At 47.4% G+C, this 101,783-nt stretch overlaps 21 protein-coding genes across 21 annotated transcripts in view; 13 read left to right on the top strand and 8 right to left on the bottom strand.

Moving 5' to 3' along the window:
* The window catches only part of MYCFIDRAFT_77383 (uncharacterized protein), a gene marked incomplete at both ends in the record, with an annotated part of 3,275 nt that extends 1,924 nt beyond the window's left edge, over positions 1-1,351 (top strand). The window contains 2 exons of the mRNA XM_007924584.1: positions 1,218-1,228; positions 1,307-1,351. Of these exons, the coding sequence (XP_007922775.1) occupies positions 1,218-1,228; positions 1,307-1,351 (56 nt within the window). The remainder of the gene's footprint in view (positions 1-1,217; positions 1,229-1,306) is intronic.
* Positions 1,352-23,211: 21,860 nt separating this feature from the next.
* On the bottom strand, positions 23,212-26,453 carry MYCFIDRAFT_214382 (uncharacterized protein; the record flags this gene model as incomplete). Its single annotated transcript, XM_007925757.1, has 1 exon — positions 23,212-26,453. The coding sequence occupies one exon, from the start codon at positions 26,451-26,453 to the stop codon at positions 23,382-23,384; it is 3,072 nt and encodes a 1,023-aa protein (XP_007923948.1). The 3' UTR covers positions 23,212-23,381.
* Positions 26,454-26,695: 242 nt separating this feature from the next.
* MYCFIDRAFT_49465 (uncharacterized protein) lies at positions 26,696-28,518 on the top strand. The gene is made up of 3 exons (XM_007924353.1): positions 26,696-26,965; positions 27,022-27,028; positions 27,080-28,518. The coding sequence occupies exons 1-3, from the start codon at positions 26,766-26,768 to the stop codon at positions 28,103-28,105; spliced, it is 1,233 nt and encodes a 410-aa protein (XP_007922544.1). The 5' UTR covers positions 26,696-26,765; the 3' UTR covers positions 28,106-28,518.
* A 2,613-nt stretch (positions 28,519-31,131) lies between these two features.
* MYCFIDRAFT_202651 (uncharacterized protein) lies at positions 31,132-35,012 on the top strand (the record flags this gene model as incomplete). The annotated part of the gene is made up of 2 exons (XM_007925756.1): positions 31,132-31,266; positions 32,143-35,012. The coding sequence occupies 2 exons, from the start codon at positions 31,132-31,134 to the stop codon at positions 34,591-34,593; spliced, it is 2,586 nt and encodes an 861-aa protein (XP_007923947.1). The 3' UTR covers positions 34,594-35,012.
* Positions 35,013-37,034: 2,022 nt separating this feature from the next.
* On the bottom strand, positions 37,035-37,451 carry MYCFIDRAFT_77388 (uncharacterized protein; the record flags this gene model as incomplete). Its single annotated transcript, XM_007924585.1, has 1 exon — positions 37,035-37,451. One exon carries the CDS (start codon positions 37,449-37,451, stop codon positions 37,035-37,037), a length of 417 nt encoding a protein of 138 aa, XP_007922776.1.
* A 652-nt stretch (positions 37,452-38,103) lies between these two features.
* MYCFIDRAFT_186871 (uncharacterized protein) lies at positions 38,104-38,700 on the top strand (the record flags this gene model as incomplete). Its single annotated transcript, XM_007925755.1, has 4 exons — positions 38,104-38,131; positions 38,325-38,402; positions 38,461-38,489; positions 38,551-38,700. The coding sequence occupies 4 exons, from the start codon at positions 38,104-38,106 to the stop codon at positions 38,698-38,700; spliced, it is 285 nt and encodes a 94-aa protein (XP_007923946.1).
* Positions 38,701-39,230: 530 nt separating this feature from the next.
* Positions 39,231-40,001, bottom strand: MYCFIDRAFT_77390 (uncharacterized protein; the record flags this gene model as incomplete). Its single annotated transcript, XM_007924586.1, has 1 exon — positions 39,231-40,001. One exon carries the CDS (start codon positions 39,999-40,001, stop codon positions 39,231-39,233), a length of 771 nt encoding a protein of 256 aa, XP_007922777.1.
* A 1,224-nt stretch (positions 40,002-41,225) lies between these two features.
* On the top strand, positions 41,226-42,320 carry MYCFIDRAFT_132769 (uncharacterized protein; the record flags this gene model as incomplete). Its single annotated transcript, XM_007925754.1, has 4 exons — positions 41,226-41,582; positions 41,684-41,814; positions 41,873-42,035; positions 42,102-42,320. 4 exons carry the CDS (start codon positions 41,226-41,228, stop codon positions 42,318-42,320), a joined length of 870 nt encoding a protein of 289 aa, XP_007923945.1.
* Positions 42,321-43,374: 1,054 nt separating this feature from the next.
* MYCFIDRAFT_210613 (uncharacterized protein) lies at positions 43,375-44,374 on the top strand. Its single transcript, XM_007925753.1, has one exon. It carries the CDS (start codon positions 43,658-43,660, stop codon positions 44,195-44,197), a length of 540 nt encoding a protein of 179 aa, XP_007923944.1. The 5' UTR covers positions 43,375-43,657; the 3' UTR covers positions 44,198-44,374.
* A 5,864-nt stretch (positions 44,375-50,238) lies between these two features.
* Positions 50,239-50,919, bottom strand: MYCFIDRAFT_182073 (uncharacterized protein). The gene is made up of 2 exons (XM_007925752.1): positions 50,551-50,919; positions 50,239-50,429 (listed from the first exon to the last, which is right to left on the bottom strand). The coding sequence occupies exons 1-2, from the start codon at positions 50,713-50,715 to the stop codon at positions 50,424-50,426; spliced, it is 171 nt and encodes a 56-aa protein (XP_007923943.1). The 5' UTR covers positions 50,716-50,919; the 3' UTR covers positions 50,239-50,423.
* MYCFIDRAFT_210612 (uncharacterized protein) lies at positions 50,239-50,964 on the bottom strand (the record flags this gene model as incomplete). Its single annotated transcript, XM_007925751.1, has 2 exons — positions 50,239-50,429; positions 50,551-50,964. A coding segment is annotated over one exon (247 nt), but the record flags the coding sequence as incomplete, so codon positions are not given.
* Positions 50,965-55,584: 4,620 nt separating this feature from the next.
* MYCFIDRAFT_202648 (uncharacterized protein) lies at positions 55,585-57,091 on the top strand (the record flags this gene model as incomplete). Its single annotated transcript, XM_007925750.1, has 1 exon — positions 55,585-57,091. One exon carries the CDS (start codon positions 55,585-55,587, stop codon positions 56,641-56,643), a length of 1,059 nt encoding a protein of 352 aa, XP_007923941.1. The 3' UTR covers positions 56,644-57,091.
* A 10-nt stretch (positions 57,092-57,101) lies between these two features.
* Positions 57,102-57,880, top strand: MYCFIDRAFT_202647 (uncharacterized protein; the record flags this gene model as incomplete). The annotated part of the gene is made up of 1 exon (XM_007925749.1): positions 57,102-57,880. A coding segment is annotated over one exon (612 nt), but the record flags the coding sequence as incomplete, so codon positions are not given.
* A 1,050-nt stretch (positions 57,881-58,930) lies between these two features.
* On the top strand, positions 58,931-59,440 carry MYCFIDRAFT_182071 (uncharacterized protein; the record flags this gene model as incomplete). The annotated part of the gene is made up of 1 exon (XM_007925748.1): positions 58,931-59,440. The coding sequence occupies one exon, from the start codon at positions 58,931-58,933 to the stop codon at positions 59,438-59,440; it is 510 nt and encodes a 169-aa protein (XP_007923939.1).
* Positions 59,441-59,612: 172 nt separating this feature from the next.
* Positions 59,613-63,444, bottom strand: MYCFIDRAFT_214377 (uncharacterized protein). Its single transcript, XM_007925747.1, has one exon. It carries the CDS (start codon positions 62,916-62,918, stop codon positions 60,021-60,023), a length of 2,898 nt encoding a protein of 965 aa, XP_007923938.1. The 5' UTR covers positions 62,919-63,444; the 3' UTR covers positions 59,613-60,020.
* Positions 63,445-66,099: 2,655 nt separating this feature from the next.
* On the bottom strand, positions 66,100-66,753 carry MYCFIDRAFT_131509 (uncharacterized protein; the record flags this gene model as incomplete). The annotated part of the gene is made up of 1 exon (XM_007925746.1): positions 66,100-66,753. A coding segment is annotated over one exon (654 nt), but the record flags the coding sequence as incomplete, so codon positions are not given.
* A 662-nt stretch (positions 66,754-67,415) lies between these two features.
* MYCFIDRAFT_202645 (uncharacterized protein) lies at positions 67,416-74,628 on the top strand (the record flags this gene model as incomplete). The annotated part of the gene is made up of 3 exons (XM_007925745.1): positions 67,416-67,485; positions 67,953-68,058; positions 72,620-74,628. The coding sequence occupies 3 exons, from the start codon at positions 67,416-67,418 to the stop codon at positions 74,055-74,057; spliced, it is 1,614 nt and encodes a 537-aa protein (XP_007923936.1). The 3' UTR covers positions 74,058-74,628.
* A 2,123-nt stretch (positions 74,629-76,751) lies between these two features.
* On the top strand, positions 76,752-78,938 carry MYCFIDRAFT_30412 (uncharacterized protein; the record flags this gene model as incomplete). The annotated part of the gene is made up of 2 exons (XM_007924187.1): positions 76,752-77,581; positions 77,633-78,938. 2 exons carry the CDS (start codon positions 76,752-76,754, stop codon positions 78,936-78,938), a joined length of 2,136 nt encoding a protein of 711 aa, XP_007922378.1.
* Positions 78,939-79,544: 606 nt separating this feature from the next.
* Positions 79,545-80,658, bottom strand: MYCFIDRAFT_172474 (uncharacterized protein; the record flags this gene model as incomplete). The annotated part of the gene is made up of 9 exons (XM_007925744.1): positions 79,545-79,561; positions 79,614-79,662; positions 79,691-79,707; positions 79,738-79,840; positions 79,875-79,958; positions 79,983-80,413; positions 80,443-80,522; positions 80,554-80,599; positions 80,634-80,658. The coding sequence occupies 9 exons, from the start codon at positions 80,656-80,658 to the stop codon at positions 79,545-79,547; spliced, it is 852 nt and encodes a 283-aa protein (XP_007923935.1).
* On the top strand, positions 80,657-81,553 carry MYCFIDRAFT_194737 (uncharacterized protein; the record flags this gene model as incomplete). Its single annotated transcript, XM_007925743.1, has 1 exon — positions 80,657-81,553. One exon carries the CDS (start codon positions 80,657-80,659, stop codon positions 81,551-81,553), a length of 897 nt encoding a protein of 298 aa, XP_007923934.1.
* Positions 81,554-81,583: 30 nt separating this feature from the next.
* Positions 81,584-93,810, top strand: MYCFIDRAFT_172472 (uncharacterized protein; the record flags this gene model as incomplete). The annotated part of the gene is made up of 25 exons (XM_007925742.1): positions 81,584-81,590; positions 81,644-81,670; positions 81,711-81,732; positions 81,757-81,961; positions 81,991-82,160; positions 82,196-82,269; positions 82,295-82,328; positions 82,396-82,411; positions 82,440-82,495; positions 82,527-82,640; positions 82,669-82,707; positions 82,731-82,756; positions 82,793-82,820; positions 82,863-82,887; positions 82,912-82,994; positions 83,043-83,065; positions 83,096-83,177; positions 83,201-83,321; positions 83,363-83,392; positions 83,425-83,452; positions 83,483-83,578; positions 83,615-83,634; positions 83,671-83,782; positions 83,829-83,872; positions 93,799-93,810. The coding sequence occupies 25 exons, from the start codon at positions 81,584-81,586 to the stop codon at positions 93,808-93,810; spliced, it is 1,494 nt and encodes a 497-aa protein (XP_007923933.1).
* Positions 93,811-101,783: the final 7,973 nt, after the last annotated feature.

Below are 101,783 nucleotides of genomic sequence, written 5' to 3'. Positions count from 1 at the left end.
TGATTGAAGGGATAGACGTATAAGTAAATACAAAACACAACACGACGGAATGACTGATACCTATCATTCCAACCGCAAACTGCAACCACATCTATCACGAACCCAAAAACAACCCCCCCCCCCCCCATCAACCCCATCACTCAAAAATACGTATCCCAGGGATGTGAATGAGCATGACCAACCCCCCTCCCAAACCAAAGCGGGAAGATACATCTCTCCATCCAAGCATCTCCCCTCCCTCCACCCATCTATTTCATCATCCTAACCCACATACTTATTATAGACAAGTCTGTCCCTCCTGCAACGGCAAAGGGACACTCCAACTCTCCTGTTGTTCGGATCGAAATTGTCGCCCCTGTAACGGAAGAGGGAGGATTACCATTGATTGTTCCATGTGTGGGGGAATGGGGACTATTATTATATGCCGGTAGAGGGAGGGAGGTAAAAAGTCCATTGATAAAAATGTGGCTGCTCCGGCAGCGATTGGAATTTGCCTAATAAGATTTTTTTTTTTCTTTTTTTCACGCCACTTTCTTCCAACATTCTTGGAATTATTAGCATTTGCCATTTTTCTCTTAAGAAAAGGGATAAATGTATCCTAACCGACAGATTATAATAATAGTATTAGATTTGCGAAGCGCTACCTACTACCTCTTAAGTCTTAAGATAAGAGGTCTATATATACTAACTAAAAATGTAAGAGTATCGATCCGCTACTATAGATAGGTTTACTACGCCCGCCTATCTACTTCTAGGGTTAGTTATAAGGCATATAGCGGTCCTATTTAAAGCCTTGGTATTATAGTATAGGCCTATAAATAAGGAGTTGTTTGCTAAGTAGAACGAGGGTCTACTAGGCCTTATCTAGAGCCTGTTTCCGCCTCTTATTATCGACCTAATCTATCTCTTTTTGCGCGTTATATACCGCCTAGTTTAACCTTACTATCGCTGTCGCTGTCGCTGTCGCTATCGCTTCTAATATATAGTAATTATAGGGCTTATTTAGCGCCTAAAGATATTAACGCGTTACTTAGTAAGCTAGAGTATAAGCGGCTAGTAAGTATATTGTTGTCGTCTCGTAATCGATAATCGCTAAGTATATAGTTGTTATTAGTTTAAGAGCCCGTTTCTACCTAATATATATTACTAAAGGCGCTAATTCTTCTACCCTCGAGACCGCGAATATTGCGTAGAAGTTAATAATATTGTCCTTAAAGGCGGTCGTCGAGTGCGTAATTAGCTAGGCGTACGAATAAGCGGCTTCGAATACGACGAATATCGACCGTTTACTACTAATATTTAGTAGATTAAGAGCCGTCCGAAGAAGCTATCCGTAGATCTAGCAAAGTAGCTGTTTTGAAGGGTTAAATTCGAGTATCGTCTTTATAAGCGCTTTATAAATAGCGGCCGCGCTAAACGCGCTAAAAGTAATGTTATCGCTAAGAGTAATATTGTCGCTATAAAGAAGTCTTTAAAGAAAGCGAGGTATCGTTAGTAGAAGCGTATCGCGTAAAGGGCGTACGATTGCCCTACGAAGTTAACTATTCTCGAGTTCTACGAGAAGGATTAAAACTATAATTTAGGCGTATTTCTCGACAATACGGTACTAGAAGGCTTACCTACGGATGTAACGGTACTAAGGCTATTATATATTATCCTTCTGCCGCTAAATAAGTGCTATTCGCACTCTCTTAAGTTTATAGATAGTATCTTAGTTAATAACGGCGTAAAGGCTATTTAGAAGGAAATCCTCGGATTTCGAGTAGGTAAGTGCGTTCTTAGCGGCTTATACGCTAATATTGACCTATCTCTAGGCTTAGCGAGTGTTGCTAAATTAGTCTATAAGATAAGAAGGCCTAAATAAGCGACAACCTAGCGAGACGTAGGTATAGTGCGGATTATACGTAATCGGGTTAGAAATACTAACAAGGCCGCAATTACTCGAATAAGCGACAAACGTAGGTCTAGCGCCGACGAGTCTACTTTACGACAGCTATAATAGGCTCTAGAATACTTGAACGCCAAATTCAGCCTCTATACTAATAATCTAACCGGTTAGGTATAGATAATCTACTTAACTAGCGATAAGAAGAGCTCGTATTAATCCGGTCTAGTTTAGGCTTCTAACTAGCAACTTTAGCTTCTTCGCAACTATAGCGGCTTGTTCTTGCTCGACTTAACCTTTAACACAAACAACCCTCTCTAGCTATTGTTTGTAGTGTGTGTTCGTAATTACTCGCAATTAGTATCTCGAGTAGCTTCCGGCTAGTTACTTCTTATTATCCTATAAGCAAGCGCACTTAATTAAGAAGGTAATAAGAACGCTCCGTTTTATAGCTAAAACGGACTTCTAACGCAAGCAGTACTTATATAACAACAATAGCTTAATCTACTACTTTCTATAGCTAATACACCTAAGTAAGGCTTCCGACAATGTCTATAAAGAGCAGTCTTAATAGATACCTCTTTAGTCTATTACAGACGACTCTGCTAGTAAATAGCAAGCGATTAAACAAGCACTAAGCGATTGCTAGATTAAATAGCGGCTTTACTAACGCTACGTTATTAAGACCTTCGAACGCTACTTTAAGAAGTATCTAGTCGCTTTTAAGGCTATATCTTATACTATATTTATTGCTCGAAGCTAAGAAGAGTATAGTTACTTTATTAAGAAGGCACTTAATAAACTAGACTCGAAGAAGGCTATTAAGAAGGCGGTATACCTACGTAACAACTAGCCGGCTTCTACGAGCGATCGCTAGTTAACTTAGGCACGGCTCGGAGACCCGCTTTTAATAGCAGTTCGGACAACCTTACTACTAGAGGGATATTATATATACTTAAAGCGCCGAGACAAGCGTTAGATACGCAAATAGAGCTTGCGAGGTGCGTATTTGTCCCCTTCTTATAGTACTATCGGAATTTTATATAAAAGAAGTCCTCTTCTACATTTCTTAAAACAGTGCGAATTTACTAGAACGGCCTCCGGCTACTCCTATACTACCTTCAACATTTATTAATTATATTCCTTCTATACTATTTCTATTAATAAAGAGGCCTATACTAACTATTATTAGGCCTAGTAATGCACCTAATACAGCTAGACACCTATATATACGAGCGCGTACGTTAAAACGGCGAAATCGACTACTAGGGTTAGCTTCCGCTATAGCAAGATAAGCACTATTCATCCTTTAAGAATCTACCTCTTTCTATATAGAAGAAGATAGCCGACGAGTTATAGCAGGTACGTAAGGACTATAATAACAACAAGCCTATATAGCGTATATATCTACCTACTAAGCACCCTAACGAGTGCACTAAATGCTTCTACTACTTCTAGTATAGCTATTACCTACCTTGCAAGTACATCTAGCGCTTCTACCTTAATAGTACGAGTTAGCTTATACGTATACGCTATAGGCACTATATTAGTCGCTTCTAAGGACCTAATAGCAACCTCGTCTACCTAGACTAGTATAATACTAAGCTAATCCTTAACGATAGTAATTAGTCTACTAGACAGGTTGTAGACCTTAATAAGCCGCCTAGTATCTATAAGCTCCGTATAGTTAAAGAATACTTCTACTCTATATAAGAAGGGCTTGTATAGACGTTCTTCTGCTTCTATAACGCTTAATCTTCTAAGCCTAATCTTAATAATAATTAGTAGTACGAGGCCCTTCTATAGTAGGTTACTTACTACTCGGAAATAGCTTAATTAGTAATAGATCTTTATATATAATAATAGCTCGAGAAGGGTACTCTATACGCTAAACTAACACCTCGCCGTAAAGCTAAGTAGCGCTTAGTTAACGATAGGCCGTTGCAACGACCTGTCTTTAAACAACCGCTAGTACTACTAACTCTACCCTTATTAGCACCCTTAGTCGCTTCGGAAGAGGCTCTGCCGTAACGGCTATTTATTATTATTAATAGCACCGCACTACCTGTCTACGGTCTAGTTAACAAGCATAATATTATTAATAACGTTAACTTTACTCTAGTCGTTATAGATAGTAACAACGACGCCGATATAAACCTCTCTAACCTTACCGATAATAATGCGCCTTATATAAGCGACGAGGACTTCTTCTAAGGCCTATGCGATATAGACCTTCTATAATCTATACTACTTAAAGCTAGTTAACTCGAGAGTAGTCGATTGCCGCTATCTTTACTAAAGGACGCTAGCAAAAGTAATTAATACAATAACGACGAGGTATTAAGGCATTAATAGCCGTTACTATCGTCCTTACTAGACGATTTGCCCTTACTAAGTAAGCTGTTTCTACCTTCTATAGTAGAGCTACCTTCTATAGTAGAGCTACCTTCTATAGTAGAGTGTTACGATCTTAGCGACTTGTATATACAATTCGAGGTTACGTAACTAAAGGTTATGTAACTTAATGCCTAAGGCATCCGCTAAGTAGATAAAAGCCTCTTCCGCGAGAGAGCCTCTCTCTCTTTCTTCTTTAACTCGTTATTAATTTAGATAGCTATTTAATTAATATCTTAATAGAATAACGAGTTCCTTTATTACCTACGATAACGTCGTAGGTGCTATCGCGTACGCCTATATAAGGAATTACGCCGCCGGCGATCGCTATCGCCCTTCTACGCTCCCTATTATACGACAGTGCTAATAGACCTATATACTAATCTATATTAGGCATAGTAAGCTACCCGATCGTAGTAATACCGCCGATTCGCTATAGATCCTTTAAGACCGCCTACCGATCGCGGTAGCGGCTCGGAATATACGAATATGCCTAACTACGTAGGAATAGCTAGGGCCCCGTTAAACGGTATACTAGAACTATTACAACTACCGCAAGGTCTACGACCTAGTCTCGCCGACATCGATAGCGTACTACGATAGCTGCTACCTAGTAGCCTTTAAGACTTCTATTAGTTCTTTAATAGGGTAAACGAGTAGAAGGCCGCTAAATATATCTTCTAGCGTATAACTAAGCTATATTAGTTAGTAGCTACACTTCGTTAGCAATACTAGTAAGAGGCAGAGACACTAGAATAGGTATAATAAGCTTATTATAAGACTAACACTTATCTTAATAGTAAGCTAGTATAGGCTTAGACTAAAGTAGAATACTAGCGTCGAGCCGCCGATTTAGTACGTAACTCCTTAGTTATTGCGTAATAGTAGCGTAATAACCTAGCTTAGTAGGTCGCTCGCCTATAATAATAATAGTCTTCCGTAGAAGATATCGCCCGACGAGCTAGTAAATAAGCCGCTCGCGCTCGTCGCGACGCCGAAGCGTCTTTATTACGTAATCTAATCGGTCGAGGACCTATATTAGATAATAGCCGACCTCTATTCCGTCGACCTCTCGACCCCTTTACCTTTTGCGACTAACCTAAGCCTCTCCGACGTTCTCGATTTAACCGTAGTATCGACGATAATAATAACTATACTAGATATAGTAAGAGCGAGAAGTATCTAGACCCCGAGAAATACGATAGAGACCGTAAAAAGCTAAAACCCTTCCTTACTAAGCTTACGATTAAGTTAACAATTAATAATAATCGCTTTCTAACGCTATAGGACCGACTAATATATACGTATAGTCGTACTACCGGTAAGGCCTGTTCTATAGTCTAACTATATATCCGTTATAACGAATACGGCGTAATTATAGACTTTAACGACCTTAACGACTTCCGTAACCTACTAGTTAACGCCTTCGGTAACCCTAACGAGGTCGCTACTACTAGCTATAAGATAGACAACTTAAAGTAGAAGAATAAGGAATTTACTTACTATCTCGTAGAGTTTAATCGACTTAACGCCTTACTTAGTTACAAAGGCCGAGCTTAAGTTAACGCCCTTAAGCGTAGCTTGTCTTCTAAATTAAAGGTAGCGCTTAGCAATATATATAATAAGCCTACTAACTTTTCGTTACTCTATCGCCGACTAACTATTATCGACAACCGGCTCCGTTAGTACTATATAGAAAGCAATCGTAATAATACTAAGCTAGGATCTAGTAGTACCGCTAACTAAGGCCCTAATACTAGCCGTAGCTATAGTAATAACGCTAGCGGCTCTAGTAACGGACACCCTCTATAAGGATATACTATTCTACGTAATAACTAAGAATAGTTTACCTCGGCGAATAGTAACGGCACTACTACTACTACGACTACGACTGTCCGTAACCTAGACGCTATAGACCTCTCCGCTACTTAGGGTTAGGGTTAGGGTTAGGGTTAGGGTTAGGGTAATCGTCGCTATATAACGCTTAAAGAGAGAGATCGTCGCCGCCGCGAAGGACTATATCGCTTCTACGGTAGCAATTACGTCTACTCCGATACTACCTATCTAGAGCTTATCCGCCGCGCTTAAGGCCGTAGTAATCGCCTAAATACTAATATCTCCGCCTTTAGTACCGCCGCCGCCGCTCTAGCCGATCTACCTTCTACCGATAATAAAGACGCTTATAGTAGCGATAAGGAGAGAAAAGTATAGCTCTTAGATAAAGTCGCGTTTAAGAGCCTATACCGATAGAGTTACCTATACCGTTATTACTAAAGAACCTAGGCTACTATTATAGAAGGAAATATCGATAGTAGAAAGATTTATAGATTAGTTTATTAGTATTATTAGGAAGTATTATATCCGAGGGCGATAATTAATATCTCGTCTTATATTATACTTTAATAGCTTATAATAAACCTTAGTCTAGTATATTAGACGTAGGGTAGAATACCGAATATTAATTATTAGCAATAGTCGATTGCGGTTGTACTAGTTTATCTTTTATTAACTTATATTACGCGTACTAATACTAGCTTCCTATCTATAGCCTAAAGGAGCTACGTAGATTAACTACTTTCGACGGTAGTTTCGTAGTAGACGTTACTTAGTATACTAGAGCGACTATTAATATTAATAGCTATATCGAATATAGGGCCTTCTACCTTACTATATTAGGATATTATCCTATTATCCTCGGCCGTCCGTAGCTTAATAAATATAACCCTCGTATCGACTAGAAGCTTAACTAAGTATAGTTTAACTCCGATTACTATAAGGAATATTATAACGACTCGTATACTATCGTTCGCGCCTATAGCTTATCCGACCGTAAAGATAACGATACGCTAGCTTACGCCGAACCCGTAGTAACGTAGTACTATTAATAATAACTAGCTTATAACCTATCGGACGATATCGATACGGTAAAGCTTATCGACTCGATACGAAAGTACTACGCGTAGCGCGATTGTCCTACGCGCCGATCGGTATTAACTTAGTTCTTATCTCCGCTCTTACCTCCGCTAATTCCGCTACCTCGACTAGTACGGAAACGCTTATTACTACCGCTTATCTATATTGCTAGTATAACTATAGCTCTAGTAAGCGTATAGGTCTTCGACTAGTAAACAAAGAAGAAGGAGTTATTTGTATTTACCGTATCGTTACGGGATATAGAAAAAGAGATAGCTAAGAAGAAGTATATTAACCCGGCCGACAAAGTCCCTTAGCACTATTACGGTAGGCTAATATTGTTCTCGTAGAAGGATACGAAGAAGTTACTACCGTACCGACCTAGATAGAACTATCGTATCGATATTATTAAAGGTAAGGAAACGACGTATAGCCCGCTCTACGGTATATCGTACGAGGAATTAGAGGTCCTATATAACTATTTAAAGGACAACCTCGATAAGGGCTTTATTTAAGTATTAACCTTATAGTGCTCTTCGCTAGTACTATTCGTTAAGAAACCTAGTAGAGGCTTACGGTTCTACGTAGACTATCGCAAGCTAAACGAGATTATAGTAAAGAATAGATACCCTATCCCTTTTATTTAAGAGACACTCGATCGATTAAGTAAAGTAGTTATATATACTAAACTCGATATTATCTCGGCCTTTAATTAACTTTGTATCGAACTAGGCTACGAGTAGAAAATAGCCTTCCGTACCCGTTATAGTCTCTTCGAATATAAGGTTATACTATTTAGGCTCTATAACGCGCTATTAACCTTTTAGTAATATATTAATAACGCTCTCCGACCCTTCCTTAATATATTCTATACTACGTATCTAGATAATATACTTATCTACTCTAATTTAATCGAAGAATATCGCTATTACGTTCGCTAAGTAATAGACGTACTCCTTAAAGCCGGCCTACGAGCCGATATATTAAAGTTAGAGTTTAAAGTAATAATAGTTAAGTACCTAGGCCTCGTTATTAGTACTAATAGTATCTATATAGATAATAAGAAGATCGAAGCCGTACGCGACTAGCCTATTCCTACTAATATTAAAGATATATAGTCCTTTCTCGGCTTCGTAAACTTCTATCGACGCTTTATTTGCGACTTCGTATATATTATTAAGCCTATAGTCCTACTAATATATAAAGATACGCCCTTCGTATAGACGATAGCCTACTAAGACTCCTTCGAACGACTTAAAGCTATATTCGTCTCTACGCCGGTATTAGCTTATTATAACCTAAACCTATCCGTAATAATCGAGACCGACGCTTCTAATTATATTACTACCGGTATTATATCTTAACTATATACCGATAGCGTATAGAAACCCGTTACTTACTTCTCGAAGAAGATAACGCCCGCTAAATATAACTACGAGATCTACGATAAAAAGCTTCTCGCTATTATTAAAGCCTTTAAATTATAGAGACCTAAATTAGAAGGTTACTACTCTAACGAGGAGCCTATTCGAGTTATTACCGATTACCGCAATCTATAGTTCTATATATCTACTAAACAACTTAATCGCCGCTAAGCTCGCTAGAGTAAATTCTTTAGTAGGTTTAATTTTAAGATTATATACCGTCCTAGTAGATAAGGAGCTAAGCCGGACTCGCTTATATACCGCTCTACCGACCTACCTTTATTAGCTAAGGACCTACGTATTAAATACAACTATTAGCTCGTATTAAAGCTATATAACCTAGCTACGGGCCTCCGATCCGCCGTATATAAAATCTTCTCCTTAGGGTTAGGGTTAGGGTTAGGGTTAGGGTTAGGGTTACGTAACCCTAAGGTAAATAATTGCAATTCTCGAAGAAATAGACAACTTTACGACTTTTACGTTTTTTACGACGATAACCCTTAGGGTTAGGGTTAGAGTAAGGGTTACGACGAACCTTAATTTGCGAAAGCCTATATTAATACTACGAGTAATAGTACGGTTATATTTACTATAGAAACTCTCGGCGCCGAGACCTTTATCGACGCTAAGAATATTACTAAGCGAATTCGCGATACCTCGATTAAAGATACTTTCTTCTAATAAGTAAAAGGATACCTCCGTAGTAGAGTAGACTTTCCTAATAATCTCCTATTATCCCTTTTAAACTATAAAGTTAAAAATAATAACCTCCTATTCTACCGCGACTACTTTTATATACTAGAAGCTAAGGAAACGGATAAGTCGCTCCGTACTAATATTATCCGCGCGTACTACGACTATTCCGCCGCTAGCTATCCTAGTATTATAAAGACGTTCTACCTCGTTAGTCGTAGCTACTATTAGCTATAAATATATAAGAACGTCGAACGATATATCGGCGCCTACTATACCTACCTTCGGACTAAATCCTTAAGATAAGCTAAACGAGGACTTCTTCGGCCTCTATCTATACCGACTACTTAATAGAAGAGCGTAATAATAGACTTTATTACTAGTCTTTCTAATAGTTCTAGTTATAACTTAATTCTTATCGTCGTCGATCGACTAACTAAAATACGATACCTTATCCTATTTAGACCCCGTAGTAGTTCGGTTTCCGAACTACTAAACGTATATAGTTTAGTTTCTTAGCGGCGAACTAGCTCCCTAGTTCCGGTTTAGTTTTTTCGAACTATATAGATTCCTAGTTTAAACTAGAGACTATATTAGTTTTACTATAAGGATACTCTTATTCGACTACTAGCTACGATTGCTAGCTATAATAGTAACTCTATTATATTTACTATGTTCTTTTACTATTACTAGGGTATAGTTACCGTTACTAGGGCGTAGTTGCCGTTACTAGGGCGTAGTTTTACTATAAAGATACTCTTATTCGACTACCGGCTACGATTGCCGGCTATAATAGTTACTAGGTTATATTTACTACGCTTTATTACCGTTACTAGGGCGTAGTTGCCGTTGCTAGGGCGTAGTTACCGTTACTAGGGCGTAGTTGCTATTACCGGGGCATAGTTACTATAGTTGCGAAAGCTTACCTATATAACGTTACGTAGGCGGCAACAATTAGGGCTTCGCGATATTCTTATACTTTTAACTTCTTCCTCTATACCTATACCGACAATAACTACTATACGCTACGCCCCTGCCCCTTTCCCTTATAATAGTAAGAGAGAAGCGCGCCGCGCGCTAAATAGAAGATAGAACTAAAGACCGCGAGTTTGTTTTACCTAAGCGTCTAACTAAAAAGCGTAAGACTAAAGAGGAGTACTCTACGAAGAAGAATTCCGTACGAGACCGCGAGAGAAAGGATAAGATAGATAAGGATAAAAGAGCTAAGGATAAGAGAAGAAAGGCGCGGAATAAGGCATTCTATCGATAGCTAGCGCCTATAGAAAAAAGTAAAGGTTAGAATAAGAAGACAACCTAAGAGAAGGCTAAGAGGAGGAAAGAATTACGGCTAGTTTTCGAGCGTAAAGTTCTAGTAGCGTAAGTTAATCTAGCTAGCGGCCGTAGCTAGTAGCTATAGCCGGCAGCCGTAGCCGGTAGCTATAGCCGGTATATTTTTCTTTAACACGTTAACTAATAGCATTTAGACCTATAGCTACTATCTCTATCGATACGACCGATAGTAACGGAGATATTTAGATAGCCGAGAATAATAATACTAGAGTTTAGGATGCCGCGATAGAGCTTAATACTACGAATAAAGGAACTAAAAAAAGCGAGGAGATACTATACGTCGATCTAGTAATAGGTATAGTCTTAGGGCCTAACGCTATAGACGATAAGCGCTAGGAGTAGATCGAGTATAGTTAAAGAGACGAGATACTAGTAAAGGGCTAAGGTATAAGTCCTATTAATTTAGAAAATTATAGTTAAAGCTACTACGAAAAGCTAGCAAGGATTAGAATCGAGACTAGTCGTCTTTATATCCTCGATATAGAGTAGAAGTTTCTTTATTAGTATTAGAGCGAAGCCTTTACGTCTATAAAGGCAAAGTAGCTTACGATTAATACGATCGGGGCTAGGTATCTAGGGACGGTAGAAGTATTACTATAGGAGGAAGGGATATAGGTAATTATTCTATACTCGGTATATATAGCCGGCGTTCGTAGCCGGCAGATACTAATAGTTAAATAGAAAGCGTTTCTCGAAGGCAGAGTACTACTACTATATAAAATCTTTACTAAGGCAGAGAGGGCTTGTATCCGGAATCTAAGCTACTAGTAGGATAGGTTAGCGTTAGAATTCTCTAAATCTCTATATAAGCCTCCGAAGGATTACCTATTTTAGCGATACGGCTTTATCTCGACTACTCCGTAGGTATCCGAAGAAGCTTAAGCGCTCTTTAAGGTCTTTACTAAGAAGCGGAAGGAGTTCGAGGATTAGGATTAGTTAATAGAGCTATTAGTTAGTCTTAGGTTTCGTAGTTAGACTCGGCCTAAGCATTTGCTTATCGAGTATCTTATACCGAAAGAGGATAGATTAAAACTAAAAACGAGCTTAGATTCGTTAGGTATAGTAGCTCGGTTCCGTTAGTAGGAGAGAGCCGCCGTATAGAAGGCAAAATTCAGGTAGTTAGGATAGCTAGGAAAGAAATTCTAGTAGTTAGGCTAGCTAGGGTAGCTAGGAAAAAAAATCTAGTAATTAGGTAGCTAGGAAACAAAAAAAAAAGGTAGCTAGCTATTTACTACCTAGCTGTTCCTAACGATACGATACTATAAAAGAAAGGGTGTTTCTCTATAGCTACTAGTATATATCTACTACTCCTAAGTCCTTACCTTACCGTACGAAACCTTAAAACATACCGACCGACATTGTATATATACTAGGCGCTATACTAGGAAGAGTAATAACGAGACGACAGTCGAAACAGTCTAGTATACGAGCGAGATTGCGACAACGTCGAGAGGAGGTCGTATACTTACCTTCGAGCCTATCGAGTCCTAGACTACGATTAGGGCTAGATTTATCCTCTCCGAATCCTAGTAGTAGGAATTTATTATAGGGTACTACTACCTAGTCCTTACCTTTACGGAGTCTAAGTAGAAGGTTATTCGGAGATATAAGAACATCGAGTATTAATCCGGAAATCTTCGAAAAGGCTAGCTAGGCGTATCTTTAGAAACCCGAGTATATAGAGTAGTTTAATTAATAGGTCTATAAGATATAGTTCCCTTTATACTTACGTTCGAAGGAGTATAAACTCCGGAAGTACTCGATGCGATAGGGGAGTAAGGAGCGAACGGACACATTCTAGAAGTTCTTTATAAAGGGGGTATTATACCGTTATACGACTTCTCGACTTAAAGATTAACTAGTAATTGTCTATAACTTCTACGGTTTAATCTTAAAATACCCGAAACTAGGGGATAGGAACTTATCGCCTACGAACTATCTCTATTCTAAATAGTATCGGGAATCTTAAGGAGAGAGGAGAGTTAATATAGATATAGCGTTCTAGAAAGAGGTATATCTTCTAAAATGCCGGCTATAGCTACCGGCTATAGCTACCGGCTATAGATTCCGGCTACCTAAATTAACCGTAGAGATCTAGCTAATTATTATAGGCTACGCTTAAGGAAGCTCTAGGATTAAAGGCTACCGATTTCTCCCCCGAAGACTTTAAGCAACTAGTAAACGAAATACTAGCTATAAACGGTCTTCCGGAAGACTTCTACGAAAGGGAGTCTATATAGAAGACATACCTATATCTTATAAACTACCCTCCCCTATTTCTCGGCGCGATAACCTAGCGTATTATATTCGAAAAGAACAAAGAGGCTACGTTAGACGATATTCGGGAGATCCTCCGTAATACTCGCCGAGTAGCTATTACTATCGATAGCTAGTTAAGCCGGACTATAAGAGCCTCCTTCCTCTCGATTATACTATACTTTATTAATTCGGATTAGAAACTCTAGGAACTTATAATCGGATTCCCTAAAATTCTAGGTTCCTATACTAGTAAGGATATAGCGAAGCTTGTTTATACGGCAATAGATAGGGTTAGCGTAATAACGAAACTAATCTCGATTACTACGGACAACGCTAGTAATAATCGAACATTATATAAGGCGTTATATATACAATTCACTCGTATATATCTTTAAAATTACTAATTGTATCGATAGGATCGAGTACGTAGAGGAGATTATAAGGTCTATAATCTAGCTTAATCTTCCGAATGTTAAGCTCGCTACGATTCCGGATACGTACGATAATACGCACGATAATAACGATAAAGAGGAGCCTATTAATAGCCCTAGCCCTATTAAATCGGAGCCGACGTCGTTACTAGTTATATCCCTATAGAAGTTTCCCTACTTCGCTTATATAGTTTAAATCGCGATCCGAGCCCTCTTTAAGACGCTTAAAATTGCACTATTAAACGACGACTAATAGAAGATCCTAGATAAGGATAAAGCAAAGTCGAAAGTCGAGAAACTTATTATAGCAATAAGACGGGATAAGGTAGAGAGCCTCGCTCTCGTTTTATATAAGGTATAACTTTTGTCCGTAGCCGGTACCTATAGCCGGCAACCTAGTATAGTTCTAACTCTTTTTCTCTAGCTTCGTCGTCTAGCAATATATACGAACTCGAGCTTATAGAGATATAACCGATTCGAGGCTATTTAAAAGAACCTAATCGAGCGCCCTAAAACCGATACCTAGAATATCGTATAGAATAAGCGATAGCAAAAGCGGCCTCCTTAGCGCCTACTCCGTTTTACCTAAGACGTTAAGACTCGGTTCGATTCGACTTTCTATATAGTTACGAGGGGATATACTTTACGTACCGCTCTCGAGATCTATTAGAGTTCCGAGGGTATTAAGTAGCTCGGCCTTACCGCCGCCGAATAGCGCTAAGTAGAGTATCTCGTCGATATTAGTAAGTATTACGCGAAGGTTACTACTACGATTAGAAGAACCCGAGGACCGACGATCTACCTTGTCTTTACGTACTATAACTAGCTCTTTAACGAGCTCGAGGAAACCGTAGCTAAGCTAGCTAAGAAGAGCGTTCCCTAGAAAGTAGCTATAACGAAAGCTATAGACACCTCCTATACTAAGTTGTATAAATATTATAGTACTACCTTTAACTCGTTTAGGGATATCTATAGCGTTACGTGCTTGCTTAACCTAGTAGAAAAGGATATATACTAGTAGAGGCCGGAATAGAAGGCGGACGAGGTATAGCCGAAGCATTACTAGACTATTCTAGAAAAGATGTTCTACGAGCGTCGGAAAGAAACTAGTCTAAATGCAGCTCCTATAAAGAAAAAGAAGGTTTAGAAGGCTCCGACATTATACCTGTTTCGTAGGTAGGAAGTAGAGGCAGAAGAGGAAGCAACTACTAAGGTAAATAAAGAAGAGTTCGATCTCTATCGGCGCGCGAGTAAGTATAAACCCGTAGGCTCGGAAAGAGGGCTAATAATCTCTAGATCTTACCGGTCTTCTAGACGAATTCGGAGACGATATTCTCGCTATATAGTAGCGGTTAGAGCCTAAGTTTTTAATAATAGCGTCGGTCGCTCGGGACGTCCTCGCTATCCCGAGCGTAGGTATAGGCTATAAGAGGTCTTTTAGTATCGCTCGTTACTAGGGCCGCTTTAATCGAATATACTCGCCTACTACCTTCGAATCTATTATAGTATTCCGATACTATCTCCTCTACTAGAATCGCTAAGGCAGGTTACTAAAGATTATACTAAAGGAGTTAATCGAGGAATTAGAAAACCTTAAGATCGAAGAAACCTAGGAGCGCGAAGAGAATACGAAATTTAGTCTAAGCGAAACCCTAATTAGCGATAACAAAGAGGAGGAGGGCGGAGGTAGAAGGCGATACCGGGTCGAGAAGCGGAAACGTATATAGGCTTAGAGTAGCTTTAAGGAGACGAAGCGTTTACGTATAAGGTAATATAGCCGGCGTATATAGCCGGCATATATCCGAAATGTGTTTCGAATTCCTAGGACCTAAACAGACTAGTTGCTATAGCAACCGACCCCGCTTACCTACGGACTATTTCTAATTCTCTATTCGCTCTTCCTCTCTTTCTTCCCTTTCCCTATATTCTTAAAGATAAATATGCCTTAAGGATTCGGCTCTTTAGGCCTTCCTAAGCCGGCTGCCTCCCCTTCCTTAAGCTACTATCCTTTATTCGAATCTAACGATAACCTAATAAGGCGGTTTAATAGAAGACTATTTGTTCTAAAAGGCAAGAAGCATTAATGTCTCCTTACGATTATATGCTTATTAATTTTCTAGGTCCTACCGATATGCCCTCGTCGCCTAAACGCGTAGATAAATATCTTTAGAGGCTAAAGGGCAAGGGTAAAGTAAGCTAAGCATAGGGAGACCGTAGCGAGAACGAGATATCGGAAGAGCAAGGCTCTCTATAGTATATACGAAGGAAGGGGGTTCCTCGGAAAATAGTACCGAAAAATAAGAAGGCTATAGGTAGATAGGAGAAGGCTAAAAAGAGTAGACGGACGAAGACTATCGCGAAGAAAAGTTATCTTTCTATTAAAAGAAAGGGAACAAGGCAGGACTCGACGATAAAGAAGCGGCGCTTCAAACTAGGTACTATTGCCCTTCGCTAGATCCGGCTTTTCTAAAACAAAAGAGGGACCGAGCTTTTAATCCCTAAGACTCCCTTCTAGCGACTCGTCCGAGAAATTATATTAGATTTTCGGTCTAGTATACGATTTACGGCTAAGGCGATTAGTGCTCTTTAGGAAGCTACGGAGGCATTTCTCGTAACCGAGCTTAAGCTTTTAAACCTCCTTGCTATCTATACGAAGCGGGTTACTCTTTAAAATAAAGATATATAGCTTCTAGCTAAAATTCGGCGTCGGTTTATAGCGGATTAGTTAGAAATTGTATTTAGTCGTTAGATTAACCTAGGAGGAGGCCTATTTTCGCATCCTTTTACCGGCTATAGGTGCCGGCTATATTTCTAATTTTATCTCCGCGCCGTCCCTAAATCTAAGGTACGAAGTAGAAACCTAGCGCTCTATATTTACCCGGCTATTATAGAGACGAGCTATATTTAGATTAGTTTCTTCGTATATCGCGACCTAGCGGGTAGTAAGCGAAAGGGCGATAGAACGTTTATAATACGTCTCTATTTAGACCTAAAACACAAAGGTCCTAAGGAGCCCTAGCATCCTAACTATAAGGAGATTCTTTAGTATTAGCACTTTAATCCTCTATACTACGAGGTAGATAGCAAGCCTGCGAGAGAGAAACTTTAACGAGAAATTCTCTATAATGCGTAGCGCTATTATATAGCTATAGATACGTACTAAGTCCGGCAACTCGAAGCAGAATTAAGACAGCGTATTAGTAACCGAGGAAGAGATCGATAGTATACTAGTAGAGTCGAGGTCTTATAAGCGAAGTATAAGATAATATAGGCTCTTAGTCGTATAGAGTAACGTACTATATAAATAACTAGGCGTACTACTCTTATTCACTTACGACCTATATCCTAGGATACTCTTCTCGTACTTTTTATACTCTTTTCTAATACCTTACCTATAAGCGCTCCGCGACAACCGAGTAAATATAAGCTATAGGGTTTCCGCTTAGTACCTTAGCCTCCGAGATAGGGCGGAGTTGAATTTAGAGCGATAGCCGGCACTCGTAGCCGGTATATAGAGACGGTAGTAGGCCTTTTCCTGCTAAATAACTAGCTTGTTTAGTATAGCCTACCTAATATTTCTTATATTTACTAGCAATAGGCCTAGGTTACTTATAAGATTACTATAGCTAGTAAAGGCATTACTAAAGAATATCTATACTATAGTAAGATACTATTATTACGCCGGCTATTTATTAAAAGGAGGCTTTCGCCTATTACTATACCGGCTACATATACCGGCTATATTTCAAAGTCTCCCGTACCTACCTTTTTTAGCCGTGCCTGCCTTTTTTAGCCGTACCTGCCTTCTTTCCTTGCTCTAACGTTACTATAATATAGGCTTGCGCGAAGCTTACTCTGTTGCCTAGCGACACCGCGATACTACCGCTATATTTAACCTTCGTATCGATACCTATATCTCTACGCTCTATATCTACTACCTCTATAATACCCTCGCTCCGCGCGCGCCTTCGTATACCTTCGTAACGCACTTTTTTCCTTAATTCGACGACTTTTATAATAGCGAGTCTACTTAACTAAGTTACGACGCCTCGTAAGAAGGGACCTAGTACTTCTACGGGTCGTAATAAGACCGGAAATAGTAGAACGAGCATAGTATATTAACGTAAGAGGGCTGCTGCTACTGCCGCTAGCTCTAGTGCTAGAAAGGGCGTCGCGAGTAAGGCTCCGCGTAAGATAACGGCGGGCAAGGCTCTACGTAAGACGACAACTAGCGCTTCTACTGCTAGTAGCAATCGTACGAAGCGTCGATAGCGCCTAAGAAGTAAGTCCTATTTATAGCCGGTAGCGTAGCCGGCAGCGTAGCCGGCAGCGTAGCCGGCATTCTTACTATCTTTTTACTAATCCTTCTTTAGCCGTAGCCCTCCGTAAGATTCGGTAGTATTAGAAGAGTTCTTAGCTCCTAATCCGCAAAACTCCTTTCTAACGACTTGTTCGCGAAATTGCCTAGGATTATAGAACGGACCTTCGCTTCTAAGCCTCCGCGATAGGCGCCCTTTAAGAGGCTATAGAAGCCTACCTAGTTCGTATCTTCGAATGTATGTTTCTCTTCTACCTCTTTTCGGACTATACTAATACTATTTTAGCGGTTAACCTTATAGCTCTAAGCTATCTACGCGAAGCGTATAACGATTATAGATAAGGATTTCAAAGCACTCGATTAGATTCTAAAAGGCTAGAATGTCTATATTCGAGACGGTGCTAGGTAGGATAGATATTCTAGTAGAAAGGATGTTCGTAGTGTTATCTATAAGCTTTTCTATATGCGAAATAAGCCGCTGTTATACGGCGCTGTATACCGCGCTCTAAATACTCTCTAAGCATATATATATAGTATAGTATGCTTTATTAGCCGTACGGAATAGAAGTCTCCTAAAATCCCGTTAGTACTAAGGAGTAAAAAGGCCGGCTACGCTGCCGGCTACGCTGCCGGCTACGCTACTAGCTACGCTGCTAGGTTTTTCAAAGAACTAAAAGAAGATAGACATTCCGGTTGATTTGTATTAGTTTAGATTTTTATAAAAAGAAAATAGGGAAAAATAAGGAAGGTTAAAGAGCCTAATAGTTATAGTTATAGGCACTATCCCTGTTTTCTAGAGCATATTATACACCTGCCTTCGCAACTCTACCTAATACTCCCTCTAAATATCCTTATACTCTACCTACTAAAAATTCAACTAGGTACCTAGACCTACAGCTACCTCTATATCTTTCACTATCTTCTATAGGTTGAAGGCCTCTTCTATAGCAGCCTCTACCTCTTTATATAATACGAAGTTACTACCTACCCTACCCTTTATATCTCCTAAATAACTAAGAGTTCTAAGGAACGAACTAGCATTCGGCCTTAGTATAGCGAGTAACTAGTAGAACGTTCTATAGAGCTGCCTTATAGCTCTTTTATATACTATGCCGATACCGAGGGAGGAGCTATCCTAGTACTTAATATTGTCGAATAGTTCGGTAGGAAAGTATATAAACTTCTTAAGGAGGAGGACTTCTAGGGAAATCGATAAGTTCTACCTAGATCTAGATAAAGACATTCTACTAAGCAGTTAGGGAATTGAACCGTAAACGAAAGGATAAAATTTATACCTAAGGAGTGCAGTTTCCGAACTAAACTATAATGCCTTGTATGTGTGTGTATATGCTTTTGATTAGTTAGTGCCCTTAGCTAATTGTCTATAGATTTAAGGTTATATAAGTACCTTTATACAACTACGTAGCCTAAGTAGGATTCGAAAATTCTATAAGTACTAAGGACTAAAAATGCCGGCTACGCTGCCGGCTACACTACTAAGTCTTACAAAGGGCTTGCTTAAAGCTACGTATACATTCGTACACTTCTTAAAAACCGATAAATTATATAGTTCGAACTAGCTACTTATATAGTTGCTTAGCAAACTAACCTAAACTAAACTAGAGTTTCGGCTTAGCAAACTAAACCAAACTAACCCGAACTACTACGGGGTCTAAGATTCCTATTCGTATATAAGGAAGGACGCTTAAACGCTTAAGTAGTAGTAGATACCTACCTTACCTACATTTAGAAGCTTTACGGTCTTCCGAATACTATTACTTCCGACCGCGGTACGTAGTTTATCTCTAAATTCTAGAACTGCTTATATAAGCGCCTATATATTAAGCGTAACCTATCGACCGCTCGTTACCTATAGACTAATAAACAAACTAAACGCTTAAATAAAGTTATCGAAGGATATCTCCGATTATATATAAACTACGAGTAAGACGACTAGAGCCTCTAGCTCCCTATCGCCGAATTTATAATAAATAACGTACTCTCTAAAACTACCGGATTGTTACCGTTCTAAGCTAGCTACGGTTACAATCCTCGTCTCGGAAGTAAATCTTTAACCCTACTAGAAGAAGATTTACCGTTAGATAATAATACTTAAGCCTAGATCGATTACCTATAGAGCCTCGAAATATATCTTATCGAATAGATACGGTATTAGTAGTCTCGTATAGAAGACTTAACTAACTAATACCGCCGACCTGCTCCTACCTATCGTATCGGTAATAAAGTCTTCCTATCGCTTAAAGGTATAAGTACGGATCGACCTAACGTTAAACTCGACGTTAAGAACTTAGGACCGTATAAGATTACTAAGGTAATATCGCCCTATACGTATTAACTAAAGCTGCCTAATTTAATACGTATCTATAACGTCTTCTATACTTCGTTGCTTATACTAGTACCTAAAATAGGCATACCTAGTTAACGATACGAGCTACCGCCGCTACTAGTTATCGACGGTAATAAGGAGTAGAAGGTAGAAAGAATACTAGATATAAAAGGCAAAGGAGATAATATATAGTACAAAGTAAAATAGATTAGATATAATAAACCGATATAGGAAGCCGCCGAGAACGCTACTAATACGTAAGAAGTAGTAAAGGACTATTATAAGCGCTACCCGCGTAAGCCGTAACTACGTATTATTAACTTAGCGATATTAATGCGACCGAGCGTACTATTATTAGTTGCTATAATCGTAATACTATATAAGCAACGAGTAGATAAAGCGCTATAGACGTCGCCTACGAAGGGGGGGAGTGCTATTACGATCTTAGCGACTTGTATATGTAATTCGAGGTTACGTAACTAAAGGTTATATAACTTGATGCCTAAGGCATCCGCCGAGTAGATAAAAGCCTCTTCCGCGAGAGAGCCTCTCTCTCTTTCTTCTTTAACTCGTTATTAATTTAGATAGCTATTTAATTAATATCTTAATATAGAGCTACCTTCTATAGTACTATCTATAGCTCTATATTCTTTACCTATATAGTCGCCTAGTAAAGACACTTTAATTAATCTACTATAGCTATTAGGTAGCTCTTATAAACCTCGTCGTTAGAAGCCTTTAATTAGTAAGCCTATAATATCTTCGAAACGCGCTCGTAGAAGGTTATATATAGATAGATAGATAGATATTTCATTTGCCTATTATAGTGCCTTTCGGCCTATATAGGTCTGTTTCTATATACTATTTTAGGTAGGAAACCAACTTAGTTAGTAAAAACCTCCCTCCTGTCCTATTTATAAGTGTTAATCTTCCTCGTTTCCTTGTTTTCCTTCCTCTAGGGTATACTAGTATTATAGTTGTTACCCTCTAACTACCTTGCCTACTGCCCTGCCCTTCTTTCCCCCTCTTCTTCCCTCCTTCTTATCTACTCCTTAGTTTCCCTTACTAGTGCGAATTGTTGTACAAATCCCTGTTTAATAATCTACTTTACTATCCTCTTTAGGTCTTCTTTGCTCTAGATTAGCTTGTCGTATTCCCTTTCCCTTACTTTTAGTCTCTAATTACTTCTGCCTTCTAACTATTAAGGGCAGACTAGCAGTATATACTTAGGGTTCTAAGATTGGTAGCTATATTAGTAAGCTCTGCTTTCAATTCCTAGGACGTTTCTTCTAAATAGGTAAGATCTAAGTCTAATGTATTTAGATCTGATTTAGATAGCTAGGCTTGCCTCGGCCCTGTTTAGGTCCTTATAGAGCTAGTAGTTGTGTTAACTAAATTTGATTAGTGCCTTTAGGGTTCCTAGTCTAACTTGTGTTTTATTCTATTCCTACTCCTATAGGTATCTAGCAATTGACTCTACTAGGCTTTGTTTCTCTCCCTTTAGCTTGTCTTCCTTTAGCCTTATATTTAGTCCCTAAAGCTCTTTCTCTAGCATTTCTCTTATTAAGACTCTATATTGCTCTAGGTCTTTAACTTTCTAGGGAGTTATTTGTAGTCTATCTCGCTTCCTAGTCCTAATATACTAGGCTTTTATCTTGTCTAGTGCCTTTTAGATAGTCTGTTAGGCTAGGTATTCTATTGTCTTTGCTATATATTAGTGTCTTAGTCCCTTAAAGTATTGTTTAACTAGTAGGATCCCTAATTCCATTTCTACTACCCTTGTTAGTGTAGTTTTGTATACTCCTAGGATTTTCTTTAGGCTTTAGGTTTAGGACCTGCTAACTAGTTGCTTAATCCTCTTTAGTGTTTTCTTCTAGGCTGTCTATATCTATACTCTATATAGCATTGCTAGCTTAACAATTGCTTTATATATAACTTTAGCTTTCTCGAATGTAGCCCCCTATATAGAGGCTATAAGCCTATTAATAGATTGTATACTAGTATCTGCCCTCTACTTTGCCTTCTTTACTTATAGTCCCTAATTTAGTTTTAGATCTAGCTAGATCCCTAGTACCCTAAGCTCTACTAATAGTTAGGTTTCAAAGCCTTAGATAGTAATTAATTGCTTTATATTATAGGTTGATTTAGCCTTGCTAAAGTAGATAAGCTAGTACTTTTCTAAGGCGAATTTTGCTCTATACCTCCTTACCTATTTTTTATACTCCTAGTACTTCTCTTCTAGGATCTTGTAGTTAGTTAAACTTAGTTTCTATTGTCTTAGACTAGGCTAGGATGTTTGTGTTATCTACAAACCCTAATGCTAATGTGTTTTTTAATTCTAGGAGTAGGAGTAGGTCTACTATAAAGATAAGGAAGAGGATTAGGGAGAGTATTAATCCTTAGGGGATTCCCTTTTTAGTTAGTATTAGGTCTGATTTGAATTTGCCTAGAATAAGCTATATTAATCTTTCCTATAGGAAGGACTAGATAAATTAGACTATCTAGTTTAGTATAGCTTTCTATTTAAGTATATATAGGAGCCTTTTATAGGAGACATTGTTAAAGGCTCCTAAGATATCGAGGGAGAGGAGGGTTACTACCTAGTTTTAACTATAGTACTAGATATACTTAATCTGTTTTATAATTAGTTCTATAGCTATTAGTGTTAACCTCTTCTTTCTTCCTCCTATCGAAGGTTATATATAGGTATACTACCTAAACCGTACCGGATAGATTAATCCTCTCGTATACTATCTCCTATACTAATTAGACTACTAAAACGACGGATCTAAGGAGAGGTTGTCGCTTCTAAGCGGTAGAAGTAGTAGTACTAAGGTGTAGGCGTAGACTTAGTCGTTTTCGAGCGATTACGGCTGTTCGGAACGGTAGAAATCCGAGGTAATTAGGTTGCACAAGGGGTGTTTGCAGTACCCCGATTTGTACACTAATTTGCGTGGTTTTAGGGCACTTTGCAGGGGCTTATGGAACCCTCGGGGTGTGCTGAAGCTACTTTGAATTTAACTTCTTGGTCAGTATACGTGGACCTTGAGATGGTCTCACACAGGGTCTGCAAGGGTGTCGAGAGTGATGTCTAGGGTACCTTAGCACTACATACATACATACCAGAGCTTGCGTCAGTAGTCGTGTGATGGAATTGAACTGCTGACTAGACGGGAACGTGTCGCAGCGGCCGGGGTATTACACAAAATGCTCGTGATTCGTGCTCTTGGGCTGTGTACTGCTTCAATAAAGTACAAGAAAGCAAGCATATGGTGGCATTCTAGCCTGCAGCTCGTTTTCGCTTTTGCCCAAGAAAAATGTCAACGCCAAAGCACCCGCTAGCTGAATGACGACAAGCGTGTCTGCTCTACCGCTTCTTCCCCTTCGACTTCGACTTGCGGTCCTCTTCGTCGTGTCCGCCCTCACGATCCTTCTTCGCGGCCTTCTTCTCCAGTTCATCCCAGTCTTCGCCCTCGTCCTCCTCGGACATGTCCTCATCAGACGCCTCAGCCGAAGCATCGTCGTCAAAGTCGGATTCATCCTCAGAGCTCTCCTCTGATGCGAGATCCTCCTCGGAGACTTCAAACGCCGACTCTTCCGACTCCTCCTCGGCACCTTCGTCGTCCGACTCTTGACCAAGGAAGGACCAGCCGCCGTCTTTGAAGAAAGTGTGAGGGTCCTGAATGACAGTCTTCATGATCGTTGCCCAGTTGAGGTTGAGCGGGCCTTCTGAGAATGGAATGTCGACGCTGTCGAGCCAGTCTCGCACGCCATCAAGCGCCTCGACTGGAATGGTGTTGATGTGGGCCGGCGGTCGGGTGAAGTCTTTGAAGACAACGACCATGTCAAACTGCTTGAGACCGAATTGAACACGTTCCAAGTGCACGATTTCGATGTCGTTGAGTGTGATGACCATGAATGGAGGCTCGGTGAGCTGCACCAGACAGTCTGCCGTGGGCTGGACGAGCACGGAAGATCTGCTTGGTACACCATTGAAGCCAAGGTCGCGGAAAGGAATATCGACCGAGACTCCCTCGCTCTTTCCTGCATCGGCAATCTTCTCACAGAAGTTTTTGAACTCCTTGTCGAGTTGTGCTCGTCGTCTCTTTTCCTCCTGTTCTGCCTCGAATTCTTCCTCGTCACCGTAGCGGTGCTTGCGCTTGCGGTTTCCAGTCTCGTCGAATTGCATCTCGGTGGCCTCGCGGTAGAACTGCACATCCTTGGTCTTCTTCTTGCCAATGATGATAGGATTGATCAAGTGGAGGTGGATGATCACGATCAGCTCACCAGCACAAGGCTGGAAGAACAAGTGCTTGACGTTGCTGAACAGAATATCGATCTTTTGGTTGCCGAGGTGGTTGTAGCGGAGACCATTCTGGTGAATCTCTACAGCACCGCCGACTCGCTTGCTCTCCATCGCCGGACGCATGTAGATGTTATCGAGTCTGTGTGGCCGACGATTTCTTATTTCGACAAGCTTGTCTTGCTCAACGACATCTTCCATGTCTTTCTTCTCCTGCTCCTTGCGGACCGCGGCCTTCTTCATTTCGGTGATTTGTGAAGAGATATCATCCATGCGTTCGGACTCCTTGTTCCTGAACGTCAATGATCGAATGAATTGTGCAGTGGGATCCTCAAAGGGCTGGTCATCTCTCCTGCCAACACCCTGACCTGGTGACAAGAAATTGATACGCAAGTACGTGAACCCAGCTTCTGTGCTCGTCGTGGCATTCTTGATGGTGTTAATGTGGAAAGGCACCGGTCGTCCCATGATTGGAAGAATGATGGTGGAGTTCTTCTGGTCCACGAGAATAGTCAGGTCCTTTACGCGATTGGGGAATTGTGCATCGCGCTTGTAGGATTCGAAGCGCTTGAACTTCTTCTCCTCAGTCCCATTGAGGTTGCCGTGACCCTGTTGGTACTTCTCCAACCCCTCCTTCTGCTTCTTGTCGTGGATCTCTTTTTGATGTGATCGGCGTGCAGCTTCCTTCTCCTCGTTCGCCGTCGTCCCGCCCTGTGCTCGCAATCGCGTCTTTGTTATATTCGACGATGCCACAGCGCCGACACGTGGGTCCTTCTTCGCCTTGGGCTTCTTCTCTTCTTCTGACTCGTCGTTGAAGAAAAAGGATGCGCTCTCCATATCACGAGGAGCGTCCTTGGTGAAGCAGTAAGCTTCGTTGCCGCTGGTCACACGAACAGTGTCGCTGAGCATGAGAGAGTATGTTCCGTCTCGCTTCTTATCCTTTGGACTTGGATTTTCGAGATTGGAGAATCCGGTGGTGATCGTAAAAGTCATGCCATCCTTCAGTGTTCGCGTGTTCTTGGCATTCAGATTGAGGGTGCTGTCCTTCGCCTCGATACCAATGCCTGCTCCTACGCTCTTGACAAAATTCTCAACGAGCTCGGGCTTCTTGGCCTTGATCACGCCGATTGCTTTGGCGTAGACATCCTTCGCGATCACGCCATCTCGCATCTCCTTGATGATTGTCTCGTGCACGGTCAAGAGCAGCTTGTACATGCTTTCTTGCTGCTTGTTCGGCTCCACGAGATATGTTCTTGCGATCATTGATGCGTATGTTTGATATCGCAGACCCAGCGCTGAGATGATCACGCCTGGCTGGTGCAGATTGTTGTCGTCGGGCTCATTTTGGAGCTTCAAGTCGAAGTTGCCTCCGCTCTGTACGACTGGCGACACGCTCCAATCCAGCTGCATTGAGTCGAACTTGCCAACGCCCTTCATGCCGCGGAAGAACTTTTCATCATCCAGCTTATTGGAGACCTTCTGGGATAGAGCCTTGTGGGTGATCTTCTTCTCCTTGTCGAGGATGTCGGACATAGTCTCCACAAAGTAGTCCTTCATCACGTAGGCAGAAGCGCTTGAAGCATTTCTGATCGCGCGAAGCTCGTTCTCGTCCTTGACAGCCATGGCAGTCGACAGAGCGATGCTGATGTCAACCTCCTCGATCTCCTTGCTGATGTCGCCGAATGCGCTCTTCCACTCCGCCACAAAAGGTCCGGTCGACTGGTCCTTGGCGATAGTGCCCACCTTCTTGCCTGCGTTCTTGATAATGTCGTTGATGCGCTCAAATTGTTTGGCGTTCTCTTCGGCATCCTTGCTTCGCACAATGATCTCGACTGGGGTCTTGCCGTCTTTTAGAGCCTCGAGGTATTGCGCCTTCTTCTTAGTGGTGACAATGTACATGGCCTCGAGCGTGATCAGAAACAGCGTTGCTGGAAACTCGTAGCCGAGCAGCCAAAACTGCATGCTGTTTGCCTTGTAGAAGACGCCATCTTGGTCGCTCTTGCCAACGACGACAACAATACTGCCGACGTCGCCATACAGGGCGTTGCCACCGCGCTTATCTGCCTTCCACGCTGTAATCAGATTCGACAGGCGGGTGTGGAATTGCGTCTTGTCGATACTGACTTCGTCCGCCATCGTCGCGATTGTTGATGTTGATGCCGCTGGATGATGTATTGGCGTGCCAGGCGGCGGCGGAAAAGGCGATGGGCAGAAGACAGGTGGGTGTCGCTGGATGCGCGACAGTGATGAAGGTCGCGTAGAAACGCGAGCCGGAAGTGTCTGTGCTTAGGCAGCAGCTCACGTGATAGCAGTGGGATCACTTCTTAACAGCTCACCTTGTGATCGCACCTTCACTTCCGTCTTCACATGTCGTCCATCTCTCCTTTCACGATGGCATCGTCTCGGTCAGCATCATGAGTTGGCACATACAGAACTTCAGAACAGGAGATGAATGACGGCAGTGATGATGGCGTCGCCCAAGCTGCTGCACTCCGCAGTGAAGGCGAGTATCACGCAGCTAAGAAGAAGAAACAGAAGAAAGATGCCCAGACCGGCTTTACAGCTGCTACTTCGCGTGCCATAATGTCAAGAATGCTTACATTCTACTTTCGAGCTCCGATCAAGGCTTTTTTCAGACCGCGTATAGAGTGAGTGAAAATCACCAAAGTTCTCGATGTCCAAGCGGAGGCTGATGTGGTGCCAGCTATATGGTATGTCTGGGATCATCGTGTCCTTCTCTGATCTAGACTGATCATACGTAGGGATATGCAAGAGCCATCAATCCAAGCGTCGTTGCTGGCGAAGCATGGTCCTGGAGAATGACCTCGCCTGCTTTGCTCTGGAGTGCTGTTCGACAGCATGGCTGGAGCTTTCTTCCAAATCATGTCCTGCCGCCTTTGATAGCAAATACTGCTGTTGGCGCGGTGCTATATACGTCCTACTTGCATACACTGGGTCAACTACACGAACCGTCGTCCCGCTCGACCAAACATGTATATCCACCTCCTTCTTGGGCGACAGCATTCTCCGCCGGCTGTGTTGCAGGCTCTTTCCAATCCGTGCTTGCAGCGCCCCTCGATGCTTTACAAGTCCGCTTCCAGTCGTCAGAAATGCTAGCTGGAAAGTATGACAACATGTGGCAGTACGCCTTGCGCAAGACACGAGAGATTGGGCCACGAGGCATCTATGCGGGCTGGACTCTGTCATTCGTTCGTGATGCGCTTGGTGCTGGAGTGTTCTTTGCAACATTTGAGTCTATCAAGTCGCAATGCTTTTATGGCTTCGTATCGCGATACTACGGCTCCTGGTCGAAATTGTCTGACAGGCAGCGAGAATCCATATCAACGCAGCAGCTGTCCAGCTCAGATCGGCCAGTCATTCGTCCACATTATTTGGTCGAACCAATGTTCTTGGGTATAGCTGGCGTTGTTGCATCCGTTGCGCAGTCACTTGTTCACCATCCTCTGGCGCGCATTCAAGAAATCCACTATGGCAGATTAGAATGGATCGATAGCCATGACCATGCAAAACCCGGACAGCCCAAGATGCGCGCACTCAAGCTATATGCAGCGGCGTATCGGAAGACTTTCAGGCATGTCTTAGCCGTGGCACGGCGACACGGCGGTGTTCAACGCTGGCTGTACCGAGACTTCTTCATGTCCACACTGCGACAGGTTCCTAGCACAAGTATGGGACTCATTGTCTTTGAGGTGTTGCGACGTAAGTATGGCAGTGACGATGACGCCATAACGATTCCGAAGGATGGCTACGATATACTATTGGTATGATCACTCTGACAACATAATTCTCTCCTCTGAAAGATACTCCACTCTGCGAGCAACGAAGACTGCTCTTTGAGTCGCTGTGCACAGTTATCGGTGGCGTGAAAGGGGCATCTTCAAAAGACCTTCAACACATGAATGCTGGGAAGTTTGCAGACTGGTTACGTCTGAGATCGGTCTTGCGGCATTTGGACGCATGATCTGTCGTCTGTCAATTCCGGACTGCGGCAATAGCTACCATTCTGGAACAAGAGTCTCCAGTGGAAGCACCTGTCACCTTGCAATTCGGAGTAGACGATATCAAGCTGAGAGCACTGGCTGGAATTATCTACGGAACGCCTGACTACTGGATCGAAAGGTGCCGTAGAGCATAGTGAAGCTGACCAGATTTAACAAGCCGACTCCTTGTTCAAGACATCAGGCACTTCCGCCCTCTTGTTGACTTCATACTTCTCCCCAAACCTATCCAGCAAAACCAAAGCATCCCTCACCATGGCAGAATCCAAGTACGACCTCACTTCCACAATCATACCTTCTTCGTCAAAACGACAGCACCAAGCATAACAATTCTCGAAGTTGAAGCCTGTCGACGTGTGTTTAGCCACCAGACTCCATTCTCTCGTAAGTGTATAAATATAAAATCTGCCTCTTACCATTAATCCCACTCCCCTTCGCCACCATTTCAACCGTACACCACGGACTCTCTTCTCCTCCACTTATAACATTCCTGACTGCGAGTTTTATACCTGGAGGTTTCATCGCTTTCTCGAGTCTTTCCCAGACTTTGGCTTGGACCTCCTGCTTGGATGTGTAGTGGCCTGCACAATGGTGGGTTCCCATTATTGTCCAGGATACGCCGGGTGAGACGTGGGAGAAGAAGGCTGAGCGGTCTTCGGTTAGGAGGGTAAAGAGGTTGTGGAGTTGAGTGTGGGTTGGATACATCTTGCGTAGTTGTTGAAGAAGGAGCGGATGGGGATGTCCGGGTTGTCGTGTGGTATGAGAGGAATGGAAGAGAGGGAGATGGTATGTTTATTAAGACCTACGTGGCAGGTTTTATGGATGCTGGCTTCGTTGATTGTCAAACTGACATTCGATCGCGTGTATACGTCTTTTGCTAACTTGGCATCACATCATTGCGCTATGCGTGTGATTCTCAGATTATTGTGGAAAAGTTGTGCTAAGCACGTCGTGGATACGGTCAGGTAGCAACTCGCCATGGATTCGACTCTTCGAGGTGATTGGCTTGCTCGCTATAGCAAAGCCAATGCAGCAATCTTCGGGGCAGTTTCCTGTATTAGAGGTGTTTTGCAACCACTTTGCAACCTCAATAGGTGGATCCTTTAACCGGATCTGGATGACTTGGTACTGAATTATGTCAAGCGGTTACTAGAGATTGTTAGTATCGTGGTCCCGAGCATCCTCGTTACTATATCTACTTCAAGACAAGGGCACGACTTTGTATAGCATTTTATGCCTGGATTTCCTCTTTTAGTTGCGAAGGGCGCTCTAGAGGTAGAGCGCCTTCTTCAAGACTCAAAAGGGAAGCCATTTTAACTAACCTTAGTTTAGTCTCGTAGGTCTCTTCCCTGTTGACAGTGCAGTTAAAAAACCTAGAGAACTTCGACTCTCCGAGTTGCAAAACACCTCTATTCACAACGATCTATACATCATCTTGTCGCGCTTCTTCATGACAGCAGTCGCGAGAAAATACAACGCCGCGGCAGCGCACGGATCACGACATGCTGAAGTCAAAGGCGACACGAAAAGTCGCGTGGGGTGTGCGAAGCTTTTCGATAGTGGCAGGGACCATTGGAAAGGCTGAAGAGGCTCCGCGCCTGTTCCTGAAAAGGCGAAGGCGAAGCGGCACTTTTCTCTTACGAAGGTTGGGCTCCTTCGGTGATTTGTTGTAGTCCTTGGGTGTGACGCTGGTACTTTCAACGATTGCTGTGTATTGCTGTGGTCTCTCAATATTGGTGGCGTTCACGCAGACTTGCGTTCCTGGATATGGGATTATTGGTGCTCGCGTTCAGTGTTCCACAGGGCTGAATACCGGCTGTTCCATGAAGAGCGGGTTGCTGTTGCGACCACAGACCCATGGCGTCTGTAATAGCCAAATGCATTATTGAGACTTTTGGGGGTGTACGTGCTGCTTCCCTGAAAGGGCATTTCTCGGACGAAATGGTAGGCGAGATGTTGTGCAGCTGTCATGTGCATGAAGCCGCAGCAGAAAGCCTCCTGATCAGCGGCGAACAGATTGGTACGGAATGGGCGTTTGCAGCAGCGGAAATCCGAACATGTCCAAGAGTGGTAGATGGCAGCTACCAACACTGCGAGATGGAGAGATGATGAGCCGTTCCGCGTGCGAAGCTGTCCCACCTCCATGTCAGTCGCAAGGAGAGCTCTTGGGCAGCTCATTCGCCGGCCACACACTGCTCTCCCTCTCTCCCAGCGAAAGGCCGAGACAGCGCGCGTGCAAGCTCTTCGGGTGGTGTAGAAAGACAGGAGTATGCCCAACTCACATTCTTTCTCTCTCCCACAACCCCGTCTTCCTCTCGAACCTAAACAACCATCATCCTCCTATTGCTGACGAGAAGGGGGGATGGGGATGGGCATCAATTCATCATCATTCAATCTCCCGGCGGAAGCGTCTCCCTTGCCGGCGGCCGCGAGAGACGGCAGGGACATGGACCAGGCCGGGGTGACTCGCGGAGTTCGCGTGCTGCGTTGGCACAAGAGCGCACTATGGGCGACTTGCAACAAAATGCACGCCGCCTACCGACTGACGTGCGTTGCATGCATTTCCTGCTCGGTTCGCCATCGATTTTGTGCGTCTGCAAGGCAGGTTTTGGGGACAGACGTACGGCCAATTGCACGCGACTGTCGCCAGCAGCACGAGGCAAGGCAAGGCAGGCAACTCAGCTGGAGGGCATTGGACTCTGGAGTCGCACGGCCGGCACAGCACGAGGCTCCTCGCGCGCCCACTCAGCGACAGCGACCTCCTACATCCGGGAAGCAGCGACGGTGATGCGACGATGGTGAGGCTCATATACCACCACTCTCCCGCCCACGCCCACGCCCACACCCACGCCCACGCCAACGCCTCCCGCCGACCGTCGACCTCCCTTCACACTACTGTTTGGATCTACGGCCCGATCGCACGGTGCCAGGTACTCGGAGAGAGCGTCACCACTGTGATCATCGTCGACGAACAGCTCGTCGCTCGAGCGTGCCGCTTGGCCAGCGATTGCAGCGCAAACAGCCACAAGCGGTCGGGCGACTGCCAGCGCATACTGCATCACACCCAACCTCCAGCACGGCCCGACTACTGCTGCTGCTGCGCGGCAAACAAGAATAGCAGGTAAGTGATCATTTCAATTGCCATCCTTCGTTTCGCTCGCCTTGGCTGTCGCAAATGGACGTGTGAGCATCAGCACTGGCGCGGTCGAAGCTTTGAATGCAGCTCCGCCGGCCCAGCCATTCGAATTCTCGTCATCATTCGCTCCAACTCCGAGTCCCAGCCTCGCCAAATCCACCAATTCACCCTTCCCTGCCACTTTCACAAAACGCGATCGCGTGTTTCCCCCTTGTCCCAGCGAACGATGGCTCTGTCTTCACTCCTCCTGTCGCTACCACTGCCACCCACATTCCAGTCTACTACAAGGGAAGCTGCGATCGGCTTACAATTGAGTTGTCGCAAAGCAGAGCTCCGAGCGACCACTCCCGCGACATCATCGGCAACCAGCTGTAGCTGTTGATCTCCACCAACCCCCGGTCTCGCGACCACCAGCCTGACCGGGCTGCACTGCACTTGCACCGAGCCATTGCCATTGCCATTGCCATTGCCATTGCCATTGCCATTGCCATTGCCATTGCCATTGGCACTGCGCGACCACGCAGAAACACTTTTTGCGTGCTGCTGCACACCACGATAGCGCTCGCCGGGACTGCTCGCACGCACAGCAGCCGTGTCGCTCCCAATCCACGGCAGTGCTAACGACCGAAACGAGACCCACGAACAACGCTATACGACCTCATTAATACAGCGCCAGGAGCAGGCTCAGGCACACCTCCGCACACAACTTGCAGACCTCTCGCGACCTTCTTCCAGCAGTGGCAGCGTCGGCAGTCGCAGTCTCCGCCGTGCACCAAGATTTGACGATTTCACGCCATCTCGTCTGCGATCGACCTCTGTCGGCCCTCCCGATCGTCGCGCAGACTCACCAACACGTCCAGAGCCTTCGCCTCCACCACGTGCAGCATCGTCGCCACCACGGCCAATTCATCATCGGCGAGCGACTAGTGCACACTTTGCCACCTCAGCACCTCATCCAGCACTTCGAATCTCTAAGCGAACACATTCTGCCATCTTGTATGCGCTAGAAGAGGCCATTCGTAAGCCAAACCCCTTCACCGCCGACGAGATTGAGGAGAACGCTCAGATGTCAGATCTCGGCGGTGGCAGCACTGCCCGAGCATCCAATGGCGGAGCACGAACAGGAGGACCTGTGCCAGTGTCTGGTTCCAGCAGCACGCCGATTAGGACTCCGCGTGATGTGATGAGAGATCGCAATGCACGAGAAGCAAGACGGCAAGAGCAGCAACGGGTAGAGGAACAGCAACGGGTAGCTGAGGAGAGACGAAGAAGTGCTGAGCGGAGAGCTGCCACAATGCCTGGAGCCGCGCCGAGATTCTCCAACACCTCAAGTCAATACAGCCCGGATGTGAGAGCTGCAGAAGGCCAATTCGACCCCGGTCAAGCGGAGCGAAGGAGTAGTCGCATCGCTGGCGAGGTTGCAGGCACCAATGTTCTTGGCGAACCGACGGGTAGAACAACTTCGGAACCGCCGCCCAACAGGACGAGAGGCTCCAGCATACCGCAGGCCGGCCCTTCACAACCAGCTGCAGCTACAGCCGGTGCTTCACGTCGAACACAGAGCAGCCAGGCAGGACCTCGCCAACCTGCTCCTGCCGCATCGGCTGGCGCACATGCTGGATCGGCTGGTGCTGCTGCTTCGACTGTGGGAGAGGGATCACAGCGCGGTGCTCAATCATCCTCATTTCCTCACGCGTTTGAGAGATGGGAGACCTTGTCGTCACACTGGGAAGGTCTGACATCCTACTGGTTGCACAAGCTCGAACAGAATACGGAGGAGATACGTGAAGCGGTGCCTAACGCCTCAACCCTGAACAGGCAGATTACCGACCTGTCCGCTGCTGGAGCAAACCTCTTCCACGCCGTCGTCGAGCTTCAACGATTACGAGCTAGTAGCGAGCGTAAATTTCAGCGATGGTTCTTCGAGACACGAGCCGACAATGAGCGCAATCGCGAGATTCAGGCGGGTCTGGAGAGACAACTCAAGATCGAACGCCAGTCGCGAGAAGAGTCTACACGAACTCAAGCTGATGCCAATCTTGCCATCGAGAATGCAAAGCGAGAGGTTGCTGAAATGAGGCGTGAGCTCATGATTTCGAAAGATGAAGCTCGCCGTGCTTGGGAAGAGTTAGGCAGGAGAAATCAGGAATCTTTGGATACCGCTCAAAGCCTGAAAGAGGGTAGAGTCACTTTGGTTAGCGGAGTCCAAGTGGTGCCGTACTTTGGTCAACCCAGTCGGACAGGCAGTGCAAGTCAAGGAGCAAGGCCAGTCACCCGGGATGGGCAAGGATATGGAAGTGCTGGCCTAGCAGGAGCTGCAGGACTTGCAAGCCCTGACGATGGGAGAGAGTACTATCGTGAGGAAGGTCCCTCACCATCCAACACCGATCCGTTCACGGATAGCGGACGACACCCACCACCACTGCATCAAAGTCTTGCGCAGGGCACGTACTACCCACATGGAACAACACCGACATCACAAGCAACAACGTCAACCGCGATACCTGCTACATATCAAGAACAAGCTTCACCAAGCCAACAGCGTGGCGGTGCCGCAGCCTTGGCCGCGCAGATCGCAGGTGCAGATCCTGAACGCTTCTACCAGCATGCCGGTCCAGGAACGTCACTACATTCATCACAGACATCGTCACAGAATGTGCCCGTCCCTGCAGCACAAACAGCACCAATAAGGCGAGAGGATGTACGTTCAGATCCTGGATCCTATCTCGAATCCGAGCTCAGCGAAGGTGACACTGAATATGCCATCGATGCGGGTGGTAACATTCGCCGCGATGAACAAGGTCGCCCAATAGTCTTCCGTCGACGTGGTCCTGTACGCAGCATTGAGAGTGAAGACGACTTTGACACCGAAGAAGCTGTTCGTCGTGAACGCGAACTTGCAGCAAGATATGGTGGCGGTGCCATTCCCGAAGCTCCTTCCGTACCTGCTACCAGCGCGCAAGCCATGGAGACTTTTCAGGAGAGTGCTGGGCCGGACTATTCGGGACAGGGATACGACAACTACCAGCAATATATTCCGAGACATCATCACCCTACCCGTCTGAGCGATGTCCTGGAAGAAGAGGAAGAAAGAAGCTCGAGACGGACAGGACCGGAATAGAATGCCGCGTCCACTGCGCCACTAGAGCCAATGACGCCCGAGAACACCGACTCAACGGAGGAGATTATCAGGGACCTGCAATTGGGTACAAAAACACCCGCCATTGAGACTGATACAGACATGGTGCATTGGTGGGAAATGGTGAGAGGCTGTGATGGAAGTCGAGATATTCTTTTCAACTGAACATACGTACCACGAAACTCATTTCGTAGCGTTGGCGTTTGCATTGGAGGGAGAGAAGGAGAGACGCATAAGTGAGCCAGCCAGCCAGCCAGCAACAGCAGGACGGGAGGGATCTATCTCTCATTCGAATTTCCTTGGCATAGCGAGGCGCGCTTTTTACTTTTCTGCTCGAATATTTGCGAGCGGCATTGGTTGAGATACCTCTGAAGCGAGCGGAAAGCATCTTTTTATTTCAGTGTCTGGTTTAGTTTGCATGAGGGTGGATGTATGTCTGAACGGCTGCGGCTGCGAGAGATTTTGTTTTCTTGCATTGTCTTTGAAGCTTCAGCGAGAAAGGAAGAAGAAGTGCATGTAGTACAGTACGGCAGAGAGAGCAGGGCATATATTATAGCTTCTAGATACTTACCACCCCCGTACTTAATGTATTAAGAGAGAAGATATGTACTTTGAGATGGCTGATCCTTTGATGAATACCTGATCTTTTCTTTTTTTTGTTGTTATTCATGCCGATAATGTTGGTCGATTAAGCTAATTGTGTGAGGTTATTTATACTAATAAGAATGATGGATGGGACGGAGTTGGTAGAATTCTTTAAGGAGGTTGATTGGGAGAGGGGAAATTTTGCCGCCGGTGAAGGAGTATTCTATGAGTTTAGGGGCATTGATGAGGAGGTTTGGGAAGGATGCAAGAGAAAAGACGTCGAGCGTTGGTCTTGAAGAATCATCATCATCATGAGTAACGGAGAAGTTTTCTCTCGCTCAAAGCACAAAAACCATTCAACACCTTATCAAGCTTCTTAAGTCTAGTAACGCTGCAACTCCCCAGCTCTGTTATTGTAGATCATCCTCCACTGTTTGTACGGCTTGGAGTATTCCTCATCATCTTCCTCGTCCTCGTCCTCGTCCTCCTCCATCTCCTCATCCTCATTCTCATCATCTTCCTCCATCTCCTCGTCATCTTCCTCCTCGTGCTCGTGCTCGTGCTCGTGCTCCTCAATCTCCTCACCCTCCCTAGAATCTTCCTCCTCGCCCTCGCCCTCGCCCTCCTCAATCTCCTCTTCCTCTTCCTCTTCCTCCTCAATCTCCTCGTCCTTATCCTCCCCAGCATCTTCCACATTCGACAAGGAAACCCCAACGTCATCACCAGCAGATTCCTCATTCGCGTCATATCCAGATTCCGATCCGGGCGCTACGCTATCACCTCGCAATGTGTGAGACGAGTCCGAATCTTCAGGCACAACAGATCCAGCATCCCCGTCATGGCCAGTCTCATCGCTTTCGCCGCGTAACGTGTGCGACGAAGAAGGGTCCGAGGTAGATTGCTCGACCTCGTCTCCTGCTTGAGAAGTCGCTTCCAAAAGCCGAGCAGAATAGACCGTGAACTCCTCAGGAACGGGAGGCATAGTCGCCGCCATGAGAAGCTGACGTTGAGCTCGGGCGAAGTCTAGTCGGCCTTGGTAAACTCTTTGACTGGCTTGCCAGGATGGGATGCTCGTAGCATATTGGTCTGGGAGTGTTCCGTTGGCGGCACCGACTGCGCACCAGGCGAGTAGGGCTTCGATGTTGCAGAGGTCGTATTTTGCACAAAGGACCTTCCTCTTATTTCGGAGTCGGTCTAGGAATCCGTTTTCTTCGAACTCTAGTGCGCGGTCGCTGGCGGAGATGGATCTCATCGAGTCCTCTACCGCTAAGATCTCATTTTTGAGCTGATCCTTCTCCGCCATCCTGGCCTGGTAGGTTTGGTAGTCTGACATGATGGTTTATGAAGCCGAGATGTGGTCGTAGCCGACTTGGATGATGTTTGGGGGTCTGAAGAGGTTGCTCTGCTGGTCCGACGCGATCCTAGCCAGCCTGTGTAGAGAAAAGGGATGTTGTTGCTTGGATGCGAGAAGACCTGATTACTGCCATTGTAGAATTTATACAAACCAGAACTTGCGCGTGAGGACAGCTTTTTGAAGGTGTGGAGCCCATCAGCATATTGCTTGTCCGGGGACAGGCTGAGGACTGAGGACTGAGGACATGTGCGAAAATTCAAAATGTGGACGCGTAGTAGCGACTCCATAAATATTGTGCTCTGATAGTCATGCAAGAGCTTCAGTTTTTTCTTCCAGTGTTTAGCGAGGCTGAGTGAAAACTTGTTCGAGAGTGGTAGTAGTAAAAATGCTTAATTTCATACCTGAGGCAGCGAGAACGCTTGAGACGCTGGAATACTTGAATATCAAAAGTCTACCACCAGGGTAGACGACTTACCTTTTTGTTTCACTTAGTTGTGAGAGCCGAAGACTTGGTTGGGCATGAGAAGTTGATCTCTGGGTAGGCGGCCTTAAGAGCATTGTTGACGTTGGCAAGATTGCCGGCCTTCATGTTTGAAGTCATGATGATAAGGGTGTTCTTATTGCCATTCGCGCCGCGGCACTTGAGTCCCTTGACGTCGAAATGCTTGCCGACCTTGGCCTTGAGTTCAGGACAGCGACCGCCACCAAGGTATGGTCGGCCAATCGTGACCTTGAATGCGGACGTGTTGATGTTGCGGAAAGCGTCCCGGTATGCAATGCAAGTGCTCTGGTTTGGGGCGACGACATCGCGAGCGATGAGGGAGACTGGCTCGGCCTCAGGCTCGATAGGAGCCGACAGCACTGCTGTGGCGGCAAGGAGTGTTGTAAGGTGGAATCGCATGTTGTGTGAAGGATTCAAATACTTTCGTGGTGTGTTAGTATGGATGGAGAGTTTTTGGGGGGTGTGTGTTTTGACGTTGCGAACTTGAGTCGAGCGAGGGAAGCGCGTGTGATATATGCTCATCGATGGACAAAGCGTCTTCACAAGGACTTGCAGTGAACAAAGGTGAATGGCCCAATTTTGGCGCTGCAAGCCCACCAGACCAGGCAGGACAAAGCACGTATTGTTTTGTGACTAAGAACTTCCGAAGCGCAGGTCTGGAACGTGACTTCGGCTTGGGGTGTTGACATGCTGAGAGCTGTCTCGTCGCATGTGACACGGCGTGAGAGGCTGAATCGATTATCGGACACGGTGAGCACACTGACTCATGAATGCTCCCAGAATGTAGGCGAATAGTAGAAGGAAGATGCAGTGGAGTGGCCAGAGTGGAATGCAAGTTGGAAGAGTAAGTCGTTGCTGCCCATCTTGACGCAAGGTTTCGGGAGGTGATTTGAGCCGCCCCTCATCTTCGAGAGTTCGCCCTCTTTCCACACCCACGCACATTACACCACACACCACACTCTCCGCTCCACCACCAAACCCACGACAATCCCTTCATACCAAGCGCTTCTTACTACTCCACACAGCAGACAAGAAGGCAACGCAGTCTCGTATGTCGATTGAAAATCTCAAGTCTTTCGGTAAGTGAGCCTCAAAGCCCGACAACACGCTCAGCCTCGCGCGATAAGCACACCCCTCGCCTCGACTCGTGTGCACCGCGCAACATGTCGCCGACCTGCCTTGGCTGTATACCGGTAGCGGCGACAGTGCCGGCGTGTGCACACTCCGCCTACGCTCTCCATACCGACCATGACTGACGCGCATGTGACACAGACCCCTTCGCCGAAGCCGATGAGGATACCGGAGGCGACGCCAAGCAGTCCCAGAACTACATCCACATCCGTATCCAGCGTAAGTTCGAACATCTGAGAAACGCTACCCAAGACTCCTCTGACTCGAGTTCCTCCAGAACGCAATGGTCGTAAGACCTTGACTACCGTCCAGGGCCTGCCGAAGAAATTCGACCAGAAGAAGATCCTCAATGCAAAGAAGATTAAAGTCCTGCAATGGCACCATCGTCAACGACTCGGAGATGGGCGAGGTGATTCAGCTTCAGGGCGACCAGCGCAAGGATGTCCAGGAGTTCTTGATCGACAAGAAGGAGGGTTTGGAGCTGGATGCCAAGACCATTAAGGTCCATGGCTTCTAGTCCCGTCAAAACATAGAGCATGATCGCCAGCGGTCGTCGCGACACCGGCGGAGTCGGCATTGCAAGCCAGAACATCCGCGCGAAGGACCGGCCAGCTCCATAGAAGCTGTGGACTCCGGCAGGACCGGCGTGCGCGACACGACTTCACGACTACGGCACAGCCTATCAGAAAGGCTACGACGACATGCATGGTGGATACCCTCTGATCGATGGGCTTTGGGAACGCGTACTCTACCTTTCTTTATCACGACCTTTTTCGGCTTCTACGGAGACGCATGCGTGTCTTGTCACGAACACCTGGACAGTGATGGACCGGTTATTAGGACGAGTAGCGAATGCGGAAGGAGCGACGGCTTGGTTGGCTTTTTATGGCTCAATAGTCTTAACAGACCAGAATGGAATGCATGCCAACCTTGCACCTAAGTGATACCACTGAAGTCTTCTTGAAACGTCTCCAAACCGTACATGAAGTTTAATGCGTTTATAATATATGCTACGTCCGCGCATCTGTACATTCGCTAACTCATCTCCTACGCAGCACCAAGCAATCTCTTCTGCTTGACTTCTTTCTGCTTCCTGATCTCTTGCAGCCCAGTCTCAGTCGTCGTGCCCCAAGCCTGCCACTCACCAACCTCACCCTGCCGCAATAACCTCTGCAGCACAAGGTACTCCGTCACATCCTTCCGATTCTTCATCTCTTCCTCCTGAATCTTTTCTTCCGGAATCGCCTGCCCATTCCTATCCACCGGCACATCCGCAACCACGTATTGCTGGGTCGCGGGATCCAAAACCCTCATCCTCTTCAAACGCATCAAAGACTGCTGACTGCTAATCCTCACAACAGCCTGCATAATCCCCGTCCTCTTCTCATTCGACCCCTTGACATCCGGCAACGCAAACACATATGCCACACATCTCGGCCGTTCGAGATACTTGTGAAGCTTCCATTCGAGGAGCTCTCCATGTGCTCTCTGATGTATCCTCGACTGCAAACTTTTGGCAAATCCAGGCGCTAATGTATGTTCTAGGCCAGCATCGTTATTCAAATCCCCTGCTGCGAGAGCTTTGTACATCGCCTCATATATCTCTTGCGCTATCTTCGGAGTCTTGCTCCTCTGTAGTTGTAATCGAGGCTTCACGAACCAGAATGCCATGAAGTGTGATTGACAATATTTCACGAAATTCATGAAGCGGGATTTTTCGATTTGTAGCCGGTCCCGGGTTTGTGTGAAGAGGGAAGGGAGTTTGTGGCCTGTGGGTGGGACGAATGTTCCTTCGATTAAACCCATGTAATTGAGCATTTCGCCTGATTCTTGCAATTTTGCCATTTGTTGTTTTTGTTGGAGGGACATGGATTTTTGGGCCCTTAGCCGCCCTTTGCCGGCCATGCGGTTGGGGTTGCTCACGAGGCATTTTGGTGATGTGCTGAAGGGGCGTTTCGATGATGATGACGATGGCGAGGTGTTGACTCGGAGGATGGTGCTGGTGCTACGGCGGGCGGTGGTGGTGGCGGAGCGGCATTGTCGTGTACAGGACGATGCGCTGGATCGTATGGGAGTTGATAGTAGGGATATGCAGATGCGTTTCGACATTGGATGGGATGCGCGCGAGCAGAAGCGTGGTTGCGGTCGTAGGAACCTTTGAGGTGAAGCTTCTCGGGAGTCTCGCGCTGGAAGCCGAACCTTCTCCTTGACCGAGTACGATCGCGTTCTCCTCCGTTACTGTACACAACAGAGACATCGCTAGAAAGCTACACACGAGCATTACGAATACACTCCTGGCCTCTGCGATCGAATTCGTCGAGTAGACTGTTCGACATTCGCTGCTGATCTTCGACCTCCGCTCAAGCGGAATTTCACGTTCAATAATGATGGCCATACGCACTCTCTGCTTCTTTGTTTACTAATGTCACCTGGAGCCCAATGAGCACACTGTCGCTCATGTGGATAGACACGCTGTCGCTCACGCCAGATCAGGCCAGGCATCAATGGCGCCCTTAGCTGCTTTAAGAGAGGAAGCATATATATGGCTTGGCATTTTGCTTGGACGGAGGCCTGATCCCGAGGAGGCCACAGAAAGACGACTGAATAGAGCATCATCATCCACTTGCAGGATAAGTCGTTGCAGGACCACCACGCGGTCTGACATCAGCCCTACAAGGTCCTTAGAGGACCCATGGTGGTTACATATAGCTGCGCACACAATATCAGTAGGCGAACGGTCTTCCCAACTCGACTTCGCCAAGTGCAGCTTCACCATCACAGCCAGGCTTGCAGTAGTCATCTGCAATACCACTTTGTAACAGTGAAGGAAGAAGGAGGAACAGAGCCTTGTCATACGGCTCCCAAGAGCTCTGCCAACAGCCTCGGGATCCTACTCCGCTTTATAACACCTCGATTTGCCTGAATCGGAACAACACTGTCGCAGATTGCTATACACTTATCTTTCCCCACGATCAGCTGCCTTGTTGTTCTACTGACCTCCTTCAACTCGCTCATTCTATAGCAAGTCTTTGTCAACCAGCCATGGCTAATCAATTCCCAGACTACTGGGGCATGCACTTCACCAAGACCATCCACAACAAACCGGAAGGTCCTACAGATCCAAGTAACATCAAATTACATCCCGACTTTGTGGTTGTAGTGACTGGGGCTGGCAAAGGATTGGGTTACCACATCGCATTGAGTTATGCCATCGCTGGAGCTAGAGGCATTGTAATCGCATCCAGGACCAAGTCTGACCTGCACAAGCTTGAAGCCGAAATCAAGCAGATCAATCCAAATGCAGAAGTGCTCAGCCAGACATGCGATACAATGAAGGATGCAGACGTCAAAGCATTGGCTGAAGCTACGAAACAAAGATATGGCAGGCTGGATGTAGTGGTAAGCTGTTCTCCCTATCCTCCGAAGAAGTCCATACTTACGCGGTAAAGGTTGCAAATGCGGGCGTCATATCAAAATACATCACCAAGTCGGATGGGAAGGAATATATGCCGGTCGGTGTCGTCGAAGATGAAGACTTCCCGCGCGTGATCGAGACCAATCTGATGGGCTCTTGGAGGGTTGCACATAATTTCGTGCCGCAACTTGAAGCCACCAAAGACGGTCCTCAAGCGTGAGACTTCAGCAGCTCAATGATCGACCACATGACGCTGAGTACTAGACTTCTGTAGGTTCATCGTCATCACCAGCATCGCATCGCACATGAACAAATCCGAAATGTGCCCTATTGCATACAACCTCAGCAAGATTTGCATGAACCGTCTGGCCGAACACATCCACCAGGACCATTACGAGACCACGGGTGTACAGGCTTTCGCAGTACATCCTGGTGCAGTTCACACTCCACAGACCGAGAGGCATCATGAGACTCAATTGGGGCAGCTGTGGACAGATGGTGAGCCCGAATGCCTCGGGCTAGAACTTGGAGAGACTGACACATCTATAGTCCTTACAGACGACGTTGCGCTTTGTGGTGGCTTCCTTACCTGGCTTACTTCTGAAAAGCGACCTTGGCTGAGTGGGAGGTACATCTCTGTGAATTGGGATACACAGGAACTTGAGAGCATGAAAGATGAGATCGTGGAGAAGGATAAGTTGACGATGCGAATGACAGTATAGCATTGCAAGAAGTTGACGAATCCGACAGCTTCGCTCAGCTGGCGGCCTGCTGTGCACTTGCATCGTTGCGCCACCTCTCAACCCGATGTTACAGAAACTTGAACGTGAGAACGTGACCGAGTCCTTCACACGAATTATTCAGAGCCTCGTGGAGACGGCCTTTACTAAAGACCATTCAATGACGTCTCAAGATGACGATTGTGCCATATCGTACTGCTGAGGCGATCAATCCGACTGGCGAAACATTACCATGAACGAATGCAACTTCTCCGTTACAAAGAATCTTTTGCAAGCTCTGAGTGACATTCTTGTACATCACGACAACGAACTACGTTACTACTGGGTCGATGCCATTTGTATCATCAGCCAGGGTGATGTTGAGGAGCGAAATGATGCAAGCCCATAAAATGTGGCGTATCTTCTCTGGTGCAAGTAAAGTCTACGCCTAAATATGACCCAGCATCCGCGCCGCTCGAGAGGAGCTTTTTCGCTCATCTGAGGATCATGCTTGGATACGCCGTATCGAGTGTCTGGCGACTCAAAACGGCGCCTTCCAGAATACGATGTTGTATCGCTCACCAGTGAGCAATCAACGAGTGCGAGGCGGGTAAGTCTCTCAAGTTATCATCGTCGTGATGAGGTTAGAGAAGGCGAAAGACTGGACCGCCAGAAGAAGGCCCCGGAGAGGCTATATAAAGCCAAGCCCCCAGATCTCTGCAGCTATTCTACAGACCGACCCCTGTTTCACACTGCGCCTCACCTCGTATCAAAAGTCTTCGCGACAAGATATCCCTGTGCCGCTTTTGTAACAAGAACCAAAGACAAGCGTGCTGCGCTGTGCTTGTCGTTCAGATGCTTCTTAATCCTTCCGCAGCAGATCCAAACGAAAGAAGCACAGCTGATTTAGAGTTCCTGCTATATGGTTAACGTCAGCCACTACCATACGACGACAGGGTCGAGAATCGAGGACCGATGCCTACTGCGGTCAAGCTAAAGCTTGTTTTGTTTGCGGGCGCACGCTAAATAGACTGAAAATAAAAGCTGATCGCTCGCCATTCGGTCTACCCGGAGAAGGTTGGCAGCCTGGACAATGTTGTGTTTTCACACGGACAACTGCCCGCTTCTGACAGGCTTGGCTTGGCTCTAGCGCCATGCGACGCTACATGACTGATCTGCGGCATATACGCCGGAGACGCATATTCTCCTCCTCCTCCTCCTATGATGAGCTCACCTCTCTCCGTCCATCACACACTCTCCTTGGACCACACCACCAGCTTCTCTTGGATACGCATTTCACTGTCACTCACTGAACAACAATCCCTAGACAGACTTCCAAGATGTTCGGCTTCACATATCTCGTCTGCACGCTATCAATCCTCAGCTCCATCGTGAAAGCTGCTCCTCCAACAACAACACCAGAATCAAAAAACGATATCAGGAAAATCCGAAACCTACATCAAAGCCATTCCCTCGTAACAAGAAATACAATCCCAGCAGCAGAGCCACAACAAGTCTGGATCGACGAATTCGACAACATCCAAACCCTCCCAGAACCCAAACCCATCGAACACTCCCACTCACACGACACATCATCCACCCAGTCCCAGTCCCAGTCCCAGTCCCAGTCCCAATCCCACCAATCACCCTTCGATTTCCTCATCCAAAGCTACAGTCACGGCGTAGAAATTCTCAATTTCGATCAACACTCCATGTATCTTCAAGGCTTCTTCGACGGCATTGCAATTTATGGAGCCGTGGCGGTCGCGGCTTTGATCTGTATCGCTCTGGTTTGTCATACTGTGGCGTCGAAATCTGGAGGGGCGATTCGATTGGGGAGAAATACGCGTCGACGGGGTTGGTCGAGGGATTCTTTGTGAGATTGATTTGATGAGAGGGAGTATGTTGAGATGGTTTTGATGATGATGATGATGAATGATGAATTATGAGTATGATGGGTAGAGATTGGATTGCTATTTGGTGGTATGGTGTGATTTATCGCTGGGGGAGGGGGTGTATCAATATAAATCCTGGCGCATCCATCTTTGCACTTTTTTTGCTTTTGTGTTGCACTATATCCACGACTATGCTATGCTATTCCTCTGATTTGTATCGAATGATGGACGACACAGGTCAAGAGTTTCAAAGTACTCAGCGAAGGTAGGTAACAAGGCTCTACATATGTTATGTAGCATGTCCAACTACACCGATTCACCACATTTCTGGCCCAACAGCTACTACGCCCTCAAGACAGGACAATCGCAATCTGCATCACAAACGCCTTCAAGTGCTTACTTACATCTCCGAGCGCAAAGCCAAGTAGATCAAGTGTTACTATTAGCACGCCATGACTAGCCTGCATACCACATTTGACCGAGCCGTCTGTCACTCGTGCTGTCATACAGTCCTCTCTTCCTGCACGCTAGGGTATATCTCGAAAGGCTTCGATGACTTCAAGACTGCTCCTTTGGAATACTGCTCACGTGGAGTTCTTCCCAAAGAGTTGGTGAAGTGAACCGATATAATTGCCGAAGGCTTGGCACTATCTGACATTGCAACTGTAACTAATTATACATCATCTTCATCATCATCACATCGTCCCCATCATCCTTATCATTCTGTGGATGTCTCTCTCTCTCTCTTCGAAAGCTGTAACTGTTCATTCATGTACCTTGGGTGACTTCACGATCACTCCCCGCTGAGCAATGTCTGGCGTGTCCTACTCCCGCCACTGCGGCTGCCACTCCTGACCCGGATAACTCGCACCCCTCATAATAAACTCCTCTTCCCCGACAGTAGGATCATCACGCCTGCCACTATATCCACTGCTGGGCCTTCTCCGGTGTTGAGGTACATGCGGAGCATGATATGCGTTCTGGTTATGACCAGTGGTAAAACTCCTCTGCATCGGTTGACGATCGCTGAAAGCCTCTTGATACTGGAATTGTAGTTGTTGCTGTTGCTGTTGGGCGTAGTACCGACCTCGAGAAGGTGGGTTAGGAGCTTGTTGACGAGGATACCAGCCTTGTTGGATCATCTGTTGTCCAGAAGGATTGATGCGTGGGCCCTGGTAAGCTGAACCTCCTTGATATGTGGAATGGATGTACATCTGTTGTGGATGATGCTCGGGAGAGTATGGAGGGCTTGGGTATGCTCCTCTGGTGTCCTCTTCGTCTGGTATGAGCGGCACAGTTGGTGGAGGTCGTGGAGGAGGTTGGCCGCGCGCGAAATGTTCTGGAAAGCCCATTGGTATCTCAGGTTGTGGAGGAGGTGCGATGCCTTGTTGCTGTAGAGCATAATATTGCTGTTGCTGCTGGTGAGGTCCAGGAGGCGGTGAAGCCATTGCAAACCGTGGCGGAGGCGGGGATGCAGCGTGCTGATATTGCTGCGCGTCGTAAAATTCATCCGTAGCAGCTCGCACTGGTCCTTCAGGTCGATAATCAGGTGGTATATTCCAACTTGATTGCCTTGAGTGACCTGGAGGCAGAGCAATCGCGAAGGGAGTCTGCTGATCGCTGTACTCCTTTGCCGGACTGCGTGCTACTTCTTGACTTAACGAGCCCATTCGATCTCTATGAGACACTCCATATCCTCCGGAATCAGAGCTGGTGTTGATAGGGGAGATGGAAGCTCCCGACCTTGACTCGAATGGCCGTTGGCTGGGCCAGTATTCCGATCTGCCAGATATCGGATTGGTGGACTCTGAGCCATAGCTGCCTTCTCTTTGCCGCATGGGATTTGCTGGCGACATCGGCCCCTGATCAGAGTAGCCTGGTGGCCCGCCTGGCAGGTAGGGTTGTTGTTGCTGAAGTACGTGGAACTGCCCAGGCAATGGAGGCCCGATGGGCTTCACAGGGCGCCCAAAACTTATATCAACGGGTCGGAAAGCCTCGGGGACTTGAGCAATCGGTCGAGCTCGTCCAGGTTCAGCACCGAGACTGTGAAGTCGCCTGAACTGGGGCATTGCTTGGCTGCTCATGCTTGGCTGATCGGTCTCTTGAGCTGGAAGAAAGGCTTGAGAAGGAAGAGAAGAGTGCCGCTCTCCATCGCGACGTGGCGCGTACCAGCCTTCAGCAGGTGGCGCATTTTCAGAAGGCACGAATGAGCCTCCCTCGCCCATTGACGGTCGAGCGTGCGGCAGAGGCGCTGGCTCTGCTTGCCGCATAGCCTGCCGTTGTCTGTCAAACGCTCGACCTTCTCTGCGCCTAGCTCTTTCATAGTCGTCGTACGCATTGATTGCGCCTTGTACGGTAGCGCTATCGCCTGGCCGACTTTGAGGCGCTGGTCGGCTCTGTGGAGGCGTTGCTGATGACCTTGCATCCGCTACGGGGGCGCCTTTCTTCAGTTTCTTGATTGACTCCTTGTCAGCCTTCTCGTGGCCAGCTGCAGTACTACTCCGGCCCAGCAAACTCTTCAATCCAGAGAAGCGCTTCTTCTTCGGTTCGAGCTCAATAGCATTCGACGAGGCTCGTTGGGGCTTCGTCAAAGTTTTGCGTCCTTTCGCAGAAGAGTCCACGTGCTCCATCGTCGACATCGGAACGGGAGGCGGGACATTAGGAGGAGGAGCAGCGCCAGTGCTAGGGCCAGTAAGGTCCCCGGCGAGCGGAGCAAGTGAGCTTTCTCTGGATTGATGATCAGACTCAATTTTGGCGCCACTGCTGCGGCGGGATGACAATGTCGCCCACAAGCCACTTCTGATCCTGCCTTGCTTCGAAGAATCCTGCGCCTGTGAGTGCTCCTCGGGGGCAGGAGGCCCATACGCGAGGTCCTCCAATCCATGCTGATCGGTGATATTACGTGGTGTTGGGTAAGTGGCGGCGTCACGACGAAAGAAGCCGGATTGGCGACTCCCTCTTCCACTCAAATCACCACTGTTGTGCGGAGAATGGCCAGGGCTGACAAGAACTCCACTGCCGATGGAGGTCCTCATCTTCTCATACTGAGTTGGCTCGACGTGGCCGCTCAATCTCATCGCAGGATGTTGCAAGTAAGGCAATGCGCCAGCCGGCGGGCCAGCCATTGCACTGATGTCAATTGGAGGCGTGTCGGCGACACGAGGAGAAGCTCCCTGTGCAGTCGAAATGCTTTCTTGCACAAAGCCGGCAGAGTCGCGTTTACTCGGCATGTAAGACAGCGGCCGCTCCGTCATGCCTGGGCGCTGCATGTATTGCCGATTCGCGAAACGATCGGAGAAGTCGCCTGATGCAGGGCCTCGAGGCTGAGGTCCAGGACCCGGCACTTGTCCAGCGGTTAGCTTCTGCAGCGGCGAGGCAACAGGCACGCTTGTTGGACCAGCCGGAACAGCCTGACTCGACATTGGCTCTTCAGGCTGGGCGTCGGCTCTCGTAGCACGATCGCCACCTCCCAGACTAGACACAGAAGAGTGTCTGCTTGCCGTCGGCCCCGTACTGGTGTGATGGCTGCTCTCATGAGCACCTTCCTCGGCGGATACCTCACTTCTTGCATCTTCCCACCGGTCTACATCGGCACCAGCAGTTGCCGGGATGGTATCAGCAGCATTGCTAGCAGAGAGCTGATACGGATTCGGCGTCGCTTCCGCCAGTTTGCTTGCGCTCTTCGAGGCATCTGTAGCTGGTAGCACCGTTGGCTCACGATTCTGTTGCTCCTCTCCCAGGCGCTCCAGCTCCCGCTCCTGCTCGGCAATTTGATCTCGCCAAGGCATACCAAATCTCGCTACGACTGGAGTGCTCTCGTAAAGTTCCTCTTCTTCAGTCGCAGTCTCTTTCTCGTGAGCAGATCGCCGAGGAGACGTGAGCGGAGGTGCAATAGGAGTGCTCTCATACAGCTCTTCGCCTTCTGGGCCTGCTTCTCTCTTGTAAGAGGCATGCTGAACAAGCGCAGGTGCTGCGGCCTTGATTGTGACAGGACTAGCTTGTACGAACTCAGCATCTGAAAGACCAGACTCTCGCGATGACGTGGCTTCGAGGGTAGAGGGTAGTATAACAGCAAGAGACTGGCTGTTGGCGCGAGAGTGAGCAGCGGTACTCGGTGGGCTCGTTGGAAGCGCTTTGACTGGACTTGATGGTTGTGAAGCCCGCCGGATCTGGCTAGGTAGACTTGCAAGGTCGCTCACTTTGCGTTGCTGTTGTGGTCTGGATATGGGCGGGGGAGTGCTTGAAGGACTCGCGTCTTGCTTCTCGGCATCTTCCTCGGAGGGCTTGGTCAGTTCGTCATCGTTTTGCAGCACGCCGCTCGGAGTCGCGGCCTTGTCACCAAAGTCAGCCTGTCTTGGAGTGCTTTCGTCCGGAACCTTTGCCGCATGAGTCGTAGGAGAAGGCGTTTCTTCGCTCTCCTCCATTTGCTTGCCATCATCTTCAGAGGGTGTGTGACTGGGCACACTCGCAAGCGCTCCTCCAAATTGATCTTCCAGCCCTTTCTTCCAGGCAGCTGCGCTACTCCTTCGTTGATATTGCTCCGTCGAGGCACTTCTCTCGCCGTTTTCGGAAAATGTCGCGGCGGTAGGAGCTGGAGAAGGCAAGACACCTAGCCTACGAACAAGGCCACTCTCGCTGTTGCGATGTTGATCGCCAGGGTTGGTCGGTGTTCTGGGAGGGATAGTAGCATCAGGAGAGTTCCAAGCCTCGACTCTTTGCGGACTCGTCGGACTGTTCATGGGCATGATAGGAGATGTTATACCAGCCTGAGAGTAGCCGATTGCCAGATCTGAGAAGTCATCCCAGGCGAGGTCAGCAGGGCCCGTAGCCACGAGGGCTGCAGCAGCTGCAGCTTCATCGGTGCTGCGTGAGTCTGTGGAGATCACACGCTTGGCTGGCCTGGAGTCGAGCTCTTCGTCTTCCAGCAAGTTGCTGCGCGAAAGCACCAAGCTTGGAGGGCGGCTTCTGCTCCCGTCTTTTCTGCTGCGGCTCATGCTCCTACTCTTTTCGCGAAGTCGCGTGAAAACCTGGCTAAGAGGTCTACTTGACGAGCTTCGTGCAGACACGGAGCTAGGAGTCTGCGATCGTTCTCTGCGACGAATGGCCGCTGCTGAGTTCGCAGATGCCTGGCGACTTGGCTCAGGATGCGGTTGGGCTTCAAGAGATGATGGCGGGAATTTGAACTCCTTCTTGGTGGGCGTGTTCTCGTCCACGGGTTCTGTTGGCGCTTCCGAAGCAAGAAATTCAGTCAGAGACAGTGATTGCTCTGGGCTTGCCTCGCTACCAAGAGCCATAGAATAGCGGCCGGCAATTTCTGGTCGCGCAGGTAAAGTGGCCGCAGAATCAACGATGGGATCTGGCGCAGCAGTCTTCGGCGCTTGGTCAGATTCACGCGGGTCGGCGGGCTCTGTTTTAGCAGACTTTGCTGACGCAGCAGCAGCGGTGATGGCAGCCAGGCCGGTCACTTTGAGGGGAGAGCTCGAGCTCTGAACATTTCTAGGGCTTGCGGTCTCCGTTGTAGCGCTCACGCCAGGACTGATTGCAGCCTTGACAGGAGTGGACGGGCTAGGTTCCTCAAGCGAGATTTTGTTCGCATTTTCCTTGTCGGCTTGCGAAGAGCTTCGTGTGAAAGCATTTTCGACGATATTATCATTTTCATGCTTCTGAGCATTATCACGCACGCTGGATAGCGGCGCATTTTCGTGGTCATTCGCCTCCAATGAGGGTTCCACAATGACTTGCGTGCCATCTGGCGCAAAGAGGACCGAAGGCTCGACAGTGGGTTTATTCGTTAGACTCTTAGAAGACTCGGTACCGGCAGCAAGTTTTGTGTCGGCGTTCAAAGGTGTATTGGGCGACTTCGCAGACAGACCAGCTGTGGCCACGGACGAGAGACTGGAGGGGCCGACTTTGGCACTCGAGGGACTCTTGGGATCCTATAACGACTTACCGTAAGCATGCGTCCTCTTGACTCAGTAGAGGATGTATGTTGGGGTGTTGAAGGGAGGAAGTGAAACTGTGTCGATGGCAGCCAAAGAATCTGGAATGTATACAACTAGTATAAGCCAGGGGAATGAGCCTCAACCAGGCTTTGTTCCTTCTTTGCGCTTTCGCTCCGCCGCAGATGTGCCGATCCAACAGGGGCATCGGAACTCCACATCGAAGAGCTCGAAAACTAGATGTGCGGTGGGATATCCATCTCCAGTGCCGTTCAAACCTGGAGCATGAAACTCTCAGTCACAATACAAAAGCAATGAAACGCCAAATGATCAAGGAAGCGAAGTGAAGTGAAGCCGAGACTTGAGTGCCAGAGAGTCGTAAGAAAAAAGCAATCATACCTCACCACCGCCAGTCTTTCGAACAGAGCCGCCCCCTCCTCCCCACTTCGACCTTCCCTTGGCCAGAAGACCTTTGGCCCCCGAGGCTGTCTTGCCGCCAAACACGCTGGCGCTCTTCATGAATTCCTTGCCACGCTGTTGCATCTGCTCCTGGACGCGATCCATGTCTATGCGAGGAGCACCACTACCAGAGGGTTTGTTGGCTGTGTCGCTTGGATCCAAGCCGGTCTGAGCTCCCGAGCCGAACGAAGTGCTACGACCTTGTTGATCGGCCTGTGCGGATGATCCGGAAGCAAATCGCTGTTTGAACCCGGCCAGCGAGGGGCTCGCACGGTGTCCTCTCTTCCACGTGTTTGTGCCACTGGGGCTGAGTTGTGTCTGAAGTGGTGGTGGTTTACCTTGAGCGGCAGTGACACTAACGTCGGGATGCTTGTGGGTCATCGCTATGAGCCAGTCTGACAATCCCGTATCCATGTTTGCAAAAGTGCCTCGAGTCTCGTTATAGGTCTTAATGCGCTCATCAGCCGTCTTCAATGCAAGAATGTTGCGGAATGGTGGAATATTGACGGCCCCGGGAGCGGTCCTGGGTCTCGATGGAGAGGCTGCGGGCTGATTTTGGATCGCAGTCGTGGTAACTTGATCTTTCTCCGGCGCTGCTGGGACATCGTCAGTAGCACCCGCATAATATGATGGTATGCGGGCAGAGGTATCGTCGTTCGAGACTGGACTGGGCGCGATCTCGCGCAAGGACTGCGATGGGCTACTCGGTCCAATAGTAGTATCTGGCAGCAAATGCTCTTGGCTCTTCATGATCGGGCTGACCAGTCCATCAGGGCTCTTCAATCCCCGTATACGCTGAGACAAGGATCTTGTGATTTCAGCCTCAGCTTCGGCGGCCTCAGGCCTTCGTGGTTGGGGCACTCCAAGGGTATCAGTCGTGGGAGTAATCTCGTTCATGGGCGTGTCTGGTGACACATCGCCATCTTCAGCATTCATGACGTGAAGCTGCTTGCTTCGTGGACGTTCATACGCAGCTTCTGGATAGATCTCTGGACTCTTTGGCTCCTCTTCAACCTTCTTTGCAGCAAGAAAGCTTCCGCTGTGTCGTTGTGGCTCTCTGTTCTCCCAGCTGAAGCGAGTGTCTAGGAGTCCTGGTCGGCGAGACGAGGTGGATTGAAGGCCAGCACCAGCAGTGAGGGCCGCCGCACCGACACCAGCTATTTCTGCAGCAGGCAAAGCATCCTTCCCTTGCTCGAGGCGACGCTCGTTCTCCGGTGCATCAAGAGCATCTTGATCGCGGTCAATGCCTTCAGAGGTACCTTGAAGGCTCGTCACTATCTCCTGATGCAGTCGATCGCTGTCCCGCTCGGTTGCCGCCGAATCATCGGAGAACTGCGATAGATGCGCAGGTGCAGCACTGGTAGATGAGAGGCTGTCATGATGCTCAGGCGAAGGGTCTCTGCTCCGTACTCGCAGTGGTGCTACAGTGTTGAAGTAGCCTGCGTTTTCGGGCTGCACGCCTCTCTCGCCGCTGCCGCTGGCTGGCTGAGGCGTAGGCGCAAAAGACGAGGCGACGCTGGCGGGCGGATCGCTGCTTTGATCGGTCTCGTGTCGTAGAAGTGGCGGCGCAAGCTGGCCAGTCATCTGTCTGGGGGCAAGTTCTGGTTGCTCGACGGGTGCAGGTGGCTCTTTCGATGCGAAGTCGCGAGTCTGATGGCCAACACCATGCGTTGACACGATGGACGCAGCGAGAGCGTCTCCAGCATCTTTCAATACGTCAACTGGACTTCGCTCAGGACTAGTACTGCCTTGCAGCTGATACTTTTTTGTCGTAGGCGTCAGGTCGACCGGCGTCTCGGAGCGGGTAAGATGTGGCCGGTCTGTATTCAAGGTCGAAGGAGGCGCAGGAGGAGGAGGACCCTCGACTGCTGGAGTAGGCGCCTCGCTCTGCCATGCGCCAGGTAAATCAGGCTTGAAAGACTCTTCTCTGCCAATTTCAGGTCGTGCCGGAGCGAGTCCACCCAGAGTGCTGCTTTCTGCCTCCGGGCGCACCTCGTTTGCGAGGTTGCTCTGACTGGTCCCGGCTCTCTTCGGCTTCGGCGGCTCTTCATCATCGCCAAAGCGACTCCATGAGCTCTGTGAACTGCCGATACTTGCAGCTGAGTTGCGCCTGCTGGACTTTTCGTAACGATCTGCTATTTCGCGTACGCGTCCTTTCGCGGGTGAGTCGGCCCTACTACCAACGCCTCCAGTCAAGGTCGGTGTAAGAGGCGATGTAGGAGTCTGCACGTTATGCGTCTGCAAGAACAAGTCTTGGCTGTTCTTTGCGGCGTGACCAAGGCGTGCATCCTTCTCTGGCGACGAATTGATTCGCGCAGCAAGATCAGCTTCTCGCATGCTGTAGTCTGTACCGCTCCTCCCTCGTCCTGGGGTCGGTAGAGGTGTGGAGGCAAGAGGCGCGACCTCGCTGGCGGATGTCTCCGCAGGGTGTAAATTAGGTTCAGGAATCTCGGCACCTTGATCGGAGACATCGGGTGCCTGGTGTTCGGCAACGACGGCTGATAAGGGTGTGCCGAGCCGTTCCTCTGCAGTACTCTCCAAGGCTGGTGTGCGAGCTGGCGAGGTACCATTAGAAGGAGGATCGAGACTTCTGCGATAGCCTGGTTCAAAACCCGCTGGCATACCATGATCGGCGCTCGCATTCCTGCTGTGGGCGGGCGACGGCTTCCGCGCAATCTTGTGAGTGCCCGTGAGTGTCGAGCCGGAAGCAGGTCGTGCATTCATCGAGCTTGGCGCAGTTTCCTCTGCGATGGGTGGGAAAGCAGAAGTGGGCATGTGGCTCATGATCGGGCTGATGCCAGCAGTAGATGTAGTGTCACTCCTACTCACACCACTGCCCGAGCCAGACTGCGACTGTGAGCTGTCGCGAGATAGAGCGGGCTCGTCAAAAGCCTGGTGTACAGCAGATCGAAAGCCCACCGATGGATTGTGCTGCAGATCGGTCTCTGCCGTCTGCTGTTGTCGCTCGGCGAGGATCTCTGCAGCCGGGTCATGACCTGGGCTGGGTCGAGTCGTTGTGGGTGTGGTTTGGAGCGAGCTGAACGTAGTCGCAGTCCTGTCGATGCTGGATGGGTTGGGTGTCGGTCCTGACGGCTGAGAAGAAGTGGGCGTTGCCTCAGAGGCTTGCACTTTCGGAGAGAACATGTCGTCACCAAAGCCCGAGACCCGTGATACTAATGGCAGTGTCGGGCTGGTCTCTCGGACTGGAGGAGTAGTGCTCGTGGCAGATTGTGTGCTTGGCGGGTCCTGACTTGCCGCGACATTGGAGGAAGGCTGGGCAACTGTGGAGGCGTCTGGAAAGAGCCTGCTCTCTCTCGCCTCTTGAACCGGAGTCAACGTTGACTGCTCGCCACTTTTGACCCTCTGCAGACTGTCCAGGCTGGGGCGCGAGCCCTCTTCACTCTGCCTTTTCATCTCTTCTGGGATTCGCTTGTAGATGTCGCTAGGCCTGATGAATGGCAGAGGCTTCTCCGTGTTTGCGGCACCGGTATTCACACCAGGATTAGTCAGACCCTCAGCAATGGCTCGTGCCTCAGCCGCCTGTGCCTGAGAATCGTAGTCTGACCCAGTGCTGAGACTGCTCTTGCGTGGAGGAAACCATTGAGTTGGAGGTGGCGCACCTCGCGGCATCGGCTGCGTACTGAGAGGCGGAGGTACTTGGTCGGGGTTTGTGAAGTCGCGCGGCCTTGATCTACTTCGCGGCATATCATTGCTGCGCCTGCGGCCACTAGCAGCTGAAGCTGGACCTTCACTCCTCTCGCTGTAAGCTGGAAATGGAGCAGACACGCTACGCGTGCCATCATCGCCCTGATCGAAGCTTCGCGTCCTCACTCGCGACAAAGGCTGTTGCGGAGGGGCGCGACGAAAGTGCTGCGAGGGTGGCTGCGCTACAGGTGACTGCGATGGCAGCTGGCTCGCACTCATCGGCATCGGCGGTCTCTCCTCTTCGTATGCATATTCATCGTAGGGATCATAGCCAGCCCAGTCGTCGCCATCATAAGTGTTCTTGGCCGCGTTCACCCATTTCTGCGTCTTGTGACGATTGACATTGGTCTTGAAGGATATGGGGCCGGCGGGCGTGGTTGGCGTGTTGTTCTGGGCCATGTCTGTCGACGCGATGCTCCGCCTGATTTCTCGTCCACGAGCGCCCGCAATTACAGATCAGGGGGTGGTCACGAGAAGGACATGGTATGCGTGGAGTGGTGCAGCGCGAACGGCGGACGCGCAGTAATACTGGACGTCGGGCAAGGTAAGGCAGGCTGAGGATGGGTCGTGCGAAGGCTGAGAAGTGCGAAGGTGTGGTGCGGCCGTCTGTTTCACTGGTGACACTGGGCGCAAAGCAAGCTTGAGCTAGGAATTAGATATCATCATAGAGGAAGTGGTTGCGAGAAGGAGAGTGTGGCGTAGATGGAGGGTACTATAGAGTAAGGTAGAGTGTACACGAATGTTGGAAGAGTTGGTGCCCATGGCGCACGGCCACGAATCCACGCTGACGCAGCAGGGATCAGCAACGCGATGATATTGAATGCATACATCGACAGTCCGACTTCTGTACGTAGTTGACGGTGCGGTCTCCTTTGTCTAGATATTGGATGACCAGGCAATCGTATTAATCCTTGCTTCCGTTCGGCGCCCTTGAAGGCTCGAAGTCGCAACGTTCCAGAATAGAAGCCGACTGGCCTCCCCGTCTGGCTTGCCCTGCCTGCATGCGAACTTGTCTACTCCCGCAACCCTTCTCGACAGACAACAGAGATAGAAAACACCTGTCAGACTCGAGGACGAGGCATTCACCACATTCACCACCGTCGAACCCCGAATACCCTCACACTTCCATACATCGCGCCAGTCCGCACACACGTCGCCCTCGGCCTCCTGGCCACCACCACCTCCAGAACACCGACCACCTTCCACCAAAAAAGTCTCACACTTTCTTCTGCATATTCCTGATTGACTCCGCCGAGAAACATGCTCACCATGGCGACACACTCTTCCATCCAAGACCGCACGCCCGAATTCCGCTCCATCCTCACCCAAGCTCAGAAATCACTCGCGCGCCAACGCAAAGCAGGAGGCGCTCAGTCGCAACCACTCTTGCCACACCAGAATGGCACCGCGACACCACCTACGCGAAAACAGCGGTCCGAGTTTGCGCGCAGTGCCGCGGGCATTGGTAGAGGCATCAGCGCGACAATGGGCAAACTTCAGAGATTAGGGGAACTGGCGCGGAAGAAGTCACTCTTCGACGACCGGCCTGTGGAAATCGCGGAATTGACCTTCGTCATTAAGCAAGACCTTGCGGGCCTCAATCACCAAATTCAGCAATTGCAGCAGTCGCAAAAAGCCATGAATGCGCAGGCCACTGGTGTGGCGACGCAAGAGGGAGAGCACAACAAGAACGTGACCGTGCTGCTTCAGGGCAGACTGGCGGATGTCACGGCCAGCTTTAAAGAGGTGCTCGAAGTCAGGACGCAAAACATCCAAGCATCGAGGCAAAGGCAGGAGAATTTCGTGGGAGACGTGTCGCGACAAACACATGCCGAGAGACTAGATCCGGGACGAACCGATTCTCCCTTATATCAGACACCTTCACGTGGCAGAAGCCCCAAACCTGCTCAATCTGGACCATACTCCACTGGAGCCGATGTTCTCAGCTTGGAACCCAGCAGCTCCTCGGCTCTATATTCTGGCACTGGTGCGCCCATGCACATGAACCAGTCTCAGCTTCAGATCATGGAAGAAGGCTCAACCTCCAGCGCATATCTGCAAGAGCGCGGTCAGGCTATAGAAGCGATTGAGCGCACAATCAACGAACTCGGCGGTATTTTCGGCCAGCTTGCGCAAATGGTCAGCGAGCAAGCGGAACAGATCCAACGAATCGATGCGAATACCGATGACGTGGTCGACAATGTCGAAGGTGCGCAACGAGAACTCATGAAATACTGGAGCCGCGTACAAGGCAACAGGTGGTTGATTGCCAAGATGTTCGGAGTGCTCATGATTTTCTTTTTGTTGTGGGTTCTGATTGCAGGATAAACGCTTTCGCTCCGCACATACCATTCGCTGTCTTGATCTGGGAATTTTGGATGCATAGCGCAGGCGGCCTTTGAAAGGCTCAGATAGGACGCGCTCACAGCAAAAACTATAGAGCATAAAGCGGCATTTCGGAGTCGCATTCTGGAATTTGGAGAATTCGCTGTTGTTGGCTACTGTACAGATGTCTTGAATACCTAACTAACTAATATCATGTAACGCGCTGGTCGTCTACTCACACTTCAAATCACGCATCGCAGCACCTACATCATCAATCACGTACGTGGATGTTACTCCTCACATATTGACGGAGACGGAATCGGAAGTGAATCTTGAGCTTGAGCTTCCGATAAAGCATCACGCGCCAGTCAACAATTCGAATCATGACATGGCCGCTTCTGTACGAGGAACACAGAACTGCTAGATCTGACGAGCAGGACACACCCGAGACAAAAACACTTCCCTACGAATTCACTCCACTATCCTCGATTGCACCAGCTCAAACGAACCCTGATCCCCAAGATCCAACCTCCCCACACCCTCACCAAATCTCAAGAAAAAATCTCAGCGCAAACCATGCCATCCTCCTCATCAGTGGAAATCCACCCTTTCAAGCCCCACATCGACATCCGCGAAGTCGAACGCCTGCACACAAAACTCCGAGACGTACGAATCCCACAATCCGACATCCTCCCAAACTCCGGCTCCGACTACGGCATAACCACAAAATTCGCAAAACGTCTCTACGACCACTGGCTCCAAAAATTCTCCTGGTCCGCAGCCGAAGCAAAAAATCGCACAATTCCATCACTGGACCACGGAAATTGAAACGTTGGAGATTACATTTTATCGATCAGAAATGTAAGCTTCCTACGACAGCGAAGAATGAGGGATCGATACCGATATTGTTGATACATGGATGGCCGGGTTCGTTTTATGAATTTCGTGACGTGATCAAACCGCTCAATGGAGCTGGGTTTGATTGTGTGGTACCTTCACTACCAGGTTTCTGCTGGAGTTCTGCGCCGAAATGTAAAAAATTGGAGTGTGAAAGATACGGCGAGGATTTTTGATGTTTTGATGCAGAGGTTAGGGTATTCGAAGTATTGCGTTCAAGCGGGAGATTGGGGGGCTATGGTGGCGAGGGAATTAGGAGCGCAGTATTTTGAGAGGTGTAGGGTTATGCATTTGAATTGGTGTCCGGGAGCTTTGTCACCGGAAGAAGAGGAAAGGACGGAATTGACGGAAAGGGAGAAGAGAGTGAAGGCGAAAGGAGAGAATTGGAGGACGGAACATGTGGGTTATGCTGTGTTGATGAGAACTCGACCGCAGAGTTTGGGTTGGATGTTGGAAGATAATCCTGTGGGTTTGATGACATTTATTGGAGAAAAAGTAAGTGAGACATACCTCACCCCATCCCATCCTCCTCAAACTAACACCATGTCTCCAGTACGAAGAAGCCTCCTCCTCCAACACCCACTTCTCCCCGCACTGGCTCAACCACATCCTCACCACCGTCTCTCTCTACTTCCACACGCGCTGCATCAGCACAAGCGCATTAATCTACTACTCCAACCCCCGCCACGACCAATTCGCCTCATACTGCATCCAAAAAGAAAATTTCATTCGTTGTCCTTTTGGATATACGAGTATGGGATATGATACGGCCCCGAATTTTCGGCGTGCGGTGGAGAAAACGGGGAATTTGGTTTGGTATAGGGAACGTGATGAGGTGGGACATTTTGCGTGTTTAGAGGATCCGAGAGGGATCGTGGAGGATGTTGGGGAGGTGGTTGGGAGGTGGTGGGATTGATGATGGTATTGTACTGTGCTAAGAAGAGGGGGGGGGGGGGGTGTAGGTGTTAGTTCTCTACATACTGGAAATCTCTCAGCACAGCATTGACTCCACCAATGGCGAGGAAGTGCATTGCCAATAGCGCGTGACTAAGGTAGGAAAACTAGAAATCCACGCAAATGTAAACCTCCTCCCACTGCCACAAATAATGCCGATTACTGACAGTCACAATCACTTGAGCTATTCTACATATTTGCAGCCAGGACTGAACCGGATGGCTGACGGCGCCTGTGTAACCCCGGCGATGTGGCGAGACTCGTATTCTCAGCTCGTGCTACCACCAACCCACAATTCCGCTTGGCATTGATGAAAGAAGTCATAGTAGCAGAAAAGGCGGTAGCGATCGAATAGTGGCAAGCATGCTCATGGCTATAAAACACAACACAACCATTCCAGCATCAACCACCCACACCTCCAACCACAACTCCAAAACAGATGTTCTCCTCCTCCTCCTCCTCCTCCTCAAAACTCCTCGCCCTCCTCCTCGCCCCCTCCACCACAGCAGCAGCCCTCTACTTCCACCTCTCCCCCTTCCACACCACCACCACCCCCACAACCCACGCCTTAAACTTCACCATCTCCAACCCAAACGCAGTCTACGAACAAGGCGGCTCCGCATCCCGGCACTGCAACCTCACCTGGTCCACCACCCCACCCACCTGCCTCACCGAATGCAGCGATTCCGGCTACCCCTACTTCTTCCGAATCCGTCCAGATTCCTACAAACATGCCGGGGAGTTTGAGTTGGAAGTGTTGGAGTATTATGTTTATAAGAATTCGGTGATCAATAATGCGACGATCAGTTTGAGGGAGGGGGAGGAGGGGTATGGGTGTGTGAGAGGGGGGGAGGGGAGTGTGGTTTGTGGGTTTGAGGAGGGGGAAGGGGTTGATGTGTCGTTTAAGGAGAGGTTTGGGGTGGGGTATCCGGAGGATGTTTGTGAGTAGGAGATAGGTTATTGGAGAGGGGAGGGTAAGGGTTGGAGGGTTGGAGATTGAGGAGGAGGGAGGAGAGGGTTGGTTGGAGATTGTATGAAGGGTCGGTCGGTATGATGATGATACAGCAGCGAAGTAAAGCAAGTGGGCGAAAATAGAGAAAAGTACGAGAAGGGCCCACATTCGGAACTGTTTCCATTCATTCATTTCATCTCTGCTCGACCCCATCTGATGGACTCACACCTTCCCTCCTCTCGCACTCATACTAGCTTCAGCTCGCCCTGCGTGAAGCTCCATGTACTCTTCAGTGTATCATTCAATACATTATCCTGACCGTAACGTGCGTTGCAACATGAGCTGTACACACACAACACTCCCAAATCTTCCAAGCCGCACCAGCATTAAAACGCCTCCACCTATGCCATCTCCCTCTTTTACTGGTGCCAAAACGCTAATAATGTACACACAAATGCCGTATCTTGCTGGTCGAATTGACGCTCGAACGCAGACCACTCGAAGTGAAAAATGAGATGCTTTACAACATCTTGGTAAAAGATCAGGCCGCAGAAGATGATGCTGCGTGCTAGTCGTTTCAGCTGCTACTGTCGTTGTTTCCGGTCCCGCCGACTGTCGTCCCGTTCCCGACGCTGATGGTGTAGGAGGTCAAATCTGCAGTGAAGCCATTCCCTAGCGTGACGTTATCAGCCCTGGTGCTGACGCTCGAGGAGGTGCTTCCAGTCCGAAGAAATGCTTGTAGATTTTCTTGCGCATCCGCGGCAATAGTAAGTTCCTGCGAAGACTGAAAGATATACAATACCGCCACTCTCGCGAAATCGAGCGTCTTGCTATCAGTGCTGCTTGTAGAGGTCGCTGTAGCGGTCGCTGTGGGTGTTCCCGAAGCATACACAATACCATGGCTCGTCGCGGCAGCGCTGCTGCTCGGCGAGTCGCCGTCTTGCCTCCGATTGATGGCTCTCAGGGAAGCAGAGCCCGGCAGTGTGTCAAGGAATGCTCGCTTCTGACTCTTGCTGTTGAATGTGACGAGGTTGTTTTGGAGACTGCAATCCATGTCTGAGCTTGAGAAGAGTCCGAGCAATTCCTGCGCGTCGAGTGGTATGCTGAAGTTGGACTCGGCTCCGCTGATTAATCTTGGTATAGCGTCGCCGACTGTCGCATTGTCCGATGATCCGACCGACGTGCGTGTACAACCAGCATCTGAGAACACCGAGCAGGTGAGACCAGTATACCCATTGATACAGAGACACTCACAGTACCCGCTACTGCTGAGAATATTAGTCCCACCATTATTACAAGTCAATTTCTGTTCGCAAGCTCCAACCTTTGTCGATGTGTTGTCGTTCTGTTTGGGAATGACGATCAACACGACGGGGACGATGACGGCTGCGGCGACAAGCAGGAAGAGGAGTACCATCAGTACCCAAAACGCCCAGACCGGCATGCCGCAGCATTTTCTCCTCCGCTTTACTCCACCAGCGTCACTATCGCTGGGAAGTTGAGAGTGACGAAAGCGTGAGCTCCAACGACCGTTTCGCGATTCAGGTGGTGTGGCGAGGGCAGGTGGCGGGAAGGCAAGGACGTCAGACATACTTCCAGACCGCCTCTTCTCGCCGTCTGCTGCACCATCCAGCCAGTTCATACCCAGCCGACTTGCGGTCTTGCCGCGATCCAAGTTTGAGGCGAGTTTCGTCGCTCTACGGATGAGGTCCGGTAAGCTGGTCAGCGAGCCGCGTGCTTCAGCATCTCGCACCGCGTCCACATTAATGCGCGGTGGTCGACGCTTGCCAGCACGATCTGCTGAGAGTCCGCCCATGGGCTGCTTAAGCTCTTGGGCTTCCTGTGCACTGAGCGCGCCTCCTTTCTCAAGACTGCCAATGATTGACTCCACACGAGGATCGACAGCTGGCGCAAGAGGCGAACGTGGCTGTGAGCGTACGGGATGAAGCTGATTTGCAAGCTCGGCACCAAGAAGATCTTTCGATCGCTTCCTGCGCAGCTCGTTACCCTCAGACTCAGAAGAGTCAGAAGCATCGATAAGTCCCGTGCCAGATCGCAAGACTTCTTCTGGAGTCTGCTTTCCGGAGGTCGGTTTTGACTCGGGCTGCTGCATGTAGCCTGCCGCAGTGGAGACAGCTACCGCGGGAGCAGCGATCTGGTTATCCTTCTGAATTGGTTCGGTGGCAGCACCTGGCCGCGTCTGTCCCTCAAGTCTCTCCTGGGCTAGAGCTCTTGATCGTTCTGTCCTTTCGGGAGTGCTTACTGTTTCTGGTACTGTTGGTTGCTGGCTCGGAAGACTCGCGATGCCACTCTTAGGGTCACCGGCTATACTTCCGCTGCTTTTGCGAACTCTGTCGCTACTCGTTACCGTAGTCAAAGTTGGTTTGCTCTTCTTGCCAAGACTGGCTTGCCGAACGACTGTTACTTCGGGACTCGAATTTTCTCGATACTGTTGATGTGGGTCTGGTGTTCGGATCTCTCCTCGAGCGATGGCCGGTTCTGTCGGCGAATCGTCAAAGTCTTCGTCTTCGTCGGATTCTGATAGCAAATCTGGGCGCTGTAGTGGCTGATGACCTGCTTCTCGGCCGCGCTCAAGATGAAGCTGGGAGATTCCAATGGGAATCGCATTGCTGCTGGCGAACGATGTCTTGCTGTCGTGAGCTCCCGTGTGCACGCTGCCAGTTCGTAAACTGCTTCCTCGCATGCTGTCTGTCTCCTCTGCGATTGGCATCACGGGAGCTACTTGAGGGTAGTAAGATGAAGGACCTCGTCGTGCAGACGGCGGCGGCCCAAGCGGTGGTCTTTGATTTGCGCGCCCATATACAGCCTGCTGGGGCGCTTGCGGTGCTGCGTATGTGGGGATGGACGAAGGCGTCTGCGACTGAGGCAGTGGTCTGCTCGGAGGTGGGAAATTTGGTGGAGGTGCGGCATAGCTGTAGCCTTCGCCATTCCATTGACCAGTCCCATGATGCGATGCCGGCGGAGGTGCTGGTTGGCGATACTGTCGAGCTGGTGAAGCTACATAATGACTTCGTGGCTGGTCTAGGATGGCTTGCGGATAGTGGGGCCGCTGAGGTTGCTCATCGGGTCTCTGAGGTCTTTGCGGCGGCCGTCTCGGGCTTCCGCGCGCAGGCGAAGAAGATGCATGAGGTTGAGCAGGAAGCGGCCATTGGTCGTTGCGAGTATCAACCTCTTGGTAGTCGTAAGCAGACCCGTCGTACATATTCTGAGAGATCTCCCATGCGTTGCTGTTCGAGTTGAGATAATTTTGCTGAAGCTGAGGTTCGTGAGGCCTTCGTGGACTACGAGCGTTATGAGCAGCCGGATAGTTGGGGTGGGTCATGGATGGCTGCTGGCGCATGCGATCGTGCGGACGAGGTATGCGACTCTGCTGCAGCGGGGGGTGGTCAGAGGCAGAGGCGTAATAGTCGGGTATGCCACCGCCATGGCCAAGGTCGTAGTAAGGTCGACTCATGTTACGAGCAAGGCAACGGAGGCGTGCGGGGATTCGAGCAGGTGCGGCGTAAGGGTCGTTGCAGCTGGCGCGGCGCGGCGCATGCAGGCGCGGATGGTGTTTTCGTATGGTTGGCGTGGCGAACGTGCGATGCGGGTTTGGTGGTGCACGCTTCCGTCAAGGACGTGTGGCCGCCAGTTGATTAGCAGAAAGTCGGTGCACTGCGGTGATGCAGCTGCGGGCAAGCTGCAGCGTCGTTCTCGAGCTCTGCTCTGCCGATGCTTGTGCAGTGCTGCCGCTGCAAAGGCCCCGCGCGTGTTTCTGTGATGCCGTGTTCCTGCACAGCAATGCGGCCTTGGCCACAGCCTTCTCCAGTCCAGTCCAGTCCAGTCCAGTCCAGCAATTGGCGAAGTCGTCGGTTCCTGGATTTTGGTGGCAGTGCTGCGTACGTGGCGCGGTTTGGGTGGTGCAAACGGAACGAGTGAGCGTGGTCCAATGCTGAATGAGTGGCTGTCGTGTGGTCCGACGTCGAGTTCACAAACACGAGCTGCTGCGATGACCGCGGACCATGCCGTGCCGCTCGCCGTTCGTGGGTGAAGGGCAGTGGTCAGTGGTGATGGCGAGGAACAATGATTAGTACGGCGCGTGGCTCGCCTTCCCGCGCGGATTGGCAGCGTTGGAGCAGCACGCAGCAGTCGGGAGGGTCAGTGTCCCTCTTCTTGAGCTCGCCGTCGGTCGAGAAGCTGGTGTGATATGCAATCGACAACCCTGCGAAAAAGAAGCAGATTGGCTTTTCGTTTCACTGACACGCACGCACCCTGGTCGAACTCAACTCGCCCCACCGAGTCCGAGAAGCAGGACGAGGCTATCACTCTACGCGTCTCCAGTCGTCCACGCGCTCATCTCGCCTCGTCTCATGTATGCCACAGTACAATTCAATAATTCCTTCAGTGCCGAACTGACCGAAGCCTCTGGTCGTCCACACGCTCCTGAAGGATTGCTGCTTGTCCCTTCTTGTCCCTTTCCCGCTCCCTTCCCTGTGGCGCTGTCGCCGCGCAGTCAGTCGTCGACGCCGAGTCGCAGCACGCCCGGGATGCCTTGGATATGAGTCGAGTCGAAGCCGGCAGAAGCGTGCGCCGGCAGCACAGGGCACTGTGATCCGAACCACTTCTGGACACGCGCAGTCCGCTAATCACGCTGTTTGTTCCACGTCTCACAGCAATACAGCACCCAATTTCGCAATGAACGTCCTCCGATCCGGGAGACAGAAAGTCTCCGCCTACTGGGAGACGCGCCCGTCACATCATCACACATTGCATTGCACCTGCTTTTGTTGATTCACGCAAACATCCTGAGACGCGCTGGAACGCGCTGCGCCGCACGATCGATCGTGTCACGCCATCTGGCATTCTGCTGCTGCTGAGCCCTTCTGCTGGAGCACCGCACCAGCAAATCAATTTCATTTCGCCCGCATTCCGTCGCATACCCAATTTGCGCATCACCACACGCTCAACCTCTCGGCTCTAACGCCACGTTGTTGCGGCCACGAGGCTGCGTAACAGGGGTTGAAACGCTGTGACGACGAACTTGAAAAATATCCAACTGTAATGGCAGGGCAGGGCAGGGCAGGGCAGGGCAGGGCAGGGCAGGGCAGGGCAGGGCAGGGTCAAGGTATATCTCAAACTTTCCCGAGCCTTGGGAGTGCGACCACAGTCTTGCGCAACACGCAGTCGACAATGTCTGGCTAAGAGGACATGTCGACACGACGTCAAGTGCCTCGTTCCACTACTGTATATTCTACAATGCTGTGCTGAGGGGACACTGATGCTGTGCTACACCATTGTGCAAGTCCGACTTCTCGACCTCATCGAAGAATGAAGTTCTTGGCTTCCTCTTCAAATCGGCCTTCCGCTTTCAGCTTTCTGACGTATTGACCGCGCATGACAGTATAGCAGTAACAGGAGCCCACGATGAGGTACTCGTCGCCCACCCGCCGCAATGCAAATGGTACGCTGGCTCCGAACAGTACTGCAACAATATCACCAGGCCGTGCATCGTTGGAAGCCATGCCAATGCGACCAGTATCTGTCACAAAGAACCGATGGTCCTGGCCACATTCGAAGAAAGCCGTCTGCCAATGTGCTCTGCTACCCGTGTCATACGAGACAGGTTGAGCATTCTGCCAGGACACATGCATGAAGCTTGCGTAAATTTCAACCTCTTCCTCGCTATGCTTTCGACTCGGCGCAAATTCTTCCATGTCGCCACGACACATATCATAGATGTCTTGATCGATTCCGGATTCCTTCAGCTTTGATTTCCACTTCTCAGCCTCCGCTGCGTGCGTGGCGTTGGATCGATCGAAAGGTTCCTTGACTATGCCAAGCTTCGACAGCACTACAGCATCAAGCACGTCGAATTGCTCTCTCTTGACATCATCTCTGAGCATGTTGAAGAGGTAATAATCAATAAACGCCCAACCATATTCTCTTCTAATCAGATCTTCGTACTCCTGCCCTTCTTCGCCTTCAAGCGGTGAGTCTGCCTCGTTGCAAAGCAGCGTCCAAATCATCTGCAGCGCAAGTGGTTCATCGTCAAGATCAGGATCCCCATACGACCTTGTCAACTCCCAAGCCTCATCAAACATCAACACTTCGTTGCGCTCCTTCGCCTTATGCCAGTCACGGCGAGCCTGGTGCTGGATCTTCCCAACCTCGATCCCACGGACACGCAACCTGTCACCATCATCTAAATCAACGCAAGCCTCCATAGGAATACCATCACATGGCAAAAGACCACCAGACACCACGCCGCCAATGTACGAATACCTAATATCGCCCCACCTCGGCACCCATGATGGCCAGCGCTCACCATGCAGAATTGGATGTGATAAGGTGAGAGTCGCATTCTGCAAGACGTCCAAGGTTCGATCGGTCTTGAACATGATGTGTTCAGTGGCTTTTTTGTACACATCGACCGTCTCCATCTCATAATTCGCATCGAAGCCAGCTCTTTCCTCATCCGATACCAGGTTCATCACAGCAAAAATTTTATCACGAGGATCAGTGGACTGCCGGTACGAAAGCAGACCCACCCTCCATTTCATTTTCATATCCTCCTCATCTCCCGAATGCCACATCTCGTGCACAAGCGTGCAATCTTCTGCGCTGATAAACTCTTCTCCGATATCCGAGGACGTACCCCAAGCAGCAGCCCGCGCAATGTGCATCCACGGAATTTCGCAGTCTCCCCAGAACGCTGTCGCTTCAGTCGCTAGCATGACTTCCTGTAGCATCCACACTCTCCTAAAATACCGTAAGCTCATCAAAGTCCTGAACGCCACCCACTTCTTCGAATCAGGCGATGGCAACCTCTCATGCTCCATCGTCCGAACGTCATCACCATGTGCTTTCGCTCCTGTTTCCCACCTGTCTTGCACATCCTCAATAAACTCCTTTGCATAACTCGCAAGTGCCCCCGCGTCATCGCCAAGATACATCAAAACACGGTCCGCGCCACTGAAGATCCGGTGCATTATGCCGACTTGTTTAGAGCGTTCAGCCACATCCGTCTGATTGATGCAGATTTGATCCATCCACAGTGCCCTCGGCTCAGTGGCATGGCGAAGACGTCGTAGAGCTTGAGCACCACTTTCTGTGATTACGAGGTGTTTTGCGAAACCTTCGATGGCAATTTCACTCCGGTCCAAGGCTGAACCCCAGAGGTAGCTGACTGCTTCGAACTGTGGCTTCTCGCTCAGATCGACATGGACGAGCTTGCAGTTTAGAGGATCTGCCCCGGTACCTGGGTACAGGTAAAGCACTCGAATCGCGTTCTCGGGTAGAGGTTGATACATTGCTACCGAGCCAAGAAAGGAAATATCTCGAGACGTGAGGTGCAAGGCAGTCACGATCGGGTCGGTGATACGTTGATCCACCATGCACTTTCCTGCAGGAGCGCTGCACCAGATGCTCTTGCCTTGACGACATACTTGACTTGACTGAGAGAAGTCTCTCGACATGACTTTCCAACATGCATGTGCCCAAACACGAAACCCAGACACAAGCACCCTAACTACTTACAAGCATAACATTCAGTATAGCGACAATAGGTAGCTATGGATGTAGACATGCTTTCATCACAGACGAAAGAGAACAGCTCGCCAGGTACTATGGAATCAAGACCAGGATAATGTTAATGTCAAGCCTTTCACTGACACTCCACGCAGTACATTATCCAGAACTTCCCATCCCATCGCCGCATCCTCCCACATGTTCTCCAACATGTCATACACCATCGAACGTCAGTCGCAAGCGAACTCCCCGACTAGCTGGCCTGACGGATACTCCTGCTCGGCCTTCATACGCACAGCAGATGTTGAAGCATTGGTCGACGAGCACTCCTGGGAAGAGCCAAAGAAGCAAGAGTCCACAGGAAACGTCGGATGCTGTCGACAGCGGCATCTCCTCTCCTGACTCGCATGAAGACCCTTTGAACGATTTTGAGCGGGCCGTCGCAATGCAAATTCCCGATTCACCCAAGTCGAAACAGCGGAGGAAGACTTTGTTCATCCCGGGTCCGCATTGTCGTGAGTATGGTAGTGATGACACTTCTGAGGCTTGGACTGGCGATGAAATTTTCCTTGGGAAGAGGGAAGGCCCGAGAATTGCGAAAGTTTCCAGGTCGTCTGAACGATGCAAGCGTAACGGCCACGCAAGTCCTTTGAGGAATTGTCTGGCCAACAGTCCACCAGAGGAAGTGCCCTAGAAGGGCAGTGACGACTCTGCGCGTGTCAACTTCAAGAACGAAGCAGACGAAATGAACGAGGAGGCGTTCTTTACCGCGCGTCAAGACATCCCAGGTGGTATCGATGACCGTGAAGACTCTGAGAAGAGTCCTTCAGCACGGGACTCGAGTGTCTCGAGCCCAAGAGAGGAGGTTAAAGGCAGCAGATTTTTCGACATGCGTCGTGCTCCTCTCTATCCCAAGTTACCTGAATCCGCAAACAGCACCGATCTCGATCTATCACCAGCTCCCACCACAACATCTAAACAGATGCGCGTCTTCCAAGAGAATCTCCAAAAATGGAACAAGGCCCAGCTGGCGAGACCACGAATGTCTCGATTCTACCATCCCGCGGCAGTAACGCGCGGCACGTGTCGTAAGTGCGAGGCTTGTTTCTTGCGTGCAGAATAGAGAGCTCGAGGGCTGATACTGCCTGGAAGGTCCCAATGTTCGATCGCAGTCTAAAGTGGTTATCAAGTCTGCGAAGGAATTTCCCTTCCAACCAACGCTTCTGTACAGCACATGCCGTAAGTCTTCGATACTTGCGTGAGGTATAGTGCTGAAGTATACTGTCTAGATCTGCAGACCAAGACGCAAACCGAGGTGACTGTCGAATTGGAGCATACATCGAGCGATGCAGATGATGAGGATGAGAGCCAGGTCGAGGAGGCGGGAGACAGTTCAGTGTGATGAAGACGATATCTCGCACCCCCTTCAGTTTGGATAGGACACGACCAGGCTGTATGAAATTCTGCAACTTTCGCTAGCATCGAATAATTCTTCAGGCTTCGCTCTTCGTTCTTGTCTCAAAACTGCTTCTGAACTTCAGAGTCGCTGTATCGTCTTGATCGCATTTCTCTCTGGCTGGCAGGAATCTTGCCAAGCTCCGTCGCCTCACTGCTGACTTGAACAACCGTCTCAGTCTTGACTGTAAACAATTCCTTACGACTCTCATCCCTCTGATATCGAATCACGTTAAGCTGCGACATCTTGATTCGAATCATGCATAGTAGCATCAATCGTCGTACTGGTCCCAAATTCGTATTCTGGCTGGTAGTGCGTGAATGAATGTGTGTAGAGGTCGTGTATTCTTATAAGGTAGTAGAGATCTCTTCTTGATGGAATGGAGAAGTATGCTAGAAATTTATCGCTCTATGTAATTATACGAGACTGGAAGGCAAAGGCTGGTTAATTTTTTTTGGAGTCGGGGCAGTGTGTATATAACGGAGTCTAGATGATTGGGTACACGATGAGGATTGAGCTCGGACCTCACTTCACTCACGACCACTTTCACATGCAATATGAGCAGTAAATCCGGAATGGCTTGTGACGTCTCGCACAAAATCACGCGTGCGCGCATCTTGTGGCTGAGCGAGTGCCATTTCAACACATCACATACCCGCCCGCCTTGACTTCCACACAACTCGCATTATCATGGCAGGCACAGAAGAGATGACGGACTGGCTCGTAAAGCTGAAAGTCAAGCGCTACAGCGACCAAGAGTGTCGCGCCGCCATCAATGGAGAAGCAATTCCGACCGCCCTCGGCCTACCTCTCTGCTGATCTCATCTGCAGTCCATCGCTTCAAACTTCTGATCACAGCATCGAGACTGGGACATGATTTGCGACGCGCATTTTTACTGTTTACGACATCATCGAGAACCCAGAGGATGATCCATTTGCGATCATTGGCGGTCTTCTGGGTGCCATTGGGAGAGAAGAGCTCATGGCTGCACGTCTCGCTAAGATTTCATGGTCTTATTATCTGTCGCTCAGGAGCATTTATTTCTCCAACGCGAGCGGCATGAAAATAGCACGCGGGCTCGTTTGTCGTCCAGAGACAAAGAATGATTGTCGAGACTAGATATGGAAGATTATACTGTAGCGGCGATCCCGATCGAAGGAGAAAATGTTTTCCTTTCGGTGTTGTTTGCGGATCGACGTTGGTAGGCGTTCCCGGCACGGGTCGATTGTGCGGCTCTCCTTTTTCTTCCATTAGAATACGTTTGCAGACATCTTCTTCTCAGCTTCATCTGAACGATTCTGTCTTATCAGTCAACAAGCATCCTCGAAATGCGAGACCTGTTCCTGGACCATGAGGAACGGAAAGAGCTGTGAAGAGTAAGGTGCAAGACGTTCGGTACAGAAGGGTGGAGAAGGCCGGAGGTTGGTCCGGGAAAGCCCAAGATGCTAGAAATCTTCCAATACATTTTTTTCTCGCCGTTCGGATTATAAGAGGTGCTCGGAATTGATAGGGACTATACAACTGGACATGGAAATTCTCTGAGCCTCTTTTGAGCTCTCGAGAGTGGAATCTTCACGCTCGAGATGCTCCGGAATCGATCCATGTCTTCAATCAAGCTTACATGTTAGAACAGCAAATCCAAGCTGACCAATCAAGCGTGTCGCTTGCCCTCGGTCGTGAGTTAAACCGTTTGGTTCAGTCTGCGTCTCATAGGTTCTAACGTCGTACAGAAATGGTCTAGTGGTATGAGTGAGTAGACATCATGCTTCCTGGTTGCGATTGTGGCCTTGCGTCCTGACAATCGGCAGTTCTCGCTTAGGGTTCACCCTAAGAACGAATTGCGAGAGGTGTACGTCCAACTGGTCCAGCGAATTTCTACCACATGCTGACTTTCATGTAGCCCGTGTTCAATCCACGGTTTGACCCACTTCTTTTTTGGCGTGGTAGGCCTAGTATAATCGTGGTATAAGTGTAGAAATGGACTGAGAATCCCAATTTTTGGCGGAAAGAGCGCCAAACAAGTGGGTTCGCAACACAACACAGCTCAGAGCTGTAGAGATGATAGTCGTCAACATATAGTTTGGTCGACGTGGCATAGTTAACGCTGTCTTCATAATGCAACATCGAATGTCATCCACACAGTCAATTCTTCTTACCAGTAACAGAAGTGTATACCGCGTTTACTACTATTCAGTCCCTCCTGGCCTCAAAGTAGAAGCTCCTCGGTACCTATAATGTTTCGAGATATGTCGAAATCCAAGTCTTCCTGCTGAGCGTGTACAGAAGCGGTTTGAGAGAGTGATCAACTGTGACAGTACATCCCAGATTCCTCATTCCCAATGAACTTCGACGCATTCCTGTTGTAGATGCTCAAGACCTCGATACGGATCATTGGTATATGTCCAACCGACGGGCGTGTGCGACCATGGCAAGTCCGATGAAAAGCTTGGCGTTGGCCTGAGGCGCAACTTTTTCTCCCCTTTGCTCACTCGAAATCAAAAGCAATTGAACGGTGGGCGTTCCGCGACAATGACGCACTCGGCAGCGGACTTTCAATAGTCAACGTCCTGCACTATTTTGAGCCAGGGCGAATGCGAGGAACGTGAGGATCAGCACTACTAAGCGATGAATTTGAGAAGTAGTTCCAGACCTACCGCACGGCAGCTCGGTCAGCTCAGGCTTGCGACGCACGAAGGAACAAGGAGAAGAGGAGGGAGATGGAAGACCTCCTCACTTGATACTCAGTCAGAGGCGTCGAAGGGACAACAAGCGAGATAATTTAGGGATGACAGGAGTGCTTGCTTGACTCATCAAGAGGAGCACGTCGAACTCTGTGCACGCCAAAGGCCATGCCAATTTCTATGCCGCAAGCCTGTTCGGTAGCATATTCTCACGACCGCACTCCTTGCTCACGACCTCTTCTGCTGCTGTTGTACTTCGTCAACGGCGTGGCCGTGCTCGGTGGACAATGTGCCGGGTCGCGTACAGCATATGCAGCCGTGGAGTCGGTGCAGCGGAGATCAAGAGCCCATACATATTCTACGGTCATGCCGCTCGTGTCAGCGATTCTCCATAGCCGTAACCACGGCCGTCATCATCAGCACGATGGCGTTGTGAAGGACAGCAAGGCTTAGGCATAAATCCGCCGGCGCCAGTCTTGTGAAAAGGCAGCAGCAGCAACTTGGGATGCAGTCCGGCTCCACCGTTGTCCTCCCTGCCCCTAATCGGAGGAGATCTGCACAGCGGAAGATGAACGCACATCGTCAGCCTGTCAGATCGATGGATTCTGAGGCAGTGGTGCTCGAAATAGTCATGTCCGAGCCTGCTCCACAGTTATCCGATCACGCTAGCTTCGCTTGGCGATGTGCAAAGCCTAAAAATGAGCACGCTCAGCTAAACATGTGCGTGCATAGCCAGGGATTACGGATGCTTCACACGTTTCGGGCAACGGTTCTGGGCTACGTCGTCCAGCAGGATGGAGACGATCGCGTGTGCACGGCTGTCATACGCCGCAGCGTGGACTCTGACGCCGCGATACCGGAAGCAGAGTAGGGAGATGCGAGGGCCGCTGCCACATATACACGGCAGCACCTTGGCTGCGCTCAGAGGCGCCTTACGTCCCAACATTCCCTTTCCTGACCCGTCGACAGTTCGACACCATGTCACAAACTCCTAGAAGTACTGTAGGGACTGTGAAGTCTTGGAACAGTCGCTACAGTGGATGGACCGACGATTCATATGCCCTGCAGAATAGGGCCGTGGAGGAGATGGATCAGGCGAGATTACGACCTAATCGAGACACGCACGAGGAGTTTCCATGGCTATCACAGGAATTCGAACCCATACGATCAGTAGCAGATGCAAAGACCAATAGGCCGCCGCAATGGTTCAAGGAGGGTCAACAACATAATCGAAATCGATCAGTACGATCACAAAGGAGTGGCCCGCGAGAAAGTATTGTCGACTTGCATCTTATCGTCTCCGATCTCGATTATTATGCCGGAGCTGTACACGATTACCAGGCCGAGGAGGAGGCAGATTTTGAGGAGGAGATGGCAGAGGCGGGCTATGACGAGGAGCAGGGATGGCCACAGCAAGGCCAACAAGCGCCTGATTTTGGCCGAATACAGATCGTGCGAAATGCATCGAAGATGGGCAGAAACGGAACAGTGAAACGAAACGCATCCTCAAGGTCGAAAAAGGGCGAGAAGGATATCAATCTCGTAACTTGGGATGGCCCCGACGATCCAGACAACCCGAAGAATTGGACCAAGCAGGCGAGATGGATGGCAACACTCACAGTCTCGTTGTTCACATTCATCTCACCTGTATCCAGTTCCATGGTCGCTCCAGCGTTAACGCAAGTTTTGACAGACTTTGGACTGGACCCAAGCAAGTCGTCAGACAGAATGCAAGCAGAACTGGCCATGTCTGTGTTCATTCTCGGGTTTGCCATCGGACCTCTGGCTCTCGGCCCACTTTCTGAGCTTTTCGGTCGACGAATCGTCCTGCAGCTCAGCAATTTGTTCTACTTCGCGTTCAACCTCGCTTGTGGTTTCGCAAACAACACGGGCACACTCGTTGCGTTCCGCTTCCTGGCTGGTCTTGGAGGCAGTGCGCCACTCGGTATTGGTGGTGGCGTTCTTGCAGATATCTGGCTGCCCACGGAGCGTGGTAAGGCTATGGCTTTCTACTCGCTTGCGCCTCTACTCGGTCCGGCAATTGGTCCAATCGCTGGTGGTTTCATTGCTCAATACTCAACCTGGAGATGGGTCTTCTACTCCACGTCGATCGCAGCAGTATTTGTTCAGCTTCTTGGCTGGTTCTTCCTCAAGGAGACATACGCTGCCGCTGTCTTGAGCAAGAAGAAGAAGCAGCTCATCAAGATTACTGGGAACAAAGAGCTTCGCACTGAATTTGACAACCCATCTCGAAGTCTTGCAAACCACATTGGCGTTGCATTCAAGCGACCATTCATCCTGCTCTTCACGCAGCCAATCGTGCAAGTTCTGGCGCTCTACATCGGCTACGTCTACGGCGTGCTTTACCTGGTCTTGGCTTCATTCCCAGTGCTGTGGATGAGAGTCTACGGCGAAGGTCCAGCTATCGGTGGTCTCAACTATATTTCTCTCGGTCTCGGATTCTTCCTCGGAACTCAAGTCGCTGCCAGATTCGCAGACAGGATTTACAAGAAGCTGAAGGCGAAGAACAACGACCAAGGACGAAGTGAATTCCGTGTTCCTCTGATGTTCCCAGGTGCAGTCATGGTTCCTGTCGGACTCCTAATTTACGGCTGGTCTGCGCAATACAAGACCCACTGGATCGTGCCAAACATCGGTACAGCAATTTTCGCAGCAGGAAATCAACTGGTCTTCCAGAATTGTCAAACATACCTGGTCGACGCGTACACCCGTTACGCAGCCTCCGCGATTGCAGCAACTGCGGTCTTCCGATCCCTGGGAGGTTTCGCTTTCCCGCTCTTCGCAGATCAGATGTATCAAGCACTCGGCTACGGATGGGGAAATACCACGCTGGCATTTGTCGGAATTGCTATTGGCTTCCCAGCGCCTTTCATTCTCTGGTGGTACGGAGAAGCACTCCGCAAGAAGAGTACTTTCGCAGCCGGCTAGAGCTGATAACGAGCACTTGAGATGAAGTCACGATTTACTATGTCACGCATTGCTTGCAAAATTTCATGAGCGAAGGCGCTTTTGCTTTGGGAGGGATAGTGAGGGCAGAGGCATGAGAAGCTCTCTTATCATTTCGTATAATTTTTTTTTCTTCTTCAGCATTGCTCACTCACGAGTTTGAGCAGTTGTATAATGCCAGAGATACCAATGACCTGAATCAACCGAGTGCGATCAAACGAGCAAACAAGCACTGCCCACAACGGAGACATCACTCATCCTCGATCCTCAAGGCTGAGCACACCAAGGGCTGTCATCGGGGAATCCGTGCATGTAGGATCAGACGCCTTTCTCTTGAGTTTCGGCATCCTGCATGCCACCATTAGGCGGAGCCGCGATACCTCTGCACGGTGACATTGCGCAGCAGAAGGAGCAAAGCATATACCTATTTTGCCAGTATTATTGCTGACTGCTTGCGACCTGACGTATCGTAGAAGCATGAACGAATTCTGAAGTAAGCAGTAGATAAGCAGTATCGGATGATAGTTTGGAAAGAGAACATCTATGCAACCCCATCAATTCCTAAGTTTTGATTTTTGCGAGAGCGAGTTGATGAGCACAGAATATCTGGGCGAACTTGGCAGACTCCACTGTCGCGTACAACCTTTTCCAAGCCACCAACACCGACCAACCTCAAACCGGACCGATCGAGCTTACTTCTCTTCCTTGCTTGCCTGTTCCTTGCCAGATTTTGAGCGCGGACTTTGCGGAGCCTGTGTTTCGACTGCTGCTTGGACTTCGGTTGACGGGTTTGTAGGCGGTGCTTCAGCAGTGTTACGACGTTCACTTGTGTGTGTTGTCCTTGCGAGCGGTCCCTGGGCTGAGCTCCTGTTTGAGGACGCATTGACGTTGTTGACGGGTCTGTTCCTACGGCGGGAAGATAGAGCGGATCGTGGAGCAAGTGCGACATCCGCCTCCGCAAGCTGGACAGCCAGAGGTCGGGAACGTCTTCGCAGCCTGTTCATATCTATTGGGCTGATGTAACTTATGTCGTCCCTGTCGTCTGCCGGAACAACATCTTCTTCTATGCTTGCTTGTTAGCGTTTGTTTTGAGACAAGTCTGAGAGAACACACCATTGTCGCGTCCCCGTCGATTCTGAGTTTGAGCAGAATCTCTCCTCCCCATGTACGCTTGTCGTTGAGGTGTGCGGTTGGCGCGACTTGGATCCATTTTCTGCAAGCCATTAGCATGTGACAAGAGTGGACAGAAGCCTTATCTCGCACTGCCGTGGAAATTAATGTAGCGAAAGATTGCTCTCTGATAATAGCTTGGTATGAGTGTGTAGGACTGCTTTGCTTCGACGTTCGGAAAAGACCTGTTGATGTTGATTGAGGTAGCAGATGGGAGAATGCCTCATAACGGCGAGCAGTGAGTCTATTACAGCAAGTGCTTCTCAATTATTGCGCAGCAGCTAGTCATCCAACTGGCAACTGCCAGCCAGCCATGAAATGCAGGAACACAGGCTTGCGACATGTTCACTCTCAAACTGGTGAAGGATAGGTATGGCTCTTTCGACCTGGCAGAGCCAGGTGCATCGATTCTGTCACGATCTGTCGCCTTCGCCGAGGAGGTATGCCATATCCATAGTGAAGTCTGCTGGGTAAGTCGTTCGTTCATGGCAATGACAACGGGTAATCGTTCTCGCATGTGGCTGCTCATACCAGGCCTCCGGCCAGATCACCATCAGCAGAATCTACGACCGCCTGAAGTAGATTCATATCGCTGTTGAATGCTAGATTGGCAAGCCTTGTTGCCAGACGCCTTGAGTGAATGAGACAAATGGCGCCTTGCATGTGCCCGCCGGCCGTGTCCAATATCACCAGATACAGGTACCAGGCTACTAGCTCACATTGAGTGTGCGTGACGATGGTGTCACGCAGTCACGTAGCTGCTACGCATGCATGCATGAGCTCTTCCAACCCATGTCGGCGACCAATCCCCGCCGACGATCGACATCATCTGAACAACCACCCTCGAGCTCTCGCTGGTTTTATATGTATTTCGCCCCTGGGACTTCTTCGGGAGCTGCGAAGTGTCTTACATATTGTCGATGAAAGGGAGATGAAGAATCAATAGACCGGGGGTCATCTCACCAAGGGATCGCTGCGGAGTGGGTCCAGGTGGTTGACAAGGACACCTCGCAGCGTAGAACCTGTGCACAAACTCTCCACCACCGACAATACTGTCGCCATATATTATTGCTGTATACGTGCAGTGCACCAACACAGCCTGCTAGTGGTGTGCCGCCTTACTTGTCCTCCCCTCCCTCGATCACATGCAACATAATCCCTCTCATATGACGCCTAAGGGAAGGATTACGCCTGACAGGACGGTGGAGCATATTCTTCCCTCTCCTTGCATAGATATCGTTCCTGTCCTTCCGTCTCTCACTTCTTCAATACCACGATTGCCTTCGCGGACTCGACTGGCTCATAGACGATAGCATTTCAATACAGCGATAGCAACTGGCCGGACCCAGCATGGCTTCTACACAAGAGAAGGACGAGGCAGGTCCTCATCCGCATGAGCAGGCGGCGAATGGCCGCGCAAACAGACGCTTCGACTGGAAGCTTATGCTTGGTCGTCGAGAAGACAGCAGTGCCAATACGAAGAAGAGCCAGACGACATCCGACGAAATGCGTTTAGGGCCTGAGTACGAAAGAGGCAGCAAGAGCAAGCCAACAAGATGGAACATGGGCATGCTGAATCCAGATACTGAAGAAGTACCTGGCTCGGTCTTGCTGCTGAGCAAGGTCTCGCAGTTCAATGAGCCGCTTGGAATGCGCAATGCGCCCGCGAGAAACTCGACCTCATCATTTCCACAGTCTCCACGACCTCGAGCTCCCTCGCGTTCGAGCTCTTCTACGAGCATACGCAGATGGCGGCTTGGCCTTCGCCAACCAGAAAAGAAAACTACAGCGGACGGCAAGTTCGTTCTCGAACCGCAGCCTGACGATAGCGCCAACGATCCGCTGAACTGGAAAGTCTGGCGCAGAGACGCAGCGCTGCTGTCTCTTGGCTTCTATTGCATGGTCGGCGGAGGCATGACGCCGATTCTGGCTGCTGGATTTCACGATGTTGCGGAAGAGTACAACGTTTCTGTGCCACGGGTCGCCCTGACCACAGGACTATACATGATGGGACTTGGACTGGGAAGTGTAGTGCTCAGTCCTACGGCCATTCTATACGGCAAGCGACCTGTCTATCTGATCGCCGCCGTCTGCTTCATACTCTCCGGCGTCTGGTGTGCCTTGTCGCCTAACTTTGCCAGTCTCGTGTGCGCTCGCATCTTTCAAGGCTTTGCTGTTAGCAGCGTTGAATGCCTGCCTTCTGCTACAGTTGCCGAGATCTACTTCTTACACGAAAAGGCATACAGATTAGGTATATACACGCTTCTCCTGCTGGGAGGCAAGAATCTCGTCCCGCTGGTCAGCGCGGCGGTGATACAAAGCCTGGGATGGAGATGGTAAGCCATGCACTTCTACCACGAATGTGGACGCAACTGACATGATGGTAGGGTGTTCTGGGTGGTCGCCATGGTCGTGGGCTTTGGACTTTGTCTGCTCTTCTTTTTCGTCCCAGAGACCTTTTGGGATCGTTCGCCTATACCCCATAAGCAGCGTCAACGGCACAGCAACTTCAGCATGTCTCATGTCATCAGGACCTTGTCGCGTCCAGGAAGCCCAGCTGCGGAGCGCAAAACGCACAAGGAGGCTGCAAGTATACCAGCAGACAACCACGATCATCCAGAACCAAAGTCGGAGCGACATGCACACTTTACTACTGAAGCTTCAGAAGACGAGAAAGATGTGCAATCTGCGGATCAAACGCCTGCAGAGAAGCCAGACCGCGAGCAACTCAAGGTTGAAGCTGCGCCGCCATCGCCACAAACACCGAAGGCGCGGTCGTTCGATGAGCATAAGATATCTGGCGAGGATTACTTCAACAATCGACCGGTATCTCCAGGCCACTTGGAAGAGGCTCATCCTCAGCTGTCGCGAGTGCCCACCGATCTGAGCGATCATCACGACCCGCGGAACGCATACACCAAGCATTTCTCATCCCAACCAGCAAAGTCGTATATCGAACAGCTCCGCCCGTGGTCCGGACGCATGACTCGTGATAGATGGCTGAAGGTCGCAGTCCGCCCATTCATCCTCTACACTTATCCTTCCTTGTTATGGTCGGCTCTTGTGTACTCTTTGTCCATTGGCTGGCTCATCGTCCTTTCCGAATCGGTGACCACAATATACATCTCTCGCGACAGCTACAACTTCACGTCTTTACAGGCTGGACTGGTCTATATTTCGCCATTCGTGGGCGGAGTCCTGGGCACTGCAGTCGCTGGAAAAGTGAGCGACGTCATAGTGCGGTGGATGGCTCGACGGAACGGAGGCATCTACGAACCAGAGTTCAGACTTGTCATGGCCATACCAATTGCCATCTTCACCGTCATTGGGCTCATGGGCTTTGGTTGGAGCGCACAAGAACGCGACGCTTGGATCGTTCCCACCCTTTTCTTCGGCTTCATATCCTTTGGATGCTCTCTCGGATCGACAACCAGCATCACTTTTGCCGTGGACTCTTATCGTCAGTACGCTGGCGAAGCGCTCGTCACCTTGAATTTCAGCAAGAACATCTTGCACGGTCTCGTTTGGAGTCTGTTCTTCAACCATTGGCTTGAGTCCGATGGAAGTCGAGATGTCTTCATTGCGATCGGAGGAATTCAGTTGGCTTGCCTGCTAACCACTATACCTATGTATATCTATGGCAAGAGGGCGAGAATGTGGACTGTCAGGAAGAATTTCATGGAGAAATTTTAAGCGCATTATCGCATTTGCATTTTTGGATTGGAAGGAAGCTGGTTGGATAGATGCAGGTTCCACTTTATGAGCAATCCTTCGTCGATCTCGGCATGAAGTCCGTGGTTGGATAGTGATGATGAAGCATGATTCGACCACAATAATTCCATGTCTGGAGGCTGGGATGGACGTGTTCCGCTTGTTTTGGTCCCGACGAGTTATCCTCAGCTTTCATTCGAGGAGATTGCGAGGTTGGGGAAGGGTATTAGAGCTGCTGTCATGGGGATGAGGAAGGCTTTTGCGAAGATTCTTGAGGATGGGGGGGCTGGAAGGGGTTTCAAGTGATATTGCTACTGTTGCTGAGATGTTTGAGCTTCAAGGTGATGCGAAGATGCGAGAGGTCGAGCAGATGATGGTCGCGGACGACGCGTGGCAGGACGAGAGCCTGCTAAGCTGTCGCCTCACTCAGTAGAGATCCGAATCGAGGTCGGAGATCAGACTACCGCTTGCCAAAGATCAACTTCCTGAGTCGAGCTGCATTGCGTATGCATTGCGCACAGATGTTGATGATCTGCTCTGAATAGGTTCACCCGGCTACGCGATACCCGAAATACGGCTTTGCTTTCTTCACTGAATATCCCTCCCTCAATCGCACGTGGCAGGTTCTCGGAGATCCAAACACGAAATGCCCCTCACTTGTTCTCTTCTTTCTTGCCGTGCCAACCTTTCTTCTGCCCTTCACATACTCGCTGCCATGACCACTGCCGCCGCACCCGCCCGCCCTCCCTCCCTCTATTTCACCATCAGAGCGACTTCTCACCGCTCCAGTGCCCCGTCAAGCGCCTATACAGGCCTAGTTTACGATGGATTTCCGTGTCTTCCGTGGCACCTGTATCGGTTCTCCGATCAGTCTGATTGAACCGCTTTCATTGATTTCCAATGGTTTCCTTGAGCGACCGCGTCAGCGCTGGAGCGAGCGGCATTTGCTATCCGGTCGCAGGTGCGGCGAAAATCTCCCCTCGATTGCTTGCTGAGGTACTGCTATGCGAATTGTGTCCATATGACTTGAACGATCAGCATATCACGATTATTATTCTGGCAGATGGTCAATGTGCGACAGAGCCCTTGGCAAGCCAAGACACAGCAGATTAGTCTTGAGATTACGAGATTTTCTGGTTTGTCAGCCAGGAAAGGACAAAGAAAGCAGGCGTTTACGGCCCGGCTAGTGCGTCCCAAAGCATTATTTGTCGAGTGCTCATTGCCGTCAGACGCGGCATACTGTGTGTTTGTGATCAGATCGGAACTGCAGGCAGGACGAGTAATGACGAGAGTTGTGCAGAGAGTCGCGAAAACAGCGCAAGAATTGATCAGAGCCGCGGACACTGACAGAGCAGCGACTCCCGTGGCCTGAGCGCATTCCAGCGCCGATTCTGACTGGCTGGATCCGCCTCGATGCTCCATCGTCCTCAAAGAGCACGTGATATTGCGTGATTGAACTGATTTCAAAGTCCTTTAGAGCCCTCACTACTGGTGCCGGCAGGACTCCGCGGGAGGGCAATGGCGATTGCGTGCTCACATGCAAGTGTGTCCTCGAGCCCATCTCTTCTTCCAACCATTATTATTTCCTTGTCATCACCCAGTATCGACGCCATCCGTAGCCCTTGCTGAAGAGACCAACTGGACTACACATCACGTTTGCCCGTCGCCTCAATTGACCGCCGCACCCCTCCTCTTGCGCCATGTCTTACCACAACAGATCGTCTTCCGACATGGAAGTAGAATCCGGGTATGCCAGTGGCAGTTCGACCGCTTCGCTGCCAGAAGTGTACTTCTCGCGGCCACATTTGAAGTTCATCAACTCCCAACTCTCGAAGCTGGAACCGCCCGAGGTCCTCAAATGGTGTATCGCATCTCTGCCGCGCCTCTTTCAGACCTCCGCCTTCGGCCTCACAGGTCTCGCCATCATGGATATGATCTCCAAGCTTGATACACCTCTTCGCACTGACATTGAGCTCATCTTCCTCGACACTTTGTATCACTTCCCTCAAACCCTCGACCTCGTTCAGCGAGCCAACCAGAAGTACTCGGGCATGAAGGTGCACACATACAAGCCACAAGGCTGTGAGACGACCGCCGACTTCGAGGCTAAGTTCGGAGAGAAGCTGTGGGAGGTCGATGAGGAGAGATACGACTACGTCGCCAAGGTTGAGCCAGCTCAGCGCGCCTATCGAGAACTCGATGTGAAGGCCATTATTACCGGTCGACGACGGACCCAAGGCGGAAAGCGAGGTGATATCGATATTGTCGAGATCGATGATGCGGGCCTCATCAAAGTGAATCCTCTCGCAAACTGGTCGTTCAAGGAGGTTCAGTCGTACATTCAGGCCAACGACGTGCCAACCAATGATCTGCTTGACCAAGGCTACCGATCAATCGGCGACTGGCACTCCACTCAGCCTGTGACTGACAGCGAGGATGAGCGCGCCGGCCGCTGGAAAGGACGCCAGAAGACCGAGTGCGGTATCCACAACAAGCGAAGTCGATATGCCCAGTACCTCGCAGAGCAAGAAGCCAAGCGCCAGCAAGAACTGAGCGACGCAATAAACCAGGGCTTGAAGATCGGGGCGGCCGAATAACAATCGCTGATTGAGGGTTTCGATTTCGGTATGAAGAGTGTGGTCTAAATCAAGGACCGACTTGACCCAATCCCTTCGCTGCACACCAAGCGTTCGCCATGCTGAAGGACAGCGCGGGTGTGCTTTGAGACGATGGATTGAGAGTGGATTTCCTGAGCTGCTAGAGCATTAGACGACTTGTGATTAGCATCGGCGTTGGGGAGAATCGAGAATCAGGCCAACTTTGCATCGCGTTCGGCCTTGAAAAGCGTGCTACATGACGAATGGCGCGCATCTGCTGGTGGTTACGGTACAGATAAACGCTTCATGAATGAAAGATATCAGATCATACTTGCCGGTTCATCCTCCCATTGGCGCTTTCCTGTCTTGTCTGCCGAAGAGTCTATGAAGCTGAGAATCGCGACCTATGTTTGCTGGATGTCCGGTGTTGTCTTGAGAGGTCCTCGCGAATGACAGAATGTGCCAACGGCCGTATGATCGTGCTCCTTGAGCTCCGAACGGATGCGTCACCAAATGATGGTATTGCGTGTCGACTGACTGCAAGCAGAATCTTCGCGGTCGATCATGCCATCAAAGTGACCTGTCTCCTCATCGCTGTCACGTGGAAGTGACCCCAGCCGCGTCCCAATCGTCAACATGAAGAACAAGTCGACCACGACACCTCATGTTCCCCCAAGAAAGGCTTTTGAGGCCTCCAGAAGGCGTTGAAGGCCCAAGTATCATATTATTGCAATGAAGAAGAGGAGAGAGAGCGGGAAAACGGCGAAGGTGGGAGGTCGCAGAGGAGGTTCTTCGGAACATCGGAAGGAGCGAGGGAGGTAGCGACGATCCGGCTCAATGAGCATGAAGCTTGAGCTAGTTATTATCTAAGACTGCATCTGTTCAGGCCAATCTTTGCTTGATATGTTCCATGCTGCATGTAACTTATGACTTTGGGTGTAGGTGTGCGACGAGGCGTGGGATGGCTCACGAGTACGGGAAAACGTGGCCGCGAAAAGATGGAACGGTTGACTGCGACGGCGTTCGTGGACCGCTCATCACCCATTTGGACTGAGAAGATATTCTACCATCCTGGTTCAGTGGCCGAGTTCCGATTGGGAACCATCCTGCATGAGTGAAGACGTCGATCGTATGGCAGCGGACTACTACATGAAGTAAAGATTGAAATAGGACGTAGAAATTCCATACCTACCGATGACAATCGTCCTGCAACTAGTTACATCAATTGAGCAGTAAAAGAGATTGAAGGTTCGGTGGTAGATCACAAGTTGCCTAACTACGATTGACCAATGCTGATCTACATTCGCAGAGGACTCTACTCATTATCCTACATCGTTTGAGAGTGAGCCATTCTTCAGATCTGCAAGGAAGCCGAACCTCTGAGATCTCTCGAACTCGAACCTACGGCAAACACTACCTTGGAAACGAAGGCTTTTGCCTTGTTGTATACGTCCTAGTATTCTCCAAGGTGCACTTTATCTCGTGTCAGTAAATGTCTTTGGTTTCAAGCGCGTGTGAGCGATCGATAGGTGCCATGCCCAGAAGACAGCAACGCACCAGAAGAAGAAGAATTGGCAGCTTCTACGCTGACCAGCAGTGATCCATCAAGATCTCCAACGATATCGTCGAAAAGCGATCTAACGCAAGGAACGGCGCTTCACTATTCTCCTCCGGGACCACGCTGAGTTCGCCGTTCACGCCTCGCACTGCTATGCTGCTATTTACTCATCTGTTCGAGTTCCCGGGCATCGCGGTTTCCTCTTTTCGTGTGCTGCATTTGGGACGGCCCTCTTAAACGAGGGCAGGTAGTTCAAGGGCATAGATCAATATTCTAATGCAGTCTTCTTCTCTTCAGAATTGATGATGCTTAGGTGGATGCGACGGAGATGGTTAAACGTAGTGAGAAAGCGAAGCATTCATGCCAAGCAGGGGCACTGGCCAGGCATTTAGGGCTTGCGGAACCTTCGGTTACGTGGCCCCTTGTTTCACACACGCGACGCCGCTCGTTATTCTGGTTGTCATATTGTTCTGTAGCGCTGCCTTCCTGCCTTCTTGATTGAGGCAGATCTTCTACGATTTTTGTTAAAGTCGGTCCCAAAAACGTAGAAGACGCTTAGGAGAAGCTGGTAAGGACCGCATTCTGGTCTCCGATCCGGTTCTCGTATTACTACCGGCGCAGCTTGAGCACACCAATACCACGGAACCCGCGTAGCCCCGCACGAGACCGCCGTGCTGTATCGATACTGTATACCTTACGATATGCGGCAAATGCTAGTTGGTAGGCGCTTCGCTCGGCTACCCCTTGGGCAGCACCTGCCTGTACGGTACTTAATAACTCTATACAGGCATAACCTGCTTCGCCTATTAGATAAAACAGCATTCGCAAATATCAATTTCTTCTATTTTCGGCTACTAAGGGTCTGAACTAATTGCAGTAGACGGATTTCGCTACACCTTTAATACTACTCTAGGTGCCGCTTTAGAGGCAGGCCTAATCGGGACTCTTAGCTTCCTATTCGAGTACTGTTCGCTAAGCTAGAGCGGCCGCTCTAAACTTCTAATACGTTAAAATACTTATAGTTTAGTATAATTTAAGCATAACTTAGTCTTTTAATACGACGTATTATAGAGAGGCGTAGAGAGACTATTATTAGCAGAGGCTATGCGTTCTAGTATAGCAACGGTACAAATTATATAAAATTTCTACTACGCTTAACTATATTCGGATCTTAGCGGCTTAATTAGGGACTAGAGCGGCACCTATCGAGTTAGAAGGGTATAGCGAAATCTGTCTAGTCTCGGCTTAAGCGTTAAAAGCGTAAGATAGTAGCCCTCTAATAATCCGATCGCTATAAATTTATTCTAGCGAAGCGAAGGGCACCTAGAGCAACTTAAGGAGCTTACGACGAAAGTTGTAGAAGGTATTCGGAGCGTAGTATATAGAACAGTTAGACTTGCTACCTTAGGTTAAGTTTAGAAGGGGGTCGCTAAGGAAGATACGTCTATACAAATCTAGTCCTACGAGCTAATTAGTCAAAATTCGAGAAGTTATTACGTACTAGAAGCCTTAGGCTAGAACTTTATTACTTCCTACCTTCCGTACGAGGGACCGATTAAAGATAGTCGCTAGTAGACGAGCGATCTAACTTAATATAACTAATATATTTAGAAGAAGGACTAATCTATCTAGAAGTCCGAAGATAAAGTATAGCAGTTGCAGCCTTAGGCATTAGGCACGTAATAGACCCTAACACCTAGGTATATACTCTAAGTTACCCTCTTAGTACGTATATATCGCTATAGAATAACAAACAATATAATAGCTATTCTATTAGCAAAGCAAATAAGGGGTATTAGGTAAGCAGAAACAGGTAAACAAACTAGACCACTCTTAGGTTATATAGACAAAGCAAACAAAGGCCCTTTCTTCTTAGTACTTAGTAGCTAGCTTTGTAGCGCTCGCAATAGCGGCCTTGCAATCTACTAGGTTTAGTTGTTTAACAAAGCGGCCGTACTTAATCTTATTAAGCGGCTTAGTAAAGCTATCGGCTATCTAATTATATATACTAACCTATTAGACGATAATAGAACTATTAGCAATCTTCTCTCGAATATAGTAAATACGAGCATCTATATGCTTCGTACGGCTATTAATAGTAGTCGATTTAGTAATAGCAATAGCGGACTAATTGTCCTCGTAGAGTGTTACTAGGAGAATATAGCCCTTGTAGCTAATCTCCTTTAATAAGCGAGCTAAGGCAACTGCTTCCTTAGCCCCTATAGTAAGTTGAATATACTTAGCTTTAGTTAATAATAGTGTAACGAGTATCTAGCGGCCGGACTTATACAATAGAGGTCCGCCTACAATAGTAAAGTAGAAGCTGCCTATAGAGCGACGAGTAACTAGATTATTAGCCTATAAGGCGTTATAGTAACTAGCGAACTTGAGGTCGTCTTCCGTTATAGAAACTTTTTTACCGATCGCGATGATCCTATCGATAGGATCGCTTAGGATCCTTAGGATCGTACGTTAAAGATCTTGTCTAATAGGATCGTCGCGGTTTAGAAATTCTAGCAAATCTGTTCGTAGTAAGAATTTTATTCTTTACCGTCCGACTCGTATATCGAGTCGGGCTCGAGTCGTCGTATATACTAGTACTAGCATTTGAATTACATTTTCTATCGGATCTGTATATTATACGATTGTTGCTTCTACTAATATCTAACGTTTATACGTATACTCGGGTAACTACTAGCATTTGCATACGTCTACTACGTATACTAAGTTAGTACCGACTTAGCGACCGACTCGTATAGTATTAACAGATTTCGTTATATTATATAGGGCATCTATTTATTATAGTTAATAAGAATGTATTCTATTCGTCCTCTATAGCTATATTAAAGCGATATACCTCTACTTTCTTTCGTTTGTTTCCTTTCGACTTCTTCTTCTCTTTTACTATATATCTTCTAATTCTTCGATCCTACGTCTCCTCGTTAAATGCTATCTCTTTAACTTTGCCGCCGTCTGCCTCTATATCCGCCTACTATATCTACTCCCCCAAAATGGTAGCGAATAATTAGAGACGAAGGGAGGATAGTTAAGAAGGAAGGGAGGACGAATAGAAAGCACTATATACTAGGGCAGAGGAGGTACTAAAGGCGGAAGATAGAAGAACCCCTAAGAGGGTATATAGGATAATAATCTTAGAACTCCTTAGAGGACTAAAAGCAATCTACAACTAGGCAAGCTACGTAATTACAAAGGTAGCTAATACAGTTGCAGTAAAGATTACGAAGAAATAATAGGAGATAAGCCTAAACTACCGTACCTAGGTAGTAGTAGCTAGTTAGGAGGCGCTAAAACCCCCGAGGACAGTAGTTAGAGTCTATATTACGGACCTATAGGAGTAAAAGGAAATCTAAGGACTTATAGGGAAAGAGATTGTAGAAAGAATTGCAGTTAAAGAGGTAATTAAGGCTAAGAACGAAGGTAAAGGGGTAATTAAGCTATTTATAGCATAAGAGCAAGACAAAAAGAAGCTAGAAATACAAAAAGAATGGACAACTAAGATAGGGAAAACAGCAAAGGTCTCCTAACAGCAATTTATAATTATAGCCTATAGTATAATAAGAAGCTTTAAGGAAGAATAGGATATTAAGAGCCTATAGAGACAAAACCAAGCTACATGCCTAGGCCTAAAGATTACAAAAGTAGTATAGATTAAAAGGAAAATCGAAGAGACTAAGAAGCAGTCTTCCCTAATTATCTAGGTAGGGAGTGTAGAGCAAGCTAATATAGTGCTAGACTAGGGGTTGTTCTAGGACTTTAAAAGATTAGAAACAGAGATATATAGAAGCAACTATAGGATAATATAGTGCTTCAAATGTTAATACTATAGACACTTAGCAGCTAAGTGTATAAAGACAACTAATACCTGCTCCTATTGTATAGGGGATTACTAGGTTAAAGAATGCAAAGCATATAAGGGAGAAGTAAGATGTATATGCTATACTAAAAGACACCCCTCTTAGGCGAAGGAATGCCTAGTAAGAATACAGGCAGCTAGGAAGGCAAAGGAAGCTAGAATTAATATACTAAAAAGATATACAATAAGCTAGGGCAGCTAGGTACAGAAGCAACCTAGCTAAGTGTTACAAAAGAGGTCTAGATAAGATAATGGGTTTATATTTAGGGCCTTACTAGTACAAGAGAGTTACTAGCAACTAGGGAGACTAAGATACCTTAACATTGCAGGAAAGGAAGCAGGGCAGACAAAGCTTAGTCAAATATTGGTCTAAAGTAAGGGAAGACTAAAGGAAAACTTATAGGGAAATAATATAGATAAAACCTAATAAACATTGCAACATTACTAAACATTATATAGTACAATATTAATAAGAGTAAAGACAAGGTATAGAGGAGCTTCCTTTAAGCACTAAACCTAAAAGAACATTACATTATTGCAATCTAAGAGCCCTAGCTCAACCTATATACAAAGAGACTAGCAATAGTTAAAGACCTAAGATACTACCTAATTATCTACAACTAGGGAGCCCTAAGGATATGCATCTACATTAGCAAGGAGATAGATATAGAAACCTAGCAGGCTATACTATAGGAGGATAGGGACCTAATATTAGTTTAAATAGAGACATCCTAAGGTACACTCCAAGTCCACTATATATATAACCTACTACTAGACTTAAGAAGCAGTACCTAACTAAAAACCCTAGAAAGACTACCTAGAGTTATCTAGGGGAACACCTACTAAATCCTACTTAGGGATTTCAACCTCTACTACCCCCTCTAGGGCTTAGACTTTACCCTAGCTTACTACTTCCTAGTAGGAAGACTAATTAACATATTAGAGAGGGAAGGAATAGAAATTGTTACCCTAAAGGGACTAATTACCTAGGAGGCAAGAGGAAGCAGTAGCATACTAGACCTATACTTTGCATTATATTAGATTAGGAATAGGATTATAAGATGCAGGGTCAACTAGGAACTAGAAGAATTATCAGACTACTTCCCGGTATAGATTGAGCTAAATATCTAAGCCAATTAGGAAAGGGAACTAAAGGAGAAGCTTAACTAGAAAGGTGCCTAATAGGGTAGGATTAGGGAGGAACTAGAAAGGGACCCAAAACTAGAGGAACTCTTAACAAAGTACCTACTAAGGCTAGAGGACATTAATAAGGCAGTAGAAGAACTAATAGGAATCCTGAAATAGGTAGCTAAAAAGTATACCCTAGCAAAGAAACATTCACTATACTAGCAACTATACTAGACTAGTAAGTGTATAAGGAAGGTTAAAGTAGCAAGGAAGGCTAGGAGGCAGTAGACACAAACCTACACCTAGGAAGCATAGGACAACTACAATAAAGCCTACTAGGAAAAGAAGATCTAGATTAAGAAAGACAAGATACAAGAATAGAGATCTATAATAGGAATAATTACAAAGAAACTAGAGGAGATATAGAGGATAGCCAAATAGGTAAGGAGACCTAAATAGGATAAGGATATGCTACTACAATTCCCGGACATTATAGACTAATAAGGACAAATGTAGACTACAATAGAAGGGAAAGTAAGAGCCCTAGGCTAACACTTCTTCTATAGAAAAGTATAAGCAGACCTATTAGATATAAAGGAGAAAGAATAAGAGACTCTACTGCTAGGTATACTAAGAGACACCTAGGTTAAACCCGAAACCATTAAAAGGATCCTAAAAAAAATTCTAGGCAATAAGGCACTAGGAGAAGACAAGATCTATAACAAACTTCTAAAAGTATACAGGAAGGGGCTAGCCCTAGCACTAGCCAATATCTTTTTACAAAGCCTAGTACTAGGACACTACCTAAGACTATTTAGGAAGTCCCTAATAGTAGTGCTAAGGAAGCCCTAGAAGGAAGACTATATACAGCTTAAGGCCTACAGACTAATAGCCCTACTTAATACAATAGGTAAGGTACTAGAAAAAATTGTCGCTAAAAGGCTAACAACCTTTACCGAGGAAAGGAACATCCTTCTTAAAGGCTAGATAGGAGGAAGAAAGAAGAGGTTAATACTAACAGCTATAGAACTAATTATAGAATAGATTAAGCATATCTAGTACTATAGTTAAAACTAGGTAGCAACCCTCCTCTCCCTTAACATCTTAGGAGCCTTTAACAATGTCTCCTATAAAAGGCTCCTATATATACTTAAACAGAAAGCTATACTAAACTAGATAGTCTAATTTATCTAGTCCTTTTTGTAGGAAAGATTAATACAACTTATTCTAGGTAAATTCAAATCAGACCTAATACTAACTAAAAGGGGAATCCCCTAAGGATTAATACTCTCCCTAATCCTCTTCCTTATCTTTATAGTAGACCTACTCCCACTCCTAGAATTAAAAAACATATTAGTATTAGGGTTTGTAGATAACACAAACATCCTAACCTAGTCTAAGACAATAGAAACAAACTGTAAGATCCTAGAAGAGAAGCATTAGGAATATAAGAAATAGGCAAGGAGGTATAGAGCAAAATTCGCCCTAGAAAAGTACTAGCTTATCTACTTTAGCAAGGCCAAATCAACCTATAATATAAAGCAATCAATCACTATCTAAGGCTTTAAAACCTAACTATTAGCAGAGCTTAGAGTACTAGGGATCTAGCTAGATCCAAAACTAAATTAGGGACTATAAGTAAAGAAGGCAAAGTAGAGGGCAGATGCTAATATGCAATCTATTAATAGGCTTATAGCCTCTATATAGGGGGCTACGTTCGAGAAAGCTAAAGTTATATACAAAGCAATTGTTAAGCTAGCAATACTATATAGAGTACAGATATAGATAGCCTAGGAGAAAACACTAAAGAGGATTAAGCAACTAGTTAGCAGGTCCTAAACCTAAAGCCTAAAGAAAATCCTAGGAGTATATAAAACTATACTAATAAGGGTAGTAGAAATGGAATTAGGGATCCTACTAGTTAAACAATACTTCAAGGGACTAAGACACTAATATACAGTAAAGACAATAGAATACCTAGCCTAACAGACTATCTAAAAGGCACTAGATAAGATAAAAACCTAGTACATTAGGACTAGGAGGCGAGACAGACTACAAATAACTCCCTAGAAAGTCAAAGACCTAGAGCAATATAGAGTCTTAATAAGAGAAATGCTAGAGAAAGAGCTTTAGGGACTAAACGCAAGGCTAAAGGAAGACAAGCTAAAGGGAGAGAAACAAAGCCTAGCAGAATTAATTGCTAGATACCTATAGGAGCAGGAATAGAACAAAACACAAGTTAGACCGGGAACCCTAAAGGCACTAATCAAATTTGGTTAACACAACTACTAGCTCTATAAGGACCTAAACAGGGCCGAGGCAAGCCTAGCTATCTAAATTAGATCTAAACATATTAGACTCAGATCTTACCTATTTAGAAGAAACGTCCTAGGAATTAAAAGTAGAGCTTACTAATATAGCTACCAATCTCAGAACCCTAAGTATATACTACTAGTCTGCCCTTAATAGTTAGAAGGCAGAAGTGATTAGAGACTAAAAGCAATAGAAAGGGAATACGATAAGCTAATCTAGAGTAAAGAAGACCTAAAGAGGATAGTAAAGTAGATTATTAAACAGGGATTTGTACAACAATTCGTACTAGTAAGGGAAACTAAGGAGTAGATAAGAAGGAGGGAAGAAGAGGAGGAAAGAAGGGTAAGGCAGTAGGCAAGGTAGTTAGAGGGTAACAACTATAACACTAGTATACCCTAGAGGAAGGAAAACAAGGAAACGAGGAAGATCAATACTTATAAATAGGATAGGAGGGAGGTTTTTACTAACTAAGCTGGTTTCCTACCTAAAACAATACATAGAAACAGACCTACATAGGCCGAAAGGCACTACAATAGGCAAATGAAATATCTATCTATCTATCTATATCTACTCCCCCTCTTCTAGCCCTAATATATCCCTAACGCGATTACTTACCGCCGCGAATAAAGTCTTATCTATTATATAAGACTAGTCGGAATACCTACTGTTCTTATAGTAATTAGCGCGTAATCCTTCCCTATTACTATTACCGCGGTATATCTATACCTTTAGTATTAATTGTCTTTAGTTCTATTGTATTCTATTGTCTCGGTTACACTTATGCCGTTGCCTCCCCGTACCGAAGCAAACGGATTAGTAGCCCCCGTCGGCTTCTAATCTATCGCTTAGAAACTGCTCTATAGTATAGGTAGTCTAACATCGTTTTTCTTAGATAGGGCCTCCGCCTCCGCTAACCTATCTATCGTATTATCGCCGGCTTTGAGTTATTTACTTAATTGTTGCCCGGTAGACGCTTTAGGACCTATCGATTATATTAGCAGATAAGAGAAATACGGCGCTCGTAGACTACTCTTACTATAGCGCTCGATCGATCCGCCTTTATCGTTAGAATCTAAAACGACGTCGATTGCTATAAGTATATCGATGTCGTTACGTACGCTCTCGAAGTTATTTATTAATAATTTAGGGATATCCTATACTCTGCCTATATACCGTATATATATCTTCTACGCTTTCGATAACCGAAGGTTACGAGTAGCTTAATCCGTCGCATTCTACGTAGTTATCCGATCTAGGAACGGCTAGTGCATTAACTTGTAATCTAGGGCTAGCTAGATCGCTTTACCTCTAACTTTAGTTAAATGCGACTCTATCGACTATCTAGTTAGTATTCTACCGAGTACCGTAGCGGTAGACAATATTATAAAAGGGGTGACTTTGTAGTAGTACTGTTTAATATGTATCTTCTAGCCTCGCCGATCCTACCGGAGTAGTATACCTGCTAGACATTTGTATATAAGCTTACTAAGGTAGCGCGTAGTATATATCGACCGTTAGCTATTATCTAGTAACTATACTATTTTAGAGAGGGTCTTACTAGTTTCTCGTCGTAGCACTCGAAGATTTAGTTATCGAGCATCCTCTTAGCGTATACTATCCTTTTTAGAGTGTCGGTTATTGCGATCGGTACTTAGTTTATTAAGGTCAATCGGATATAGGTATTAATATAGCCTCGCTCCTTTCGTATAGCTTCTCGCAACTATTCTAATATTAGTCTCGATACTATTATATCGGGATCTCTACCGACTGCTTAGACTACGTCTCTCGACGGTATATAGCTACCTAGCTATAGCACTATTATACGTAAAGCTAGTAATCGATTATAGTTTTTACTATATACCTCCTTAATTGTTTCGTCTACCTATACTAGGGTTTAGGTAGTAGGAAACATCGTCTTACATCCTCGGGCCCTAGTTAACGTAATAGCGAATAGTTTACGACGCGTCTCGTTATATAAGATTTGCTCCCTTACTTCGAGTAAGCCCTTCTTTCGATTTAAACGTTCTTTACTAGAAGTCGTTAAGCCTTTGTCTCGCTTCTTACGTCGTTTTAATAGCTTTGTATCGTCGCTCTAATCCGCCCTATCGTCGCTATACTTCCGTTTTAGCCTTACCGGATCTTTGCTATTCTTGCCCTTATACTAGTTACGTTAGTCCTCTATTACCGTGCTCTAGCATACGTTACCTTTATAAATTTCGATCTAATGCTAGTCGCTATATATAAACGAGTATCCTCTCTGTTTTCTTCTTCGAATCTAGTATCCCTATCCGACTCTATCGAGTTAGATAACGACTTAGTTCTGTATTTATCTTCTTCGTAGTTGCGACCTATCCTAAGTGTACTATAACGAGTAGTAGTATTGTTACGAATCTAATATAGTATATATTAGACTATACGCGTCTTCGTACTTGTTTACTCTACGAAAAGGGGGGCATTAAATTGCGGTTTCATCTTCTGCTCCTATATAGACTGCCCGAGTCGCCGTCTATAATCGCTTATTAGTCCTATCGGATATGCCCCGCTAACGCTAAAGTATAATCGTAGCCTATAGACTGTTCGCTATTTTCGTACCTTGTCGACGCTAGCCTAATTCGGTCGCGAGTCGGATTCGGGAACTATTAATCTAGCGCTATTATTAGTCTAGCGGTAATTATTGCAGTCTATACCGACGGTATATAGCAACACTATCGACATTGTACTAAAGCAATCGGCGCATTTAGACTATTTATTCCTCGCTCGGTCGCTACTATAGTATATATAGATATATGTTCTTTATCGGTAAATCAATCGGCGTTAGCTAATCCGCTAGGTCGAATATATACCTTCGAAGCCGCCTCGTAGTATTACGGGTTAGTTAGAACTATCTCTATTAGCGTGTTTAGCTAATTCGAGGTTAATAATACCGTAGAGGCCCTATACTCGATAGATGCAATTCTAACTAGATTAGCTAGAGGCATATAATCTACCCTAGTACGACGACTGCTAGTCGTAGCCGATTTAGCCTTTCCTTAACTATCGCGCTACCCCGAGTCCGCTATCGCTATAGCGCGATTAGGGTACTCAAATATAGGCCGAGATTAAATAGATAAAGGAAGAGATCGCGGCGCTTAAGACTGCTATACGTAATATACTTACTATATATTAGCATATATCTAAGATTAAAGCGTAGTACTTATCGTAGTCGGGGCATCTTGCCTTCCGTTTAATAAATAGATTAGTGCCTATTACTATTAGAGTAGGACTTCTATATCGGACTTAGTAAAATTAATTATTTATCTTGCTTTTCTGCGTTTATATTTACGCTCGTTCTGCCTCCTTAATTTGCCTATAGATTGCAAATCGCAGCTATAGGCCTCTGCCTAATATGTCGGATAGACTAGCCCTCTACTATCGCTCGTTGTTAATTCGAACGTGTCTATATTAGTCGCTTATCTAATGCAAGGCGTCGACGCCGGCTTCGAAACTACAATCTACCCGTAGTATCTTAACTAATCGTTCGAGGTCTATATTATCGACTTCTACTAACGCGCGGCCTCTAACTATAGGCTAGCGATAATCGAGTTTATATAGTCGATATATAGGTTTTACCTTCCCGTTCTGCTCTTATACTATAACTATGCTCTGCTATACATTATTTAGTACGCGGTACGGCGGCACCGCTCTAGATCCTTCTAGTATCGCTAGTCTAGTATCCGTCGATATAGCAATTTCCGCGTAATCGCTAGTATCGCCGACTCTACGCGTTGTTACGCGTACCGTTTTTCGTCTCGTCCGTCGGCGATAATTAGAACAAATCTTGTATACTAGGCACCTAAACGCAGTCTGTCCCTCTACCGTACGGATCTGCTTTACTACCTTAGGGAACTCTTCTTCGTATTTCTCGTCTGTTAATACTAGGTCGCATAGGTAACCTTGCGTCCTTCGGCGTTCCGGCAATAATAGTAATCGGAACGTACTACTAATCTAACTAGACTCCTAAATTAACCTCTCGACGCTAGCGTAAAATGCGTAGTATATCGACGGCGATAGGCTAAGGCCGCGGGTAATACTACCTATTAAATATTGATCGCGAGGTAGTTAAGTACGTAGCATTCTCGAAGGCGGTAGTTATATATATAGCGTAGTAGAAAGTCGACGTTAGTTAGTAGTAGAAACTAGAACTACTCTAGTCGCGGGGTTTGCTAATACCGACTCGGGCCCTAATTCGGTATCGAATCGGGTACTAAGCCTACTAGGCAACTTCTATATCCTCTATTACTAACTTCGGTAGCGGGTTCGGCAAATTACGTTATCTATTATCTCGCTTCTTAACCTTACGCCTAGTATATTATATTGCCGCGGATTTATATATAGTCGTTTATTCGGCCTCCTACTTAGACTACTACTCTAGTATACGATCTATAGAATATTTCGATCGTTTTATACCTTTGTTTACTACTCGTTATAGCTAAATACATGCCTTTTTACCGCCGATAGAGTTAGTAGTATCTATAGAAAACATACTATCTTGATCGTTAGCTCGAACTATCTATATACCCTACTCTCGGGTCCTAAGACTAACCGCCTTACTAGCCTATACCCTCGTACTATAGCGGGTCTAGTCTACTCGCTATCGTATAATAATTGTTAGTTACTATAAGGACATAGATCGGTTAATTTAGCTATATTGCGTAGCTTATAAGCACTCGCGTCTCGCGCCGGCGATCGCAGTCGCAACTCTACTATAAATAGGCTTATATTTACATTACTAACTTTCGATTACTTGTTACGTAGTACTATATTTACTGCGACTTGTTAGTCCTATATCTAGAACCGTCTATCGTATAGGGGTTTATACTATAACGATTATCTGTAGCCTTATTACTTCGGTTACTAGTTGCGTAACTAAACTATTATATACTTAAGCGCTAGATGCCTCACTTCGTCGATTTATTAGCTAGTTAGGCCCGACTCGCTAACCGACCCGGTTATAAGGTAGGCATTTAAGGTCGTTACCTTTCCTTATTACTGCCTTCTTTAATATTTACTATTAACTCGCACTAATATACCTGTTCTATATATATGCATCCCCTTACTCTCCCTATTATACGTATAGTATATTATTTCCTTCGCTAATGCCCTATTCTAACTCGTATATAGGCCGTACTATATAACTTAGCCGTCGTGCTCGACTAGCGTTAAGCTAGTATATATAGACACTCGTTGCATAACGCAACTCTAACGGCTCGCGTTAGGGTCGGCGGGTATAAGTAGCTCTTTGCTCCTATTCTTACCTCCACCGACCCTAACGTATAGCGAATTTTACTAATTCTATTAGTTTATCTGCTACTCTCGGATAGTGTACGTCGTTGTCGATCTATAGTCCCTAACCTCTATTATATAAGTATTACTAATTAGTATAACCTATTATATACTAATGCTATATACTAGTTATAAACTCGTCGCCTACTGCCTTTACCGAGATAGTAGTCTCTATAAATATCGAGGACTAGCTAAAGGACAACGAGCTACTAATCAAAGCCTTAAATAGTAGTAAAGACGTCCCTAAATATATTATACTAAACCTATATAGCATCGACAAGCCTCTTCTTACGTTAGCAATAAAAAGGCTCCTTCCGTATCTAGAGAAACATTTTTCATTTAACTAGTTAAAGGGGAAGTAGAGTCGCTAGCCCGTTAAGGGGCATTATAAGGAGGAGAAAGCTATAGTATACGCTATTGCTAGCAACCTCAACTATCCTACTAAACCTAGACATACGCTATTAATGCCCGAATAGTACTTTAAAGATCCTAAATAGGCTCCGAAGTAGTACGTTAGGGGAATGCTTCCGTAGGACAATACAAATAGTCCGAATAATGAAATTTAGAGGTCTGTAGTCTACTTAGTATACCGCCTTATATAGAAGGTTATAAGGGACAAGTTTACCCCGCCGGCCGGTAATAATGCTAAAGAGGAAGACGTATCCGAGAGCGAGACTAATAGATCCCGATAAACTACGCCCTCTATACCTAAGCGTAGAGCAAGTTCTGCCTCTACTAGTAAGACTAGCAGAGCCGGTCGGGTGTTTAAGAGAATAACGCTAGGAGATTCGTACGGTAGTAAGGATACTAATCTAGTAATGTCCGACGCGCTACGCCCTATTAAGCCGGACCGGGCTAAGATTACGTTATAGTTTAGTATTGTCGACTAGCGGTTACCTTTAACGGCAGACTACGACGTGTTTAGCCTAAATTAGTCTGTCCTATAATCGAAGACTTCTAATAATATTAGTATAAAGGATTTGTTACGGCTCTAGCTCGTACGAGAGTTATTGCTATCGCCCGAATAGTAGAAGTACGAATTCTTCGTAGTAATCGATCTAGCTCGCGGCCCTAAAGGTCTTTCTAAATGCAAGACTAATCCGATATTCTACTCCCTAGCTATAGAGATATATAATAGCTTAGATACTAGGATTTCTACTAGACTCGATTTCCTCGTCGGCAAAAATATAACGGACTGTACTAGGATACCTTCTATATATCGTCGACCGTCCCTACTTAAGGCTTCTAGAACTATCGACCTAGCTTAGTACGGTACTTCTATAGCCGGTAATCCTACCGAAATTAATATCGGTTAGGGTCCGTAGTCGCCTACGAAATCGGCTATTAAGTAAGCTAAGGACGACCGACTCGCTCGTAAGGATCGCGCCGATCGCGAGCGCTATAAATAGCTTATCGCAGATAGATTCTAGAGGATATATAAAGAGTAGGAGGTAGCTTAGTAGGTAGCCGCGCGAAAAGCTATAGCCGACGTCGCCGCGGATATAATAGCGATTTAGTAGGCTATCGACAAGGCAGTTAAGGAGGTACTCCGCGATAACGGTTATAATAGGAATACTGCTTTACTTCTAGTCGCCCTCGACGATTCGGTTCGAACGGCCGTCCGTTCCGTATAGCCCGATACGATAGAGTATACGGTAAAGGCCTATATTGCTTCTACTCTGCCTAAGATATAGCACGCTTTAAATAGACTAGCACTATCCCTAGTACAACCTCCGGCGTAGACAAATGCTAGTAATAATGCTAAGGATAATAGAAAAATTAAATCGAGCAAAGCCGATAATGCTAATAGTAAGAAGGCCGGAGATATAATCGATTCGAAGCGAGATCGAATTCGCTAGAAATAGATCGAGTCGTTACCGAGTTAGATCGTATCGCTACTAGATCCGAATAAGCCTAAACTCGCCGTACGACTACCGGGTACGCAAGTAGAAGTCTAAGCCGACCCTCTACCGATCTAGACGTTAGTAGATTTTGTCGACTAGATCTCGTCGGCGATACCTAGCTAGTCGATAGATTTAGATATAGAAACCGACGTCGAGAAGCAGTTGTCTAGTAACGTATACTCCTATCTCGACGCTAAGAACTTTAAGTTAATATGCGATTTTAGACTACTCGATCCCTTTCAGACTTCGCCGTATATAGGCGTTATTCCGCCTAATTAGAGATCGACTCGTCCGTTAAAGTCTTACTAATTCTATATAATTACCTAGACGCTTCTAGCTTCCGTTGCTAGCGCAGACTTCTATATCGGCGGTATAGACGTAGGTATAGGCAAGACGGTATATACGTTAGGGTACGTCGCTATAATCTCGATATAGTAGAGGGTATAGAGTAATAACGGGCTATTAACTGCTAACGCCTATCCCTTTCGGCTATCTAATTCGTCGGTTAACCTAGGACTTCGGCTAAATAAGAAAATTGCGTTCGATCCGTAGGTATTAGCTAGCGGTATAAAGCCGGTTATCCGCCCTAGCGTTTACGTTGTCTATATTCCGAAGCAGCTAGCCGAAAACTAGATATATAAGATCGACAACTTTATACTACCCGGAGCTATGTTCGTATATCTTATAAAAGACTCTAGTAAGCTAACGAAAGATAAGAGACGTAATAGAGCTAGTCCGTAGAACTATAACTAGGTCGTATATATCGAGGACGTTCTTTATCTCGATTATATAGCGCTCCCGACTCGGCTAGAACTAGAATAGGTATTCGGTACAAAGATTGTAGATAAGTAGTAGTTTAAAAAAGGCGTCCCGGTATGCTTATTACTTAAACACGAGGATATAGAAGTACCCCCTTATTTATAGTACTATAAATAGATCGTCCTTACTACCTCGACTATAATATCTAACGTACTAGATTTTATAACGTACGAACGAGCTAAGAAATAGAAGTCCTAGATACGGTCGGAGAAATCTAATTCGAAACCGCCGCTACTTCGTATACTAGCTACGACTATTATCGTCGACGAGTTTTATATTACTAAGATATATAGCGCTAAAGAGTAGACTGCCGTCGCTAGTCTTATAGGCTATCCTTTCGTTCTCGGCCTAAGTAGTACCCCCTTTAGTAAACTATCTAATTTAGCTATTATCGCAACTGCCTCGGTATAGAGATACGTTAATGCCTACGATATAAAGAGGTACCTCTACCCTATTTAGTCGCCTTCTATAGTACGGTTTGATTTCGTCGACTAATCGCTATCGACTAAAGAGACGCGCGATATAGAACGTAACTTCTAGTTTAGCGACAATAGTAATATCTCCGACTCGGCTAGGCATATTAGCAATTAGGTTTCTAAGTACTTATAATCCGAATACTCTAACGCGATAGTAGGTCGAACAGAACTAAGTATTACGGATAAAGATACTCGGGCACTAGACAAGTTTCGCCCTTAGTTGCTAACGAAAATAGTTCGCCTTAAGAAGACGCTAATATAGCAACCTATATCTAATGCTCCGCGCGTACCGGCTATCGATTGTCTACTACATTCCTATTTTAACATCGGCTTACAATTTAAATCTATAGAAGATCTAGCACTAAGCGAGTAGGTCGAAGAATAGAAGGTAGCGGAAGATGCTAAATTTATATACGTATCTAAGATAATACGGGTCTTTACTATATTTCTATCGCTACTTCTCGTACTACGGGGGGGCGATACGGACTTAATTAAGGAACTTAGTACTTTCACACTATAGGACATTAAAAACATACTTCCTAGGATACGCGACTACGGTTTATCGGATCCCTACCTCTAGGACTATATGCTAATACTGCATAACGAGCCGGTTATAGTGTCGCTATAGTATATAATCCGAATTAAGCGTAGCAAGCAGCGCTAGTACGGGCATAGAAGTAAGATTATACTAGCTAGCTTTAAGCCGTAGAATGTCTTCGTTTTAGACTTAGTACGTATCTATCTGCCCCCCTATCTACTAAGTATATAAGACTAATATTTTTGTAGTGTCTTTAGTAGCTAGCTATATAGAAAAAAGACTCTAAGTATTACGATAACATCCTAAGCACTAGCAACACAGTATATAGAATCCTTATCGATACTTAGAGTAGCTAGACCGATACTACTAGGGCCGACCTTATTAAAGAGTTCGTGTCTACGAGGAATAAGGTAAACAGATACAGCGACGAGAAGTGGCTTATAGTAGTATATGCAAGCTAGATTACAACTAGCATAAACCTCCCCCCTACAGACACCGTTATTATTATCGATAATTACTAGACTCCGGAGGCTAATATTCAAATAGGTAGAAGAGTATCTCGCGTAGCCGGCGTTTAGAGGGCAGATTTTATAGAGTCGTACCGATTTGTAATAGTATCGGTTGTAATTATATAGGCAGTATAGGTTATAAGCAGACAGGCACGAGCTTAGGATATATAACAATCGCTCGGCTTCGAGAAGGAAAAAAAGAGGAAAAAGGGTAAAGTATAATAGGATATAGCTATAGCGTACGTCGGCGCTAGTATTACGAGCGGGGAAAGTAGTATATAGAGTCGACGTCGATATAGTAGATACGCTATAAAATGTTAATATAAGTAAAGCAAGCCTAACGTTGTGTTTATCCGCGCCTAATGTTAATAACTACTACTATAGGTACAAATTAGCGATGCGACTCGATAACCGACTTAGGGTACGAGTCGGCAAGCCTATATATTAGGAAGCGACCTAGACTACCGCTCTGCCCTTCAAATTAGCGATGCGACTCGATAACCGACTAGCTATCCGACTTAGTCCGGCTTAGGTTGCTAATCGGCAAACCGACGTATTAGAAAGCTACCTAACCTACCGCCCTACCCTTCCTATCCCCTCTTACTATATATCCGTATAGTATATTTCCCTATATTCCGTTACTACCTTCTTTACGCATCGAGCATAATATTATTATATACCTATTGTTTTCGTAATAGAAACGCAACATTTTTACGCAATTGCTCTAACTCTAGTGCTAACCGCTCTACCTCGTCTTATAGTTCTTTATTCGTCTTCTGTCGTATAAATAGCGGCGGTCTATTCTTGCGGATATATAGCGCTGCCCTGCCCGAGATTCGAATGCTTCGTTTAATCTATCTAACCGGGTCCTCTACGTTAGGAAAGGCTAACTAGCTACTACGTTTGTCGACTCGATTAAGTACTAACGACTTAACCGCATACTGCGATTCTTAACTATCCTTTACCTTATCTATATTATCGAAGTTCCTTATCGTTCTAGTATTAAGTAGAACATGTATAGTATAGACCCTAGGCTAGGAAATCGAATATAGTCGACTAGGTTACGTAGTATAGGCGATCGGTTAAACAACCCTATAACCGTAGCTAGAGCGATTAGTAACTAGCGCGCTAGCTAGAACTATACTCGGCGCTACGACACTATTTACTATATAGCGCTACTATTATGCGTACGGAGCTAGTCTATAGTTAGGGCAAAGGCGTAGATAAGGTTAAGCTCGAGATAAGAACTACGCCGGCGATAAGGAGCATCGCGAGGAGGACGCTACGGCTACGGCTATCGCGGGCCTTAAGTAGAACAAGAAGCCAAACCCTATCTACTACGCGGCGCCGCTATTATACTACGGAGCAAGGTTATAGCTAGGGCAAAGGCGTAGGTAAAGTTAAGCTCGAGATACGAACTACGGCTACGGCTATCGCGGGCCTCTAGTAGAATAAGAAGCTAAACCCTATCTACTACGCGGCGCCGCTATTATACTACGGAGCTAGATTATAGCTAGGGCAAAGGTAGTAAGAGCATCGCGGGAGGACAACCGAGTCGCCTTACTTACTCTCGGAGTATCCTGTAACTATACCTTTATTATTCTCGCTATATATTGCTCCGACGTATACAACCTAGCGTAATGCCGTTAGGTTAGATAATAAGGGACCGTTTGTCCGGCTAGAGGGCTATAAGGATGCTTAGGGGTTCGAACAAGTACCCGAGAGCTTCCTCTTTCGAGCCCCTAAGCTTCCTTATAGCCCTTTCCGGATACTGATCACGGCAGTGATA

The sequence above is a fragment of the Pseudocercospora fijiensis genome (genome assembly GCF_000340215.1).
Source record: "Pseudocercospora fijiensis CIRAD86 unplaced genomic scaffold MYCFIscaffold_2, whole genome shotgun sequence".
In the NCBI taxonomy this organism is placed as follows: Eukaryota; Fungi; Ascomycota; class Dothideomycetes; order Mycosphaerellales; family Mycosphaerellaceae; genus Pseudocercospora; species Pseudocercospora fijiensis.
The sequence above is the reverse complement of the archived record's forward strand: the minus strand, read 5'-3'. Positions and strand labels throughout refer to the sequence as shown.

What these genes read in the sequence shown, in the direction of transcription:
- MYCFIDRAFT_49465 (XM_007924353.1), top strand. Translation starts at nt 26,766, where the DNA reads ATGAATGACGGCAGTGATGATGGCGTCGCCCAAGCTGCTGCACTCCGC.
- MYCFIDRAFT_210613 (XM_007925753.1), top strand. Translation starts at nt 43,658, where the DNA reads ATGTTCGGCTTCACATATCTCGTCTGCACGCTATCAATCCTCAGCTCC.
- MYCFIDRAFT_182073 (XM_007925752.1), bottom strand. Translation starts at nt 50,715, where the DNA reads ATGGATCGCGTCCAGGAGCAGATGCAACAGCGTGGCAAGGAATTCATG.
- MYCFIDRAFT_214377 (XM_007925747.1), bottom strand. Translation starts at nt 62,918, where the DNA reads ATGAGTCGACCTTACTACGACCTTGGCCATGGCGGTGGCATACCCGAC.